Source organism: Lutra lutra, chromosome 6 (genome assembly GCF_902655055.1).
Source record: "Lutra lutra chromosome 6, mLutLut1.2, whole genome shotgun sequence".
NCBI classification, from domain to species: Eukaryota; Metazoa; Chordata; class Mammalia; order Carnivora; family Mustelidae; genus Lutra; species Lutra lutra.
In genome coordinates, this window is record NC_062283.1 from 96,209,714 (window position 1) to 96,353,892 (window position 144,179).

General features: G+C 36.5%; 1 protein-coding gene across 4 annotated transcripts; it reads right to left on the reverse strand.

The window, feature by feature from the left end:
• Nucleotides 1–22,537: 22,537 nt before the first annotated feature.
• Nucleotides 22,538–113,690, reverse strand: SHPRH (SNF2 histone linker PHD RING helicase). Of its 4 annotated transcripts, none has more exons than XM_047733063.1 (30): nucleotides 113,472–113,689; nucleotides 106,282–106,953; nucleotides 102,888–103,017; nucleotides 100,717–100,935; nucleotides 97,406–97,484; nucleotides 96,593–96,743; nucleotides 95,437–95,545; nucleotides 94,537–94,793; nucleotides 91,841–92,494; nucleotides 88,036–88,287; nucleotides 87,133–87,211; nucleotides 81,408–81,571; nucleotides 81,046–81,302; nucleotides 79,780–79,901; nucleotides 72,379–72,467; nucleotides 70,684–70,776; nucleotides 68,671–68,778; nucleotides 67,345–67,487; nucleotides 63,662–63,835; nucleotides 63,278–63,340; nucleotides 62,142–62,367; nucleotides 60,238–60,381; nucleotides 58,570–58,671; nucleotides 50,320–50,391; nucleotides 46,911–47,099; nucleotides 33,282–33,374; nucleotides 32,493–32,579; nucleotides 31,556–31,734; nucleotides 26,626–26,706; nucleotides 22,539–25,471 (listed from the first exon to the last, which is right to left on the reverse strand). In XM_047733063.1, exons 2-30 carry the CDS (start codon nucleotides 106,918–106,920, stop codon nucleotides 25,375–25,377), a joined length of 5,052 nt encoding a protein of 1,683 aa, XP_047589019.1. In that variant the 5' UTR covers nucleotides 106,921–106,953; nucleotides 113,472–113,689; the 3' UTR covers nucleotides 22,539–25,374. The 4 variants fall into 4 exon arrangements, with proteins under 4 accessions (XP_047589021.1, XP_047589019.1, XP_047589020.1 ...); XM_047733064.1 differs by lacking the exon at nucleotides 113,472–113,689 and adding an exon at nucleotides 112,999–113,421; XM_047733065.1 differs by lacking the exon at nucleotides 58,570–58,671 and having other exon boundaries at nucleotides 22,538–25,471; nucleotides 113,472–113,690.
• Between the last annotated feature and the right edge of the window lie 30,489 nt (nucleotides 113,691–144,179).

Sequence of the window (144,179 nt, forward strand, 5' to 3'; positions counted from 1 at the left end):
AAGTGAAAGAGACTGAGCTGTATGTAGTGTTAAATCTCATTAAACTGGCATTTGACCCTAAGTAATAGCAGGTGTTGAGTGACAAGCATGTGTCTCTGCTTTAGTGCTGAGGACATAGGTGCCTACAGCAGCCACACCTAGTCTGAAGTAGGTAGATAGGCAAACACATCTAATATAATGCCACGGTCTAAGCACCGTAAGTAAAGTATGAAAGAAGAGCTATGGAGGCACAGGACAGAGGTGAAGTTTTTCATAGAAGTGCTACTTGTGTTGGGACTGGAAAATAAGAAAAAGTGCAGTTTTGATTACAGTTAACCAAGAATTCTTCGGAATAATGTGTTTAACGCAATCAAGACTAGCCATTAAAAAAAAAAAACAGATGTAGGTAAGACCAAGTTTCCAAAGAAATGCATGAATAAGTACATGGATAAGTATGTTACAATGTCTCTCAAGTTGAAGTTGTATAGCTCCTTCAATAAGAAGCAAGTATTTTAAGCAACAACATGCTTTAAGGACGAATCTGACAGCAGCAGTTCGCTGTTTTGCCATAGCCTCTGTTATTAAAAACACAGGGAAGGAGAAGGAGAACATTCTGGGTAGAGAAATAGCACATGAAAAGGCACTCTACTCAGGTGTTGAGGGGATGGGAGTTTAGTGGGATTAGAGTATTGTTCGGAAACAGTGGCTATTTTAATCTGCTTCAGCTGCCTTAACATAGTACCATAGACTGGAAGTTTAAATAACAGAAATTTATTTCTTCCAGTTCCGGAGTCTGGGAAGTCCAAGATCAAGGTGCCAGCTGGTTCATTTTCTGGTCAAGGCTCTGTTTCTGGCTTGCCGACAGCAGCCTTGTCACTGTGTCCTCACACAGCCTTTCCTAGGTGCATGCTTAGGCTTACGGGGGAGCAAGGGCTCTGGTGTCTCTTCTTATAAGTCTATTAATCCCATCACGAGGGCGCCAACCTCATGACCTCTTGTAACTCTAATTATGTCTCAAAGGCTTCGTCTCCAGATACCATCACTCTGGGGGATAGAGCCCAAAGTGTGAATCTGGGGGGACACAATTCAGTTCATAGAAGTGGCTGAGAAGGGACTAGACATGGAGGGCTTGGCCCACTAATAGAGGACAATCTGTACCCCATGCCAGAGTTTGGGACACTTCCAATGTCAATAAGGAGCCAGTAAAATTTTTAAGAAGGGAAGAGACATGATTGAAGTATTTTTCAAAACATACCTTTGATAAGCAGCATCTTCTGGCTCCCGCTTCCGATGCTTTTAGCTACTCCTTCAGCGGCCGGCTGTCAGGAGTGGGGACCTACACCCAGTAGGATACAAGGTAATTGAAGAATTACCTTATTCATGACGTATCATTGGGAAATTATTGCTGAACAGGTTGTGTTAATACCTTTTGTGATCATCTTTTTTACCTATTTTTTATCCACGTAAGTAATTTGTACCAAAAGGGTCTGGCGGTGGTTCCATGAACCTTCAAAGCATTTCTTCACGTCAGTGGCTTATTCGCTCATCTTGTGGACAAATTAGATCCTTTCTCCTCTCCTTGTGGTGTGGCTTTAATTTCAGACAAATCCCACAGGCTGTCACTGAAAGTCTTATCTCCTTGTTTCATTATTCTCTTCACTTTTTACATTTCCTTGCTTTGGACTTTAATTTGGAAGTCTTCACATTATTCCTTAAGGACATTTATTACAGAGCAGCCCCTACTATTTTACTCATGCCAAACATCTTTAAGCTGAAAAAGATCCTTGAAAAAATAATTTAAAACATGTTTAAGTGAAAACAACAACAAGAAGAAAATTAAAATAAAAAACAGAACGAATGATAATGTTTCTTGTAAAGAAGCAGTGTTTTGCTAATTGGTGTTAAGATTTTTGTTCCTTTTTTTTTCCTAAGTCATTTAGCTTACGAACAAGATTTTTAAAGTTTCAAGCATAAAGGCAAGAAGAAAAAAAAAAAGAGAAAAAGGCACGGCATTCTTTCCAAGTGAAAAGCCCAAAGGGACCGCAAGCTTTAGTGATGTCCTAGATTTCAGGGACAGTCTGCACTGAAATGATTATTTGTTTCTTTTTGAGTTGCCACATTTTTTTTTTTTTTTAGGTCATTGGTGGTAGGCAAAGTTGTTAATACTACTATCTTTTTTTAGCTCAATAAGTCTAAAGCACTAGATACAAATTTAAAATACAAACACATAATTTGAGACTGATGCTTTTCTATTTATTTCTAGTATGGAACAGTCAGAACAGTAAGCTGTCGCATTTCCATAAACTGCTATAGTTTTATTATTCTGGGCTGATGATTTTCTTCCCTGTAGCTGTGACCAAGCCAGGTCTCTGACTTAAGCACCTGTTTGCATTCAACATATTGGCACTTTTGACTGCTCTTAGACAATTTCCATCTGAATTTGGAAGGAAGCAGACGGTAACTTTTCATTCTGATTCAAGTTGCTATTCCAACTGCCATGGGATGTTTGTATGCATTTAGCAGATTCCAAAGCTGGCCCCCTTTCAAGAGTTTGTCCTGGTTGGAGGAGAGGTCTGGGTGGTCCCCCCAAGAGCTGGGTTTCACGGCATCTTGGTCTATTGGCTGCTTCAGTAAGCATTTCAAGACACAGCAGGGCTGACTGTGGATGCAGGAAGTCTCTAACTAGTTGACCTTTTATGCTCTCTTTGACCTACTTGCAAAATTTGGAGGCATCTTTATTCCACCTAATGAGGGAGACAAAGGAATCCCTTTCTCAGAAGCTGGGACCATGTGGGGGAGTGGGGTGGTGGAACGAACTCTGTGTTTGGTGCCAGAGAGTCTAAGATTCACACTCACCTTCTAATTGGGAAACCCTATGTATTGCCTACACATCCTTCTTCAAGTTCCTTGATTTTGATGCCATGGGAGTTATTTTATAATTCTGTACATGATCAGTAACAGACATACAAATTCTGGCCTCTCTGGTACGAATTTTATTGACCTCTGTCTCCCTCTGCCTCTTGTGGGATGGACAACAATTTTGCTTCCATTCACAATTAACTTCAAGCTTTCTTTATTCCATAAAATGTGTGCTTCCTGACTTTTTTTAAAAATGATTTTATTTATTTATTTGACAGAGAGAGAGAGCGCACAAGCAGGGGGAGCACAGAGGGAGAGGGAGAAGCAGGCCCCCATGCTGAGCAGGGAGCCTTACTAGGGGCTCGATCCCAGGACCCTGGGATCATGACCTGAGCTGAAGGCAGATGCCCAACCGATTGAGTCACACAGGCGCCCCTTGACTTCTTTTTTGAATCTGCGGTACTGTCTGCCTGATTCTCTCATCAATGAGTTTAACGAAATTTTTAGTGAACGTCCATTTTTCTCAATCTGTGTGAAAGTCACTTTTTTTTTTTGGCAAGTAGCTTTTTAAAACTCAACTTCCTCGTTTGGAGATGAGCATAATAATACCTCCTTCATGTTCCTTCCGGAGTTTTTGGAATTCACTGAATTATAATTACCTAGGTTGAAATAATACTTAAGAGCTGAAAATGTATGTTATCTCCTTTTACATTCCTAGTATCTGGGAAAGAGAATCTGTACCAAAGTGCTCTTTAATGTAAAATATGAGACTAATAGGAGGTATTTTGTTCTTAGCAGACATGATCAGCAGTGCAGGAGCCGGCAACCTCTGACCTCATTTCGAAAGTGGCCAGAGTTCAGCTTAGGTGGCGTCCAGAGTCAGAGGTAGAACGCTCACGTGCTGGACAAATGGGGACATGATGGTTTCCGATTCCAGTGAAGAGGCGTTAAAGGCGACTTTCTGGGCCCTTTGCCACTAGGGGTTCAGAGGTCAAAAGTGCATTCTCCACCGAAACATCCGCTGGTCTAAGACACAGCTGGTCCAGACACAATTACTTGCCACCTCTCCTGGCCTTTAGCTGTGCTGGCTGAGGTGGGCAGATACAGAGCAGGACTTCCAGAATACAAAATCCCACAGTGAATGTAAAGATTTGTCAAAATACTTAACGATTGCCAACACTTATTGGCTAGCTCTATATCCTACTTTTTTTTTTTTTCACTCAACTTAACTTATTCCAGTTCCAAAATAGGACATATAAAACTTCTGAATAGGAAGCTGAAGCTCAAAATGGAGGTCCCTACAGAAATGTTCTGTACCGGTTTTTAACAGTCCCGGCATTCTTAGCTTCCATTTCCCACTCTTTCTCCCTGACCTCAAAATGAACAGGTCCACTGAACCCCTTGCTTATGAAACATTACTAATACTGGAGGTTCCCAGGAAGGCAACTTGCATTCACCCAGGGAGAATCTGAAGATGTCCTTTTAGATACAATCACAGGCTGCACAAGAGCTCATGAAGAGAGCATGTCCTGTCCCCGGGATCTGGAACCATTATTTTATGGAGAAACGTCTTTATAAAGTGATTGAGTACAAGAGCTTAACAAGCGGAGATTATCTGTATTAACCCGGTGGGCCCTGGATACAATCACAAGTATCATTCTGGAAGAGAGAATTCAAGTATCTTCTAACCACCAATTTCATAATAGCTTTGTGTTTTCTGTTGGTTACATGATTATTTTATGTTAAATGTTATGAAACAACTAGAAAATCAATCTTTTCCTCCAGACAGTGTTTCAACAGCAATTGTTGGTGTATAGTGTCATTCTTTGACAAGTCTGGTATTTCCAAAGAGGTACAGAGATGATTACATGATCAGACTCTTTTTTTTTTCTTTTTCCTTTTCTTTTCTTTCCTTTTTAAACATTTTTATTTATTTACTTGTCAGAGAGAAAGAGAGAGCACAAGCAGGGCCAGCAGCAGTCAGTGGGAGAAGGGGGCTCCCCACTGAGCAAGGAGCCTGATGTGAAACTCAATCCCAGGACCCTGGGATCATGACCTGAGCCAAAAGCAGACACTTGACTGAATGAGCCACCCAGGCATCCCTGATCAGACTCTTTCAAAAGCACGTGAACTGCTAGCCAGAGAATTGAGCTTTTTAATGTTGTTTAATTATGTGAAAAGAGGGCTTCCAGGTAATTGTAACACCCAAAAAGTACTCAAAAAGAGGATAAACTGTTCCCCTCACTTTCTTTATTTTCCATGGGTTAGTTCTAACTTCCAAACAAGAAGACTAATGATGAATAGATTCATGTATAGATAGTAAATGTATCTATTATCTGCTTTCCAAGCCATTAGCTGACTTGAAAGAAGTTTTAAAAATTCATGGTATGTATAATTAGTTGACCATAACAGCTTTGAACCTTTCAGAGACTGCCTTGTTTCCACCTGTTAGAGTGGTAACCTCTACCACCTGGGGAGAGAAAGATTGCCCTTCCAGTCCAGAATATCTATACAGGGAGGAAAAACCCTACATTTAGGTATTTGAAATAAACCTATATTAATAAGGCTGGAAATCCTTGGTACAAACCAAAACAGTGACAACAAAACTGCTTGGATTTCCACATGATTAAATCTTTGGAACAAATGATTTCACTGATTTCTGCCTGAGATTTGATGTTGTTGGTCAAAACACAACCCGCTAGTAATGTGTGCTAATCTTAAGAGAAATCTTTATACAGAATTATTAGGGCATAGCTTCTCTTCTAGCTTTCCTCCATGTCTAAAGATTCAATTCACCCTCCTTTTCCCTGAACTGGGAAAGAACTGGTGTGGGGGCTCTCTGACCTATGTAGACTAATACGTATTTATACTCTGTTTCTCCGGGAATGCCTTCACTTAAAGTGCAAACATATTTGCCCTGGAAGTTTACAACAGTTGTCTTACTCTTCTTTTTACACACTATTTTTTTTTAAAGATTTTATTTATTTATTTATTTGATAGACAGATCACAAGTAGGCAGAGAGGCAGGCAGAGAAAGAGGAAGAAAGCAGGCTCCCTGCTGAGCAGAGAGCCTGATGCGGGGCTCGATCCCAGAACCCCGGGATCATGACCCGAGCCGAAAGCAGAGGCCTTAACCCACTGAGCCACCCAGGCGCCCCTTTACACACTATTTAAAGTTGGTTCCTCGGACACTGGTAACTTGTACTTATTTCATTCAGTGAGGATGACAGAGCAATGCATTGATCCTTTTAAGCAGATGGCAGATAAATGCAGCTTGTTTTATTTCTTTTCTTTTTTTAAAGATTTTATTTATTTATTTCAGAGAGAGAGAGTGAGAGCAAGAGAGCTAGCCCAAGCAGGCAGAGGAAGGGGCAGAGGGAGGGGTAGGGGGAGAGGAAGAAGCACACTCCCCAATGAGCAGGGAGCCCGATGTGGCACTCGATCCCACGACCCAAAGATCATGATCTGTGGTGAAGGCAGACATCTACCGACAGAGCAACCCAAGCACCCTGTGGCTTGTTTGTCTATTTCAATATCATAGAACATCATAAAGTACTGGGATGTTGACACATCACATTTCCGACCAACCCATGGTCTTCACAGTTATGAAGGAGATGCACCATGACAGAGTTTCTCTGCAGGTACTGCATACATAGAAGAGGAGTTTCTCAGAGTGTGGTCTCTGGACCAGGAGATCAGCATTATCTGGGAACTTGTTAGAAATAATCAGTCCTTGGGCGCCTGGGTGGCTCAGTGGGTTAAGCCGCTGCCTTCGGCTCAGGTCATGATCTCAGGGTCCTGGGATCGAATCCCGCATCGGGCTCTCTGCTCAGCAGGGAGCCTGCTTCCCTTCCTCTCTCTCTGCCTGCCTCTCTGCCTACTTGTGATCTCTCTCTGTCAAATAAATAAATAAAATCTTAAAAAAAAAAAAAAAGAAATAATCAGTCCTCACTCAGACCTCCTGCATTAGAAACTCTGGGGGCAGGCCCCCCAATCTGTGTTCTAGCAAGCCCCCCAGAGGATTCTGAAGCAGGCTACATTGCTATAGTTTGAGAACCAATGACACCGTACATTCCTATCTAAAGGATAAGACTTATCAAGATATTAAGCCCCTCTTAGGCCTGATGCAATTATGGGTAAAACAAAAGGGGGTGGGGGAGAAGCTATGATTGACATTGACATTCTTCTTGGTTACCTTCTTGATTTCTTCTTAGGATAGGAATCTGTTGATGATAAAATTATGTTGCTTTATAGCTGAAGCAAATTTAAATAAAGGACTTGAAATGAGAAGATGATCTGGTAAGGGGAGTATTTTTAGAGAAATTCTTTAACAGGAATCTGGGAAAGATGCACTATAGAAAGTCCTCAAAAATCTCCAAATTTTGCCACCGGGAGAAACTGAAAGAGACCCTCATATCTGTCTTTGAGATCAGATGCCAGTTAAGTGACGTGTTATTCTTTACCTAACCAAACATCTGAAGATTCAAAAAAACCCCAGAATTAAATTAGCAAACTGTTAAATGTTGCAGTAAGACCCATAATAAGTATTATTGAATTGTGCTAATTTTTTTACTGTGTAAAAAGTCAGTGCTATTGCCTTGAGGATTAAAAATAATGATCTCTTGGGAGAAGCAGCTAAAGAGTTTCAACATATAACTCCATCTAAAAGGAAAAATCAAAGAATATGGAAAAACATAAAGGTAGCTATAATTTTTGCCTGAGTTGGGGAAGCAGTGGCTTGGGGAGGGGTATAAAAAATGGGAAGGCATTTGAGCTGGGCTCTGAAGTATGTAAAGATATCTATCTATATCTATCTATCTATCTATCTATCTATCATCTACCAACTATCTCTATCATCTATTATCTATATTTGTGTTTTTAAATATATTTAATATTTTTATTTCCTAATAAACTTTATCTTTAGAGCAATTTTAGGACACAGAAGGTCCAGAGATTTCCCATATACATCTTGCCCCCACATATGTATAACCTTTCCCATATCAATGTCCCCCACAAGAGAGGTAACTTGTTGCAATCAATGGACCCACATTGACACAAGGGGTCCCTCTTGGAGTCATACATTCTATGTGTTTGGACAAACTTGTGATGATATGGATCTACCATTATAGTATCATAGAGTAGTTTCACTGCCCTAGAAGTCCTCATGCTCTCCCTATACATCCCTTCCTCCCCCCAGTCCTGGTAACCAGTGATCTTTCTACTGTCTCCATAATTTTACCTTTCCCAGAATATTGTAGAGTCGGGATCATACAGCACGTAGTGTTTTCAGATTCACTTCTTTCACTTACTAAGTTTGCATAGTTTTATTGCTCATTCTTTTTTGCACTAATATTTCACTGCCTGGATATACCACAGTTCTATTTATCCATTCACATACTGAAGGACATCTTTGTTTGCATCTAAGTTTTGGCAATTATGAATAAAGCTGCTATTAATAGGGGCACCTGGGTGGCTCAGTGGGTTAAGCTGCTGCCTTCAGCTCGGGTCATGATCTCAGGGTCCTGGGATCGAGCCCCGCATCAGGCTCTCTGCTCAGCAGGGAGTCTGCTTCCCTCTCTCTCTCTCTGCCTGCCTCTCTGCCTACTTGTGATCTCTGTCAAATAAATAAATAAAATCTTAAGGGGAAAAAAAGCTGCTATGAATATACATATGTAGGTTTTTGTGGGGACATAAGTTTTGGACTCCTTCAGGTAAATACCATCGAGCATGATTGCTAGATCAGATGATGAGAGTATGTTTAGTTTCATGAGAAATCAACAATGTGTCTTCCAAAGGGGCTGTTCTTTTTTTTTTTTTTTTAAAGATTTTATTTATTTATTTGACAGAGAGATCACAAGCAGGCAGAGAGGCAGGCAGAGAGAGAGGAGGAAGCAGGCTCCCTGCTGAGCAGAGAGCCCGATGCGGGGCTCGATCCCAGGACTCTGAGATCATGACCTGAGCCGAAGGCAGCGGCTTAACCCACTGAGCCACCCGGGCGCCCCCAAAGGGGCTGTTCTATTCTGCATTCTTTCCAGCAATGAATCAGAGTTCCTGTTCCTAAACATCCTCACTCACATTTGGTATCGGTGTTCTGGATTTTGGCCATTCTAACAGGTCTGTAATGGTATATCATTGTATTTTTTTTAATTTTTAATTTTTTATTTTTTATAAACATATAATATATTTTTATCCCCAGGAGCCACATGCAGAAAAATGAAATTGGACCATATCCTTACACCACACACGAATATAGACTCAAAATGGCTGAAGGACCTCAATGTGAGAAAGGAATCCATCAAAATCCTTGAAGAGAACAGAACCTCTTCGACCTCAGCCGCAGCAACATCTTCCTAGGAACATTGCCAAAGGCAAGGGAAGCAAGGGCAAAAATGAACTATTGGGATTTCATCAAGATCAAAAGCTTTTGCATAGCAAAGGAAACAGTTAACAAAACCAAAAGACAACTGACAGAATGGGAGAAGATATTTGCAAATGACCTATCAGATAAAGGGCTAGTGTCCAAAATCTATAAAGAACTTAGCAAACTCAACACCCAAAGAGCAAATAATCCAATCAAGAAATGGGCAGAAGACATGAACAGACATTTCTGCAAAGAAAACATCCAGATGGCCAACAGACACATGAAAAAGTGCTCTCATTGTATTTTTAATTTGCATTTCCCCGATGACATAGGACATGGAGCATCTCTTCATATGCTTATTTGCCATCTGTATATCTTCTTATTTGGTGAAGTGTCTCTTAAGGTCTTTGGCTCATTTTTTAATCAGTCTTTTGTTTAGTTATTATTGAGTTTTAAGAATTCTTTGCATATTTTGGATAATGGCTCTTTTTTTTTTTTTAAAGATTGATTTTTTTGACAGACAGAGATCACAAGTAGACAGAGAGAGAGAGAAGCAGGCTCCCCACTGAGAAGAGAGCCCAATGCGGGGCTCGATCCCAGAACTCTGGGAGCTGAAGGCAGAGGCTTTAACCCAGTGAGCCACCGAGGCACCCCTGGTGATAGCTCTTTATCAGATGTGTCTTTTATGAATACATTCTCCTGTTTCATGGCTTCTCTTTTCATTCTCTTGGTAGTGTCTTTCACAAGGCAGAAAATTTTAATTTTAATGAAGTACATTTATCAATTCTTTCTTTTGTGGATTGTGCCTTTGGTGTTGTCTCTAAAAACTCATCAACAGACCCAAGTTCATCTATATTTCTCCTAGATTATATTCTGGGAGTTTTAGAATTCTGAGTTTTACATTTATGTCTGATCCAGTTTGAGCAAATTTTTGTTGAATATATAAGGTTTGTGTCTAGATTCTTTTTTTTTTTTTTTTGCATGTGGATGTTCAGTTGTTTCAGCACTGTCTGTGGAATTTTAGACTGTCCAGCTAGAGTATGGAAAATAAAGACTTTGGTTAAGCATAATTCTCATCTCATCCCAACAATCTCTAGTGACTGAATTATACCAATATGTTGTTGAGACTGGCCGAGCTAACCCAGCTTTCTATTTCTCACATGAGAAAGCTGAGAGAATCACCATCTTGCTCAAGAAGACTCCACTTGTGAATGATAAAGCCAGATCAAGTCAGAGCTCAAATAGCCTTACTCCAAACTGAGGTGCTGCTGGATACATTCAAAGGCAACTTAGAAACAAGTGTTTGGGGTCAGAAGGAGAGTTGAAGAGGGGAAGTAAAGATTAGGGGGTCATTTATAAATGTTATAGTTGAAGCTGAAGCCATGATTGGTTATAAGGCAAAGATCAATTAGCAGGAACTAGTCCAAAAAAATAGAATCCATAATAACTAAAAGGTATCCTATATTCTGCTTTAGGGAACAATGAGATAAATTATAAACTTTTGATTTTTTTTTTAAACCCAACAATTTCTATGGGAAGTCTTTATAACAGTACTAATCGTAATGCCATCTATAATATGGTAAGACAAGATCTTATTCATTCATTTTTCCAACAAGTAGCTATTGAGCTCCTAGTGTTTATCAGGTGCTGGGCTATAACAGTAAATAAAATAAAATTTCGGCTCTTAGGGAGTTTATTTTCTATTGAGAAGACAGAAAAAAATAGATAAAAGAATATATGTCAGATGGTGATAAGAGCTTGAGAAAACGAATAAGGGGGATAGAATGATGGTGTGGATAGGAAAGGTGCAATTTTGTGTAGAATGCTCGAGAAGTCTTCACCGATAAAGTGGCATTGGAGCTGAGGTTCACAAGAAGTGAGGCAGGGGGTCATATGAATATCTGGAGGAAGATCATTATAGGCAGAGGGAACAGCCACTTCAAGGCTCTGAGGGAGCCTCTTGGCATGTTGTAGATACAAGAAGCCCCCCATGGATAGAACAGAGGGATAGAGGAGGGATGTGAGTGAGGAGGATAGAGGCCACAGAGGCTCAGATCAGCAGGGGCCTTCCGTCCTTCATACAGATTTAGGTTTCTCTCTGAGTTGAATAACCATGGGAGGGCTTTGCACAAAGCTGGGATATTATCTGCCATATGTCCTAGAAGGATCACACTGGTGGCTGTGTTGGGAAAAGACTCTAAGAGGCTGTGACAGTGACCCAGTTAAGATGATCATGGCAGTGATGAGGTGTTAGCTCTGAAAATGGTGACAAGTGGTTGGAGTCCAGATGTATTTCAAGAGTGAACTTATGGATAGGATGTGAGGGGTGAGAAAAGAAAAAGACATGAGGATGATTGCAAGGTGTTTGGCTTGAGCAAGAGAAAGATGGAGTGCCATTTACTGAGATACAGAAAACAGTAAGTTTATTCTTAACTGTTAGTTCACAAAACTTCCAGTTAAGAAGTGTATTTTGTTTTTTACTGTTCATGATGTTAAATCCCTTTAGCAGGCATCTGTAGCCAATTCCATGGATGTGAACTTTGGAATCACTCGTGGTAAAGCCTCCCATCCTGCTACTAGGAGAGGCTAATGTGTCTATGCTTGCCTGCAGTGTAATTACAAAGGGTGTGGGTTACTGGCTTAAGTGTCTCAATGGTGCTTGTTAAAGGAAGTAGGAAGGGAGGCTGGGAGGGAGGAAGGAGGGAAAGTTAGCAACTACTTTATCCCATCTTTTAAAAGACCATCCAGTCTATTTATGGTCCCCTTGAGGCAGGTGAAGACTTTTCAGTGGGAAAATTAATGTCACAAAGTGGTGTTATATTAATGTTATGACATATCAAAATGTGTGGGCAGATGACATCCATACTATAGCTTCAGAATGCAGAGTTCATATTTAAAACCCTTGAAGTACAATGTATCAAAACTTTAATGACAATGTCCTTCATTCTTACATGATGTAATTGGTAGACTAGAAGGACAATGAAAGTGAGCTCTACAATGCTGAGTTGTGTCCTTAATGATAAAGACATACAGTGTATTTGCAAACTATCAATAGCAAATCTTTAACTATGTGGTTATGTTATGCCCCAATAATGGGTCCGTGATTAAAGGAGCGAGACCGATACAAAGCGAAGGTCAAGCAAAGCTTTATTTCGTGCCAAGCATCAAGAATCTAACCGAACGTTCAGGGCCGCACCTCTTACAAGAGAGGGCGACCCTTCTCTGTTTCACAGTCTAGCTTTTAAGGGCAAAGGCCATGCGGTCACAGGTGGCCAATGAGATTGTAACACATACAGGAAACTCCACAGTGATGCTAGGTGACCAATTGAGTTACAATTTACCCTAGTAGACATTTGAATTAGCCTATTACACCTTGATTGGGATTGAAGCCCAAAAGGCTCCCAAAGGGCAGGGCCCATACTCCTTGGTAACCAGAGAGACGGTATGCATCCCCCCACTGATCGGATGTCTCCACCTGGCCTGACCCACCTTTGTATCTGGGCTTAGTTACCTGAAGCTGGTTTCCGGGACTTGTCTCCAAGTAAATCCCCTGGGGGAAGGGGAGCAGGGACAGTTTCTAAATAGGTCCTTACAGTAAAACTCATAAAATTACATTCCTAATTTTTTTTTAATGTTTCCATTTATGAGTGTCTAAGGACAGTCTTTTGCTATAATACAAACATTCATTCCTTCTGTGGCTCCAAGCTGGCATTTCAGCATTGGATTCAAATATTAGATCATAATATGATAATCTTCCAAATAAAATTGGAAAAGAATATGGTCACCTAAATTTAGTAAGATCAACGAAACTGCTTTTTATACAATATTCTGTATATTTCAAATCAATGAGCTTATACAAGTAAAGTAGAAATCAAACATGAATTTTTTCTTTTGGTCCTTGACTTACGGCAGTGGTTCTCAATTTTGCCCTCTAGGAAATATATGATAATGTCTGGAAACATTTTTGGTTGTCATAATTTGGAGGTTAGGATATGCTACTGGCATCTTGGGGGCAGCAGTGAGGGATACTGTTAAAGATCTTACCAATGCCCAGGACAGTCCCCACAAGAGTGATCTGGCCCACGATGTCAGTAGTGCTGAGGTTAGGAATCCCTGATACATGCCACTGCTCACAGTTTCTTCTATAGCTCATCACAATCCCATTCCTTTAAATGAGCCTCACAGTTCAACTGTTCAAGTCAATATATGAGTGCAAAAGGTAGATTGGGACTATGATGTATTTCTAGGATGGGACAAACACATCACTTTCAGTTTACATCATTATTGGTTCTTCATTCCTTGAGTTGAAAGACCATAGGATTCTTTATTAGAAACTGGCAAGTGTGCCAGTATGAAGGCTTTTCACAAGAGTACTGTCAAGGTTAGTGAATTTTTTTTTTAAAGATTTTATTTATTTATTTGACAGAGATCACAAGTACGCAGAGAGGCAGGCAGAGAGAGAGGGGGAAGCAAGCTCTCCGTGGAGCAGAGAGCCCAATGTGGGGCTCTATCCCAGGACCCTGAGATCATGACCTGAGCCGAAGGCGGAGGCTTTAACCCACTGAGCCACCCAGGCGCCCCAAAGTTAGCGAATTTTTGAAAGATAATAGGCACCTTTGTTTTATTTCTAAGAACCTGATCTGTTTACTCTTGTTTGGTCATTCCATTTCCATGGCTATTTATTCAGACGAATGACAACTACAACCAGTAATTCTAGATGCTACCACATTTAAATTGTAGCTTCCAGGTATCAGTGAGATACACAGGCCCAGGGCGCGATATTCTCTATAATGTGGGTGTGATATTTTGAAGAACGTCTATTTTATTTTAATCTAGAATGGGCTCTGCCAAAGCTTTTGCATGCCAAGTGACTTAGGAAAAAAAAAAAAAAACCTTTCTGCAATGTTAAAAAATGTTTTAAAATATTTTATTTAGTAGGGATAGGGTGGGTGGGTGATGGACATTGGGGAGGGTACGTGCTATGGTGAGTGCTGTGAAATGTGTAAGCCTGATGATTCACAAAACTATACCCTTGGGGCAAATAATACCTTATCTGTTAATTAAAAAAGAGAAATAAATGAGAAAGTAATGACAAGTGACATAAGTAAGAATTATATATATATATATAATTATATATATATATATATATATATATATATATATATATGGATATAATTCACATACCTCAAAATCCAGCCTTAATTTAAAGTATAGAATTCAGTGTTTCTTCAGTATATTCACAGAGTTGTGCAACTATCTCTAAGACCTAAGTTTAGAACATTTTCATCATCCTGTAAAGAAACTTCATGCCCATTAATAGCCACTCCATGTGACTATTACATGTGTCCCAGCCCCTCTCTTAGGCCTAGGCAACCACAAATGTACTTTCTGACTCTATAGATTTGACTACTCTCAATATCTCCTACAGAGGCATACCCGATTTTATTACTGGTTCTTCACTTCACATAATGTTTTCAAGATTCATTCTTTTGGGGGTGCCTGGGTGGCTCAGTGGGTTAAAACCTCTGCCTTCAGCTCAGGTCATGATCCCAGGGTCCTGGGATAGAGCCCCGAGTCAGGCTCTCTGCTCAGCGGGGAGTCTGCTTCCCCCTCTCTCTCTGCCTGCCTCTCTGCCTGCTTGTGATCTCTCTCTGTCAAATAAATAAATAAAATCTTAAAAAAAAAGATTCATTCTTTTGTAGCACGTATCTGTACTTCATCTTTTTTAATGTCCAAATAATATTCCATTATAAGTGTATACGCTTTGTCTATCCATCTGTCATTTGATGGACATTTGGATTTTTTCCACCTTTGCCTACTGTAAAGCATGTAGGTGACAACAAGTTTTAGGATGGGGCTGGAATCCAATATGAGTGGTTTCCTGAGAAGAAGAGAGACATCAGGGGTGCGGGCCCTCAGAAGAGACACCACCTGAGGGGCAAGGGGAAAAGAATCTGTCCTCATGCCAAAGGCAAGCCTCAGAAGAAATCGGATCTACCAACACCCTGATCTTTCCAATTCCAGCCTCTAGAGCTGTAAGAAACACATTTCTCTGTGGAAGCCAGTCAGTCTCTGGTATTTTGTTCTGGCAGCTGTAGCAATGGACCAGAGGTGTATGCCTGGGAGCAGAACTGTGGGGTCTTAGGGTAGCTCTGTGTTTAACTTGCAGGACCGCCAGACTATTCATATACGAGTCCTTGTATGGATATATGTTTTCTTTCCTTTTTAGTAAATATATAGGAGTGGCATCGCTGGTATGTGAATGTTTAACTTTTAAAGGAATGAACCAACTATTTTCCAAAATGGCTGTACTATTTTTCATTCCCACCAGCAGTGGAAGGCTCCGGATCAGGGGTCTTGGTGAGTCAGTCGTCTTGGAAAACCTGACGACCCTGCCTGGTCACCCCAAAGGTGTTATCTATAGTGCTGAAAGACTCCAAAGGAATCAGTAAATCCTTGATCTTTATGAGGAAGACATACTCTGTTCTGTAAAGCGTGGGGTAAGCCAACAGCGTAGGTCTTGGGGAGAATGAAAGCAGGAAAGGGAACGGATAAAGCAGTTTTTCATGGGGTCTTCTCAGCAGCCTTGCTTCAATATATTTATCTTTCTGAGTCTGATTTATTTCACTTAGGGTTCACTCTTGGTGGTGTGCTCTCTATGGGTATACGTATGTATAGTAACATAGCCACCATTGTAGTATCATACAGAATAGTTTCACTGCCCTAAAAATCCTCTGTGCCCTGCTTATTCATCCCTCTCTTCCCCTCTTGCAACTCCTCATTATGGTTTTGATTTGCATTTTCCCTAATACTGTTATCATTCCTCTTTCTCTTTTTCTCTTTCTTTCTTTCTTTCTTTCTTTCTTTCTTTCTTTCTTTCTTTCTTTCTTTCTTCTTTCTTTCTTTTCTTTCTTTCTTTCTTTCTTTCTTTCTTTCTTTCTTTCTTTCTTTTCTTTCTCTTCTTTCTTTCTTTCTTCTTTCTTTCTTCTCTTTTTCTCTTTCTTTTCCTTCCTTCCTTCCTTCCTTCCTTTCTCTGTTTCTATTTATTTATTTCTCAGAGAGAGAGAGAGAGAGAGTGAATGAGCACAAGCAGGGGGAGCAGCAGGCACAGGGAGAAGCAGGTTCCCCGCTGAGCAAGGAGCCTGATGTGGGACTGGGTCCCAGACCTGTCTTCTCACGTGCTTGTTGACACTTATATACCTTTGTTTGCAAGGAAGGGAGATACAGGTACAGACTTTCAGTTATAAGGTAAGTAAGTTCTGAGACTCTGAAGCACACCACGGTGAGTACAGTTAACAATACAGTATTGTATACTTTTAACTTGCTGACAATAGATCTTAAGCTTTCTTACTACACACTCAAAAATGATTAATATGTGAGGTGGTGGGGTGTTATCTTCATAATCATTTCACAGTGTGTATGTACATCAAATTGTACTCTTTAAATAGATATACAATTATATTTGTCAGTTATTCCTCTTGCTAAAGCTGAGGAAAAAACCCTGCAAAGTTAAAATGCTACTATTTGTACTGATTACCTGATAATCATTTTTGAGGCCACACATTTAGTGTCGCTATATTGTGGCAATACAAAATACTCCAGATATTTCTGAAGTAATTTTATAGACCTTTTAGATTTCTTATGCTTTCAATGTCTTCATTTTGAAATAAAAACGTGTCTATCAAAAACACATGCAAATGCTTTGCCCACTTTTAAACTGGGTTATCTTTTTATTGTTGAATATCAGTGCTTTTTAAGGTTTGCTTCCAACTGGAGAGGAAAACAATCCATGATTTTGTCTAGTGTAGGGGCCCAGGGCAGGCTGCCCCAAGATGGGTCATTTTGGCATGAGGATTATTGAGTTAAACAGCAATCAAACTTCAGCAGATTCTGGAAGAGCTCTTTACCTCCCCCTCACTACTGTCTGCAAGAATTTGGATAGAGGCTCTGCTGCAGGAAGAGAGCTATCATCATAGCTAACTACATTATCCTAGGAACTGGCTAAGGCCTGTTTGGTCAAAGTCCTCTGTGTCCCATTGTTTCTCAGTGGCCCAGCAAACATTTACTCTTCTTCATCTTCCTGTGAACTGCATTTCATCCCTGTGACATCCCGGACCCCAACCCCCTTCTCCTTAGTTCAGAATGACATGTATACCTCAATTTGCCTGTCTTGAAATTTCCATGTCTGGGTGGATTCACCATTCATTCAAGATTAAATTTGACTTTCTCAGGGCGCTGGGTGGCTCAGTTGTTTAAGTGTCTGTCTTTGGCTCAGGTCATCGTCTCAGGGTCCTGGGATCTAACCCCACCTTGAGCTCCCTGCTCAGTGGGGAGCCAGATTCTCCTTCTCCCTCCTTGAACATGTGCACACTCTCTCTTTCAAATAAAATCTCAAAAAGAATAAATAAATTTGACTTTCTCCAGTTAATTTGTCTCATGTCAATTTCTTAGTCTGTCTAGAAAGACCTTGAAGGGAACATGAAATTCTTGCTTCCTGACACTAGTGTGAGAGAAACCCAGTAAGACTTGATTATGCTGGAAGGTGGCCTCTTCAACAGATCCTCTGTCCCTTTGTATCTGCGATGCTCAGACGATGCAGTTGACTTGTGACTTCAGGGCAAATCCAAGAAACCCAAACAGCTCAACACAACATTAAATAAATCATAGAGATAAAAGTTAGTTTGTGTAACAGTTACTGATATCAAAATCAAAGAATAAGAATCAAACAGCACTTACTATCAAATATGGAACACACAGGAATAGTATAGTTAGGAGAAGTGTGAAATGATTTCTCAGGGTCTATTAGCCAGGTCTCTTTAGTGAACAAGATTTTTGCAAATGTTTCAGTAGCCCTCACAACTCTGCTCTGATGTGAACCATGTTCATCTGTTATTCCAATGAATTATAATTCAACAACATCCCGCCCCCCATTTACCACACACCCAATGGAAGGTGGTGCCTTTTCTACTGAAATCATTTCATTCTTGATAAAATTTTTAAAAATAGTTGCATTTTCTGTTTATTAACTTTTTAGAAAAGGAAATAGCAGTGCCCCTTTATGGTATTATTCACTTGGGTAAAGAGATTCTGGACTTTAACACTATGCACTTTGGGAGAGAGAAAATAAAAACCTAAAATGGAAAAAACTACAATTATTTAACTAAAGGACTTAAAAGAACCTTAGTGTTCATTTGTAGTTAGATAAAAATCCTAGCCTTTTCATAAAATCTTTCAGGAACAATTTCACTATCTCCTTCGAGTACCTATTTTGTGTTCTAAACTTCCTTTCTTTCAAAATCATATTGGACACCATATATCTCTCCTCTGCATTTAGTAGCAAAGGTGACTAGCTTCTCCCTACCACCTTGATCCAGAAATGAAACTCTTCACCCTTCCTTGCCTGATGTATGAGAGCTCCCATCTCCACTTACATAGGTGACATGTGACTGCCATATATGCGGATGGAAATGAGGGTGTCACTATCAGTCTGCATATTAAATAAAAGGAAGTTTAATTTCTCTTTTTATAAATAATCCTCCCATTCAATATAAGTTCTTTCCTTACCTTAATGGATCTCCTTGCCTGTTCCTTGAATGTGTCAGTGCTACACAGGAGGGCATGATGGACGCCAGTGGTACTCATTTTAAAAGGCTTTCTCCCTCTACCCCCACAACCTTCATTCTTCATTCATATAAACAGGACACGTTTAAACATTTTTGGATATATTTTCCAAGAAATACTACAATGCTATTTAAAAGTGGCATCCAAGGGTGGTGTATGTATCAGGGTTCGATCAGAGACACAAAAGCAGCAAGAGAGCTATATTAAAGGATTTATTGCTTGTGATCGTGGAGATTGGTTTGGCAAGTCCAAAGTCATAGGGCAGGCAGGAACTCTCAAGAAGGCAGGAGTGGAAGCTGCTGTCCACAGGTGGGCTTTCTTCAGGAAGTTTCACTTCTGCTCCTGATGCCTTTTTGTTGATTGGATCAAGTCCATTTAGGTCACCTAGAATAATCTCTTTTAACTTGGCTAACTATGGATTTTAATCAGACCCAAAAAACACTTTCACACACACACACACACACACACACACACACACACACACACACACACACCACTTTCACAACACCACATAGATTAATATTTGACAGAATGACTAAGACTGTGGTCTAACAGAGGTAACTCACACAACTCAACATCACAGATGAGAATTAATTATCTCCACGGTCACAGAGTAATCACAGAATGAATATCACTGTTTCATTTTATATTCATATGAAGAGAGCTTTTGCTTTAAAAAGTCAGCTGCTGGGGCGCCTGGGTGGCTCAGTTGGTTGAGCAGCTGCCTTCGGCTCAGGTCATGATTCCAGGCTCCTGGGATCGAGCCCCGCATCGGGCTCCCTGCTTAGCGGAGAGCCTGCTTCTCTCTCTCCCTCTGCCTGCCGCTCTGCTTACTTGTGCTCTCTATCTCTCTGTCAAATAAATAAATAAAATCTTAAAAAAAAAAAAAAGTCAGCTGCTATATGCACCTCAACCATTTTTTTTTTAAACAGTGCATGATGCAAAATGAAGTGGAACTTGTTATGTACAAGATCCACCAAACTTGTATATATTGCTGCTGTTGTGTAGATTTTTTACCAGAACCTTTGGACTGTGATCAATAAAAACGTACATATAGAAAACTTGCAAGTATGGCTAGAAAATTTTTGCCATTTCCTCCCTTGATCTTTTTTTTTTTTTTTTTTAATTTATTTGACAGAGAGAGATCACAAGTAGGCAGAGAGGCAGACTGCTCCCCGCTGAGCAGAGAGCCCAATGCGGGGCTCGATCCCAGGACCCTGGGATCATGACCAGTGCCGAAGGCAGAGGCTTAACCCACTTACTGAACCACCCGGGCGCCCCTCCTCCCTTGATCTTAATGAACAAGTATTTAACTGAAGATACTTCAAAAATAAGCTATTGTAGTTGTTCTCCAACTTTTTCATCTCAGGGCCTTGCATATACATCAAGATTATTGGGGCCTTAGGGCTTTTGTTTTATGGGTCATGTCATTAGTTCGGGCTGCGATAGGGGCAGTGTACTCTCTCTAGGGAGCTGCAGACTGTATAGTTAGGAGAGGGGGGGTTGCCCTCTAAAGCTCATCTGAGGAGTCTCTTCCCCGCCCCCCACGCCCTCAGGAGACCGCTGAGTCCAGGTTAGGAGTGTTTAGGTAGGGGTATGGTAAGTACCTTTTATATATAAACTACTTTTCTGATACAGAGACATACAGTCTCAAAACTGAGGGAAAACAGAAGAGATAGGAAGGAAGGACCGGTGGAAGAAATGAAGAAAGAAGAGAACTGTAAAGTGGTTTATTTAGTAAAGATCTTCATCTTAATGCTTGGAAGACCAAAACCATTTAAGAAGGAAACTTGCTCATCTTTTGCCAAATGCATAGAGAAAGATGGTGAGTAAAAATGATCATCCCTTTAAAAGAACTTACTGCGTAAATTAGATGTCTGCTTATCTGAGTCGTTCTTAGCAACTTAATAGGAAGACAGAAGTGCTATGTATTTATTTGTAGCATATCATGCTGGTAAGCAATTATGTGGGAAGCACGGTAGAATGGTCACTTGCAGAGTAAGAGCAGTAACCTGATTATCGATTAGAGACTTAAAAAGTGGGATGCACTGAGGAAGTTTTAAGTAAATACAACATTCCACAATGATGCTTAATAGTTTAATAACTAACCACTGATAAGCATTCTGATACAATAAAGCCAGATCAGGCACTAAAATACATTGTTTTCTTAAGTACAGGTTTGCATTTACCAAAGACATCTTTTTGTGACAGCCGAAGGGAAATATTTTCAACAAAATCAACAGGTAATAATGCTCTCATCTTAGTCAGTGGAAATTTTTATAAAGAGTCTGGAAAAAATAACTGGATGCAGCACTTGCTTTATTATAGGAAGCTGGGAAACAGAAGGGCATAACATGCCTTTGTAGTTCTGAGTACAGACTTAGGGATGTGGCAAATACAAACTAAATGGTCTTCCAAGAAACTAAACACAGGTAATCTCCATAGACATACTCTAAATAAACTGTTAATAAAGGGAGGAGAAGCTGGATTTCTAAGGAAATTTGGGTACATATATTTGCTCCATGAGGCAATGGAGGGGTCACTGATTATAACTGTGCTGGGATACAAATCACAGATCTGAAAAGATCTTACACATACAAAATCGGTCCTTGGTATCAGGGGAGTGGAGTATAAATAAGAACAGGTTTCCAGGAGACACAAAGATACCAAAGGGCTTTGGAGGAAGACCCTTAGGACGGAAGGGGTGGGTTATTTGCTAGGAAGAAAGACAAAGTTAATTGAACAATTTCCCAACAATAGACACCTACACAAAGGATCATTATACAGATAAAGGAGGCTAAACTTTATTTCTAGTTTGCAAAAACAGGAGCTGCATACATGAGCTGCAGCACAAAGGATTCAGTTTCACTATGACGGTCAGTTTAACAAACAAAATCAGTCTTAAGTCACTGATACTAAATAATGGAATAGAATCCAAGGGATGGTGTGGGACCTTCAAAGACAAGAACGTGTGTCCCTGAAAGGCTGGCAGAAGGCAAGGGAAGACTTAAGTTCTTGTGCTATATTCTGTGATACTGAGTGTTCTAGATTCAGATGCAACACTGCATACCTATCACAAGACTTGGAATTCTCCTCAGATTACCAATTACCTGCAAACTCCTCCTCTAAAGGAAGGCTTTTAAGTGGTTCATATTCTTGTGGGGTTCACAATATAACAGAGATACATGGAGAGTCTCAAAAATTTTATAAAATATGTTAATTGGTCCTACTTTGAAGAGATAAGATTAAATTTCCTTTACTAGACAGGCTCCAAGTGCATTGCTTATACTGTACTGTTTTAATAACATTACATTTTTCTTTTGATATGCCAAGTTAAAAATGATGAAATGACATGTTGGGGGGATTTTGCTTAAATTCTAGAAAAACTGAAATATACTTTTTTAAGTAGGCTCCACACCCAACATGGGGCTCAAACTCAGGACTCTAAGATTTAAAAACTCACATGCTCTACCCACTGAGCCAGCCAGGTGCCTCTGAAAAATATTTTTTATTTAACTATGTTAGGGGCGCCTGGGTGGCTCAGTGGGTTAAAGCCTCTGCCTTCAGCTCAGGTCATGATTCCAGGGTCCTGGGATTGAGCCCTGCATCTGGCTCTCTGCTCAAGAGGGAGTCTGCTTCTCCCCTTCCTCTCCTCAGCCTGCCTCTCTGCCTACTTGTGATCTATGTCTGTCAAATAAATAAATAAAATCTTAAAAAAATTAAAAAAAATAATTTAACTATGTTAAATTAAAAATTAGTTTAATTAATTTAACTAAATGATTAAGGTCATTTAGCATAGGTGATTTTGGCATTTCAAAAAGGCTATTCTGGAGTTTAATAAACAAAGAATTCAAGCACACTGTCTTTAATGCACTAAATCCAGTAAATGAGAGCAGAAGATTTAAAAGACACTTTGTTCCTTTGTCCACTTGAAAGGGCAGGTTAAGTTGATGGCTAATTAATCATGCTTTGCTCAATTCCATTCCTAACTAGTTTGATGAATACTGGGAGTTTGATAATTATTCATAAAATATTTGTGGTGTTTACATGCTCAATTATCATGTTGCTAGTTTTTAGTTTGTTGTTATTACTATGACCTGAAAAGAAGGAGTCCCTAAAAACCAAACACATGGATCATTCTGCTGCAATCACACACTAAGAGAAAAGCTGAAACTACAATAAAAAGTGAAGCTATCTGGGTTTGAGGCAAAGGATTATGGAATTAGCATATGTATTTTACATTGTATCTACCCCATCTCTTCAGTCCTAATAAGCTCACTTGGATTCACCTAACAGAGAATGCTTCCCCACAGCCAAACACACTGAAACTCTTGAAGGATTGGCATGATCTCATTTCTTCTCATGGGTTCATTAGTACAGCAGCCACTTCAGAACTATTTGTGAGCACAGTGATGGTTCAGAAAATACAAAATGATGGAAGTAGGAAACTTGGCTTTGTTTGCAGCCAAGAAGATGTGGGATTAGATCTGTATTTGTGTTGAACGACTAAGAATTACCACAACTGTTTTGAGGAAATAATAAATGTCTATAAAATATGGAATCCTACAGTATAAACAATTTTGACATCTTTTGTTGAGAGAACAAAACAAAAAAACAAGAAAATAGACTGTATGTCGTTTGGCTCAGAAATTAATAAATCCCCAAATTTCAATTTCCACTAAAATATTTATTTAATGATATCTTACAGAAATAAATAAGAACAGTTTTTCTCTAATACAGATAGGTATTATTTATATATATATATTTTTTTTTCCTTTTTTACAAAATCGAAGCATATCAAATTGTTTTCCCTAAAACTTTAGCTCAAAAAGGAATACTAGGAAACAAACAGAAATACTGAAATATGCTCATCATTAAATTACAACCATGGGCCTTCTGAATCTCAGCATGACTTAAGATTTAGAGAAAGACCATGAGATTGGGAGTCAGGGGACCTGGGCTCCACTGTTTCCTTGCTACGTGCCATAAGCACAGTTCTCTGTATTTCTGAACCTTGGTTCTCTACCTTTAGAACGGGAATGTTATTAATTATATCAACTTCACAGGATTGTTGGGCAAATTAAAGCTGAATGTGAATGTACAGGAAAGCTCTTCATAATATGTAAAGAGCTACAAAAATAATAGTTTTGTTTAATTTCATATAAAAGAATCAATGCATATCTTCCTTCAACTGCAGAATAAGCACCAGAAATGTGTGTGTATTTTCTTCAGTTGAATTGTGTCACCCTATAAGCCTAGAATAAGAAAATGCACCTTAACTAAGCACCAAAGCTTCTTGGACAAATGTGAAAGAAGGGATATTTCTATTACAGTTTTCTGGGCAGCTAAGTAGGAGCTAATGAGTCCTGAGGGTCATTTAAAACTCTGAAGGCTCAAACAAAACAAAACAAGAACATTTGTATTACATCAAATGGCTAGGATAAAACAAGCTACTCCTTATTTAGTGATTTAAAAGTCCATTAATTCTTCACAGAAGAAGAAACACTCAGTTGTTATTGGTTGCAATTATTTGCTTATGTAAATACGACATTCTCTTGTTCCAAAGATCAAATACTAGTCCTTGAGAGAGGTCCTAGTGAAATAAAATAACAAATATCACAAATTTAGATACCAGTGGTTAAAAGTCTAGTTTCCCAAGAACACAGAAAAGAAACCATGACATCAGCATAATAATGATTAAAAAAAAAAAAAGCAAAACCCTGCCATACTTCCATGTTATAATGATTAAGAGCTAAAATTATAAAAATTCCAATATCTACAGATACATCAATCTTAAAATGTGTAAAAACAATAAGGAAAATTAAAAGTAGAGAAAGCAGTTAAGCTAACTTTATGATAAACATGAATACACTTAAAATGCTATTTAAAGTTCACTGCTTACACTGACACTACTTAACACATCACAGAAATAAGAAAAGTGTTCAATGTTTCAGTTTTTAGTAGCAACATATAGAGAAAATAAATTCTTGTCTAATATTAACTTATTGTTAGGAATTGTATTACTGTAAAGTTACTATGCATGGAGTTATAGTCTAAAGCTACTGAAATAACTAGGAGTTAATATAATTCACCATCCACTTAAAATATTACTACCAAGATACTGGTGAATCATGTGCTAAAGATACTGGAGGCCCTTCCAAAACTGAGATTTAAGTGGGTCAAATATACCAGGTGGTATCAAACTAGACAAGTTTAATTTCTCCCTTACTCCAACTCTTTTTAAGAGTGATCTTATCAAAAGTACACATTACCTCTTAATTCTCTTGCCTCATCAGATACAGATATTCTTTGGGACAAAAATAAATGTTTTCTCAGGAGTGTAAAATTAAAAATCTTTATAGATCTTTTGGAAACAAGATACCTGGAAAGGACTCAGTAACTACTAGGACACCGTACAACTGAAAAAAGAAAGAAATTCATCCAATGAAGAATAGTATTTACTGACATCTACTGGATTTTTTACTTATAACTTTGCTCTATAAGCTATGAAAAATTTAAATACATCAAAGTCTGTGGACTGAACCAAGTGTACTTCATTCAAGTTCTTCAGTTTCTTTGGTAAAAAGGTCTGCCAGATCAGCCAAGGTTAAGACGGAGGCCTCTGGATGCTTCACCGATGAGTTTGTGTGACTGTAGGATTTTTCCAAGTGAGTAGAGTCAGAAAGAAACCAAGGAACAAATGATTACATTTGTGTTATATTTATTAAGACATAATGATATTCAGAATATTCTTGTAACATGAAAACATTCCCTCGTCAGTACTTGTGAGAGCCACATGAACCTCCAAGGACAAAGTCAGTAACAGGATCACTATTACACCTCATCAAAATTAGTGAAGACCTCTGTATAGCACTTTCAGGCTTTGTTATAAAAATGTCCTTTTCTCTCCACAATTCCTCAAACAAAGAAACAAAACCCATGCCAACTGCTACTAAGGCTCTCACTTTAGAATGTGCATTCTTACTTCCCAAAGTTACTGTATTTCAAGAGAACTTCAACAGCTCTTCTGCTATTTTATTTAAGCAGCTTAACTATAATCGCTGGATTCTGTTACGCATGGAAACAACATTGACAATAAAAAGCCTCGTGTCTGATGCAAACAGCTTTCATAGTAGACTCTCTGCTTCCCATAAACCACCAATGGAAGATTTCTGGTTTCCAATTGCTTCTTCGCTATGCACAGTGCCTCTGTAGAGACATCCCCCCAAGGCAATCATTCCTCTGTATCTGCCAACCATACCTATCTCGTAAGGATGTAGTGAAGCACTGGTTTATGTTTTCAAAATGACTTGGAAAAAAATTACGGAATACATATTAGAAAGTTTTACAGTTCTAAAGTTAAGTTTTTAAAATTAAGGCTCCTCTGGTCTTCCTGCTTCTGTTCTGCCTTTGGAATGAATATCAAAATCACCAGCTGAGTTTTAAGTCCAGATCTTCCTATGTGCACGTGACTGACATGTGTGATGTATAAAGCAAGGCTGTTAAGTTTCCTTTTATAGATACCCAAATTTTAGGGTGGGCATAAAGATAGATTTCTTTAAAAAGTAATCCAATATGGCAAAGAAATGTAGGGCTGTTTAAATATTTTTAAACAGTATAATCGCTATTAATATATGAAATCAAATATAGGATGTCTAGAGCATTAACTGGGAAATTTTAGATAGGTGAAGTGTCCTATCTTGCTTTTAAAAGTATCTGGTCATCTAAGTGAAGGAGTCCCAAACACTTGCATAACCTTATACAAACAGGAAACACCTATGGGCTTGTAGGAAATTGTTGCCTACCTCTTCTCAGCAGTTTTCAGCATTGCTTGCATTCTTTCTTCTATTGTTGCCTTAATTAAGAATCTGTGTACAATGGTAGGTCTAGAAGGTACATAATAATGCTAAGGTTAAAAACCTCTTAAAACCAACTAGAACAAACAAGACTTCCCCTATTATATGCTATATTCATCAGTCATGTGGTGCCCACTGCGACAGATGCTAATCAAGGTGCTGGGGGCGGGGTCAGCAGTGAATAAAACTAGTCTTAATGAACTAACATTCTAACGAAGGGAAATGCACAATAAACACAGAAACTGGATGGTACGGATAACGCCATGAGGAAGCTGACATGGGAGCTGCGATGAGGCTACTAAGAGCATCCCAACAGAAGCAACAAGAACTGAAGGCAAGCTCTGGGGAAGAGAACATGCTTAGAACAAGCCTAAAATGCTCAAAGGCCAGAAAGAAGCCTCGCATGGCAGAAGTGCATTGGAACGGAGGGCTAGAGAGTGGAAGTGAGATTGGAGAGCGGCAGGGAGCACATGCTGTAGGGTCTGGAGGGATATGGCAGGAATCTGGATTTTATTGTGTTTATGAGGGGAAGCCATCTGTGGGTTTTATGCTTGATTTGATTTATACTTGATTTTGCTTTAGACATCACTTTGGCTGTTGTATGGGTGATGGACTGTTAGGTAGCAGAAGTGAAGGGCAAGAAGCCAGTTAAGGAGTTCTGTAGGAGTCCAGGTAAGAGGGTGGGCTGTGCTCTGGTTGTATCAGTGGAAACAGTAAATAGCAGGAGGTCTGGAGTATCTTTTGCAGGTAGAGTTGGCAAGACTTCAGTGACGGTTTGGATGTGTGGCATGAAGAGAGAAGTATAGAAAAGCCCTAGATTTATGGTCTGAGAAACTACAGATGAGAGAGTCAGATTATAAGATGGGGAGGGCTGGGGGGTGGGAGTGCAGCGGGAATACACTTTCTTTTACCATGTTCGAGTTTACCATGAGTTTTCCATTAGCCAGGAATCCAAGGGGAGGTGCAGTCCAGAGGTGTGTGAAGCAACAGAACGGGGTATGTGAGTCTGAGGCAGGAGCTGAAGGGGCGTGTCTGGACTGGGGACAAATGTCTGAGAGTCATCCACATGTAAATGCTACTTAAAGCTCTAGGACTGGATAAGGTCATCTAGGAAGTGTGGGTGAAAACAAAATCCTCAGGGACCACGGGCAAGAAGCAGGTCATTAATAACATTATGAACCTCATTTCCGTGGTACAGTGAGGACAAAACCCAAACAGAAGGGCTGAGAGGGGAGGGTTAAGGAAGTGGAGGTGGTGGTGGAAGGTAGGGGAGTGTTTTTGAAGACAGATAATATTAAGACATATTTATGTGGTCATGTATTACAAGAGGAATGTCCTTGACAATATGAGAAGGGATGGGACCCATGACAAGTGGAGTGGCTGGCTTTTCGGGGAAAAAAAAAAGGGACACTTCTCCCACTGTAATAAAAGGGAAGGAACATACTGTGCCTTTCTGCTTATTGCTACAGATGACATATCCATACTCCTACCGACAACCACTCATGTGCTCGAGCATTATTCCGGCCCTCTTTCCTCACTCTTGCTTCACTCGTTCTCTGTTTCTAATGAATCACTCCATTATTTCTCCCATATGAAAGGAAACAACAACAACAACAAACCTCTTGATCCCATACTCTTCCTTTTCTCTGCTCTTTGCAGCAAAACTGTTCAAAATACAAGTCCTACCAGAGATAAAGAGGCAGGAGTGCACCGTGCTTAGAAGCAGGGACTGGGGAGGCAGAGCAGCTGTGTTTGAAACCCGCTACCAGTTTTGCTAGCTATGTGACCTTGGACAAATTACTTAACCCCTCTGTTAGGTGAGTGTTTATTAATAAATAAATAAAATCCTCTTCTCTCTGATACTCACATCCGGACATCGCCTCCACCACTACGATCTCTATGCTGCTAAATCTATGGGTCAATTCTCGATCTTTATCTTACTTGACTTCAGGAATCTCTTTCTTCTGGTTTTCTTCCTTACTCATTGTTTGATCTTTATCTGTTACCTTGGCAGGTTCCTTCTTCTCCCACAGCCTTCAACTTTGGTGTGCTCTGGAGTCCAGTCCCTGGTCCTCTTCTCGATCTACACCTATTCCCTAGGTAATCTCACTCAGTCCTGACACTTGAAAATACCATTTTATGCTGTTGACTTTCAAACGTATCTCTAGCACAGACTTCTGAACTTGGACTTGTATATCCAATTACAGAATAGCTATCTCCATTTGTCTAATAAATACCGGGTAAACATCTCAAATTTCTATTTAAAATACGTTTCTGTTTTCCCTCACCAAAACTGCTCTACTCTGTAGTCTTCCCCAGCTCAGCTGAAAGCTACCTCATCTTCCAGTTATCTAGGTCAAAAACCACGGTACTGACCTTGACTTGCTCATGACCCATGTCCAGTCTATCCACACATAACTACTGCTTCTACCTTTGAAATATGTCTAGAACCTGATCACTTCTCGCCATTTCCACTGCTGCTACCATGGTCCAGGTCGCCTTTAACTCTTACCAGGACTATACAACAGTGTCTTAACTGTTCTCCCTGCTTCCAGTCTCCTGGCCCTGAACATAGCACTCAGAGTGATTCTCTCAAAATTTAAGCTAGAACTTGTTGCTTCTTTGCTCAAAGTCTTGCACTGGCTCCTTATCTTATACACAGTGAAAGCAAGGTCCTCATAGCGACCTCCTAGGCCCTATAAAACCCCCTCTCCTACTGGCTCTCTAACTTCATCTCCTATTCTCTCCTCTTTGCTTATTCTGCTTTAGCAACTCTGGCTCCTTGCTATTCCTCAAATGTACCAGGTATCCTCCTGACCGAGTCTTTGCACTGTGTGTGCTATTTGCTTGAATATTATACCCCATGACATTTGCATGGCTTTCTCAACTCTTTCAAGTCCTTGTTCAGATGTTAACTTCCCACAAAAGCTTGCATGCCAGGTGGTTCAGCGGGTTAAGCTTCTGACTCTTGATTTTGGCTCAGGTCACGATCTCAGGGTTGTGAGATTAAGCCCCAAGTTGGGCTCTGTGGAGCCTGCTTAAGATTCTGCCTCTCCCTCTGCTCCTCCCCCCTTTCTTTCTCTCCCTCTCTAAAAAATATCTTTTATGCCAACCTGCTCAGCCAAATGTTTTTTTCTTTTTTCTCTTTTAAACAGAGATCAAGACCTGAACTGAGATCAAGATTCAGACATTTACTCAACTGGGCCACTCAGGTGCCTCTAGCCAAATCTTAATCCTCCTTACCCTGCTCTACTTTTTGAGCTCCTAACAGCATACATTTTACTTACGTTATTGTTTACTATCTGTTTCTCTACCAACTGTCATAACTAGAAATTAAGTTCCATGAGGGCATCTCAGAAGGTGTTCAATAAAAATTTTCTGAATGAAATATGGGGGTATTGATGTAGGTAAACTGTTCAAACTGGTGATGAAAAGATGAGACCTTATCTATTTTCCATGTATGAGGCAAGACTTTCATCAGTGGGGCAGGAAGTTATAGAAGATTTTTACGAAAGCCTCTTCAGAAAGTGGAAAAATCTATCTACAAGGGAAGCACAGATAATGCTGAATGGCCTTTTTAGACTGTGGTCTTACATCTGACCTGAATCCAGTCTACACTTTGGAAAGCACTGATAAGAAAAGAAAGCAGTGTTTAAAAATATAACAAAAAAAACCAAACCCCAAAACCAAATAAAATATAACTGCATTTTAAATGATACTCCATAGTACTTAGAACAAGTGTGTGTTTATTACAGTTATGTTACTTTGCCGTTATTTTACTACAGGTTTGTTTGATGAACATGTCTCTTCTGATGAAAACTAAAGTCCTCATTTATTCTCCTGGCAACTGCTTACAGAGCAATCCAGTTTTTTGAGTCGGTCATATAAAGATGGCATCTCTTATCACTCCTCTCCACATACTCTATACCTCAGCAATTCCAAACTCCTTATGGTCCCTAGGAAAATCATGGTGTTTATCTCCTCTGCGTTCTTGCACATGCAACTCTCTCTTTAGCTGTGTGAACACCCTTTTCCAGCCCAGCTTTGAAAGAACTTTTACTTTAAGATTCAACAAAATGAAGCCTTTCCAGACTCTCTAGGCATAACCGACCACTCCCTTCTTTTATTACCACAGTACTTCTTTGTATTCTTGTACACCCTATTGCCATATTTCTTGTACTACACAGTGACCTCCTTGGGGGAGTAGATTATGTCTTCCTCAATTTGAGTCTTCAGTATCTAGCATAATGAGTGACATATAGTTGCCACTCAATATTTATTTAATGACTACTCAATATGGGTGTTTTTTAAACATTCAAGGCATCTAACATCTAGGAGGTAATACACTAAGAGGTCTTATGAAAGATAACTGTCTATTTTGATATTTGAATAAAAGTAGTAGCTATTACACAATATACACTATTAGGTTTGGGCCCAGTATTAGGCTGAGCCTTAACTAAAACTAAATACGTCTTAGAATAGACCTAAGGGACTGTCTTTTTCTAAGTGGAAGAATTTAAAAAGGAGTCATGAATGAGATATGCCTTCTTTTAAATACAGGTTACTTTACACAATCAAAAATCAATTCTTCTCAAAGTCATGATGGATGCCTTCAACTCTGCAGCTATCTTAAATATTTTAAGGAAGTGATCAGGATAGACTGAAGGAGGAAAGACAAAAATCTGGGAGAATTCGGGGATTTGCTGTTTGGAGGAGGGAGGGTTGGAAATCTCAAAATGTCTTTTGGTCATATACTTGAAAACTTAGTAAATAAGTGATTAAAAATGAATAGGTTATAATAAACATAAATGAGTTTAAATACCAATTTGTATCTTAGACACATGAAGCAAATGTTACTGATGCTAATTTTAGTTCTTACTTTGTTTGTCCAATTCGGTGCACCCTCCCAATGGCCTGAAGCTCATGGGCGGGGTTCAGTATGGGCTCCACCAAGAGAACATGAGTTGCTTCAATGATAGTTAATCCATTAGAACCTGTGTGCAGGGGCAGCAGCAAAATATTGATTTGAGGATCATGTTTAAATGCTGAAAGGTTCTCCTAAAAAAGAGAAAGGTACATTTAAATTTTAGTTGGCTCACTTAAAAGTAAGAGCAGTATATAATAGCTCGTATTAAGAACCCTAATAGAATCCAGGTCATTGTGAAATTAACAATTAAGACAATTAAATGTCAAATTACCAATTTTAGAAAATGTAAACTTGTTGCTTGACTTCATGAGGAGAAATGTCACATAAGCTCCCCTGTTTTTTATGATACAGTGGAAGCACAAGATACATGTATGTGATATATGCAAATTAAACTATATGAGCTTAGAGGGAAAAAAGAGAATGAGAGAGTGTGTCAGTGTGAGGATGAGAAGAGACATGAATCTGCTACATTTTCACTTGGTCTTCTTCATGTTTTTGTCTCTTAGGGTGTGCACCTGTTGTTGTGCTGAGTGTAGCATAAGGAATTTGACCCTACAGAGTTTTGCCTGGCAGTGTCTTGAGGACCTAATCCCAGCATGAGGGGGGCCTGTCCATTCAACAGGTGTATCGCTGGCCATCTTTTCCTTTATTGAAGCAAATGACCTCAAGTCAGAAGATCTTAGAAAAAAAAAAAAAAGATCTTGCTATGGGTATAAATGGATAGAATATAATTACAGTTTCTCTACTTTGCTTTTGAATGTCAATTTTATAACGAACCGATAACTGAAACCCTTACACAAGACAATAAATCCAAGTAAACTTTTAATAGCAGTTTCAATTTGCAACTAAATTCACTGCCCCCAAAAAAGCAAGAAAAATCTTGACATACCTGAAATGTCTTAACACGACTGATCTGAGCAAATTCCATGTTGTTGTCAGTGAGGGCTTTTGAAATAATATCTAAGACATCTTGCCACTAAAACACATCAAATAGTAAGAAAACAAATATTTACACATAGCTTTCACATAAAAAGGAGTTGAAAAGGAACTATATCCAAATAACTTTTATACCTCAGAATTAAGAAAACATAAAAACAAACCTTCAAATGTGGTTCCATCAATATTACTTCATACTATCAAAAGGATAGTGTTTTTTTCCCTTGTTTGTTTTAAATCAAATGCTGGTTAAAGATGGGATAAAAGACATGAGTGTCTTTGTGAACTGAATTAAGATAAACATAAATAATAGAAAATAAATAATGGAGTGCTTAATGGATATAGCTGCTTACCTTTTAAAAATAAAAACTAGAATTTTTACTCAATATTTTATTCAGTGGGTTACTTCAACTTTCTTTTCCTCAAGCAACCAATTTTACTTGTGAAATGAGACTTTCGAGGTTATAGATTTAATTTTTAACATAGTAATATTAGAAAGTCCCCATGAAACATATTAATAGGACATATACCTATAGAAATTGCCTTATAAAACATCACCAAATTTCTCTGAAAATAATTCTATCTTATGGACATAGAAAAAAAAAGAACATGGAAAATCTAGCGGTAATTCTAAATCTCAACTATATTATGGTGAACATTACACACAAGTTCTCAGATATAAACTGATCAGAGACAGAAAGCCAGTCTGAGCTAAGACTCAGGATAAAAACATTGACCGTACCGTTGAGAAGACGAGTGCTTTAGCGCCCGGGTCTCTAAGCTGGATTCTCATCAGAGTTCTGACCACAGCTTCCACTTTTGTAGAATGGCTACCCTTTGAACACAAACAAGGAAACATGTCACTACCAAATAAAATCTAGTTTATAATAGAAAAGGAAACCAATGTAAAACACTTGAATTACCAAAACTACATGTGTATCAAAACAATCAGGTACATATGTTTACTTTTCTTTATTTTGTATTTGCTGGAAATTTTCTTTAGCCTCAAACTGTAGATGCTATAAAACTTACACCCCCAGAAAACTAAATACGAAACGCATTAGAAAGTCATATAGTGACATGACTCGGAAGAGAAGATTTTTAGGTTAAAGTGGTTAGGATTTGTAGTTACAAGATTTTCTTATTTTAGATAAGCAGAATTTATATTAGAAACACTTTTCACTTCAGATACCAGGGTATTAAGAATACAATGAATCAAAACTCCAGTTTAAGTAAAATGTGAAGGATCCAACCTGGGAAGGATCCTTTATTACAAAGGATAGAGACAGAGGTAGAAATGACACCCTCTTGGAAAGCAGCAGATTTCTACAAAGCTAGATAAACACTATTGAGTGGTTCTTTTGCATCTTCTATAACCATTTCCATCATTAAAGTATGAAAAGAAAGAAAGTGAAGAAATAACAAAATGAGGAAATGAGCAAATGTTTTTGCAGCCTTCATGGAGAAAGTTTTCCTCCTGGAATGCTCTGGGAGATGGCAATGGCATGAAGATATTAAGGACATGGGTTGAGACAAATCTAAATTCAAAATTGACCAACCAGTTCCACATTTTGCTGGTTATGCAGACTACCCTTTCCAAGGCTTAGTTCCCTCATCTGTCAAAGAGGGATGATAATTCTATTTCCAAAGATTGTTGTGATGGCTAAATGAGAGAAATACATGTATAGCATTTAAATCAACACTTGGCAGAACAGATACTCAGTAACTTCTTATCTTTCTAAGACATTAAGTATGAGCACAGATAATGACACAGATAATCTCACGAGAGCAGATCTAACCAAAAAGAAGTAAAAATATTCCCACAGCAGCATTACTCTTCTCCTCAATCCAAATCCTTGCACCACTTTTACAGAGACACTCACAGGTAAAATACATCAATGAAACAAGAAAGAAAGGCATATCAATTTGAAGTTAGCAAGACAGAAATACGGAACAAGTTTTAAAACCCTAAAACTAAAATCTTGAGTCTATATAATTATTTTTCTGGTATGCAGATTGTCAGTCACACTTGAAAGGTTAAAAAAATATAAAGGATCTGTTTTAGTCTAAAAAGTGTCTTAAATAGAGCAAAATTGTCTCCAATGAGAGAAAGCAGGAAATCAGCATGAAGTATTGTTTAATGAGTTTAGAGAGAAACATTCATATCCCTTGCAAGGTCTCATTTTCAAAAATATTTTCAAATGAAATACCATAACTATAAAACCTTCCATCTATTAAGCTGCCTCTTACGAAAAGTTCAAAAGAAAACATAACAATAACCTTTTATAAGCAAGATTCCAAACTAGAGTGCTAACTCTGTGAAGGAAAAGACCAGAACATCAGCTTTTATCAAAGTTTGGACAGTTCAGTGGTAACTTTCAATGATTCCTTGCAAATGTCACAGCTTGGAACCATTTGGTCCTAGTCCCGTTACTTCCACTATGAAAGAAGAATAATAAGGGTAGAAATCCAAACTCCACTTGGCAGAAAGCTACGTGGGGAGTGAGACTACCTTAATAACCTTTTCTTCCACTTGGAGAGAAGTGGCTACTGACAGTAAGAACAACGGATGGCCTTCTTAGTGGGTGGCCCATGTATACTGGCAGGTCTTGGTTTGATCATGCAGGCCACGCATAACTTTAAAAAACAAATTCAATAAATGCACAATCCTTATGTTAGGCCAATCTGTTAAGGTAGTTTCTGTCAAGACAAAAGATTTCCTATGTTAAACTACCTGAAGACATTTAAATTATCATAAATTGTCATTAAAAATGTTGCCTCCCAGTTGGAAGATATGTTTTTTTTTTTTTTAAAGACTTACTTATTTATTAGAGATAGAGAGCACATGTGTGCGTATGTGTTGGGGAAGGGACAGAGGGAGAGGGGGAAAGAGAGTCTTAAGCAGACTGCGTTGAACGCAGAGCCCTATACAGGCCTCGATCCCAGGGCCCAGAGATCATGACCTAAGCCAAAACCAAGAGTCGGATACACAACGGATTATGCCACCTAGGCACCCCTGTTGAGTTTATTTTAATAACAATTCCCAATTTGTTGCTAAATCGAAAGAAAATGCTATGCACAATGAAGGATTACTGACCTAAGAAGTTAACACAGAAAGCAGTAAGCTATAGGAAAAAAACTGAATAGAAATTAGGTAAGGATCAAGTTTCTGTCTTATTTACTGTATCTATCACAAGCACATTTTGGATGACTTTTAAAAAATTACATAAAAGCAAAATAAGCTTATTGGACAACTAAGCTAACAGAAATACACAGAATTAAAGAAGTTAAATCCTTTTTTAAAGCCCTACCCTCTCAAAACACCATTAAGATTTGGCATTTATCCTGTTAGATTCCTTAGGCATTTTTGAAGCTTATATAAAAGTACATATATATTCCACAAGCATTTGTAAAAACATATTTTATAAAGTGGCCTTTTAACTTGTATCTTAGCAATCTATTCATGTAGGACCTTTATTTTACTTGACCTCAACAGCTGCACATTTAGGGTATAACAATTTATTAAATATTTGGTTATTAATATCATTTAGATTCTTGCATTCATTTTGCTATTATAAACAATACTTCAGTGCTACTTGTTCTTATAGCTTTGGATGCATGTGAAAATATTTTCGTTGGATAGGCACATCAAAGTGGAATTGTTGGTTAAAGACTCAAAAAACTTACTAGATACTTGGATTTTGGTGGATCAAATTGCCATCTAAAAATGCTGGAACTGGGGCACCGGGGTGGCATCTGCCTTCAGCTCAGGTCATGATCCTGGAGTCCTGGGATCCAACCCCATGTTGGTTCCCTGCTCCGCTGGGAGTCTGCTTCTCTCTTTCACTCTGTGCCTTCCCCCTGCTCCTTCTCTCTCTCTCACTCACTTTCTCTAATAAATAAATAAAATATTTAAAAACATAAAAAAAATGCTGGAACTTTAACAACCAGTGGTTAAAAATGTCTGTTTCTTTGCACACTTGCTAAAATTCAATTTTTTGCCAGTCTGATAGGTGAAATGAGGAGCCAAATTTTCATTTAGTCTACATTTAAGTCAATGTTTTATTATAACATCTTAATGAGTACTATACACATTCTACTTCTCTTTTTAATGTTTCTATCTAAAATGCATAAATGAAATTTGGCTCAAATCTGTCAGTTTCTTTTTATTTTTTAAAAGATTTTATTTATTTATTTGACAGACAGAGATCACAAGTAGGCAGAGAGGCAGGCAGAGAGAGGGAGGAAGCAGGCTCCCTGCCGAGCAGAGAGCCCGATGTGGGGCTCGATCCCAGGACCCTGAGATCATGACCTGAGCCAAAGGCAGAGGCTCAACCCACTGAGCCACCCAAGCACCCCATCTGTCAGTTTCTGAGAAGACTATTCAGTGTGGCCACTGCTACAGAAACTAGTACTCTGTTAAAAAAGGTTACAACACAGAGAAGGGATGGGTTATATACAGGCAGGGCTGGAGGAGATCACAGAAGGGGCACAAAAGAGATTAGGATGAGGAATTGTGCACACGAATCTATCCCTATGCAAGGTGTTAACAACGTACCAAAGTATGAATATTCTCAAGACAGATAAACTGGTAGCCTCAGTCCAGCTTAGCTTATATTTTTTAGCTGTATGAGTAAACATACAAATGCAAAATTAAGCTGGGATGATATGTATTTGTGAGGATACATGGGAATAGAAATCCCACAAGACTGCCAGACTACTTCTTAACACATTACGTTGATAAAGTTGTATTTAATTATAAGCACAATTGGTCCTCTTCTGAAATTCCTTTAAAAAAAAAAAACCAAAAAAAAAAAAAAAAAAAACCAAAAAAAACACAAACAAACACCACACCAAGATTTTATTTATTTATTTGAGAGAGAGATTGAGAGAGCACAAGAGGAAGCAGCAGACTCCTGCCGCTGAGCAGGGAGCCCAGTGTGGGACGATTCTGGGACTCTGGGATTATGACCTGAGCCAAAGGCAGTCACTTAACCAACTGAGCCACCCGGGTGCCCTGAAATTCTTGTCCCTTTCTTTATTTCCATCCTTTCTTGAAAGTCTCTTTGGTTTTTCCAGATACATATCCACCAACCCTGACTTTGTGATCAATGCTTGGCTTTTCTTCATGTTTCTGAAACATCAATGATGAAGACCCTGCTGTGGAGTAAAAACACATCATCTGTCCTCTGCCTTCTCCAGACCATATCTTCATGGTTGTTCTCCCTAAGGCACTACATCTAAGGTCAGCTGGAGAACCAGGATGGGAGATGTATGAAGTGTCATCAGTCAGATCAAGTCAGTACCTCTCCTGGTGTTCCACTCATGAGGTAAGCAGTCAAGAGTACTTTAACAGTTAAAGAAAAAAAAAAAAAAGGATGGAATTTTCTTTCTTTATAGCAAAAGAATCATACAAAATATTCTTTAGGAAAATCTTTGTTCTCTTGCTTATAATTTAATCAACAAAACCGAACAAGGTCTCCAAGCTACATATACAGGCAGTCTTTCTACTTTCTGGAAAATAAACCACAAAGTTAAAAGCTCTAGACTTTTGGGTAGAAGTCGAGGCAATGAAAAAAACAGCAGATACCCATTAGTACCAAAGGCCAACAAAGAATATTTCTTACGAAGTGTGGCCTAGAGGTTGTCTAGTTGCATACCTAAAGATCAGAAATGTCATGCAGCCTCTTACTACTCCAAATAAGTGCAGCTAGTTTTTCATCACACAGTTAAACTTGATTGAGCAGCTCTACAGTCTTAGGTTCATGTTATAAAATTCTAAGAACCTAAAGTTTGAGTTAAAATTTGTTAAATTTGTTAAAAGGATGTAAAACTCACTTCTGTTTGTCATATATTTAGTAGACAGAAAGAATTCTAATAATAAAGCTATCAAGTAGTATTTAGACTTTGACCAATACTCCCCCCCAACCCCCCAGAATGGGACTACATATCTCATCAGGTCATTTGTAGAGTGACTGCTTTTCCTTCCCTAAAGTCTTCTTATTGGGGAAAGAGGAGGGAATAGGTAAAACCTTTGAGTATGGTGTAGAAGATATGCAGTGGTTGGCTTCATTCTATTACCTTCATGCCTACTTCCTATGGCTGAGAATCCCTGTTTAGGGAAGGCAGGAAAGGAAAGAGAAGATATGAGATCTCCCTACTATAGCAGCAAAGTGCTATTTGCACTTGATTTATAGAAATAAAACCAGTGCTCTATGACAGGAAAGTTACTGTTGCTTTGTATTATAGCCCTTTGTCACCAGTCTGCCCTTCTTCCCTTGAGTCCCTCTATTTTCTCTATTTACTTAATCTGTCCACATTCCTCTCTTACTTTTTCGCTGTAGTATCTACGGAATCTCATGGTTATGGCTTTGCTCCACTGGCAGAATTAGGGGCTAAAGTGGCTGCCGGGTCTTGAAGGACATTAGAAGAAAGTCGAACGGTGCAGATGATGAATGCAGTCTTATTTTTCACCAAACGTTAGAGAATATTATTTAGCAACTACTTTATGTCAATATACATATATTTAGAGACCTTACACATATATATTCCATATATGTTAAATACATACACACTAGTATGTGAAACATATCAAATCATGGCTTACATTAGAGGAGGCTGTCAGTCACTTACCACTCAAAAGTGAAAGCAAAATGAAGTCATTTTCTGGAATTTGCCATTCACACACTCATCATGATAAAATTTCTTGAAGTAGTACAGCACAGTGAAAAAAATACTACAATGAGCATTACAGGGATCTTAGTGCCAGGTAGAGTTGACACAGACATTAAGAAAGCTTTCTAGAAAAAAGTCAGAAGTTCCATTAGATGGGAGTGCTTGGAAGGTTTTTCTTCAAAAACAAAGTTTAAATCCACAAGATAGAATTATATTCCTTTCTACATGACTTCAATCACTCTGCTTGATTCTACAGTGTATAATATTGTTCATTATTTTACTGAGTAGATATGGAAGACATACTGATAATTAAGTAATAAAATGTGAAAGCTATTAAACATCATAATATAAAAATGATTCCATATGATACTATAACAAAAATTAGGATGTGGAAGAGACGAAAAACTGAAAGAGGAATAGATGCACTAATTTCCTCATATTCTGAAGTGAGGTAACAGCAGATCCTGTGTGTCTACAGCTAGTGTTTTAAGAAACAAAACCTGTGTGTATTATTGAAAGTGATCTTTAGAACTAAAACCAGAAACTGATCATAGTGGCAAGGCAAATAAGGTAGAATGAAGGACAACTACTGCATTCCATTTTATTCTGAATTTATTTTTCTTTTGTGTAAATTATTACCACTAAAAAAATAAATACACTTTTTGTCTTCCCTTATTTCTTACAGATGGATAAGAGATCCAAGCGGATGGGAGGGAGGCCTATAACTTAAAGTTGTCACCTCACAGGCACACCAGCCCTCTGAATCTGTCAGGGCTTAAGAGCTGGGCGCTGCTGTTCCTGCAGGGCCTCCTCTTGCTCTAGGGTCAAGTGGATGCCTAACCTGTGGCACCTGCCACAGCTAAGGAGTTTCGGCTTTGTGAGAGGTAAGGCAATCCCATCTGAAACACAGCACAGGTTTTATTTTAATCTTCCAGTTATTACATGGATTGATTTTTGCAGTCATTAAAACATACTACGAAGGAGTTGAGATTAGAGATTTTTGGAAGATTTCACCTGACTGAAAAACATCACTTTAAAGAAGACAAATTTACACAACTCATCTCCCCTCTCCCCTCAAAAAGGGAACTATGTCCTCTAACCAGTAACATGACCAACTGAATTTTAACATGGTGACAGATAACAGATTTTTTTCTCTAGGTTTTCATTGTGGGCTTAAAACTTGCAAATAACTTGAATGTTCAGTATAAAGTAATTTCTGTTTTGGTGTTACCTGACTTTTGTTACTTTTATTCTGGACACTTCTTTTTGAAAGACAGCTTACTCTTTGAATGAACCATATCCACTATCCATAGTGGTTTCTGCAGAGTAAGATCAGTTAACATTGTTTTATTTCTGTCTGCACCTGTTCACCATGCTACAAACCCATGTCAATAGTGACAGATACATATTTGGTGCAGTTATAGAGCTTGCATGACTGGTTTCATGAAGTAGGATCACTTCTCAAGCATATGCCTGGGGCAATGGCTGGATTCTTCAAGCATTCACATGCTACTTGAATGAAGTCCAATGGAAATACCACCCATGCAGTGGGAAATCTTACAAGTGCACTAGGCCATGAAAATATCATTCTGTCCCTTTAAACACTTTGCATAATGATTTTAAAGAGACAGGTTAACAACTAGAAAAAAATCAAAAATTTTATTTGTACCCAAAGGCTTTTAGAGATATTATATGTAAAGAGTAATCAATTGCTTATCTGTTCATCCGTCCATCCATCCTCCCATCCATCCAACCATTTATACTTTCTGAGGACCTGTTATTTACCAGGCATTTTTCTAGATGCTGGGGATATAGTAGTGAATAAACCGAAGTCCCCACTTCACGAACAATGTCCTTTCCACATTTTAATGGAATTTATACCCAGCAAAGTATAAGTTTTTCAGAATGGTAACTTCATAAAGATAATTTACATCTTAAAGTCTCTATTGTGTGTTTGATTTTTTGTAAGCTATTGCTAACTTAAATCCAGACTCCCTAACAGTTCAGAATTACAACCGCTAACTTGGCCAATGAATAGAAATTGTTTTATTGTGATTATAATTATACTTACTCATGACATTTTTCTAACAAAAACAATTACATTCTAAAATTACCAGTTAATGTTCATATACAAGTATCTTATATAAAAATATATAAGATACTTATATATTTTATATATAAAAATATTTAGATATACTTAAGTATATTCAAATAAATAAAGCTTATGGATTATATTCACCCAATTATTTTAGGCCCAGTCACAATTTTGGAATCAGTTCTTTTCCATCCAGATGTTTCACTATATTTAGAAAGTACAAGATAGACTTCACAAGTCATCCTTGAATAACTGAACAAAAATTCAAGAAAAACAACAGAATTCTACATTTACAACTTGACACATGATACTGCTAAAATTCTTCGGGAGTGTGAGTGCAGAAATATAGTTTTGTTTTTTTCCCCCTCTACAAAGAGGCTGTGTAAGACAGCTCTATCATCAATAACTTACTTATTAAAAATGCAGATACCTGGACAAGATCTCAGATCTAATTAGTTAAAATTTAAATGGGAATGGGGCCTGATAAAAATCTTTATTTTAGGAAGCAGGCCAGTTATTTGACACTCCGAAGTTTGAGAAGATGAAGCAGTTGTGCCTGTGTGTAGGATGGGTGGGAAGGCTGCTGTTTTGCTGTGGCTATACCCACGTAGAATATTTGCTCCTGGATAGAAACTTCTTATGACATAAGAACTGTGTCCATCATACAGTCAGGGTTTCCGCTGACAAAAATGAAACCTATCCAAACTTAGAACACAGGAACATGCCACGTGGGGTGTATGTTCTGCCAGGAAGCCTACTTCACCATCCCAAATGCCTGGCAGTTGTCAGAACTTGCAAGGGGAATTTTGTTTACTTTGCGAAATGCCCAGTAGGTTCCAAGGGTCATTTAGGAATACTGTCACACAGACGTTAGAGTAAATACAATCTTTAACTTACATGTGTCTGCTTAAGGAAACACTGTGATCGCAATACTCAGTTTATGTCTATTGTCCATCAACAGGATTCCTTATATTGTGAAATACCAGCAGAAAAAAAAGTCTTATATTGTTTAATACTATCTTTATGTTTTCCAATTATCTTTTTTCCAAGACCAGCTATATGATTATGTATGATATACTGTCTGCTCTGAGAGTCTTGACATTACTACTTAGAGTGAAATAAACATTTCGGATGATACAAAAAATTCAACGAAGTAAAAAAATTACTTCTTGGCATTGTAATAAAGGCCAGAGATTTGATAATCAACATAAAAGAAAAATCCCTAAGGCTAGCACTAGTTTGAACTAATATTTATAAAATTTTAAAACAGTGCCTTACTTATTTATATAGAATTATCTTTATATATGATTACTCCTTCAACTTCACAACAGATGATATGACTGTTCAGCAGGGTAGTTATAGAAGCAGAGAGTGTCTGAGAGAACAATAGGCAGATGCTTCAAAGAGCAGGTGGCAGACAGTAGGGCAGAAATGTGACAGAAGTTAGAAAAGGGGACAGGCAGCAGAAGGCAGAAGTGGCAGGCACAAATGGTGACAGTAAAGGCAGCGAGAGAAGCAGAAGTAACTGGCAAGAAGTAATGTGAGAATGTGGAAGACAGATAAAACTTACAAGCATAATAGGTATAATAATCAGTCATGTTTAATAAAAAGGAAATACAAGTGTACATGCACCTATGAGGAAAGAAAAATTAACTTCAGTAAATTCTGTAATCGTAACTTTTTATAAGATGCTTCGATTAATTTATGTGTTTATTAGTACACAGGAAAGACAGGAAGAAGAGAATAACAAACAGTATTTGTACACTGATATTCCTGTCCCAAAAGGACAGTGAATGTAACTGTCCTGACCTCTCTCCTGTGTGTCTAGGAAAGGTGCCATAAAATGAACAGGTGTTTGGGTTTGATGGGCTCCGTGACTCAGTCTCACAGAGGCTGTGCTGTTTACTGGTAGCTAGAGCAATCACTTCCCAAACCTCGCGGCATGAAGCCTGACGCAGCAGTCCTCACACTCGTTCCTTACAGTGTGATGAATGCTTTTACCTAAGGGTCAGCAGCCCTTCTTAACCACGAGTGCCATCTGTGGCCCTTGGGATGCCTGAGGCCAAAGGAAGAGACAAGAGAAAGAAGGGCTAAGAAAAACTATTTTTAAGGGAAGGAGAGGAAAAGTGCAGGATTGGGAAGAAAGGGAGAGGGAAGCCGGGAGGAAAGCAGTTCTTTGGGCGGGGAGGAGGATCAAGCCTGACTATCACATGCCTCATCAGGGCTGATCAGGAGAGTGCACCATAGACCACCTTCCTCTTCACTCAGCAACTCTTTGGCATTTGATTTAAAAATACACATTTATCCAGGGGATTCCCAGAGAGGGAGCAGAACTACACAACCCCTTGAAATCATGATCTTCTCATCACTTAACCTTGCCAGTTGTGTTATTCCCAGACTGCTCTACAGTTCCCTCCCATTCTCCACCCTCCCACTCTTCTCATTCCACTCCCAACTCCGGTAGTTCCCCATTACTAGTGCTTTATGGTCAATAAACTCTTTCCCACTTTTAACCTTTTGTAGAAATACTGTGCTCTACTTCCTTGCTATAATTAGAACCCGGCTGTCCTTTGAGCACAGTGCTTTCTTGAACTATGACTACTGGTGTCCTCTGGTCCCTGATGCAGGTTTCAGATCATTATTTCTCATTTTTGTAAAAATTTCCATTCTTTTGGGCCTCATGAAACCCAGTTATCCCGAAAGCTACTCTTTGCTCTCATTTACTGAACACTACCTTTCATTCATGGAGGAATTTTGGTGCCTATCTCTGTATCTCAACTCTAGATAGGACACTGTCTGTCCCCTTGGACAACCCCTCCAACGTTCAAGTCTTACCATTTCATCTTCTGTCACCTTGTCTCCTCCACCTTACTTGGGTCACCTGCTTCTGCAGTTGGATCTGGAGTACCGAATAGCTGTTCTTTCTGAAATGACTAGGAGAGCCCATCCTCTAACAAGGACATTTACCGTTATAGCTTATCTGCTCAGTAGTAGCCCAACCTCTCCCTGGTATGTGAATGAGATTTCTACTTTCTCTCTACATGTCAACACTCTTGTCTTTTGAAGAAATTTATTACACTGCAGATTATTCCTTCTCTTTCCTTTATCTTCAAACTATCCTTCTTCGCCAGAGATTAAACATACTCAAGAATCTTTACCATAAAAAAAACCCTAAAACAAACACCCCCCCCCCCCCAAAACCAAAAGCCAAAAAATCCCCATAAGCCCTCCTTGTGCACTTTGTATCTCTTACTGGCTATAATTCTCTTTTCTACTTCACAGCTAAATTTATAAAATGGTTGGGCATTTTCTCTACTTATTCACTTCTTGTTCCCTCTTCCTTCCCTTTCAATTTAATCTGCCTTTTGCCTCTAAATTTCCATTGAAAGGCTCTTTTGAAGTTCATCAATGACCTCCATCAGCCAGACTGGTCCACAGGGTCACTGAGCCACCTCAGCATCACTGGATATATCTAGTAACTGCCTCCTTATGGAAGTAGTTCTTTGGCTTCTACTTGATTGCTGATGCCTCCAGTTGCTCCTTCCTGGTCTCCTTTTCAGCTTTTCCCCCTTTAATCAACTTTTAAAGAGCTATGGAGTCCTAGGGGACATGGTCTGAAGCTAACTTCTGTGTTTCACCCTAAGTAATCTCATTTACTCTCATGGCTTTCACACATCATTATGCCAGTGACTGTGAATTTTCTATCTCTTGCTCCACAGAGCAACACTTTGCTACATGGATGTCCTAGGTATTTCAAACCCAGTATGTTTAAATGTACTCCTCTTCCAAATACCTCCTATCAGTAACTGTACTATTATCCATCTGATTTTTCACTTCAGAAACCAGGGGGTCTCTTACAAAATTGCAATCAATCCCTCCAGCATTCTATCTTACTAATTAACCTTCGAATACCTCATGACTATAACTGGTTCTTTCTACCTCCACTACCACTGACCTAATCAAAACCGCCATCACTACTGCTGTGGCCTTCTGATCTGTCCTCTCCAAAGTTTTTCTGTTTGTTTTCCTAGTCCTGCTAATCGAATTTCTACACTGCACAAAAGGGATCTTTTAAAGATTCAAATCTGATCATGATACTTCTCTACATATTACACGTAATGCCTTTCAGTTTACAGGAAAAGAAAATTCTCAAATCTTCAGATGGCCCTTCAGCATCTGGTCCCTCTTTGGATTCCAGATTCATTTCATTTACTTGTCCTTTGTGCCTTCTACACTGCAGCCACTGAGTTCCATTAAGATCTTCCTTGTCTCAGACATTTCTATGTACTGTTTTTTGTTTCTGTCTGGCAGCCTCCTCCCACAAGGTCACGTCTCTCTTCCCTCGGCCTGCTGAATTCATTCATCCTTTAGGCACCTACTTAACTGTCATTCCCTCAGAGAAACCAAGTTTGATTTTCTTGTGGAGGGCTTATCACAATTGTAAGACATTAATTATTTTTGCGTAATATCTGTTCCTGACTGCCCCAACTCAAATTCTGTTCTTCCATTGCCAAACTGTAAAATCAACGAGGACAGCAATCATGTCTGTTTTATTAAGGAGTGTTTGTTGTATCTGTGAGGCCCAGCATACTGCCTGCCACACACTATGTGTCCAATAAACAGGTATGGAATGAATGAATGTTCGTTCCAACTTTGGGATTTTGTTTATCTCAACACACTAGAGAGCAATGTTATTGGTATTTCCAGGTTTTACTCAAATAATAGTAGGGATAAACAGTACTTAAACAAACTTTAAATCAGTCACACTTTTGTCAGGAGGGGGAGCCCTAACTCCTGATAGTTTCAACTTGTTAATTTTCTTCAAAAAATACAATCCTTAAAAATAAGAATTTTTAACTCTCAATTACTCCTTCAGGCCTATATTCCTTACTACAATCATATAGTGATTTGTCCTTTGTCTAAGTCTGATTAGGATGAAAAAAAGAAGCGCATTTAAGGGAGGAAAGAACAAAAAATTCTAGTAAAGGTTTTTCATTAGATAAATGCTCCTTAGAGAGAAAGTCCAATTATCCTGTTTGGATTTCAAATTCTAGTCATTTTCTTGGAATTCAGAATGAAGCACGGGAAAAATTTAGGAAAATGAAGCCAAGTTTTGGCTCTGAAATACCAATCTGTGTCATCTGAAAGTATACTACCTCCTTCTGTGACAGTCTCCATTAACTTCAGAAGCATTCTTTTTCCCTCCAATTAGGTTGGGCCTATCCCTTCTCCCTGCTATCTAGGGCGAATGAGAGAATGAGGAAGAAACTTTCTCTAAGTAAATCGCTAATTTAACCAGAGCTCTATTTGTAGTAGACAGAAATACCAACAAAGATGATGGAAAACTGAAATTCTAAGATGTTACTTTTCTGCCACAGTGGACCTGACGATGGCCAGCCATGTTTGAAAAAGCCTTCTTGCCTTCCTCCCACATAGAAAGCGTAGATGGTAAAGCTGAGGCTTTCAGGCAGTGGTCGTACAGACAGAGTGGTTTCTACATATTCATTATGCCGGCCTTGTTCTGATTTTGATGGTCTCACTATTGGATACTGACTGCTACTACATTGCTCTATGCTTCCACATGTTCTTAACCTACTTTACCTTCACAGGGATATCTTCTTCCTGGTTGGCTTTCTCAGAGGTGAAGACATAAGAGATTTCTTTGTGAGATGTGGTCTGGCGGCAGATGGCACACTTAATGGAGCTTCTATGAGACCCCACGCTGTACTGCTCAATAATAATTGAAATGCACTCATTACAGAAACAGTGTCCACAGGTCAGTACTGCCCACTGAAAAAGAAAACACACAGAACATACCTCACTGAAGCGCTATTGAAGATGCCTTCTAGGGGCACCTGGGTGGCTCAGTGGGTTAAGCCTCTGCCTTCTGCTCAGGTCATGATCTCAGGGTCCTGGGATCGAGTCCCGCATCGGACTCTCTGCTCAGCGGGGAGCCTGCTTCCCCCCACCCTCTCTCTGCCTGCCTTTTTGCCTACTGTGATCTCTCTCTCTCTGTCAAATAAATAAATAAATAAATAAATCTTAAAAAAAAAAAAAAAGCCTTCTAATCTATAAATATATTAAAAGGAGGATAAGGGAGCATAATTTCACTTCCTGAATATTTTATGATGTTAACACTCTGTAAGTCATAAAAGCTAAGTTGTACTTCAAAATTAACTGTTTTTTAGTTCAACCAGAATACACTTTCAGTCTTTAGTTCTACTCACTCTGTGAGCTTAACAGTTAGTCACCATTATTTTGTAAGAAGTTGGTGTTCTCATTTCAGTATTTAGGAAAAATGTAAACTACTCCTTTAGCACTGCAACAGCAGATACAGTAGAGGGACTGAGAACAACATTAATTTGGAGATATCATCCTCAATATATTCTATATAACTCATTAAATGGATTTATATCTTTACATGTTACAGTATTTATTATATAGAAAATGAGATGGGCTAGTATCTCAGGTTTATTTAAAAGCGGTTCTAGATTTATTTAAAAAAAAAAACCAAATACATAAAAACACATTTTTGAAAACCCCTTTGTCCTACTTCAAGAAAAGTACAATAGCTCTGACTCTTGGAGGGTACCACGGAGACTCCCTGATATTGGCAATGAGGGGTGCAGAAGAGCACCAGTTTTAGGTGAGGGGTCAGTTCTAAAAGCTATGGCAACTTATGCAAATTATTTAACTTTTTCACCTGGTAAACAACAACAACAAAAATTGAGTGGTATTACGAATGACTAGGTTCTAAGCACTAAGCTGTGTTTTTCTAGCATTCAGAAATGTATGCATACGCACAGAAAGAAGCATGGCTGGGCCCATCTGGGGTGCTTTTGCAGGACAGACTAAGAAGTCCCTTAGAAAAGAACTCACACTAAGGAAGGAGAAAAATGAGATATATAAACTTGGTTTGAAAATAATTTCTGAGAAGTGGGAGGGGCTTTTGGGGTTTTACTAGCTGAAGCTGTTCATGCTTTGTCTAGCTGTGCATCTGCTCTCTCGTGTCTATTATCGGGAGCTGAGGCTGCATTAAAATTAAAGAGCTGTTTCACTAGCAATTTTCTTTTTTTAAATATTTATCTATTTTAGAAAAGGGGGAGCGGCAGGAAGAGAGGGAGAGAGTCCCAAGCAGACTCCGGGCTAAGCTGGATCCCATGACCCTGAGATCCTAACCTGAGCTGAAACCAAGAGTCTGTTGCTTAACCGACACAGCCACCCACGTGAGCCACCCACGTGCCCCTCACTAGGATTTTTGTAAACACAGCAGTATTCTGTACCCTGTGTACCTTCAGTGCCAGTAGGGATGAGGGGCACTTCCTCTACTTGAGAGAACTTTTGTGGCTCATGAGAGCTCAGAGTGGACAAGCTGAAAGTCCATCTGCACCTGCAATTCAGGAGAAATCACACACTTGGCTCCAGAGCCTTGGGAGTGAGTGGAGGTTGACTGAAGCAGCCCAAACAGAAGACCAGACAAATGGCAATGCCTCCAGGGGTATTAGCCAGTTTATGAGTTATCTCTGATTGATCCTCTACGTTAGGAGGGGAAGAGGAGAACTGGGAAGATAAAAACGATCTAGAGTTCCTACAGATTGTGGTGAGGAACAGAATTCAAAAAGAAAAGTATTGTTACTTTTATTGTATTCCAGTATGTTCTCCTAAGTGAAGGAAATATGGGTTATACTAAAATTAAATGAAATTATGTATATGAAAGAGCTTTAAAAACTGGAAATGTTTAAGACATAAATTAAAATTTCTGATTCACCCAGTTGTGTGAATCTCATTGAAACTAAAAGTAAAAAAGGTACTATTTACCTTTTGACCCTTTCCATTTTTATCATGACTTTTATCATATTTTTACTAGTGATTTTTCTCAGAAATCAGCAGCATCTGTACATTACTATTCTACTTGGTCTCCAAAGTAATACTGGTGCATTTAAGATTTATTATCAATAAAATATCCTTTCTAATCCCATTTTCTTCATAAATTGTGGAGACCAAAAGGTACTTTTTGTCTGATTATTGCTGGTCAGAATGTGGAGCTCATATATTTAACTTTTTACTCTTGGTTCCATAGAAAAAAGCAGCCAAGAACACTTTTACTCACTTCAAATTTTGAGGAGCAATTAATACTCTGATATCATATATGATTTATCATACAAAGTAGAAATTTGTAGTTTCAAAAATCACAGTTGGTAGGATAAAGAATCTCTTTGAGGAGAAATAATATGGTGCCATTAAGTTTATAGAAATTTGTACACCAATCTTAGAAAGATTTATTCTATTACAATGGCCTTGTAAAAAAATCACATCTAAATTTCACTAGGATAGATATTATTTACACTTTAAAGTCTAATTTTTAAATATTAATAATCCCAAATAAGAGCTATGTTACTATACCTTTGTAATAACTTAAGTAAATATATGATCTATTATATTTCTGTACAATTACCAAATAAACATATTAAACTGACAAAGTCAAATTACTTAGACTTGATCTTGTGACTGGAAAAAATATGCAAAACTATGCATCTTCAGTGAAAAATGTGGGGTTATTCTAGAAATACCTTTTCACCTATCACTTAAGGAGGAACACGGTTTAAACATGTGGCACTAAGCTTCTCACCTAACCTTTGGTCCTATTTTTAAGGTGGAGGTCATTTTTGCCTTGGATATAAAATTGTCATGAGAGAAAAAGAGAGCTTGAAAAAGAGAGCTTTTATATGTACATAAAATAGCTCTCTTTTTCTCTCATGACAATTTTATATCCAAAGCAAAAATGACCTCCACCTTAAAAATAGGACCAAAGGTTAGGTGAGAAGCTTAGTATATATATGTATATAAAATAGCTCTCTTAGGAGTAATAGTGTAGGTGTAATACACACACACACACACACACATATATATAGGTGTTTTATATATATATATATATATATATATATATAAAAATTACACCTTTGAAAGGTATAAAGTGTTTTATAAATGCACATGCTATTTATTATTTCACCTGTTTTCCCAGCTGCCGAGCACAGATTGGACAAGGTTCTGGATTAATGCCTCCTGATGTTTTATCTTGAGACTGTTCAAAAAAATAATTTAAAAAAGAGATTAGTTGCATTTTAAAACCTGATATGCATTTTACAACTCATTTATAAAAGTAAATGCTGGCAACTGCTATTTAAATAAACTTGATAATTAAGATGACTTACTAATGTATAAGATACCTAGGAATAAACCTAACCAAAGAGACTAAGAATCTATACACAGAAAACTATAAAGTACTCATGAAAGAAATTGAGGAAGACACAAAGAAATGGAAAAATGTTCCATGCTCCTGGATTGGAAGAATAAATACTGTGAAAATGTCTATGCTACCTAAAGCAATCTACACATTTAATGCAATTCCTATCAAAGTAATCAAAGTACCATCCATTTTTTTCAAAGAAATGGAACAAATAATCCTAAAATTTATATGGAACCAGAAAAGACCTCGAATAGCCAAAGAAATATTGAAAAAGAAAGCCAAAGTTGGTGGCATCACAATTCCGGACTTCAAGCTCTATTACAAAGCTGTCCTCACCAAGACAGCATGGTACTGGCACAAAAACAGACACATAGATCAATGGAACAGAATAGAGAGCCCAGAAATAGACCCTCAACTCTATGGTCAACTCATCTTCGACAAAGCAGGAAAGAATGTCCAATGGAAAAAAGACAGCCTCTTCAATAAATGGTGCTGGGAAAATTGGACAGCCACATGCAGAAAAATGAAATTGGATCATTTCCTTACACCACACACGAAAATAGACTCAAAATGGATGAAGGATCTCAATGTGAGAAAGGAATCCATCAAAATCCTTGAGAAGAACACAGGCAGCAACCTCTTCGACGTCAGCCGCAGCAACATCTTCCTAGGAACATCGCCAAAGGCAAGGGAAGCAAGGGCAAAAATGAACTATTGGGATTTTATCAAGATCAAAAGCTTTTGCACAGCAAAGGAAACAGTTAACAAAACCAAAAGACAACTGACAGAATGGGAGAAGATATTTGCAAATGACATATCAGATAAAGGGCTAGTGTCCAAAATCTATAAAGAACTTAGCAAACTCAACACCCAAAGAACAAATAATCCAATCAAGAAATGGGCAGAGGACATGAACAGACATTTCTGCAAAGAAGACATCCAGATGGCCAACAGACACATGAAAAAGTGCTCCACATCACTCGGCATCAGGGAAATACAAATCAAAACCCACCATGAGATATCACCTCACACCAGTCAGAATGGCTAAAATTAACAAGTCAGGAAATGACAGATGCTGGCGAGGATGCGGAGAAAGGGGAACCCTCCTACACTGTTGGTGGGAATGCAAGCTGGTGCAACCACTCTGGAAAACAGCATGGAGGTTCCTCAAAATGTTGAAAATAGAACTACCCTATGACCCAGCAATTGCACTCCTGGGTATTTATCCTAAAGATACAAACGTAGTGATCCGAAGGGGCACGTGCACCCGAATGTTTATAGCAGCAATGTCTACAATAGCCAAACTATGCAAAGAACCTAGATGTCCATCAACAGATGAATGGATAAAGAAGATGTGGTATATATACACAATGGAATACTATGCAGCCATCAAAAGAAATGAAATCTTGCCATTTGCGACGATGTGGATGGAACTAGAGGGTATCATGCTTAGCGAAATAAGTCAATCGGAGAAAGACAACTATCATATGATCTCCCTGATATGAGGGAGAGGAGATGCAACATGGGGGGTTAAGGGGGTAGGAGAAGAGTAAATGAAACAAGATGGGATTGGGAGGGAGACAAACCATAAGTGACTCTTAATCTCACAAAACAAACTGAGGGTTGATGGGGGTGGGGGGTTGGGAGAGGGGGGGTGGGGTTATGGATATTGGGGAGGGTATGTACTATGGTGAGTGCTGTGAAGTGTGTAAATCTGGCGATTCGCAGACCTGTACCCCTGGGGATAAAAATATATGTTTATAGAAAATAAAATTTAAAAAAAAAAATGACTTACTAATGTATTACTTAATGCTAATATTCCCAGGATTAACAAATAACATTCACGGAACAAATAAAAAATGCAAATAACTTTCCTTACAGTTTATTAAAGTTACTATATTACTAATATTTGTGACTACTGTAAAAGGCAAAGTAAAAAGCAAATTGTGATAAAACAGGTAAATTCTCAGAATTTTACATTCAAGCTAGCTTTTGTTATAAAGAAATAATGTATTATTTTAAAAAATATAATTTGGAATTCTGAAATAAATGCTCCTTAAAAAATATACAGACAATATTTATTCTGTACATTTCACTGGGCAGGCGATTACAAACTTGGGAAGGGGCAGCATTTATTTACAAATCTCCTTATTAATGCTAGTTTCTTCTCCATATTCTTTTGTTATCTCATTAAGGCAAAACAAATAACTAGAAAGCAGAAATACCCATTTTGCCCAAAAATTATATTGAAGTATAACAGTTCTCTTCAAAATCTCTAAAACTATCTCAAAAATGTTTGAGCTTCAAGAAATTACCAAATGGACAGTTTTTAATACTGAGGAAGACCTGAAGGATAGTAAATTAGACTCATAGATCACTGAAGTTTTAAGTCTTTGGTTTCATTAACCAAATAGTTAAACATTTTAAACAACTTTTTCATTATCTCTTGACTTCTGTTTAGTGGGGGGAAAAAAAAGGTAAATTGTGCATGGATTCAGCAACTCTATGGTTCAAAACAATTCCATTAACGAAAATACAAGGATTTTTTTTTTTAAAGTTGAATTATTTTCTTCTATTATTGATTTGTATCAGATAACATAACAAACCACCTAAAGTCTTAGTAGCTAAAACAAACAGGAGTTTCTCATGATTCTACAGGTCAACTGAGTAATCTGGGGGTGGGCTGAGTTGTGTGAGGCTAGGTGGTCTATTATGGCCTCATGTTGATGTCTAGCAGTCAGCAGATAAGTTGGTCCAGAGAAAGGGCTAAGAGGAGATTTCTGCTCCTGAAGACAGGTAATCTGGGCTGCCTCACAATGACTCAAAGTTCCAAAGAGCAACAAGATTGGCAAACTTCAATGTGCATGTACTATTCAAATCTGTGCGCTTTTCTGTCACAGGCCAAAAGCAGGTCATGTGACCAAACCCAGAGTCAGTGTGGGAAATCATCCATGGGCACATACAACAAGGGGTATTATGGAGCATTTTATAAACAATTTTTCATAATTTACATCATCTCTTCTTTTAAAATTTACTTAAAGCGAGGATTACTATTTTTCCATAAAGGGCCAGGTTGGCTTTGTGGCCATATAATTTTGGTTGCAACTACTCAACTCTGCTAATGTAGCACAAAAGCAGCCATAAACAATATTTTAAGGAATGAGTGTGGCTAGTTTCCAACAAAACTTTACTATAATTACAAAACAGGCAGTGAGCTAGATTTGTCCCATGCATAGTATTTTCAGATCCCTGATTTAAAGTTTTAAATTTCCTCTAAGCACACCTTAGCTACACATTGTCCCATGATTTTTATTTTTGTTCACTTCAGAACATTTTCTAATTTCTGGTATGATTTCTTTAACTCATGGGTTATTCAGGAGTGTGTTGTTAATTTCTGAACATTTGGTTATACTTCCATATTGATTTCTAACTTAATTCCTTTTGTCAGGAAACATAATCTTGTACAATTTTCATCTTTTACAAATTTTAAGAGTTGCTCTTTTAACTAGCACAAGGTCTATTTGGGTAAATGTTCCACGTACCCCTAAGAAGAGTGTATTTTGTAGCCGCTATGTCAATTTGGTCATGGTTGTTCAGTGTTCAAATGTTAGATAACCTTACTGATATTTTCTGTCCATTTGTCTGACATATGGAAGAATTTTGTAATAGTTTGCCTTTGCTTACCTTCTTCCTAAGTTACTGTTATGTATTTCAGTTCTGGGTATGTTGTATATCCTACACAAACATCAGCACTCCTGCTTTACACAGTCAGTGATCTTTTTATTTACCTACATACTTAAGCTTTCTCTTGTCCTGCATTCTTCCCTGTAGTTCTATTCTTCAACCTGGGATAACGTCCCTTTGGTCCAAAGAAGCTCCTTTAATATTTGTTATAGTGTGAGTCTACTGGGAAGGAATTCTTTGAAGTTCCATAACGTAAATACATCTTAATTTCACTTTTAAATACAGCATTTTAAAGATGTTGTTCCACTGTTACCTGGTTACACAGCATAAAGCTACTGAAACCTGGTAACAGTGGAATGCCATCTTTAAAGTGTTAAAGCAGCAAACAGTTTCTCTGTGTAGTCAATAAGGAGAAGGTATACAGTCACCAGATTTTGTCCCAATTCTAGTTGCTTAAAATATATTTTCAAGACTTTTGGATTCTCGCAGTTTATGTTATTCATAGGTGTTTTGAAAAGTTTTATTTTTATTCTGTTAGGGGTTCCCTGAGCTTCTTGAACCTATAAGATATTATCTTTCCTCAGTTTTGGAAAACTCTCAGGCCTTATCTCTTCAAGTTGCTCTGGTATCATATGCCTCTTTTTCTCCTGGAACTTCAATTACATATATTTCAATCATATGGCTGTGTCCCACATCTCTCTCACTATATCCTGTTCTTTATTTTTATTTATATGCTTCTTCAAACTGGGTATTTGTTATTGAACCATACTTGAATTCACTACTTCTGTCATTTTCTGTTTCTAGTCACCATCCAACCAGTTTTTAATTTTAGATACTGGATTTTGTCTTTCCAAAATGTCCATCTGATTCTATGGTATACATTCCAATTCATTCTATCTATGTTGGCCAGCCTTTCCTCTCTTTGATGTATAAATCATAATTGCTTTAAAGTCCTTTCCTGCTATGTTCACAATCTGGATTATTTATAGATCTGCTTCAATTGTTCATTTTTTCCCTTTTAATTACTGGTCACATTTTCCTACCTTGCACATTTCTTATAATTTCTTACTGTATGCTACACTTCTTTGTTTATATGAAAAAACACACAGACAAAATTAGATGTTATTTTCTTTCACAGAGGATTATTCCTACCCCTGTAGGCAGTTAGGTTGAGGGGTGAGTTGCTGATTACCTCAATCTAGTAAAAAGCTGAGCTGGTTCTGGGAATGGGTTTTAAGTTTAAAATAAAGCCACCATGGTTTCAAATGGTGTTTGACCTGTTATGTGTTTGTTGTTGGACCCTTGCTCCCTTGGGGAGGAACTGTCTCTGAAGTACTGCTGAAACCAAGATTTCACTCTATATTTCTAGTTCAGGCCCAGTCGTCATGCAACCCTATCACTTAGCAAATGAGGAGAGTTTGTCATGCATCTGAAGCTCCTCGAAGTTCCAAAATGTAATATTAGCTCATCTGGCCATCAAAAGTTCTGAGTTCTCTTTCTCCTGTTTGAGCCCCTCTGCAATACTGACCTTAATCTCAGCCCGTATCCAGATACTGCAAATGTTTTCAGGCAAGACAATGGCCAGCAATCTCAGCTCACCTAGAAAGAGCTCTTCCTTCCCTGGAATGTCATTTCACCTCAACATTTTTGCTTCCACAAGACTCCACTGACTTTAAAAACAGATGTTAATAAGGTAATGGTAAGACATCACTGCTATTCCCATATAGAAGTAGCAGTACCCAGACAAAGAAAGATCTCATGTGGTTACTTAGTATTCAGAAAATTTCTTCTGAAGAACTTTTTTTTAAAGATTTTATTTATTTGAGAGAGAGACAGTGAGAGAGAGCATGAGCGAGGAGAAGGTCAGAGAGAGAAGCAGACTCCCCATGGAGCTGGAAGCCCGATGCGGGACTCGATCCCGGGACTCCAGGATCATGACCTGAGCTGAAGGCAGTCGTCCAACCAACTGAGCCACCCAGGCGTCCCAGAACTTATTTTTTTAAACTGAGATATAATCGACACATAACGTATTAATTTCAGGTATAACAGTGATTCAATATATGTTTACTGGGAGACCTTCCTTATGCTTTGAAATCTTACTGGAAATTGACCGGTTTTTTGTTACCGGACACTGAAAATTGCTGATCAATAATATAACATGTTTATCTTTAAATTTCTTCAGAACTCTTGAATGTATGCCATTCTATTATTTTAAATGATCAATTAAGTTCCTTGAGGCCAAGGACCAAGTCTGTCTATCTCAAGCTCCCACTATAATGCATATAAATCTCAATAAGTATCTGCTGACTGCCAGAAAATGTAAAAATTTGTTTCGCTTACTTTTTATTCAACTAAACAGTCATATAAAATTGGGATTATATTCCATTTATAATTTTATTTTTTAAATTTTATTTATTTTTTTCTCTCAACTTTCTAACATGAATATTCTCTTATCTCATTTATTTCCTGAAGACACCATTTACAATATTTATATCATAATTTCATTGTAACAATAATTCATGACTTTATATGTAAATATTGAGCTTTTTTTGGACACTTAGTCTTTTAGTTTATTATTACTACAAACAAGACTGCAGTAACTATCTTTTAATCTAATTCACTCCCAAAATTTCTATTTACTTAGAATACTCAGGATAAAGTTCTAAGAATTACTGAGTTAAAGGATATGAATTCTCTAAAATTATTAATACATGTTTAAGTATTTTCAGGAAAGGGCTATATAAATATATTCTTATTGGTAATACATGAAATATCCATTCACTGCCCTTTCACTTCTGTGGAGTGTTATTTTAAAAATCTCTGCCTATTTGTTGGCAGGAAATGGTATCAGCTTAATATGGTTCTTCGTCATAGTATTTTTTCTTTTATTATTAGCTGAATTTGATCTTCTAGGCAGATTATATATCCTTAGAATTTTAATTTTTTAAAAAATGATTCGACAAATACAGGATATCAATTTTTCTCCTGTAACTAACAATTAACTATCTCTTAGTTTTGACTTTCACATTTAAAGTACAGAAATCTAACATTTAAAAAACTCACATTCAGGAATATCAAAAAGTTTTTTCAAACGTTACTTCTCTAATGCTAGAATTTTGTGAGACTGACTTTAAAGTTTTCCCCATCTAGGGGCACTTGGGTGGCTTAGTCAGCTAAGTGTCATACTGTTGATTTCAGCTCAGGTCATGGTACTGGGCTGTGAGGTGGCGGGGCTTGTACTTAGCGTGGAGTCTGCTTGTGATTCTCTCTCTCCTTCTCCCTCTGCCTTTCCCCACCCCATGAGATTGTTCGCTCTCTCTCTCAAATAAATAAGTTCTAAAAAAAAAAAAGTTCCCCCACATCTTTTCCTCCTGCCAGGATAATACTAGTAGTCATCACAGTAATATCAGTAACAATAGGATACTAATAGCAAAGACCTAGAAAGTGCATAGTAAGTCAAGAACAGCTCTAGCACTTCATATATAATTCATACAGTCCTCAAGAGAGCCCTACAAGGTAATGCTGTTATTCCTATTTTACAGATGAGGCAAAGAGAGGTAAATAACTTGAGTAAAGTCCCATATGTAGGAAAGAGTGGTGTCAAGATCCAAACCTGAACTGCCTAGGTCCCAAGACCATCTTCTCAACTACCATGGTATTTTATTTATAATGAATGTCCAACTTCTCATTTTATCATCACTGGGATTTATTGATTCACTTAAATGTATTTTGTATCCATTTTCAGGACCAACTCTAGTCTACTGCTTTCCTTCATTTGTTCTATCCAAAAATCTATTATATCTCTTTCTGGTAAGGTACTGCCAACAGCCATTTATCCTTATAATAAGATGGAACTACATTGATCACAACTCAGAAAAAGTGGTTTGAATTACAGTAATTTATCATTACATCTTGTGATTTAGTAGCCTTCCAAACATTTTATAGTTCCAAATAACAAATTAAAAAAAAACTATATATGTATTAATGAATGCACGTATAAGTACATATAGATTATGCATTTTTTGCCCAAAGGTTGTTATACTTCCACTATTCAAGGCTTTGAATGACAGTCTGTTTATACGGTTTTATACTCTAGAGTGCACACCCTTTACATAATCTGTGTAACTTAAATATTCTATAGGTATCACCTGTTGTGATCTATGCAGTTACTATAGATATGACTAGTGTTCTGACTGATATAATTAACATAAACAAAAGATTAAAAAAACCCTGTATCATTAATTACGTGACTAACAGATTAAATGGAAGGAGTCACAAAGGTTTATGGATATACAGCATGGGAAAAAGTAGCATCTTTAAACACAATACCTTCTCCAAGTTTGTTAGGTAAAGAAGCTGCCCAAGTTTTTTCTGAAGCTGTGAAGTAGCAACAGCTTTATCATTTAGTAGTTTTATGCGATTTTGTTCTACCTAAAAAGCAAAACAACACAACTTTTTATTCTCTCTCTTAGAAAGATGATAAAATTATATTAAACATGTCAATGGATTTAATAAAAATAGGACACACTTAAATTAGTGTGTCCTATTTTTAAAAAATCCATTGACATGTGAAAACCTGAATTTGCAAAATGGATAGTGGATATTTTAAAAGGAAATAACACACACACACACACACACACACACACACGGCTCTACAGAAGACAAAATTCAATACAAAATTCTTTTAAATAGAAAGTTTCTGCAAAACACTTGAAATTGGTTAAAAATCAACCTGAATTCTATTTATGTACCATTTTTCAGTAATATATCTATGGAATAGAGAAAAACTAAAAGATCTGCTGCTTTGGTCAAAGTGATTTATGAAACCCAGGGAGAACTCTCCCTTCACATGACATTCACACCTACACCCATACCCCTTCCCAGCAGACAGACAATGATGAAAACAGAAGAAAACAGTAGACAGACGATTATGAAAATAAGATTATGAAAGTAAGAAATTTGGTTACAGAGGAAAACACTACTGATAATTCATATTTTAAAAGCTCAGATAGTATAAAATGAGTATTTTTAAATTTTTCTAAGGTAAAGTTTCCAAGCTTTATAGGAAGAGAACGACTTAAAAGTTAAAACACATAGGGACATCTGAGTGGCTCAGTCTTTGTTAAGTGTTAGATTCTTTTTTTTTTTTTTTTTAAGATTTTATTTATTTATTTGACAGAGAGAAATCACAAGTAGGCAGAGAGGCAGGCAGAGAGAGAGGAGGAAGCAGGCTCCCTGCTGAGCAGAAAGCCCGATGTGGGGCTTGAACCCAGGACCTGGGATCATGACCTGAGCTGAAGGCAGCGGCTTAACCCACTGAGCCACCCAGGCGCCCCTAAGTGTTAGATTCTTGGTCTCAAATCAGGTCTTGATCTAGGGGTCATGAATTCAAGCCCCGTGCAGCTTATTTAAACAAAACAAAACAAAACACGCCCCCCCCCACATACAACGAATAAAACTATAAAGGAAATTATATTTTAGTATGGGAGATAAAAGGTTGGGGGAGTCATTTTTTAATCCTGGGATATAAAGAGGGATTTATTAGAAGATAAGCTGTCAATATCTGTTCATTAGTAGCAAAGGAAAAGTGCAAAAGAAAAGTTTTTGATTGTTCTTAAGGAAGGTAAGAACAATTAAAAACTTTTCTTTTGCACTTTTCCTTTGAAAAAACTGAGATAAGAAGGAGATATGTCTAACAACTGACTGAGACCCCCTTTAGATTTTGGCCTACAGAAGGTGCTCAGAAACACACGGATATGCGATCTGAAGAGAACAAATGAACCCAAACAGTGAAATTCTATGCATGTATTAGATACAACATTGTTCCTTCTTGTCCATTTCGACCTATAAAACCAAACACTTTTATATGGCTCAGACTAAGAGCAGAGATTAAGTACATTCTTATGGAAGAGATCACTGTCCTGACTCTTCTATGGAGTTTGGATTTTTGTGCCATCTATTGGCTGTGTTCTTTTTTTTGATTTACTTGCAAATTACCTCATGTGGTTCAATGATATGAAGAACAGGTGGACTGGGCTTTGGCTCCTTAGGATGACGTACTCTTAATCGTTCTGTAGCCATTGCAAGTTCATCAATAGCAGATACACGATTCCTCAGAGCCATCCAATACTCATGAAGCAACTAGGAAAACAGAAAACACAAAAACAGTGGTAATTAATGCACAAAATTAAAACTGGTTAAAACCACCAAAATGTGCCATGATCAAAAGTCTTCAGTGAAGTCTAAGATATACGTATTTTTTTTCTTTAAGTGTCTAAGACACAAGTAATTTTTGGGCCATTTTTTAGGATGAGGTTGTATGACTGAATAACCTCCACAGGCCACTACAGAATATTTAACCTTTAGAATCCTAGGAACAGAACACCCAAAGAAATTTGGTGGGATCACAGATCTTTATACGTCAATATTAGCCTAGTGGAATCTCTGCTTTGTTTCTTTAAGAAATATTTTTCATTATAAAATATTTCATATTTTCAAAATAATATGTATATATGATAATGAGAATACTAAAATATACAACTGAGTACTCAACATCCAATTTAAGAAAGAGAATACCAATGCCTTGGAAAGTCTCTGTTTCTGGATCAACTGCATCCCTCTTTCCTTGCACATTCTTCCTTTAAGCCCCTACAATGGACTAACCACTACTCTGAATTGGACTTATTCTGTACTTTTCATTTGAGTCATACTAATCTACATATTCTTAATGATTTGGTTATACATGTTTCTAAAATTTATGGAAATGTTATCAGTCAGTATAAAATCTTTGATATGCTTTCTTCACTAACATTATGCTCTGAGGTAGAGCCTGACTGATGTGTGTAACGGTAGCTTATTAATTTGCATTGGTATATTAGAGTTCTGTCTGCAAGTTAAAAAGAAAAAAATCTCACAAAGATCTGAGAAAACTGCATGACAGGCAATCCTCTAAGACATAGTATATCATCAAAATAAGCCCAGAGGTAAAATGCAGGGGCAACTGGACACTGTATATAGCACTGTCTTCCAATCGCTTGCTGTAATTATGTGTTAATATGCACTTACATTTAGTATAATGTGAGAAGAAAAAAATTATTATGAATCAATGATTTCAACTATAGAAGTATTATTCCCCTATTTATCAAACATATGAGACAATATTACCAATAGCTTATTTTCTTTTTCTGGATAGAAATTTTTATCTGGCTTTAAAAGAACTTCGGACTTTTAAAAAAGATATAAATGGAATTATAATATTATAAATAAAACAATTCTTTCATTTCCTCACCCATCTCACCTGTAAAATAGGATAATGGATAACAAATTCAAATATAAAGAATAATTCAAAATTAATGAATTTTGGCATCTCAATCAAGTACAAAGTTGTGATATGATAAAATTATCAAAATATAAATATAAAGGGCTACATTCTACTTTATTAACTGCAATGGTTTCCAGCCTTGTAGGTTGAGAAATATTTACCATGTTCTCTAATCTTCAAAGTTATTGATGTTTGGTTGTTATTCACAGAGCAAAAGCAAAGCAAAACAAAACACAACAAAAACAAACAAAACTCTAATTTCACAGAATTGCAGTGTAAGATCAAGCTAAGAATAGAAGGAAACACTTTCACAGCTAAATAAAAGGCTTCATACCAATTTCATTTTAATAATGACTTCTTTTTAGTAATTTAATATACAGAAGTTCATTATTTGTTCAGCATTATTATATTTATTATTTTTCATTAAAATCATTACATTTTAGGGGAACAGAAATTATGATACCTCAAGACTCTAAAGCAGATTTTTAAAAACTCTGAAAAGAGCAAAGAGAAGTAGTAATTAAAATTAATATAGAAAAGAAAAAATTTAATGTTGGAAAAAAATATTGAAATGCTGTACCTTATATTCTTTTTTCCATGCTTCAAAAAGGTCCATTGAAGTACTTCCTTCATCAATGAATTCAACATCAAATCTGTGTGACTTTGCAAATGACAGCAATGCTTTCATAGATCTCTCTGTCTCACTTACTGCCCACAGACCCCGGCTAGTGGTGGGTATTCGATCATCCACCAGCCCTTCTTCATCTTCTATCATCTCCTCAAATATTGCAGTCTGGCCTTTGACGCTGAAAACATGTAAGAACAAAACAACAGGAACTACTGTCAGTGGGTTAATAAGCATTGTGAAAGTCCTATTGGCAGAGTCAACAGAGAAACAAGTCTTTGGAAGACCATAGCAATTCTAAAAATGCTGGAGGCATTATAAATTTGTCCAGTATCTTGACAGCAATCTGACATAATAAAAAATGGCTATAAATTTTTATGCTAAAATCTAGGTCTGAGAATTATCATAATACAAAACACAAACTTACCACCACTACCACCCATGCAAAAGCAAAACAAAACAAAAACACTGGATGATCTCAAAGCACACCATCAATCTCTTTTTTTCAAGGCAATCAGAACTTAGCCTTTTCTTGATTTGTTTGTAAAACAGGAATAATTTTGCTAATACCATAGCTATTATGCACTCACTGCTTGACACAGGATGGTAACTTCCAATTTGTGTTGGAGAAAGTATATTAATGAAAGCTAACCTTTTACAGAACTCTTACTATGTATCACACACTTTGCTAAGCAATCATGTGCATTTTAAAATTTAATATTCATAAAAAATTCAATGAGGTAAGTATTGGTTTGTCATTTCATGAATGAGGATAAGGAGATTTACAGAGGCAATCTGCCCACAAGAGTGGGCAGGGATTCGAGCTGAAATGTGTCAGACTTGAAAGTCTGTCAGTCCCCTAAAATGTCCCCTCCTAACGTATTACTAAAGGACATGAGCATCCGGGGGTAACTTCTGTGTAAGTGAAACTGAACATGTTAAATGATCACATGCTAAAATTCACTGAACTCTTGTAATTAAAGAAAAAACACAGGAGGGTTAATGTGAGGAAAATACACAGTCTTATAAATCAAAACACCAAGTCTTGTAAACATTTCATTCTCCTGATGGTAATCAATCAGAGAACTCACGTGTGGGAAAACAGCTTTGATTCATACTCTGTGAACAATTCATCAGCCTTACAAAAGACACAGCTGAAAAAGAAAAATGACCCAGAGAAACATTTACAAACATAACTAGCAATTGGCTAATTTCTACAAAAGACTTAGTATTTTACACTTCATTTTTTCTTTACAGCACACATGCCATTTAAGAAAAAAAAAAAATACACAGTTTTCAGTACGTGGTCCTTGAAGAGTTTTTTACAAGTTAGATTAATAATATATTTCCTTCCACTTCTGTTTGAATTTAAATGAAAAAACTTTTATTAAATGAGTCACTGTTTCTTCTCTCAGAAGACATCTAGCTGAATGGAACTGACTCCATTTCTTTGCATGTCTGGTCTTATTACCTACCAGTTGAGAGGAAGTCTGGTTGGTCGGAGGTGGCAGATTGTTGCTGATTCAATAACATTACGAGATGGAGGCCCCTCCAGGCTTTTTACAGCTTCTCTTACTAGCTTCTGGAATTTATTTAGCTCCTCCATTTGTGTTGTAAGTAAGAACTGAAGACCTCTGCAGTCATGGAACCTAATTCCCATCACCAGCATCACACAAGACACAAAGAAAAGAAGAGTAGGTCAATTTCCTCAAATCCAGAAAATGGCTGCCAAATAAAATATTCAAGAAATTGTGCAACATTTTACCTAGCCTACCTTGAGTGAATTTACCTTAGTAGTATGCTCAGTCTACTGGCAGACAAGGTATAATAACATTGGGTTATTTACTACAAAAGACACCAAAATTTTGTTAGTGTGTCCTCAGGAATTGAAACAAAGTCTACAAAATCTGTCTCTGTCTCAGTATCTTTTGAAAGAACAAGACTGCCATACTGTTTCTTTTTTACTGCTGACTGACTACAAATGTCCCTTCTGAAATCTTTGCTTTATATGATGGAGAGGCAACCGCTGAATGAAAAATAAAGAGAAAAATTGAGAAGAAAGAAGAAAAATACCCAAGAGTTATACTGCTTGCTGCAAAGAGCTTATAAATACATGCATATTTATGACATTAGCAAATGTGTACATGTATATATCACATATATTATATAATACATATATATTACTTACATGTATACACATTTTATTAAGCATTTATTATATGATGCCAGATACTCTGCCGAGCTCTTTTCCTGCATAATCTCAACAGCTACTACTGTGCTCATGTTATGGATGAAGCTTAATGAATTAAAATAAAAGCTACAAAGCTATAATGTAGTGGAGCTAGGAGTTAAACCCAAAAACAATACTCTTTTTTTTTTTTTTTAGGATTTTACTTATTTATCTGAGGGAGAACCTGTGAGTGTGTGCACAAGTGGGGGTGGGGTGGAGTGAAGTGGGTGGCAGGCAGAGGGAGAGGGAGAAGCAGGCTCCCATGGAGCCTGATGGGGAGCTTGACCCTGAGATCATGACCTAGGCTGAAGGCAGACACTTAACCGACTGAGCCACCCAGATGTCCCTCAAACACAATACTCTTTTAACTCTTTTAATAAACTGAGTGAAATGTGCCAAGGAAAGAAATGTACAGATGTACATGAATGGGTTTATGAAATGAGAAAGAAAATCTAGATTACTAAGGAATTAGAAAATGGGAAATACAAAATACAAATGGGATTTGTTAGCTTTTTAAGAGTATATCCCTTCTCCTTCCTAAAATGTCATACACCCATTTTTCTAAATCGTTCAGAAGAGTCTGCTCTCCTTCCTAAAATCTTTCCAGTATTTTACACTAATCTGTTTCTTTCTTTCCATAAGGTTCTTTGAAAATATCATTCATTTTAGTACGTTGTCATGTTCAAGTGTTTATACATACATATATTTCTCAGACTGTCATGGGTTTGTCTACTCATTAAGCTAATTTTTAAAAGGTAAGAATTAGATCATATCTTTAAAAAAAATATGTATTAGACACAGAACAGCTGCTTGGTAATTTCTAAGACAATTTGCATGGGGATACACAAACACAATTAGGTCAGGTATCAATATTATTCACATCAGTATTATTCAATATTATTAGCAAATTAGGCAATAGGGGCTAAAAAATTATCATAGATAGCATTTAACCATCTTATCAATATTCTCTCTTGCAAGTCCTTTAAAGGAAAAAGAACATATAATTACATGTTACTGGTAGGCACTATCCTAAGTACACAAGCACTTTGCAGACATTAATTTACTAATCCCCACAACAATGCTGTTGTTTTATAGATAAGGAAACTAAGGCACAGAGCTTATCTAACTTTCCCAAGGTTACAGAACTAGTTAAGTGGTGGAGCTGGGATATGAACACAGGCATTCTGACTTGGGAATCTACCTGTGCTCTTAACCTAAGGAAAACTAAGGTTTTCTTTTCCTAAGAATTGGTAAGAAGCAAACATGAATAATTTGGCTTCTGAGATATGGATCTCACTGAAAACACAGTAGCAGTATTAAAATGATCTTCGAATATATATGCAATAAAAAAAAATATTAACTCTCCTAGGTGGTAAGTTATACATTTAAAAAAAATTTATTTTAGGAGTGTTTGTTACTTTCTATTTATGTCTAATGTTTCTAAGAAAAATATGTGTAATGAATGACTTATTTTATATTACCTATTTGTCCTTTCATAACGCTGGGACCCCCAGACTTTTATTAGGGACTATGTTCTCCTATGTAAGAATTTGCAACTTTTAAGTAGTTTCTATGTGATTTAAGAAAAACAACTTCAGGGACGCCTGGGTGGCTCAGTTGGTTGAGCAGCTGCCTTCGGCTCAGGTCATGATCCCAGTGTCCTGGGATCGAGTCCCACATCGGGCTCCTTGCTTGGCGGGGAGCCTGCTTCTCCCTCTGCCTCTGCCTGCCATTCTGTCTGCCTATGCTTGCTCGCTCTCCCTCTCTCTCTGACAAATAAATAAAATCTTAAAAAAAAAAAAAAAAAAGAAAAAGAAAAACAACTTCAAAATAACTTTAAGATTTTCTTATCAGCAGATTCCACAATGCTGACAGAACACATCACTATTTAGCTTTAAAACTGGATAAAATGAATCATTACTTAAATGACGACTTATCCTGGAATGGTGACTCTTGGGTTAAACAGAGAAAAAGGAAGTGCACTCAAGGGTATAATGTACTCCATATACCTCAGACATGAAGCCTGTCAAGTTGTATGGTGAAAACATGATGACTATATATCTAAATTAGCAATGACACATGGAAAATCTAGCACATCTTTTTAAGGTTTTAGCAGACATTCAGAAAGTCTTTTGAAAGAATAAAACACTTTAAAATATTTTAAAGATATTCTTATGCTGAATTTTTCACTGAAAATCAACATTAATCCAAGACCTTATACTGGGATGTGATCTGAGAAGCAATAAAAACTCTCTCTCTGTCCCCTTCCTGGAATCAACAGTCCTGCCACGATACCTCAAGTTCCCACATTAGACTGACATTCCTTTGGGTTAAATAACTGTGGATACTTTTTATAAAGAATAAGTTTGGTCTTTGGGAAGAATTATTCACCATTTATACAATAAGGAGCAATAATCCAACTTACCTACAAAGACCCTGAAGAATGATGAGGGTTGATGAAAAGAAAGAAAGATGGGGGAAAGAGAAGGTAACGCTACAACATAAAACCTGGGCCACTGTTGTGCTATGATGCTTAGCTCGTTGGGGGTGAATTACACAGTGGAAGCATAAATGTCTTACCTCAAGGACAACTTTCTCCAAAAACAAAGTCTACTTCAAGACTTTGCGTACAGTTGGCTTTGGTGTATCCAACAAAGATAAAATAAATATTTTATCTTTAAGCAGATTAAAAAAACACTAAAAACGAACTGTTTAAAAATGACTAATACACAGAAGAAACACAGTTTTCTTCTTTCAGACTTATAGATACCTAATGTTTGTTTGAAATGTATTTTTAACAATATGTAAAATCCAGATGTTCATAACCACAATATGTTCTGACAGTTAACTGTACCTCTTAACATCAAATGATCTGAATATTTGGGGTCATTACTCATAAAGTTATCCTATTTTGTACTACTTTCTTACTTCTCTGACATAGAAAGCTTGCCAATTTGTTGCTTGTAGTTGCTCGTTATTTCATTTCGCACTCGCTGAACAAGTTCCTCATCAATAGCAAATTCTATTGCTCTGTGGATCACATTCAGCCACCAGGGAGAATTAGAATAAATCTGTAAAAAAGACAACAGCTCATCAATTCATATTTTTTCAGTGCTCACTATGTTTTTCTATCACTGGGAAAGATGTTGTGAAAGTCAAAGGAAGGAATAAATGCTAGTCTCGAGGGAATTATAACAGTGGGGGACACAAGTGGGGGAGACACACTCTATATAGAATGGGTGCGTATAAGTTTTGCATACATAATTAAAAAGAATACCTGTTGCCTGACTACTGTGGATGAATGAGAATTTACTGTATACATATTTGTGTAACACAGTTGTGCTAAAAAAATACATTACCAAAATGAAAACTCGGTATTCACTGTTTATATTTGAAAAGGTGAGAGATCTTTCTCAGCATAATAAAGACATCCTGCTAATCTTCAACTAATTGGACTAGATTCTACTCAATAATACTCTATGATTACTAGCAAAATTATATGCCTGAATACTAAATAATGAATTACGAAGAATAAAATGTGGAGTTGCTGGTTAAAATAAAAAAGGCAGTGTGTTCTATGGTAGCCTCCTCTTTAGGCTTGCTACTGATTTCATAAAAGAGAAATTTTAGAAATGACAAAAAGCACGTACCCCATAAGAAAAATACCGTGTTTCTAATGTTCTAATATCTTTTTTTTTTTTTAAGATTTTATTTATTTATTTGACAGAGAGAAATCACAAGTAGGCAGAGAGGCAGGCAGAGAGAGAGGAGGAAGCAGGCTCCCTGCTGAGCAGAAAGCCTGATGTGGGGCTTGAACCCAGGACCTGGGATCATGACCTGAGCCGAAGGCAGTGGCTTAACCCACTGAGCCACCCAGGCGCCCCTAATGTTCTAATATCTTTAAAGAGAAGATTTTGGAAACATACATATCTAAGATCAAAAGGAGGTTACAGAATTCTTTACTTTCTTCAAAAGACAACTTATTGTCTACACAAGATTAGAGAAAATCCATCATAGCTTAAAAAAAAAAAGAAAGAGAACAACTTCCAAATAGGTGATTTATCTATACATCTGTTCATTCAGTTAACAAATGCTGTGAACAGCACATACATTTTTTATTACTGGACAGACACCCTTGTAGCTGCTATGAATCCCAAGATAAGTAAGAAAGTTCAAGTTTTCCTCCAAACCAAGACAAAATCCAAAATGCTATATGGAGACAGACAGGTAAGAAAAGTCATTCTGGGGGTGTACCTTCCTCTGGAGCTCCCGTATGGTCTGCTGCACAGGCTGCAGAGCCTGCTGGGCTTCAGCAACTTCTGTGTTACACTTGCTCATATAATGCTCTCGCAGCTGTTTGGCCTGTGGTGAAAAAGGAAAGAGATGTCAACTTTCATTCTAGGCCTAGAACATAATTCACTATAATGTTGTAAGAATAATGTGGTATATTTTAGATAGGTAAAGCTACTTAACACAGTTTAAGCACAGAGTTCCATAAGGATACTGTCAGAACATGAGAGCCAAGCTAGAAATTACCAAGACAGATATTAAAGAGACCACATTTACTTGTTAAGTAACAAAATTTAAGAAACCCCAAGGGTCTGCTTCCTAAATTTCTATCTAATTTTTTAATTTAAAAAAAGGGGGAGGGAATGAGAAGAATATCAGTATTTCAAAGCATGAGACAAAGCATCTTTTAGAATTTGTCTTATTTAGTTATTACAACTATTTGGAATTACTTCAGTTTGAAAATAATACTTGAGAGTATATAGTAACATAGGTGTTGTGGACATGGGATAGTGGGAGGAAAACCAGAAAGACTCCTGAACAGGAAATTCTAACCCCTCCACTTAGAGATGGGTTGACCCACATGAAATTGCCAACTCTAGATCTTTGGCCTTACAAAAAATTGCAATTTCATGAGGTTCAACAGAACAGTTACATCTCTTTGGACTAGCCATTTTACTTCTCTAGGCTTCTGTTACTGTATTTGCAAATGTGGTGGCTGAAGTAGATGATTTCTTGGATCTGTGGTTTCATATTCTTTGAGAGACGAAAATGATAATGTGGTCCTCCTTGGAAATCTATCCACCCAGTGTGACACATTTTTTTCCTTCCCTTCTCCCATGATGCATTTTTCCTTTTCCTGTCACAACCTTCCAATTAATTTTCATTAAGATTCCTTGGCTATAATTATTTGGTCATTAGAATTATCTACTAATAGACTGGACAGTCTCCCAGAATTTCCTGTTGCTGAAGGCATTTAAACAAGTGACTGATTTTATGTAAGATTAGATGCCTGCCATGGGAATGAGATTTCACTGAAAAATCTCCAATACTTAGGGGCATCTGCATGGCTCAGTTGTTAACCATCTGCCTTAGGCTCAGGTCATGATCCCAGGGTCCTGGGATCGAGCTCCAATCAGGCTCCCTGCTCAGTGGGAAGCCTGGTTCTCCCTCTCCCACTCCCCCTGCTTGTGTTCTCTCTCTCGCTGTGTCTCTCTCTGTCAAATAAATAAATAAATTCTTTTTAAAAAGTATAAAAAACCCCTCCAATACTTAGACTGTCATCTAACATTAAGAAAGGGCTGTACATACTTATACAATCTCACTTTGTATCTTAATTAAAATAAAAAAGGTCCCACTTACAGGTTAAATTCACTTCAAACATATCTACTATTCTCTTGATTTTAGTTTCATCATCTCTGACTTTTAAAAAGGCAAAAATCCATGGGGGAATTAGCACAACATGCTCATTAACTATTTACAGTGAAATGATTTACACCATCCTTTCCAATGAGGAAAGACTCATTGCAGGACGAACTTCTTTGAGAGGACCTAAGAAATACCACCAACACACCGAGTTTATTTCAGCAATACATAAATAGGTGGAGGAAGCACAAAATGTTTTATTTTTACTAAACCACATCTTTTAATGAGATCAACAAGTTCTTTCTTCCTTTCTTTTTCTATGTGTTCCTTCCTTTTTTTTTTTTTTTCTATGTGCTGCTGGCTACCAACAGCCATATCCATAAAAGCAGTTACCATGTAACTTCAAGTAGATCACAAGAGAAGCAAAATAACATGGAGTACTGCAATCTTTCCTATCCAAAATCACCAAAGCAAAATTTGGAAAATAAAAGCAGCAGGAAAACATACAATTACTTTCATTTAGATGTTGAATGCCCTAGGAAATATTAACGATATGAGGGACAAAATCTGGAGAAAAAAAAAATTCCTTTACAGATAGAATAAAAAAATAATTACCTCTTCCTCAAGTCTGCCATCTCGTAAGGTAGGAGGTATTCCTGGGTGTTTGGCTACCAACAGTTCCATCAAGTTATGGGTAGCATGAAGTCTCTACAAACACACAAAAGGCAGTAATTCTGAGAGCCAATGCAGTGAATTCTAAAGGAAGAATCTACTATTAATACGGCATACAGAATACTAACACCACGACAAGATCAGATCATTGAAAACTTTTCCTCTAACACAATTTGAGCACCACCTCCTCAGAGAAAACTAAAACCAGTTTCATAGTAAAGGTCTTAATTCATGATGGCATAAACTCTCTTCAATTAAAATACACTGTCTTAAAAAATATTATGAAATATGTCTATGCATTTAGCTGAATGTGTAATATAGGTATATTTCTTCTAGTATATATAGAGAACCATGATTATGCCAAGTAAGTCTACTGAAGTAGAAAGACTGCCCAGACTTGACTGATTCCTCTCCTGGAAAATGAGTCTGCATAAACCTAGCAATTATGATAAAAATAAGGACAATAAACTACATCGGAAAACAGCTATGACCTGGATCTGTTGAACTTAACGGCTGAAAAGGGGAGAAGCTAGAGGTAAAGATGGTTTAGGAAAAAGGAGATAACTGCATCTATTTGGGATAAACCAGGCTTCTCACTATGATATTGAATCTGCAGCTGATTTAGAGGCTTCCTCTGGAGTCAAGGGCTGTGAGGAGAAATAAGTAATTTCCATCTGATAACTTGACTCTTTACCTGGGAAGACAGCTAAGGGCTAAAGGATAATCAGGAAGAGAGTTCTGGTAAGATCTGATTTGCTGCTAGTGGTTTGAGACTATAAAGGTTTACTCTGTCTGGCTATGGATTTCAATGAACCTGTAAATGACACTATGGAAACAAAGTAGTAGAAACTCCACTCCTCTTCTCCATGTGTGCTTGTGGAACAGGACTTCTGTTGCTTCCTGAACACGGTGGTGGAACACACTGTGGAGAACACCTGTCTCTTTCTATCCCCTTATATCTTTTATCCCCAAAAAAACCCCAATAGAGTGGCTAATCTGACTGAACAGAACCAAACATTCAGTGGGCCACGGTTTATAGTACACAGGATTATCAAAACCCAAAGAAAGAAACAGGCTGACTGCTTACTCTTCACTTCCGGACTTAGGCATACTGGACTTAGCTGTCTTCTCGCCCACTTTTCTACTTCTGCTTCTTTTTTCCAGGAGCCTGTTACATTTCTATTTCTGCTTTCTTCCATGAGGCAAACACATTTGCTTAAGACTGAAGGCCTGACTTCTGTAATCCTCACCCATACAGAATGTAAGTAGGCTTGTATTTAATTTTCTTCTCTTTCCCCCAAACATTCCTACTAATACTCGCTGAGGCACATGTGAACATGTGGGTCCCAGGTCTTGATTGTGTATAATAAAGAAGTTCCATCAAGGACTCAAGCCTAAACTTAGGAAGATTAATAAAAGTGGTCTTTATTTACCATTTAGCTACAGAGCCTTGTGTATATGATCCACTGGACAGGACTAAGAAAGAAAAGAGATTCAGTACTTAAAATAAATGTTATAATTCAAATATCCAGATTTTCCTAAGAGACTTCCAAAAATTAAATGAGAAGATCATCATGAAAAATTATTTTGTAAAAAATAAATAGACTATATACTTGAAATTGTTTAGCATTCACTTACCTGGAGTGAATCCGTTTTGAGTTTTCCTTTGTGTTCCTCAGATGAACGCAACACTTCCCTGTACAGCTCTGCTGCCAAGGCGTACTCACCTGAAGAAGTAAAATGTTTTTAAAGCAAAAGAAAGCCATATATTTAGCTCCCAATGTGATTTAGTAATCGATTACCTAGAAATGTCTACTGTAAAATATAACAATGATTATACCCCACTATTTTTAAAAGAAAAGGAATTTGACTTGTATTGATATGACTGCACCAGTAAAGAAGCTGATGATTAACTCCATTTGCTAATTCCATAGCATAGAACACAAATCAGATATACTCATGCTTTAATATTATACTGAAAAACAAACTGAATAAACTCTTTTTAGATGACTTTCTTCTTACTGATGTTAAAGGGTGCCAATTAGTGGTCATTTTGATGTTTGAAATTAAGAACAATTTTATAAATAAATATTCAAAACACTATGATCAACCTACACATAATTCTCAGATAAATAATATTCTCTTTTCATAACTCTCATACTTATAAAAGATGGTAAATGACTAAACTATAATATAAACAGTTGAATTTGAACTATTCACTCTATCTTTTTAAAAATTTTTACTTAAAAAATACATGCCTTCTGGGAAACATAAAAATAGGCATATTCATTAAGTTTATAAGCTTAAGCCAAATTTAGAAATACCCATTCTTTGCCACTTGATGGCACTAACATTTCCAAGTAAATAAACAGTACTGAATTTGATACTTACCAAGCAAATTTTCTCAAAAAAATATGTGCAGAAAACACATTGTACCAAGTTGGAATAATACTATGTTTTTAAAACCATAATCAGTGAGGACCTTAGAACATACATTATATATAATACATATATGTTTGTATATAATACAAACAAATCCCTTGAGTTTGCAGTTTATTTTACATTTCTTTTAGAAGTCAAAAACCACAAATTTCTCTGGGCAACTAATTTCTTCAAAGTTTTATCAGGTAAATTACAGGAAAATTGGTAAATTCTCTCCATGACAACCCAAGCAGAGTGGTGGATTAATAATCTTTGTGAGGTCAAAAGAATTGGAATTTATCAAAAAATGCCTTTCTAGGGTGCCTGGGTGGCTCAGTGGGTTAAGCCGCTGCCTTCAGCTCAGGTCATCTCAGGATCCTGGGATCGAGTCCCGCATTGGGCTCTTTGCTCAGCAGGGAGCCTGCTTCCCTCTCTCCCTCTCCGCCTGCCTCTTTGTCTACTTGTGATCTCTCTCTGTCAAATAAATAAATAAAATCTTTAAAAAAAAATGCCTTTCTAGTTCCAACAATATAATGCTAAATATATAAATTTTGTGAAAAGTGTAGATATAAAGAAGCATTTGTATATATGAAGTTATAAAAGTGCTTAAAACTGTACTTCACCATTATGAAATACTTACATGATTTTAAGAACTATATTCTACTTAGTGTTAGAGAGACTAAAATAAAATTATCTAAACCAAAGCTATTAAAGGTTTTAAAGGTAGATTTGATAAAAAGGCACATTTACATCAGTAATTTCCTCATTGTGTATAAGAATGGCCCCAAAGTCATTATGGCATAAAAGCTATAAAGCTATGCAATCTTATTAAAAATGCATAATAGATGAGTAACAATAGACTCTGTTGAACAGAGTACTCAATGATTCATTAAAGTTTCAAAAAACATAGGTTTAGTTCAGCCAGAAAAGTTATTAGAAAAATTAGAATAAATTTCTGCAAAGAATGAGTAATTCTAAAATAAAGACAGAGGCACTGAGCTCATTGCAAGTTTATTATAAAAGTAAGCTGAGGGGGGCGCCTGGGTGGCTCAGTGGGTTAAAGCCTCTGCCTTTGGCTCAGGTCATGATCTCAGGATCCTGGGATCAAGCCCTGCGTAGGGCTCTCTGCTCGGCGGGAAGCCTGCTTCCTCCTCTCTCTGCCTGCCTCTCTGCCTACTTGTGATCTCTCTCTCTGTCAAATAAATAAATAAAATCTTAAAAAAAAAAAAAAGCTGAGGTCATGGAAATGAAGCTAATGAGTAAATGAATAGAAAGATGGCTGTACAATTTCATACTCTCGATATCAGTGTATGAATGAGAATTCTACTTGTTTCTACATCCTTGCCAACATTTAATGTTTAATTTAAGCCATGTCAATAAAGGCGTATAGAGATGTTCTTGTGGTTTGCATATACTTAATGACTAATGATGATGATATTTTCACATGCTTTTTGGCATCTCTATATATTGACTGAAATCTGTCCAAACATTTTGCCTATTTTCCTTGTGCTGTTGTCCTATTATTGGTTTTTAATAGTTCTTTTCATATTCTGAATACAAATTCTTTCTCAGTCTTGTGATTTGCAAATATTTTCTCTATTCAATGCCTTATCTTTTTATTTTCTTAAGAATGGCTTTTGAGAAGTAGAGGTTATTAATTTTTTAAATATTTTATTTGACAGAGAGAGAGAGGCAGAGAGGCAGGCAGAGAGAGGGGGAAGCAGACTCCTTGCTGAGCAGAGAGCCCAATGTGGGCCTCGATCCCAGGACCCTGAGATCATGACCTGAGCCGAAGGTAGAGGCTTAATTCACTGAGCCATCCAGGTGCCCTAAGAGGTTATTATTTTGATGAAGTCAAATGTATCAGTTTTTTATGGACTGTGCTTTTGGTGTCATCTCTAAATCTCTACCTAATCCTTAATCACAATATTTTTTTATCCTTTGTGCTTTTCTCTAAGTTTTATAGTTTTAGGTTTTAATTTTGGTTTACTATCCTCTGTATTATGAACTTTCTATATGGTGCAACACTGAAGTTTTATTTTTTTGAATAAAGGTATCTAATTGTTCTAGCACCACTTACTGAAAATACTAACTTTTCTTCACTGAAATACTTTTGTATCTTTGCCGAAAAATCAAATGAACATAAAATAGTAAGTGGGACTCTTTCTGGTCCATTGGTCTATTCGCTTATCTTTACGCCTATGTCACACTGTCCTGATTACTGCAGCTTTAAAATAAATTTTGATTCAGGTAGTGTAAATCTTCCAATTGTTTTATGCTTTTCCAAAGTTGTTTTGCCTATTCTAGGTGAATTTCAGAATCAGCCTGTCAAGTGCTATGAAGAGCCTGCTGAAATTTTGACTGGAAAATTCTGATTGCATTAACTATTCATCAATTTAGGATGAATCAGCATGTTAACAGTAATGAGTTTTCTGATCCATGAACATGGTATTACGTAGGTGTTCTTTAAATTTTCCTCAGCAACGTTTGTAATTTTCAATGTTTCTGTGAATACTATAAACATCTTACACATCTCTTTTCAAGTTGATGCTTAAGTATTTCTTACTTTGTTTTGATACTACTATGAATGGCACTGTCATAATTTCTAACTGTTCATTTCTAGCATATAGGAGTAAAATAATTTTTTCTTAAAGATGTTATTTATTTGACAGAGAGAGACACAGCAAGAGAGGGAACACAAGCAGGGGGATGTGAGAGGGAGAAGCCCGCTTCCTGACGAGCAGGGAGCCTGATGCAGGGCTCGACCCCAGGCCCCTGAGATCATGACCTAAGCCAAAGGCAGTGGCTTAATCCACTGAGCCACCCAGGTGTCCCAAAATAAATTTTTATATACTCTTCTTGTATGATGTAACTTCTCAGAACTCACTTATTAGTTTTAGTAGTTTTCCTACATGGACAATCATACTGTAGTAAATAAAGACAGTTTTACTTTTTTTCCTATTCAAACCGGTAACTTTTATTTCTTTTGTTTTAACAGCACTGGAGAGAATTCAGGTACAATGTTGAAGAGAAGTGGTGATGGGACATTCTTCATTGTCCATGATCTTAGAAAAACATTCAGTTTTCAACCATTAAGTATAGCATTAGCTGTAGATTTTTTATAGATGTCTTTTATCAAAGTGAGAAAGTTTTCTTTGATACCCAGATTACTGAAGTTTTTAATCAGGAATAGATGCTGACTTTTGTCAAGTACTTTTCCTACATTTATTGAGATGTTTGCAAGGTTTTTCCTTCTTAGTTGTTAATTTGGTGAATCATATTAATTAATTTTTGAATATTAAGCCAACCCTGCATTCCCAGAATAAATTCCACTTGGTCATAACGTAATTATTTTTATATATTATTGGATTCATTTTGTTAAAATTTTTTAAAAATTTTGCATCTATGTTTCTGAGTGATACTGGTCTATGGTTTCATAATCAGGATGATGCCTCAAGATAAGCTGGAAATTATTCTTTCCTTTTTAATTTTCTGGAAGAGTTTATACAGATTTGATATTTCTTCCTTAAATGTTTGGTAGAATTCACCAAGGAAATCATCTGGGCCTAGAATTTTCTTTGTGGTTAAGTTTTTTAGCAATAAAATTAATTTCTTGAATAGACCGAGTGCTATGCAGGTTATCTATTTCCAGTCAGTTTTGGTGGTTTGCCTTTCTGAGTAAGCTTTGGTAGTTTGTACTTCTAAAGTATTTGTTTACATAAGTTGTCAAATTTCTGCCATACAGTTGTTCATAAAATTCTTTTATGATCTTTTTAATATCTGTACACTCTGTAATGATGTCACCTCTCTCATTACTGATTCTTGGTAACAGTAATTTGTGTCATTTCTTCTTCCCTAAACAGTTTGACTAAAGGTTTATAACTATTGATCTTCGCAAAGAATCAGTTTCTGATTTCATCATTTCTCTCTACTGGTTTTGTTTTTTGTTTTTGAAGATTTTATTTATTTATTTGACAGACAGAGATCACAAGTAGGCAGAGAGGCAGGCAGAGAGAGAGGTGGAGGCAGGCTCCCTGCTGAGCAGAGAGCCCCATGTGGGGTTCGATCCCAGGACCCTGGGATCATGACCTGAGCTGAAGGCAGAGGCTTAACCCACTGAGCCACCCAGGCGCCCCTGGTTTTATTTTCCTTTTAATTGATTTCTACATTATCTTTATTATATTCCATCTTTTGCTGACTTGGTATTTCATTTGCTTTCTTTTTTTAGTTTCTTAAGGTATAAGCTGATGCCAATGATTTACAACTTTTTTCTAAGCTGGTTTCAGTTTCCCTTTAATTACTGATCAAGACTCTACAATTCTCAATGTTATGTTTTCATTTTACTTCACTTCAAAACCCTTGCCAGTTTCCCTTTTGATTTGTTCTTTAACCCAAAGGTTATTCAGAATTATTTTAATTAGTTTCAAAATATTTGGGGACTTTCCAGTTTGACATCATTTTCTTTGTTTGACATCCAATTTAAATCTAGTGTAGTCAGAGAATGTATTTAAGACTTGTATCCTTTTAAAATTTCTGAATTGGTTTACAGTCCAGAACATGCTTTGTCTTGGTAAACACTCCATGTGTACTTGAAAAGAATATGTATTATTTGATGGGGTAAAGTGTATTTTAACTGTTGACTATGTCAATTGGTTGTTAGTGTTGAGTTTTCCATGCCTCTATTTTGTCTTCTTGTTCTGTCAATAATTGGAAGAAGGATGATGAAATCTGACTATAACTGTAGTTCTGCCTATTTCTCACTGTAGTTCTATCGGTTTGCGTTTTATTTTGAAGCCTCGGTTTTAGGTGCATAAACATTTAGGATTATTTTCCAGTGATAGAATAACAACACTATATCCTTGGAGTATTCTTGCCTGGTGGTAATATAGTCACTCCAGCTTTCTTTTGATTGGTGTAAATATGGCATATCTTTTTTTATCCTTTCACATTTGAATCTTTAAATAAAAAGAGGGTTTCTTGTAAATAGTGTATTATCACACATTGTTTTTTAAAATCCATTCTGAAAATCTCTGCCTAAAGGGGCATTTAGACCACTGCATTTAATGGGACCACGGATATGCTGATATGGGTTTAAATCTACTATGTGAACATGTTCCCACAGTAGCCACTGAAATGGGTTTAAATCTATCTTGCTGTTTGTTTTATATTTGTCTCAGCTGTTCTTTGTTTTACTGTTTTTTCTTAAGAATTTTTCATTATTACTTTTTAATTCATCTTTTAGATTATTACCTCTTTTTGTTGTGTTTTCAGTAGTTGCTTTAGGTTATATAGCATATATCTTTGATTTGTCAGTCTACTGTCATGATACTACGCCACTTCATATATAGTGTAAAAACTTTACAACATTACATGCCTGTGTGTTCTCCTCCCAGATATTGTGCTGTTATTGTTCTATACTTTACATTTTCATGTTATAACTTTGTATGTAATATTCATTTTCGTAACATAACTTTGTATTTCTTCATGTATTTTTCTTCAGAGACTTTAGTACATTTATATTACATTACTTGAAGTTATCTATACTCTTCCTGATGCTCTTTTCAAAATTTTCAGTCTTTATTCTGTTTTTCATGTTGAATGGCTTCTACTGCTACTTTATTCTTTAATTTTTATGATTTTTTTTCTCTACAGTGTCTAACCTATTATTAAGTGTATTTTTTTTATCAAATACTGAAATGCACATCTTTAGAAGTCTAAAATAATGTTTCAATGTCTCTATCTAACATGTTTAATTTTTTTTTTCTCTTGAGGCTATAAAATACAGCTTAATGATTCTCCTATTTATGTGGCAAGGGTTTTACTAAATGGTGCTTATTAAAAGAGCTAGTTAAGTATCTTCTGCTTTGGCCATTACAAAATAACAGGGAATATGAATTTACCCTCCTTTCTGAAACAAGTAAAATAACATGCAAAATATATGAAACAACAGACTGTCACTGGACATTAGGCAATAAAAAGTGGTAATCCCTGAGAGATGAGAAACACCAATTAAACATTTTTCCATGAAAGATTCCCTTTTAATGTGCTTAATTTTGTGCATAACAGTAAAAGTGTAACTATAACCATACACATTGTGTATTTGTCTATCTCTCCTTGTTAAGAATTTAAGCTCCACGAGATCAAAGACCTTACTCAGCTTTACTGTATTATTATGAGATCGTAACTGGTACAGAACACTCTAATGTGCACTGAAAGAATGAATTTACAAACATTATTTTGTAAATCGATGACTAAGATGCCCTGAATGTGTCAAAATTGAACCATTCTTCTATTTCTAAATATTTTGCTTGATTTCAGTTGTTCACTACTACAGACTAAGGTTAATAATTTATTGCCAAATTTTGTTCAAAACCTACTTTCCCTAATCAACAACAACAACAAACTTCTAAAGTGGAAATGTTTGGTGAAAGCATATGTAAACTTTGAAAGTTTTTCAAATGTTCAGCATAAGTACTTTCCATGTGTTTAAACCTACCTAAATTAAGATCAGTAGTGTGTGAGACTGTCTTTCTTCGGGGGATTTTGATTTCTACTATAACTAATCTGTCTCATTAAGTATTTAGAAGAATCAGAGATAACAAAGCAATCACCTTCTACCTTTAATGATGTGGATGCCTGCTAAGCCATTGAGAGCACAAACTAGTTGCCGATGTGCTTCTTCACATTCAGTTGCACATTTCTTCTGCAGAGATGTCAGCAGCTCTTCCATTGTCATGGTGCTAAAAGAAAAGGCAGATTGTTTAGAACTGAAAAGAAAATCCTAGATTAGAGTATTTCATCACATAAGATCAAGATTATCAGACTCTTATACAGTCGTTGTCTATCCTCAGATCTTTCTCTTCACCTCCATTTTTACCACTATCACTTTTAACTCAATTACCTCTTACTATTTTTAGCGAGCATTCTATCTGATACCATCATTCCTTCCTTTTTCCCCGTTCAGTCAATGGAGAAGGGAACTACAACATTTTCCTAATATATGAAGTACAACATGATATATTTGAAATAGTATGGATGTCAGAAGGTAAGATTAAGTGTGAATCCCTAGTATTATAATTTAATTAATCTCCATGGGCCTGAATTTCTTCTTATCCATAAAAAAAAGAAATACTTTTCAAGGATCAGATCAAATGCCATTTCCACCAAAAGGCTGTCTCACATGAACCATTCACACAGCAATTATTTCCACATTCTGTCTGTAGCCATTTATATGTATCTCTTATAAAATATGTTTATTTGCCTTACATTATAGAAATTTATAATCATTGTCATCTCCTTTATTTGCCTATCAACTGCGTAAGGGCAAAGACAAAAAAAATTCCTTTTCATATTTCTTAATAATACCTCAACTTTTTAATACCAAGTGCTAAAAAAAAAAAGGCCAGTTGCTGAGTCACAGTCTGATGAAGGAAAACTTTCTGGCATAATAAACTACTGTGAACATAAATGCCTTATTAGGATGAAATAATCAAACAGATAGACTTAGCACAATTACAAATAAAATATGTAATGGTACTCTAACTCATCTAATTCCCTGATGTGGGAACCAAAAGATATAATAAGAACAAAAGTATCTGTCATATCTGAAGTATAACAAAACAAAACAAACAAAAAAACCAGAACAAAACAACAAAAGCCCAAAATAGTTCTAACTTTAAAAGAAACGTTCAAAACCATGAAACTAAGTTTGATAATGTGACTCTTTCATAAATGGAGTTCCACACCAAAGAAAAACCACATTACTAAAAATAACTGACAACTCTGTTAAACACCCCTGAATGAAACTGTGGGCTAGGTAGCTAATAGCTTCCTGTCTATCACTACTACATTATCAACTGCAGTATAAGGAAACAATAATAAAACCTCTTTTGGAGTGGCAAGAATTCCCCACGAACCGCCTGTGGGTGGCAGCAGGCCTGCCTGAGCCTCAGCAGTGGATACAGGATAGAGGTAACTGTCCTTCGGTCCAGGCTGCTGAGCTTCAGTGCCCAGTCAGAAATCTTCCTGAGTTTCACTACAGCGTCCTGGCAGCACACTTCATGCTGACGGTGATAGAAATGCCTTTCCACTGGAGAAAAGTGAAGCCAGTGGATTTCTTCTGTCTGAGGAGGTATCTGGATCTGTCGGGAGAGGGAAAAAAATGATTTCACCTGAAAATTTAACTTCCATCCCAACTCTTTCTTCTCTTGTAATGTCCTTAATCAGTAAAAACTTATCCTACTGACTTGGTCAATCACATCTTTCTTTGCAGACCTCCAGAGTATCTCGGCAATAAAGCTGTAGAGGAGCTGAGGATTCTTCTTGCAGTAAGGGCGATAAAGAAGTCGAACCCACCAGTGTTTGACACAGTAAGGTTCAATACCAAGAAAGACCACCAACCCAAAAAGATCTGAGAACAAAATAAGAAAAGAGCATATTGAGAATAATTGTTTCTATATTTCCTCATTACTATTCTGAATAACCACTTTCACAGACATTCTACATTACATGGTATTTTCCATGAATTAAAATATGGATTGTATAGACTCTTGAATCTGGAAGTTAATTCCACTTTGACTTACGTTTCTGGGTATTTATTTTGCTTTAGATTTTGTGCTAGGAGCTAAAATGTGAAACCATTACATAAACCTTCTACTTAATTCAAAAGTCCAGAATTTCCATCAGAAGTGAAACTAGAAAATGACTCACTTGTGTGAACCTGATCAAGAGATACATAAAATGAGTCAGACACTGAAACTACTGGATGTAAGACTTGCTGGATTTGAAAATAAGTTTGAATGACATAGGTGATAATTCATTGCACTTTTTGGTCTAATGATTCTACTTTGGGGAAATAAGACTAAAACAATGATTAAAAAATAGAGACAAGATTAACCCAAATGATGATATTCATAGCAACAACAAACAGAATAAAAATGACTCAAATAAAGGGATGATAAAATGATAAATAATGAATGATAAAATAAATTATGTAGTATTCTCCATAACACAAAAGTTTTCTTTTTCTGATCCAGTATGTCCTGTGTTTGTTAGATTTACTGCATGGTACTTGTTATGTATTTCACAATTGGGCACACTCAATTTTATATACTATTTTCTGCTCACTTAACATATCCTACACATTTTTCACATTTATGATGAATTTTTAAAACATGGAAAACTGCTTAGGATACAGTGAAAAAAAGGAATACAAAATGATGCATGTAGTATGAGGATAAATATATAAACCTTTATATTAAAAATGGAATAGTGGATGTATCTTCAAATGAAGATTATGGCTGAGTGTAATTTTCTTGATATTTTTCTTTATTGTTGAACATGTTCACATTGGGCTATACTCTCTTTAGAAATCATGAAAACTGTTTTTACATTTATTCTGAATATGCCCAACAAATATTTAGGTTGAATTAAGTTACTCTGATGATTTCTGACAGTTAACATCTGAAAGATACAAAGCCTATATGCAGATATCGACAGATATATTATATACAGTTCTGTTAAAATCAATCCAGTTGCTTAGGTGCTACCTTTCGAGGTCCTAAAGATGTCAAAATTTGCCAAAATCAAATTCGTAATCTCTTTGCCCAAACATGCTTCTCTTCTAGTGCTATTCACTTGTAAATAATGTTACTGTCCATGGATGCAAGTCGGAAGTCTTGGCATCTCCTGATCACTGTTAAGCCTTATTACTTTTTTTCTTATCCACTTTTTCCATTTCTTCAGGACAGTCCTACTTCAAATCAGAAGTGTCAGCATCACTTATCTAGATTACCTACTGTAGCCAACTTGAGATGATCCCCAACCACTCTGTTTAAATCCTTTCAATAGCTTCTGCTATTCATTAAGAAAATAAAATTCTTTATCATGGCCTATAGAATCCTCCATGGTCTGATCTATATTCAACTATATAGTCTCTCAACCTACTGTGTTTTCCCTAGCTCTTTTATTATAGCCACGCTGATTCCTTCTGTTCTCCTCCTGCCTGATCATCTTTATATTTTATTTCCTTTACAACAGAGAATTCTTCCCTTCCTCTTTACCTAGCTCATATCAATATTTCAGATCCTGGCTCAGCCATCATTTCCTTCTGTCTCTCTATTATGTGATATCACATCTTTCCTGAAGCCTATTATAGCTTGAATTTTATATTTATTTCATACATTAAAGTTATCTTGACTGCAATCTTATACTTATCTAAGTACTTAACAAATATATTTTCCCTTTAAGCTGTAAGCTCAAGAAGGTCAGGGACCTTGTCTATTTTTTTTTGCTATTATACTTCACAAAGAATAAATGAACCAATAAATGTACCACAAAGTACTCAAAGAAGCTAAAATGAATACATGAATATATAAATGGATAATAAGAAAAACAAAAAGCACTGAAAGCAGCTACTATTCATTGAATATTTAGTAACTGGCAGGTACTGTGCTTTGCTTTTTGTATACTTCACCATAATTAATCTTAAAAGATCTTACTTACAAATTAGGGAAACAAAAATGTGAATGTTTATCTAACTTCTTTATGGATATAAAATTCAATATGTAGTCAACCTGGTTGTTGCAGAGTGGTACAATTTTGCCCTGAGGGGATATCTGGCAAGGTCCAAAATAATATCTGTACGTGTCAGAACCGCAGAAGCATTACTGCCATCTAGTGGGTGGACGCTAAATATCTTAAGATGCGTAACACAGGTCCCAACAAAAAAAATACCTAGTCCCAAATGTCAACAGAGCCAAGGCTGAGAAACCCTGTTCTAAAATCAAAACAAAAACAAAAACAAAAACAAAAAACAAAACAAAACGAGACTACCACTTCCAACCGCAACACAGTAAGTTCTGGCAGGTTAAGATTTCTACTACAACAACTATAAAAAGAAGAGATACAATGAAGAATCATAGTGTTAAAGACATCAGGGAATTATGGAAGCAAAGATGAAGGATGAACTATACTTCCAGAAAGTTTAGAAAAGCTCTTTTTCAAGTAGTTTGGGCTTGAGGAAACTTTTGGGGCTGATCATCGTAACTGTGTAAATAGATTCACGGATATATATGTATGTCAAAAGCTCACAAATTTTATATTTTAAATATTTTCGGTTTTATTATATGTCATTTATACCTCAATAAAGCTGTACAGACATTTCTCCAAAGAAGACATACAGATGGCAAACAGACACATGAAAAGATGCTCAACATCACTTATTACCAGGGAAATGCAAATCAAAACCACAAAGAGATAGCATCTCACACCAGTCAGAATAGCTAAAATCAAAAACACAAGAAACAACCAATGTTGGTGAGGATGCAGAGAAAAAGAAAGTCTTGGTGGGAAAGAAAACTGGTATAGCCACTGTGGAAAACCGTATGGAAGTTCCTCAAAAAAATGAAAAATAGAATTCTCATATGATCCAGTAATTCCACTACTGGGTAGTTACCCAAAGAAAACAAAAACATTAATTCAAAAGGATGTATGTATCCCTATATTTATTGCAGCCTTATTTACAACAGCCAAATTGTGAAAGTGTCCATCAATAGGTGAATGGATAAAGAAGATGTGGGGTACATATATATATATATATATATATATATATAAATATGCATATGTATATATGAATATTACTCAGCCATAAAAAAGGAATGCAAGCTTGCCCTATGCAACAACATGAATGGACCTAGAGAGTATATAATGCTAAGTGAAATAAGGCAGTCAGAAAAAGATAAATACTTTAGGATTTCACTCATATGTGGAATTTAAGAAACAAAACAAATGAAAAAAAATTTTTTTTAAAAATATATTTATTTATTTGACAGCAGGAGGGATTACAATTAGGAAGAGAGGCAGACAGAGAGAGGAGGAAAGCAGGCTCCCCACTGGGCAGGAAGCCCGATATGGGGCTCGATCCCAGGACCCTGAGATCATGACCTGAGCTGAAGGCAGAGGCTTAACCCACTGAGCCACCCAGGTGCCCCACAAATGAAAAAATTTTTTAAAAAGATGAACAATAAAACAGACTCTTAAATACAGAGAACAAACTGATTGTTACCAGAAGGGAGGTGGGGGTGGGTGGGTGAAATGGTGAAGGGATTAAATGTACACTTACCATGATGAACACTGAGTAATGTATACATATAATTGCTGAATCACTGTACTGTAAACCTAAAACTAATGTAACACTAGATAAATTACATAGTTGAACTATATATATATAGTTCATATATAGATGAACACTATAGTGGAATTAAAAAATATAATCAAGAATTTGTTAAATCGTGATAAGTGCTTTAACACCTGCCAACACCTTACATATCCAAAAAACCTACCCAGGAAACTGAGGAATCATTGTCCATATTCTTTCAATGTTAAAATTTAAAAAATGTAAATCTGATACTCATTTTCTTTTTCTCGTATCCTCTCAGCTAACTTTTGAGTCTAATGAGATCTTATTAACAACTAAACATCTATAATTTGGGCAATTTCCAAATATAATAGCAGAACACTAAATTTGGCCTTTTAGTTCGCCTGATATTATTGTACAAATGGGTATCTTAATGTAATTTACTATAATTATACAAATATTTAACTTACATTTATAATTATACAAATTTATATTATAATTTAGAATGTAATTAAAATATAGTTAGCCTGATATTACTGTACAAATAGGTATCTTAATGTAATTTACTAAAATTATCATTTAATTTATATTTACAATTATACAAATTTATATAATTTATTATATATAATTAATATATATTATAAATTATAATAATTTACAATTACACAAATATTTAAATACGTACTTATAATCTTCTAGAAAATATTTTGCTCCTAAAATTAATAATCAAAAAGTAATTGTTTTTCAGATCACAGTAATGAATGCTGATATTTTTATTTTTAAAAAGTGGCAAGTTATCCTGTTGAAAACAATGTATAAAAACCTGAATTTCCAGAAATAATTTTTTTATATAGAAAGATAAGTTTTAAGGATGAACATCTGTCACAGAACTTTAAGAATATCTACATTTTATAATTATATTTTAATGACAGCTTTTCTGAAAATTTATTATGTAAAACATTTAATAAAACTTTTAGTTTTAAATATTCACAACTTGAGGGCGCCTGGGTGGCTTAGTGGGTTAAAGCCTCTGCCTTCAGCTCGGTCATGATCCCAAGGTTCTGGATTCGAGCCGCGCATCAGGCTCTCTGCTCAGCAGAGAGCCTGCTTCCTCCACCCCTCTCTGCCTGCCTCTCTGCCTGCTTGTGATCTCTGTCTGTCAAATAAATAAATATTTTAAAAAAAAATTCACAACTTGAATAAAATTTGTAAAAATGCAGTGTCTGCTCTATAGAAGAATAAGTATATAGGTGAGATGAATGCAGAAGCATGAGTTAAAATGTGTGTGTGGGAATGGGGGAGAGCTTGACACAATCTAAATGTCCAAGAGGAACAGCTGAAGGAATGATGGTGTAAGCATATGGAGTGGTATTTTATAAAGCTATGAATACTTTGTAACTTCTACAATTAATAAAATTGTGATCCCACTATTTATGGGTCAGCCAATGAAAATTATGATCCTTATTTTTATAGATACAGCCAACTGAAATTAATTCCTCTTCCGTCTCCTCTCTTTCTTCTTAAGTTCTTTCAGTTTTATACGTACCATTTTGGAACTCTGAGTTCAGTTGAGACCTGCATCTACACTGCTGAGGAGGGCACAATGACTGTTCGACTTAGGACCATGGGACTACTCACTGTGTATCTGTCCTCATAAATAAAAACAAAAACCACTTAATTCCATTTCAAAGACAAATGCTTGAATCCACTAGGAGTGAAATACAAATATATATATAATCACTTAAGTAAGGATTTCAACAAAGGTTAAACATACTTGTTCTTAAGAAAAGCAAGCTTTTTAAATACATGCAAAATGTGAGGAAAGCACACATTACCCTCTAGTCCTCTTTGCACTGGAGTGCCACTGATGCACCAGCGATTAATCCCACTCAAGCGCTGAGCCATTTCTGCTGCCTACAAGAGAGAAATATGAAAGAAAAAGGAAAAAAAAGGGCAAATCAGGAATATGTTTACTCCTGAAAACAGCCCACGAAAAGCCATGCTTCAGGTCAGACATACCCACTCTTATTCAACAGTTATCACACTCAAATTTGAATGTCAAAATCACTGGGTCATCTTCTAGCACAGTGGCTCTCATTAGTAGCAGGCTCCCATGTGCCCTCTCAAAAGAGGAAGGGTAGTTCAAGTTCATGTAAAATGAAAAAGTTCCCTGAATGACTGATATATCCCCTAAACCACCCCATCCTTCATATGAGAACCAATTTACTAATAGATGAGATTCACAAATTGAATTTAGGTTACAAACTGGCCAAAGAAGATGTAATAAAGATATATGATGAACAAAGGCTGAATCAATACTCGGTCTAAAGTAGCATGATCTGCTATGATATGGTCTCTCCGATAAAAAACTGCTGAACTTTGGCCCAAAGCTATCAGAGCCTACATGATGAGATTTCCACTTAGCAGAAATGCTTATAAAAGTCCCCAAACAGGTTTAATTTCATCTGCACCATACAAAAACTGCCACCTTATTAAAAAATGCATAAGCATTGCAAACAGAGCAATAATTCACATAGTACCAAAATAATTCCTAAGGGTTATGTAGTTCATGGCACAAAAGAAAAGCAAAAGTATTGTGTGTAACAGCAAACTTTTGGCCAATATCAATACTGCGGGTCAATTACACTTAAATTATTACATTTTTTATGGACAGCTTCCCCAATCTCTTTCCTCTTTTTTCATCCCCAGTGCTCAAAAGATTTTGCAGAAATTCTCACTTTTACAGCAGGGCATTCAACCATCTGGGCTTCATCAAGGCAGATCCTCCACCACTCCACAGCTACAAGGGGGCTGGGAATGGCCATATAGCGCTTCTGGTTCCGTAGGCGACGCCCATCCTCACTGTTGCTATGTGGGATATCTACATAGTTTAGTTCTGAACGAAGGACATCGTAGGTAATGATAACTATATCCTGTTCAGCCAAAAAATGAGGTTGTAAAAAACCGTCTTTCTTCACTCCTTGGTATACCTAGGCAATAATCAGCATAGACAAAATTATTGCAGAAAGGTTCACTAAAAGATAACTAAAATATTCATTCTTTAAATCCTTACCAAGTCCTTTCTATTTGTTTAGTACCAAACATGCTGTGAGATACATTCCACACAGCCTTAGACAAAGATACATTTTAGGGCAAAAGACCAATGACATAAGCAATATGAAAGGAAATGTAACAGAAGTAAAAATGGTAGCAAAGGAGAAAGACCAATGCTGGAACGGAGAAGGTAAATTCAGAGAGGAGTGAAAATTTGAGGTGGATCTTGAAGAACATTTAGTTCTCCCTGGTGGAGCAAGGGGAAAAGGACTTCTAGGTAGGTAGGTAGGTAGGTAGGTAGAAAAGCACAAAGGTATGAAGTAGAACAGTAAGGGCTATGATTTAGTGAATGCCTTTTACGTCAGACACTAAGCTGAGCTTTATCTCTTAGCTTCAATAACAATCTTGTTAGTAATTATTATTCCCATCCCACACATAAGAAACATGAAGTTTCTTGCTCAAAACTGGCAGAGCCTAGATTCAAACCAACGTTTATTTATCCCACAACACAGAGCTCCTCAATGGTAAAGATGGTATTTTACTTATTACTGTATTCTCTCTCCATGTCTATGATAGTAGCTGAAATATTGAAAATCTTAAATGATATTTGTGTGGAAAGAAGGAAGGAAGAAGAAAGGGAGTGAAGAATACTAACATAACTCAGCAAAATGGGTTTGGAGGGAATATACCTTAACATAGCAAAGGCCATATATGACAAACCCACAGCTAACATTGTACTCAATGGTGAAAAACTAAAAGCTTCCCCTCTAGGATCAAGAATAAGACAAGGATGTCTGTTCTCACCACTTTTATTCAACAAAGTATTGAAAGTCCTAGCTGCAGCAATCAGATTAGAAAAAGAAATAAAAGGTACCCAAACTGGTCCAAGTTGGTAAGAAAGAAGTATAACTGTCACTATTATCAGACGATGTAACAGAATATACAGAAAACCCTGAAGATTCCACCTAAAAACTATCAGAACCAATTAGTGAATTCAGTAAGGTTGCAGGATACAAAATTAATATACAAAAATCTATTTAACTAATTTATCTATTTTATACACTAATAAAAAGTAACAGAAAGAGAAATTAGGAAAATGGTCCCATTTACAATTACACCAAAAAGAAAAAAATCTAGTAATCAATTTAACCAAGGAGGTGAAAAACCTGTATCTGAAAACAGTAAGACATTGGCGACAGATATTAAAGATGAAATAAACAAATCGAAAGATAAACCATGCCCGTGGATTGAAAAAAAATTAATATTGTTAAAATGTCCATTGTACCCAAAGCAATCCACAGATTCAATGCAATCCCTATCAGACTACCAAAAGCATTTTTTTCTGTTGGTATTCTGTATTTGTTCTGAACAAAAAATAGAACAAATAATCCCAAAACTGGTATGAAACCACAAAAGGCCTTGAAGAGCCAAAGCAATCTGCAAAAGAAGAACAGAGCTGGAGGTATCACAATCCCAGATTTCAAGATATACTACAAAGTTGAAGTGATCAAGAATATGGTATTGGCACAAAAAGAGACACATAGATCAATGGAATAGGACAGACAGCCCAGAAATAAACCCATGCTTATATGGTTAGTTAATCTACAACAAAAAAAGGCAAGAATATACAATGGAGAAAAGACAGGGTCTTCAAAAAATGGTGCTGGGAAAACTGGACAGCTACATGTAAAAGAATAAAAGTGAACCACTTTCTTGTACCACATAAAAATTAATAAATGGAAATGGAAAAAAAAAATGGAATAAAAATCTAAATGTGAGACCTAAAACCATAAAACTCCTAGAAGTAAATATAGGCAGTCACCTCTTAGATGTTGGCCTTGGCCACCTATTTATGGATACATCTTCTCAGGCAAGGGAAACAAAAACGTAAACTACTAGACTGTAGCAAAATAAAAACCTTTTGCACAGCAAAGGACACCATCAAAACAAAAAGGCAACCAGTGAATGCAAAAGATTATCTGCAAGTGAGATGTCCATTAAGGAGTTAATATCTAAAATATACAAAAACTTATGTAGCTCAATGCCAAAAAAAAAAAAAAAATCTGATTTAAAAAATAGGAATAGGATCTGAACAGACATTTCTCCAAAGAAGACATACAGATGGCCAACAGACACATAAAAAGATGCTCAACATCACTAAACAGAAATGTAAATCAAACTATAATGAGATTATCACCTCACTCCAGTCAGAATGATTAGTATCAAAAAAGAGAAGAGCTAACAGCTAACAGGAATGTAAATTGGTGCAACCACTGTAGAAAACAGTATGGAAATTTACCCCCAAATTAAAATAGAAATACTATATGATCCAGGAATTCCACCATTTACCCAAAGAAAATGAAAACGCTAATTCAAAGACATAGTTACCCCCATGTTTACTGCAGTGCTATTAACAGCCAAGTTATGGAAGCAACCTGTGTTCACTGACAGATGAATGGATAACAAAGATGTGGTATACAGTGGAATATTAGTTATAAAAAAGAATGAGATCTTGCCACTTGTGACAACATGGGCCTAGAGGTATTAGCCTCAAGGAAGGAAGTCAGAGAGAGAAAAATAAATCCCATATTTCACTTGTATGTGAAACCCTAAAAAACCAAATGAACAAACAGGCATAAAACAGTATAAATATAGAGAACAAACTGGTGGCTGACAGAGCAGAGGGAATTGAGGGGGTGGGTGAAAAAGGAGAAGAGAATTAAGAAGTACAGATTTCTAGTTCTAAGTCATAGGGATGAAAAATACAGCATAGGTAATACAGTCAATAATACTGTAATAACATCGCACAGTGACAGATGGTAACTACATTTATCATGGTGAGCACAGTGTTATAATGTACAGAATTGTCAATTCACTGTTATATACCTGAAATTAATGTAACATTGTATGTCAACTATACTTTAATTAAAAAAAAAACCAACATTAGTAAACTACAATGTACTATGTACCAGCACTTTATTATATCATTTAACCTTCACGGTAAGTCTGTGAGGGGGTACTATTTTCAGAACTTAGCAGAATTCCTAGTATACTACAGGAGCTCAATAAATATTTGTTGAATAAGTAAACTCTTATTTTACAGATGAGGTAATTGAGGATTCAGAGGAAGATTCTGGAGCTAAGGGGTGGAGATCAGACAAGTAGCTACTGTTACACAATGCTGCCTTTGGGCTGCATTTCTAAGAATAGAAATGCATGTATGAAGTCTTTTTTCTTTACATGATGAACTTTTTCAAAAGCTTTCACATCTTTTCACTCAAAGTGCTTTAACTTCTGAACTTCTGATGTCAGACAAGAATACAGAATCTACTGTTTTATTTCTTATTCTTAATTTCTTCCTCAAGTTCTGATTTCATATTATCTCATTAATTTTTGGGATAAACAACAAAGTGACCAAGATGATAAAAATTATCACAAGGAAGCAAAAACACATTTTCCTATCACTTTCAAGAACCCAAACTGCCTTACCAAGACTCGAAGAGATGATGACCTCACATGCCTGTTGATTTCATCTACCCACTGATGACAGATGGAACTGGGCGAGATGATCAAAGTTGCTCTTGTTGATACTGGTTCCATCGCAACAAGGCAGTGGGGGCAGTAAAAAGGTTTAATCTTCAAATTCTTCTCTTCATAATTCACACATTTTGCATGTTGCCACAGGTGGCATTTCAGGCACTGAACACGAGGTTTACGGTCTACCTGGTCAAGTTCACCACATATGCACTCAAAGCGATAATCAGAGGAATTACAGGGACTCATCACAGTAGACTGTGGCATATCACCATCAGCAGGTGATTCAGCTTGGTCTCCTGCTGCATGTTCTTGCTTTCCTTCAAAGATACATGTACTTTTAGATGTGGTAACATCAGTAATTCCAGAGTCACTGGTAGCTGGACACTGATCTTGTGAACTGAGACTGATGTTAGGCTGACCTTTTCTCTTTTTTGTGGATGGAACAGGTTTTTTCCTGAATTTACTACGATTTTTCCGAGCCTTATAGTAATAATAATAAGGATCATCGTCATCATCAGATGTGTTTGATGGTAAGTATTCAGAATCTGTGTCTTTGTTCCCTGATTTTCTGGATTCTTTCTGAATTTTCCTTGGACTCCCTACTGCCTATGAAAAATATTATTTAATTAATTTATTTCAACATAATTACATTTCTGAAATTAAATTCCCAACCTTGCTTATGAGTTTTCCATAAAAATCCAACAGTCACTTTTTGCAACCATTTTCCCAAGGGTGAATCATTCTTGATTGGTGGCTTTCAATCTGCCCCCTGTAGTCTGCAGGTCTAAAAAGGAAGGCTCTACTACTGTGTAAGTAAAATTTGAAGAGAACAAGAATTAGAAAGATAGGGAGCTACTAATATTTTGACATTAACCTCTTATAATTTATAATCTGCCTAAATCAATAAAAGACTAATAGTTTATAATACATAAATACACAAACTAGGGCCATTATAAACATATGAAATACTAAAATATAGCATTTAAAGAAAGTGAAAGTTAATTAGTTACTACAATTAGCAAATAAATTCCTTCTTTGTCCTTTCTACCTGTGTCCCCTTCTGAAATTATTTACTGGATGCCAATTTTGTGCCAGGCACAGTGTTAGATGCTGGGGACAGAAATGAGAGGAGTATTTAGCTCTGGGTCTCCAAGGGGGTCTGTTGGAAATGGAAGAACAATAAAAAGTGAAACAACGGTACAGGAATGTGTCAGAGGGGTATATAACAGAGGAGCTGTGACAGGGTGGTAGGTGCCAGCAACAGCTTCCTAGAAGTGATGTCAGAGCTGAGGTCGAACAGAGGAGTTGGGACACTTAAAATAAAATGAATGACATTAATTGAAGATTTCCCTTTTTTAGTAACAGAAGGATTACTAGATGCACAGATGTTCACTGCAGCCTTCTACACTGGCTGGGGAAAAAGTTGGAAGACTCCCTACTCCAGAAAATGAACTTTATAATCTGCCATTTCTTGCACAGTAGATAAGCTGATAGCCCCACACTTTGACCTGTCATTAGTTTTTACCCAATTTATTTATTTATCTACTTTTTAAAAAGATTTTACTTATTTGAGAGAGAGCGAGAGAGACCACAGAGGGAAAGGGAGTGGGAGAAGCAGACTCCCTGCTGAGCAAGGAGCCTAATGCAGGGCTCGACCCCGGGACCCTGAGATTATGACCCGAGCCAAAGGCAGACGCTTAACCAACTGAGCTACCTGGGCACCCCTATTTATTTTTTAAAGTTAGTCAGTTTATTTATTTATGGTAATCTCTATATCCAATGTGGGGCTTGCACTTATGACCCCGAGATCAAGAGCTGCATACTGTTCACAGAGCCAGTCAAGTGCCTCCTTTATCTGATTTATGTATGCATAGCTATGTAACTAATTTTTTTAAAAAGCAAATTTCAAATTAATAGCCCCCAAAATAGCAGTTTTATAACAAAATATTAAAATTTCATATGATGATGATATGGGAAAAATGAGAATTTATATAAGAAACTGAAAATGTATATGAAGAGCTAAGCAAATATAAGATATCTAATACTATAGAACAATGCCTGGGTGGCTCAGTCGGTTGATTAAGCATCTGTCTTCAGCTCACATCATGATCCCAGGGTCCTGGGACTGAGCTCCGTGTCAGGCTCCTTGCTCAGTGGGGAGCCTACTTTTCCCTCTGCCTGCTGGTCCCTCTGCTTGTACATTCTCTCTCTGACAAATAAGTAAAATCTTAAAAAAAAAAAAACAAAAACGAAAACTATAGAACAGATTTTTTTTTGAACTGCTGACAACAGCATAATGAAGATAGAGTTGTTTTACTTATTTATTTCTTCCTTTTTAAAAAATATATTTTTTAGAGTTATTTTAAACTTTATATATGCTTAACCTACTAATACAATTCACTCCGTAAATACTTATTGAGTATATTTGCTATGTGCCAAGCATTCTTCTCTGGGTTTAGTAAACAAAATAATGTTTCTACTCTGATGACATGTATATTCAGGAAGTAAAAAAGTTAAGTCACAGCCATATGTGATTTTCTTGGTTTGTTTTTTTACCCTCAGTTTCTAAGAGCCTCAAGTATCAAGTGGGATCTGTCAATGCCTTCCATAAGGCAACACATACAGCAACTAAACAAATATTCTGTTACCTGTTTTTTTGTTTTATCACATATATCCTCTTCCTTGTAATTCTTCCCCAATGTAAAAGTTCCAGAAAAACCATGGCCTTTGATCTGTTTCACAAGACCTTCAAAAATTAAACATTTCAGCATCCGTTTCAGAAGACTCCTGTTCCGCTGAACATCATATCTATATATAGAACTGACATATTTATAGATGGAAAGGATGGAAACTCCTTTCTTTCCATTCATTTCTTTCACAGCTGTCAGGATCATCACACGTGTAGCTACATGCAAAAGGATATGCTAACTCAGTCAAAATAATTAAAATTTTAAAAAATAGAATGCAATTAATCTTAATATGCATTTAGAACTAAGTTAAGAAAAAATAAAACAGATTTACTGAAGATATGTTGTCTGCATACCACCATTTTGAAGAATATGTAATAAAAATTTATCTCATTAACAAATTACTGTAATGGAAATAATTTAAGGAAAAATTACTCATTATTTTGTTAATCTGACAAAGCAACTATCATTTAAAATTGTATTTTAAAAAACCTCTCACAATTATCTATGTATATGCTACCACTAGTAAGGGAAACACTCATCTGCTAGCAGAATTTGAAGTAGCTATGCCTGAGAACAAACAAAGCCTGGTTTAAACTATAAGATAAAGAAATTCAAATATAAAAACTGAACAAGAAATATCTACACTAAAAAAGAACGAAGCAATCAAGTTAAAGACTAAATCTTTACTTTTGTTAAGATAACATGACTTGTAACTGACTCCATTTATACAAAGCACGAACGACTATGTAAACAATTATAATAATCATAACAATTACAAGACAGCTCCATATAAGGAATGCAAGAACTATAACAAAGTTGACTGTAAAAACATATTTTTTTAAGAGATTTCATACTTACGTGGGCACTGAACTTTTTCTTTTGGTTCAAATTCCATATTCTGGGTTTCTGTGTTTTTTACTTTTCCTCCAGAATAATGTGATGGAATGAAATAATTCACCACTTTTCCCTGATATAAACAACATTCAGTAGTCACACAGTGTTTTGCTTTCAGTAACTGGAGTTGCTTATTAAAATTAACCCTCCTTCTATTAAGGAGATGCAATAGAATTGTAAAAAATGATGAAAAGAAAGAGCTAAAATGCTATTCATACATACAAACTTTATTTTTTATCTCAGAAGCTTACTGCTAGCCATCACTTTTTAAAATTGTACATATTATCTTAAATTACCTACATGTTTAATTACCTTAAATTACCTAAATTAACTTTTCAAGGCTTGTTTAAATATGGAATTAATAGAGAAGTTACCAACAGTTAACTCTTATATATTCCAGTTACATATTCCAAATCTTTTTTTTCTTTTCACAATGAAATAAGTATTTTCTATTCTGTACTCAAATCTACAAAGTTAACTCTGCAAACCTGACCCTATCAAAAGATCACATTATCACTAAAGTTGTGAGCACAGTGGGCCCTACAGGTAATCAATTATACCCTTAATTAGTATGTTGATTTTAGATTTGGTTATTGGAAATTATGAGCTATGAGCTGCATTTGCCTTAGTGGAGTTGTTTCCCCCTTCCCCCATAAACTCTAAAATTTGTGTTTTTAAACAAAATTACATAATTTTGGAACAAGAACTTGGAGTTTGATTCATTTAACAATCTAATTACTAATTATTAGATTCTATGATTTACAGATCTGTGATTTGTGCAATTAAAAAAAAAATCACTCAAAAATATTTAATGGTAATGTGGAGGCTTGCAGTACTGAAGCAACAGTACTTCCCCTAAACGCTTCCCTGCCAACTAGAAGGAAGCTTGGTGAGTGACAGCACAACCCCTTCCTACCTGTCCAACATCACTTACAAAAACCCTGCCAGGTCACAAACATCCTGTTCTCTGTGCCCACTTGAAGTTAACCGATAACTTATAAAAATCATTAGCCTATGAGTAAACGGAGTGTTGGCTTAAGTGCCAAGCAAATGTTGGCCATATGATGCTTTTTGAGAACATATGTCCCCTGCTTTCTCAGCCCTATGGTATTCCTCCTACCTCGGGAAGAGTGAGAGCATCTTGTTTGACATCCTGTCGAGTATGTGTCAGAATCAGAGCCAAAACCTCCACTGTCTTTCCAAGACCCATCTCATCTGCTAAGATGCCACCAAGCAACTGTGGCCCAGCATTTGGGTAATCACGGATGATGCTAAAGGAAAAAACAAGAAAAACATATCACAGGAATGCAAGTAAAAATTACACTATTCCTAAAAAAACTGGAAGAAATCCATAAAAGCCCAAGTTTTTTTAAAACTACATTTAAGGGTGAACAATTTGAAACCCTAGGTCCTGAATAAAGAACTGTGATAAAAACTGCCAGAACTGATAACTAAGAGTGCAGAGTGGTATGGGTAAATGCACATCATGTTTTTCTCTTCTATAAATAAAAGGAAGCATATCTGCCTTCTTTTGTGTCTGTGAATAAAAAAGTTAGGAGGACAATAACTACCGATTCACCCAATATATTATTATATTTAGTGACTCCTAAGACTTTTATAATAGAAATTAACGTATTTAACGAAAATATAAAAATTGGTCCATAACATTAAGATTATAATCTCTTTATATGTCAATAACTAAGCATCTTAAGTCTATTGTATTCATCTACTGAAAAATGACAGGCATTATTAATTTCTTGTTTGTCCTACCTATAAAAATGGTAAAAATATGAAGAATAACAAAACTTTAACTTAGTATTTCTTCTTCAGGTTATTGTCAAAAGTTCAAGTTACTGGTAGACATATGCTACCAATCTCATACAGCTTTTCATAGTATTTATTTCTAATACCAAGCTCATGAAGTTTGTCTTACCAGCCTGTATATGGATTGTAGTAGAGTTTCAAACCCTCAGATGTAACAATCTCACGCCATAAGAAGTGCAGGGCATTTTCTAAAGAAGAATATAACCATAAGAGTAAGTTACTGTTTGTCTTCCCTTCTGCAGACAATCACATTAAAATACAAATAAGTTAGCAGTCAGGATACCCTAGGAAGCCACATACACATGGGAAAAGGTTAGGATCTCATTCTTTTCTGAAGATATTATTCTTATGTTTATTCTCTTCTTTGCTTAGGACACCAATATTTTCTACATAAACAAGTGTTAAGATAGAAAAACAAAGTACAGCAAATTACAGAGGTTTAATAGGAAAAGAAAACTAGTATGTGTAACCAGCTCCTACCTAATGAAGGAGAGTAGCTTATCCTTTATAAATCCTTCAGGAAGTTGCCTAAGGTTTTTAAATAACTCAACAGACATAGGCTACTGGGCTAATACCTTAACCTAAATCAGACCCAACCTTTTACATGGGTCTGAGAGTAGGAGGAAAGGCTTATTGCTTAAGTGAGGAAAAAGTATCCTAAAACACTGAAGTACTGTGTGTATTTCAATCAAAATCTTTCACTTGCTTTCCCTTAAAAATTTAAGTTGTTTAAACCAACTGACAAATTAGGAAGTACATCTCCACCCACCAGTGAAAAGACAAGTAATTTTTTGTTGTCTTCTTTACGGATTGATAGATGAAATAGGAATACAGATGTACAGGGTTTATAAAATGAAAACATTAAAAGATAAAAACTTCAATTTATGGGAGCCACAGGGAATATAAATATTAAATGATACATGGGATTTAATCAAGAAAATCTGTTCTGTGAAGAAAAAAGAATGGATTACTGGTACATGCAGCATGGTTAAATCTCAAAAATATTATGTTGAAAGAGGCCAACTTCTCTTCTGCCTCAAGTGTCCATACTTTGCCATTCTATTTATCATTTCAAAAAGAGGCAAACCTAATTTATGGTGGCAGCAGTTGCCTCCTAAGGGGCTGAAGTAGAACTAACTGGGCCATGAGGGAACTTTCTGGGGTGATGGAAATATTTCATGTCAGCACTGCACAAAAGATATAAAAGAAATAAGTAAAATCAATTTTAAAAATTTAATTTAGCATAATATAACCAATACCTTATCATTTCAATATGTAATCAATATAAAAATTATTAATGAGATATTTGGCATCCTTTTTTGGTCCTATCTAAAATCTGATATATATTTTAAACTTACAACATAATTTGGAAGCCACTTCAAGTTTCAAGCGACATGGTTGGCTAGTGCCTTCTGAGAAAATCTGGTTCTATGTCTTAATTGGGTCACTGGTGACACAGATACACAGGCTTGTACAAATTTATCAAACTGTGCCCTAAAGATCTGTGCATTTTAAGTTATAATTTGATAAAATTACTTAAAGAAACATTATTGCACTTTGGAGGAAAAAATAGTCCAGCCTGTGGGAGACTACAATTTCATAGCTAACAATTTCTTTTTTTTTTTTTTTTAAAGATTTTATTTATTTATTTGACAGAGAGAAATCACAAGTAGGCAGAGAGGCAGGCAGAGAGAGGAGGAAGCAGGCTCCCTGCTGAGCAGAAAGCCCGATGTGGGGCTCGAACCCAGGACCTGGGATCATGACCTGAGCCGAAGGCAGCGGCTTAACCCACTGAGCCACCCAGGCGCCCCCTAACAATTTCTTCAATGGATAAATTGTAAGAGAAAATACAGAATGTGAGGAGACAAAAGTCTATGGATTACGGAAATTTAAGAGACAACAACTAATTCCAATGCATGAATGCTACTGGTTTCAGATTTGACTCAATTGTTAGAAAGAGAAATAAAGAAATAAAAAGGGGAGGAGAAAAGAAGAGAGAGAGGGGAGAGATTTGGCAATTTAAAGGAATTACTGGGTTTAAAAAGCTATTATAAGATTCATCTGTTGAAAGGAACCCTTTCCGTTATTATATATATATATATATATATATATATATATACACACACATACATATATATTTTGTATCTGTTTAAAGGAATCCTTTCTTTAATAAGCTGAAATATTATTAGATTAAATGATATGCTATGTGAAATTATTACTTCAAAATAATTTATAATAAGGGATGAGGAGGAGTGGGAAGAAATAATGTTGGCTATAAATAGATATTTAAAAATAAAAAATTTTTTTAAAAAGAATTTTGTTGGATAAAAAAGTACAAACTGGAACCTACAGGAGAAATAAGAGCTATCCATCATTAAAATAAATCCATAGAGTGAAATAGTTAACAACTTACTTCCTAGAATCACAAAAATCTCACCTCGTGCCTATCTCTTTAAAGATAATGATAAAGAAGTGGCGTAAGTGATGCCCATAAATTTACTTTTATGAAAACTCTTAATAGATAACATTCTATTTTATTATTTGTTTTATGGAGCAAAGAAAATAAACGCAAAGCTAGGAGAATCAATCACACATTAGAATCCCACTTTTGTAAATTTGCTTTCTGTTGCTAAGATTCATCATCATTGTGAAGCCTCTAGCAGATGATTAGTAAGATTCCCATCTGGGGGAGACGAACCATGAGAGATTGTGGACTCTGAGGAACTGAGGGTTTTGAAGGGGATGGAAGTGGGAGGTTGGGTGAGCCTAGTGGTGGGTATTGTGGAGGGCACGTATTGCATGGAGCACTGGGTGTGGTGCATAAACAATGAATTCTGGAACACTGAAAAGAAATTTAAAAAATAGATAAAAATTAAGAACAAAACAAAACGAAAAAAGGTTCACATCTGATCAGGTTCCAAAAGCAATTCTTAGTTGGAAAGGCATGTAAAAAATGAATTTTTAAAAAATTCCAATCAGGGGCCCCTGGGTGGCTCAGTGGGTTAAAGCCTCTGCCTTCGGCTCAGGTCATGATCCCAGGGTCTTGGGATCGAGTCCCGCATCGGGCTCTCTGCTCAGCAGGGAGCCTGCTTCATCCTTTCTCTCTGCCTGCCTCTCTGCCTACTTGCAATCTCTGTCTGTCAAATAAATAAATAAAATCTTAAAAAAAAAAAAATTCCAATCAAGGCAGCCCTTATTTGGGCAGGAAAAATTAGTTCAAACACTTATAAATGAGGAAACCCACCAATGAATTTCTCTAGATTCAATTTTAAAGAATTTCTTAGACTATCATTTTGTTCATAGTAAAACCTATTCTACTCTAACTTTTCAGTATGATTTGTTTAACAATGTCCCCATCCTAATGATCTCTTATATAATCCCTCTGATCAATCTGCCTTTCTTTAAGCATCTTATACTTGCCACTAGTAGGAGGGCTTCTGAAACGCTCTTGTCGTAGCATCCAATTGACAGCCTCTCTCTGGTATGGTCTCAACACAGGAATCAATGCAGGATGCTGGACATCCACTTGGATGGACTGTGCTTCTTGCTGATGTGTTTGCTTCACAAACTGATAGAGCTCATCAATGTCCTGTCCTTCTGGCTCACTCTCTGAATCTTCCTCATCCTCTTCCAACACATCTGTACATCCAACAACAAATGTACTCAAAACAACCCAATCTACCTTTTATAACTATAAGCAATTCTTATTCTAAAAATGTGCTGTGTACTTTTCCATCTCTGGGGCCTTGCTCAGTGTGTTTTGGGACTGGAAGAACCCTATCCTTAATTCTTCGCAGATCAAAAAATCTACCTTTCAAGATAGTTCAGCTTTTTCCATGGCATTTTCTTTTGTTTTCCTTGGTTAGAATTAATGTTCTCCTCTATGTTTGTGCAATACTCTTCCACTTTGGATACAGTGATATGCTGCAATCTGTCTGGCAGAGCAATCATTTATGTGTATTCTTCCCTTGTGCACTGAAATGTTATGCAAAAGCTGTCTTTCGTTTTTATAGTTCCTCAGAGCACCTAGCACATGCTTTGCCCATTGCAAATATTTAAAAAACATAAACATTTGAATATAAAGATCTTTTGCAGTTTATAAAGGATAATTTACTTCACTTTTACATCTTAACATAAAAAAATTCATATGCAGACAAAATTTTTCTATGTCTAGTAAGACAAGGGTTCCCATTTTATTTCTTACGCTAAAAAAGGATAGGCATTTGGTAGTAGCAGGAGCCCACTAGGAGATAAGTGTTTAAGCCATTAGTACAAATTTGTAAAAAATATGATACATTTGTTCGGCACAAGTGCCCTGTGGAAAAGACTGGTGCTTACTACAACATGAACAAATATTTCAAAATCTTGAATGAATGTACAAACCCACTTTAGCTTATGATTTATTTCTCAAAATAGTTCTCAAAAATTTAGTTCCCAAAAAGGCCTATCCACTTTTATGGAACATACCTCACATGCCATAGGATGAAGACTGTACCACAAAATACATAATTTACTTTTTTCAATAAAAAAATGTGCCATGTGAGATTTTAAAAATTTTACAATTAATGTCTAGTTACATGTGTGGTTATTTCAGACTTTTACTATATTTGTGTAATCTAGTACTGATAACTAAATTGAAGTTTTCCTCTGAAATCCTGACATTTTCCTCTGAAACGCGCAACTTATATTATTTTTAAAAGACAGAATAATTCTTGGCAACATTTTAAAAACTCTAGATGTATTTAAAAGTATCCCTTCCAATTCTGAAACTAGAGATTTTCCTCCTTTTAAGTCTTCAACATGCAACATGATTTAATTTTATTAGTATTTTTTTTAATTAAGTAGGCCAACATGAGGCTTACACTCATGACCTTGATATCAAGAGTCACATGCTCTACTGACTGAGGTAGCTGGGCACCCCACTTTTATTAGTATTATGAAGCTTTGCAAAGAAGGCACTGAAGAAACAATTCAACAGTCAAGCTTAGAAACTGACCTCCCAAATATTCCAGTATGAAATGTTCTGTAATTTGCACCTGAAATAATGCTGACCCACCATGAGCAGGGCTTGGAGAATATGAGCTGTTTTTCCAGTAGTGTTGATGGGCTGCACCAAGCCATCCACACTCTCCCCTTGGGAACCAATGGCAGACAACTCTGAAGCTGCAGTCCTGACCAAGGATGCAACATCTTGCCAAGAAACAGGAGAAAAGTTAACTGGTTTTTACGGAAACCAGGCTCTTGAGATTATTTGTCAGACTGCAAAGGAGAGGTGGAATAAGGGCAGCCAAGAATCTCTGGCCATGACAAAATAAAAGCAAAAGAATAATGCAAAAATTCCAATCAGCTCAGATCCCTTTAGATTCTACTGACTGCAAACACTTCTTGAGTACTTACTATAAGCTAAGCACAGTATTTAGCAAAGAAAGACACAAATTAGTGGGGGCATTTCGGATACATATAATTTTGTCATATCATGATTTTATAGAGATTGTTTAATTTTATTACGGTTTTATTGTTTTTCTGCCTGTTATATATACAATTTGGGAAAAACCCACAACTCATAAAAGTAACAGCCATTTTTAATTTACCTGGAATAACAAAACTGTGTAACTTTTCCATCACTCTTTTCATGAGTTGATTGAACTTCTTCATTCTTGAATTTGCATCACTCAAAAAGTCTAGTTTCGCTAGGCCACCTTCCAAAAGATAAATTCCAACCTACAAAGAATTAATCAACATAAATATAGTTTTAATTGTACTAATACATTCTTTATGAGGACATGAAAAAAAACTTTTCTAACCATTACTGTTTGGTTTTTTTTTTTTTTAAAGATTTTATTTATTTATTTGACAGAGAGAGATCACAAGTAGACAGAGAGGCAGGCAGAGAGAGAGAGAGAGAGAGAGAGAGGGAAGCAGGCTCCCCGCTGAGCAGAGAGCCCGACGCGGGACTCGATCCCAGGACCCCGAGATCATGACCTGAGCCGAAGGCAGCGGCTTAACCCACTGAACCACCCAGTTATGGCGCCCCACCATTACTGTTTTTAAATGTATTCATAGTATTTGGCCCATTAACATTAGATACATACCTACCAAATCTCCCTCACAAACTTTTACTTTCAACAACAAATTCATTTTTACTTTCAATACAGTGCCTACTGAGATGCACCATTCAAGTTGCTAGAAAAAAATACTTTCTAAACTAGAACTGATCCTGGGAGAATGTGATGAGAATACTAATTCTACCTACCAAGTCAATGATTTCCAGACTTGATGAGTATCAAAATAATCAGTGAAGCTGGTAAAAATGCAGATTTCCCCCAGAAGATTCTGACACATGTCGATTTTTTAAAAAATTAAATTAACATATAATGTACTATTTGTTTCAGGGGTACAGGTCTGTCAATCATCAGTCTTACACAATTCACAGCACTCACCATAGCACATACCCTCCCCACCCAGTGTCCATCACCCAGCCACACTCTCTCCCAACCCTACCCCCCGCTGCTCCAGCAACCCTCAGTTTGTTTCCTGAGATTAAGAGTCTCTTATGGTTTGTCTCCCTCACGATCCCATCTTGTTTCATTTTTCCCTTCCTTCCCCCTACAACCCCCTGCCCTGCCTCTCAAATTCCTCATAACAGAGAGATCATATGATAATTATCTTTCTCTGATTGACTTATTTCACTTAGCATAATACCCTCCAGTTCCATCCACGTCATTGCAAATGGCAAGATTCTGGGGTTTTTTGATGGCTGCATGGTATTCCATTGTAGATATATACCACATCTTCTTTATCCATTCATCTGTTGACAGACATCTAGACTCTTTCCATCGTTTGACTATTGTGGACATTGCTGCTATGACCATCCGGGTGCACATGCTCCTTCGGATCACTACATTTGTATTTTTAGGGTAAATACCCAGTAGTGCGATTGCTGGGTTGTAGGGTAACTCTATTTTCAACCTTTTAAGGAACCTCCATGCTGTTTTCCAGAGTGGCTGCACCAATTTGCATTCCCACCAACAGTGTAGGAGGGTTCCCCTTTCTCCGCATCCTCATCAACATCTGTCGTTTCCTGAGTGGTTAATTTTAGCCGTTCTGACTGGTGTGAGATGGTATCTCACTGTAGTTTTGATTTGTATTTCTTAAGCACAGTCAGGCTTGGGAATCCCTATTACTAGATCAAAAACTAAAATGTACACGAAAACAGATCTTGATTAATGTACTATATCTTGATTCTGGTAAAACAATGCAGTACGAAGTTCTGCAGTCAAAAGATTTGACGTTGAATACTGGCATTGGTATTTAAGAGCTAAAAACCAGGCAAAGTAATTGATTTATTTTGACCCAAATGCTGTTATTTGCAAACTGGAGAGAAGCCTATATGAGATAGCCTATATAATACAATTTTAAAACTTCCTAATGATAGATACTCAACAAATGCATTTTCTTTCATTTCCCTATGTTATCCTGGACCTGATTCTATAATCATGGAGAGGCTCATATTCTTTTACTAAAGAACAAGAATCCAACTCAGCATTATATAGGAATGAGTAACAAAGAATTTATTTCATTATTATTTGTATTCTGCCTTGTGTCCACCTACAGTTAGCTTACCATAACATCACTAAATGTTTAAATATTTATAAAAATTGGTATAAGAAAACAAAATAGATCAAGACTTGATCTATGGAGAAGGTGGACAGAACAGATACACAAGCCATGAATTCTTATGTACTTGCTATCACTGAGCCATCATTTTGGCATGCATGATCAACAAGGAGAGGGAATAAGTGATTGCATAGTTTTATCCTCCAGGGAAGAATCAGTTACAATCTAATGCTTCTAAATTTTCTCCTTTCCTTTTGTCAGTACTGAAAGTATACTAATAGAATTGCTTTTTAATGTGAGAAAGACACACAAGACACAGTTTTCAATTGAACAAAAGTGAATTTAACATTTTAGAATTTCTTTTCAAGTTTTGGCATAAAGGCATATTAACCTGCTTCACAGTTTATAAAGGACAGATACTTACAGTAGCTCACATGATTCTCAATGACTGTATGAGGTAAAATGAATGATTATTTACATTTTACACAGAAAGATGATGAAATTAGAGCATTTAAGTGATTCACATAAAGTTACTTAGTAAATAGCTGAGCCTGAAATGAATTATAAATTTACTCTTTCATTTGTTAAAAATCTGTTCAGTATCAGGGCTATACTGGGCACTAAAGATAAATGACTTCATAGTTTGCTGAAGGAGAAAAATCTAAAATGTAAGTACACTACAAGTGGCCAAGGCAAAAGTAATGTGTATTTACAAGTATTATGGGGGAAGGGCACGAACACTATCCATGAATTTTAAGAAAATATCTCCCTAGAGAAGTAAACTCTGAGCTGAATATTAGAGAATGCCCAGGGAAGTTATTAGGGAAAAGGAAGGGAACAATCCAGGCAGAGAACCGTGAAAACAAAAGCAAAGATGCAGAAATATGGCCAGAAAATATGCAGGAAATAAATCAATTTGGAATTTCTGGGACAAAATAAAAAGCAGAGTGATAAAAGATGAGGCTGGAAAAGTAGACAAGGGGCTATGAAAGAAGGGTTATTCGATTCTGCAGTGAAGAATAGAATTCCATTTCATTCACATTATACCAATTCAGAGACAAAGTAGATGGGAGTTCAAAAGACAAGCAAGGGCAATGGTTAAAGGACTGCTACAAGAAGACGAAGAATAACACATTGAGAGTAGAGCTGGAAGGGATGAATATGGGATATCTTGAAAAAGGACAGCCTAGAAATGATCACCTACAGCATACATTTCTTAAAGTTATTGAAAGCCCAAAATAAAGTACACTCTGAAACTTAATAATGATAGGCTTATTTCTGGCTTTTTAGACCTTCCTTCTGAGTTAACTTCAAAATGGGACTGCCAAATGCAGAAGAACCTTAAAAGACACCACAGAATTTGAGTACCTTGATCATGTGATTTCCTTCTGGTTTTTGGTAAAGTTTTATTCTTCTCTTCTTTTGTAGCCACCCCAAATCTTCTAACATTTCACCACTGAAGGATGATTCCACTCTAATACCCTTGTCACAAATACTAATTGGCTCACTGAGTCCTTTTTCTTGTTTCTCTATATCTTCACATTCTGAATTAACATAGATCAGGAAATGATTGCTTGACTCTGAACTCATCAGTGTAAAACTCCTTTCAGAAAAATGTTCAGTTAAACTCTGTTCAGGAAGAAGCTGAAGAGTTAATTCTCCCAGAAATGCCTTCCAAGAATTGTCAAAGTGACAGGGAGAAATCACGATATTCAGCTTTGCAGAGAAAGGAGAATAAATGCCACCAGTTTCTTCTTTATCCATCGATTTTGAGATGCTCACTGCCTTGGAACACCTCTTCTTATCTTGGTGAGCCACTTCTTCCTTTAGACTATCATCTAGGATGATACAGTGAGCAGAAGAGAAATCTGAACCCGATGAGGGATGCTCATCATCAGTTAGGATGAGAGGTTCATTCCTTCTGTCTTCATGCATATTCCAATGAAGCTGCTGTTGCTTTTCCTCATCAACTCTCACTGGAAGAGCACGTTTCCGCCGGCTACTCATTTTCAAGTAATTCTTGGTTGGTAAATATGAACTCTAGAAGACAAATGCAACAAGTAAGCATTCCAAGAGAAGATTTAACTATCAAAGTGTGCCCTGATGAACAACTCACCATGGACTAATGGCCCCCACACATAACATTGAAATCTTAGAGAGATATGTAAAGCAATGGTTTTTTAAAAATAAGTCAAATACAGCTAAGAAACACGCTGACCATAATCTCTGTATCACAGAAATTCTAATGGTCTTACTGGTCCTTTAATGGATAAATTTAATAAAGACAATGTGTTATATAAAATAAAACACATTCTAAAAATACATATAATAAGCAGCATGACAGTAAGGTAAATCTCCCAAATAGCTTGGAAATGTGTATTTGAAGAATTTAGTAACATTTAAACTCATATCATCACAACAAAAGTTCAATTTGGTTTTATAATCCCAAAGGGTTAACAAAACTTCACTTGACCCTTAACATAGTTAAAAAATTCCTAAAAATATATTTTCTCTTTCAAAAGAAGAAGCTGAAAATACAGAACATATTTCTTTTTTGTGGGTTAGCAGAAACAAGAATAGCTGGGCAAGAAATAAGGTGGTGATGGCAAACAGGGGAAATGGAGCAGAGACAATAAAAGAAAAAAGAAAAGAAAAAATGTAGGAAAAAAGAAGATAGCTTTGTCATCTGAGAAGAGGAAACTGGTCTGACAGCAACTTGTTAGGCTCACTGACTAGGAAGCCCCATTCAGAGGCTTGCTCTCATGCCCTGAGCCAAAGCCAAGAGTTGAATGTTTTAACTGACTGATCCACCTAGGCACCTGGTCAATTAAATTTTGAAAGAAATTCAAAGGCAGTCAATAGGCAAAAATATCCTTTTCAATAAATAGAGAGCTACATGCAAAAAAACGAACCTGGAGCTTTACCTCACACCACATATAAAAATTAACTTGAAATAGATCATAAACTGAAATACAAAAGCTAAAACTATTAAAACTTCTAGAAGAAAATGGGATAAAATATAAGTGACATTAGGCAAAACAAATTAAAATAGGGCACAAAAAGCAGAGAATATAAAAAATTGATTAAGTGAGTTTCAACAAAATTACATATTTTGGCACTTCAAAAGGAGAGGGGAAGCCAGATGGGATGCAATATTAGTAAAACAAGTATCTGATGAAGGATTTGTATGTGGAATAAGAAAAAAACTTTCAAAAAAAAAAAGAAAAAGAAAAAAACTTTCATAAATCTGTAGTAAGACAATCTTATGAAAAAATGAAAATTTGGAAATAATTCTGAACACACACTTCATCTAAGATGATCTGTGAGTACCAAATTAGCACATGAAAATATCTTCACCACATCAGTCATTAAAGTAATGCAAATTTAACCTACATTCCACAATAAGAAACTGTGTATGCATTAGAATGGCTAAAATTTAAAAGACTGAAGAGGAAGAACAACCAAAACTGAATTTTCAAACATCAGGGAAAGTTTGTCAATTTCTTACAAAATTAAATACAAACTTTCTGTGCAGCCTAGTAATCCTACCTTTAGATATTTATGGTAGAGAAATAAAACTAAAGAAGACCGACAAAAAAGATTTATTTATTTATTTAAAGATTTTCTTTCTTTATTTATCAGAGAGAGAGAGAGAGAGAGAGAGAGAGAGAGAGAGAGAAAGCACCCACAAGCAGGAGGAGAAGCAGGTTCCCCTCTGAGCAATGAGGCCAACGCAGGACTCTATCTCAACCCTCGGAACATGACCCAAGCTGAAGGCAGCTGCCCAACCAATTGTGCCACCCAGACATCCGGACATAAAAGATTTAAACCTGAATGTTAATAGCAGTTTTAACAAAAGCTAAAAACTGGAAAACAACCCAAGCATCCATTACCTGGTAAATGGATAAACAGGTGGGATACTTCTCAGTGATAAACTACTGATAGAACATACGATGACACGGATGAACTTTTAAAGCATTATGCTAAGTGAAGGAAGCCAGATGTGTAAGGCCATATGATTCTCTTTACATGAAATTCTTAAAAAGGCAAGAACTTACTGATAGAAAACCGATGAGTGGTTACTAGAGGTGAAGAAGTGAGAAGAAGCAGACTGATATAGCAAGGAGCAGGAGGGAAAGATTTGGACTGACAGAAATGTTCAACTGGTGTTTACATGATTGTATATACTTGTCAAACCTCATCAAATTATACACTTAAAATTGTTAGATTTTATTGTACATAAATTATACCTTAATAAAGCTGATTTTCAAAGTACAAACAAAAAGTAGACACAGAAAAGATTTAAAAATTATTAAGAGAATGGGGCACCGGGGTGGCTCAGTCAGTTAAATGTTTGCCTTCAGCTCAGGTCATGATCCCAGGGTCCTGGGATGGAGGAGTCCATGTTGGGCTCCCTGCTCTTTGGGGAGTCTGTTCCTCTCTCTGCCCCCACCCCCCCATCCCCTGCTTGTGTTTTCTCTCTCAAATAAATAAATAAAACCTTTTAAAAAAATAAAATTATAAGAGAATATTAGGAACAGCTTTATTCTAATAAACTTGAAAAATCTAAATAAAATGAGTAATTTACTGACAAAACATAAATGAATAAAATTTATTTTCTTAGCAGCCATGCTGCATGTAGTTTTTAATTTAAATAAGATTAAGTAATATCATAAACTCAGCTCCTCAGTCTCACTGGCCACACTTTAAGTGTTGAACAGCCATATGTGATTAGTGGCTACTATACTATACAGTGCAAATATAAAACATTCTCAAAATTGCAAAAAGGCTATCAAGTAGCGCTGGTCTAAGTCAATCATGAGAATTCCGCTTCATTAGCCGGTGCCTCCTTTATGAATGCACAGGTAATAAAGTATAAACACTCTCTTACTATGGTTAACTATAAGCATCTTACCTTCTCTATTACCTTGGAAGAATAACACAGGAGGCCTCTAATAATCTATGTGTTTATCTTTGTCCAGTTCTCAACAGAATTATAAGCTAGAATACTGGCATTTGGTCATTCTGCTGGAACTTTGAAAAGCTCAGCTGTATCAGCTTATTCGTTAACTATGGCCACATATAGGCTGTATAACATACCACTCCAAAGCTCAATGTCCTGAGATAGCAATCATTTATTCTCACAGATCTGCAGGTTAGCTGGTTAGCTGGTTAGCTGAGGGTTGGCTGACCTAGCTTAGGTTTCTGGAGAAGCAGTTCAGCTTTGCTTAATGTAATTCTCATCCTCCTCCTGGGACCAGCAAAGCAACCCACAAATGTACTTATCACCATGGCTGAGGTGTAACAGTGTAAATCCAATCACACAAGTACTTTTCAAAGCGTGGTCACAGCAAAAGCACAAGGTTCCCGGAGCTAAAGCAAGTCACACAAACAGACCCAAAGTGAACAGGTAGGAAAATGCACCATATTCTCTACTGATTAGAACTGCTTATGGCAAAGAGTGTGGATATGAGGTAGGGATCACATAATCTACTACAACAAACAAAATATTAATATTAATAACATGACAATTATGGAACTGTTCACTCTAAAAGCCCCAAAAGCAACCGGCTAGAGAGTCTCAAATCTGCAAAGCAATGTGATTTATAGGAGAAAAGATTCTAAATCTAGCTTTGGCACTTACTAACTGTGTGGCATAGGAATAGTTATCTAACCTCTCTGTGCCAGTTTTCTCATTTCTAAAATGCGGATGATGGGATTATACTTAGAAATAATGTAAGTGCAACAGTAAACAGAAATTTAGCATATATTCAGTGAGTGGTAGCTGCTATCACCATCATCTTCAGAACTATGTATTATATTTATAATAACTAAACTTTAAAGTGGCAGGATGGAGGACCATATATCTGTGTGTCTCAAACTCGACTGCATATTAGAATCATCTGGGGGAATTTATAAAAATCCTGATGCCCGGGTACTATCCCAGCCAATTACCAGAACTGAGCATACATTCATGAATTTAAAAAAAAAAAAAAAAAATCTCGTTCCAACCGACTCTTTTCTTAAGGGATTTCTATCCAGGGATAACTTCTTGAACCAAGAAGATATTATTTGATCAAAACTACTTATAAGCATAATGTTAACTTGCAGCTAGTAAGTCATTTATTAGTAAAATTCTATATATTTCTAATCACATTCCAAACCCTTCTCCTGGTGTTCTTCATACCACATGAGTCCCACTTTTGACAACTCTACTTCTTATTCCTCCCTCTTAAGTATCAGAGTTCGGTGAAACATTATTAGTTGTAGTTTTTAAATATGGACCACACTTCAATTGTCCTACATTTAAATGTAAAAAGCCTTTTGCTTGAAATGCCCTTTCGCACTTTCTACCTGTTGCTGTCCCAATCTTCCCCAGAAAACCTTCCATGACCAGGCATACTGCATTAAAGGCCATTCCTCCTCTATCCTAAATGCTATACTGTTTTAACTGTACGACTTTGAAAGCCATGAAAGCTGGGCAGGAACAGTATCCTATTCATCACTGTACCCCCATGGCAGGTCAGTGCCAAGATGGAAATGACATACAAAAAAGGTGAAACAAATATCTCTAACTTCCTGAATACCTAATATCCTCCCTCTTTTTAAGCACCATGTTTCTTTTTAGATAAGTCTCTTAACCATATTCTAGAAGATTACAGGTAATGTGAAATTATTCTTTACTATTTCTGGCCCTGAATGAGACAGAGAAAACTGGCTGACCCATATCTTCAAGAGAAAATAAAGATAGGTTATTAGAAAAATAAACACAAATTGTTGTTACTAAAACAATATAACAAATGATTACCAATTAAACTTAGATTCAGATTTTTTTCCCTCCAAATTATTACCTCTTCATTAAAAGACACACACAAATCCTGACTTACAACAAATCCATGGTAGGCCTGGATCTAGATTTTAGGAACATTAAGAAGTATACATCTGCCATACTGCTGCCCAAGGGGAGCCTTGTGCAAACAAAACCCAATCATTCCGGATTAGTGAAAAGCTCCTAATGATCTAGCGTTAACACAATCTTTCCATAGTAGTAACTTCAGGAAGATGAGAGTATTTTCATCTACTGAACTAAAATACGTTAGTTACATAAACTTTAAAAATGCCCGCGGAAAAAGCTTTTTAACCAGCACATTCCGTTTCCCCAAACCTTCGTAGCCTGAACTTTTTTTTTTTAAGATTTTTTTATTTATTTATTTGACAGACAGAGATCACATGTAGGCAGAGAGGCAGGCAGAGAGAGAGAGAGGAGGAAGCAGGCTCTCCACTGAGCAGAGAGCCGGATGCGGGGCTCGATCCCAGGACCCTGAGATCATGACCTGAGCCGAAGGCAGAGGCTTTAACCCACTGAGCCACCCAGGTGCCCCCGTAGCCTGAACTCTTAATAAAAGGTTTTAATAATTCTGCAAATGCAGTTCTTAGGCTTGGGCAAAGAAGACATATAGATAGTAGCATCTTTCAAAAGTCAACTTCTATTCTCAACTGCTAGTTTATTGGCTAACTTGACCTGGGAAGCTCTAGGAAGCACAAGTTATCCAGTACAGGCACACGTCTCTCACTGATGCTCAACAATACTGTTTCAAGCATGGTTTCTGATCATAAACCAATGAGTCTTTCTGGTAACAGTACAAATATTATGGATCATTTCTATTCATGGGAGTTTAAACAGTTTTGCTACCAACATCCAAGAAAATAATTTTAAATAGCTATAATGACTTAAAAATTATTGTATTTCATTCAGTTAAAGCGTTAAGGTAGTTTAAATACAAGTAGGAAAATATCAAACATCTAGTTTTTCTACCTCCTGGGTCACGTAAAGTCACTTAGAAAAAAAAAAGGCACGAGCTTAATGGCCATTAATTCATAGTACTAAATCTGAAAGTGACAGTCAATCATCAAAATAACACATCATTGTTCATAAACTAGCAACGATCACGGAGCCAAAATGTACCAGGAACAAGGATGGTTTTGAGAGCGAAAAGTAATTAATCTGACTCCAAAGGTAACTGAGAACTTTCAGACTAACTTGGAAGCCTCGCCTCCCTTTTCCCACATTACAACCCCGCACACCAAGAGGCTAGGCAGCTGCCCAGATCCAGCCTCCAGGGGCGTGTGTGACGAATGGTGATACCCAGTCGGTTTTCTTCCGAAACTCAACAGCGGTTCGCGGAGTCAGAGCTAAGCTGTCAGCGCCAGATTGCTCCCAGCAGGCCGGGCAAACAAGCTACCCGCGAGGCCGGGGAGCGCGACGACAGTCCCTGGGACGCTCGATCTAAACACCGAAGGCCCCAGCCCCCGAGGAGAAGCACAGCCTCCTTTCCCACAGCCCTTTCTTCTCCCGGGGGAGCCGTGGCGGTCCGGAGGCCCCCAAGTCTGGGATGGGAAAGGGTCGGGGAAACTCGTGCTGCGTTTCCCCCTCAGCCCTTTAGCTTCCCGGGCTCCAGAACGACCAAGTCCTTCCTCCTCCGGACCTCAATCTCCGTCTGCAGGCGTATTCTGTCCCCGACCTCTGACCCCTGACCCTCCATCACCCAAGCGCCTACCTAGGCTGGTTCGCCAAGCCTCTTGAGCCTTTATGCCCCAAGCTCCGGGGCTCTTCTAAAGTCTCCGCAGGTCCCGGGCGCGCATTCGCCACCCACCGAACACCCGCCTGAAATGGGCACGCGCGCTTTACGCTGGTTTGTGTTGGGGTTCCCGGGGGGCCCAGAAACCACAGCTCCCAGCTGCCGGGTGCGCGCTGGAGCGTGGGGTCAAGATGAACGCGCACGTCGGAGCGCCCCGCCCCTTTTCTCGGGGAATGGCTTCATGAGTCTCTTCTGCGCAAGTCCACACGGTTAAGGTCTATCGGAGGATACAGTTGGAATCTCGCGATAGCGCTGCCCCGCGACATTAGTAGTACAGGATTGGCTGTAACTTTTAAGGAGGAGGCGGGAGTCTAAGCAGATATTAGGTGTGGGCGGGGCTCCCCGGAAGGGGCGGAACTCCGCTTGAAGCGAGTCACGGGGGTGATTGGTGGCGTTAGTAAACAGGCAGAATATAGAATTCTAAGACGCGCTTTTTTCATTACTTCTAGAAAGCAGCCGCTACCTGGGTACGGATGAAGCTTATCTCTTTCAGAAAAGTTATCTTAAAAGACTTTTCAGGGAAATGTGAGTAAACAGTTTAAGTGAGAAGGAGGAGACAAAAACTACGTATATTGTGCTGGGACTGGCCTTTCAATATCTGACCTTCCACCCCTGACCCCCAAGCTGAGAGGTAGCCTCTTTCTCATGAATGGAAACGTATGTTTAGTTAATTTGGGGGTAACTCTGAGAGACTTCAGGGCCAAAAACTTGTAAAATGACCCCCAGGAAACATCAGTCACTCGATATAATGAGTACCTCCAACGGACTCACCATTATGCTGAAAAGGGGTGTCTTGGCTTGTGTGAGCTCAGAAGCACAAAACTTAAGTTCTTGCCTAAGAGAACATCCGTTGTAATTGCAGACAGAGTTCAGAGGGGTCCACATCCTAATACAGAACTTCATCACAGACCTCTAAGCCCGAAAGAAGCCATTTACATAAACTAAACCCTGTAAAATTTGGTGGAATTCAGTTATCCCAGGCTTCATGAGTATTACTTTAAATAAAAAGTTAATACTGATGCTGGAGCAATGGCAAGCATAGTCCTTAAAGGGAGAACGATCATGTTACTAAGTACAAGGTGATGGGCCCTGTCTTTGGAAGTGCAATTTGAGAAGCATTTAAATGTATATTGAGCTGTAAAAGGTTATCTTTGATAGTTTCATGTGACTTCTTACCATGGGAACGGGGAATTGAGCTCATAGTTTGACTGAGTCCAGCTGAATGCCAAGCAAAAATTTTAAAAAATAAACACAGCATTGTTTCATCAGCCACCTTAATTGGGGTAATTAATCTCTATAGACATACTTACTATTAGCCTGTGCAAAATAGTAAACTACGGATTCAGTTGTAAGTGTGCAGAGATGCAGTTTCAACTATAGAGATGTAATTCTATATACGACTCAGTAGTTACAGTTAAACAGAATTCTTCCTTTTGAATGTTCCAATGGTGCATTCAATCCTTTATTTGCAGAGTGAGTGCTGTGTATATTTTTTGAAAAATTTCTCTGTGGAGTAACGTGTTTCAATATTAGAATAACCAGAGCTAATTTTAGAAAACATGGTTCATTTTTGCAATTTAGCTCTCTGGAAGCTCCCAGGTGTGAAACATCTGTTTGCCCCTCACAAAACTGAGGTCATCCACCTATTAGATCCTAATGATCTAATACCATCTCACAAATACAACCAAGATATAAACGAATGAGTGAACACTCAGTGTTCATGGAATTCAGCTGCTGCTTCTTAAAACTATAAATGTGATGAGAATCAGACCGCTTGTTTCCTGAGTGGTCTTACTAGGCCAAAGCTATACATCCAGTTCCTTTCGGTAAAAGTAGCTTTATATAGCTGCACTCTAACTCAAGTTATCTTTTTGGAAATGAACAAGTTGTTATTGAGGAGGACTGGTTGAGAGAGAATAGGTGAATTAATGCAAATTTAACTCCCTTTCAGGGTAGAAACAGGATAACTGATGATATATGAGCAGAACTTTATATTTTGCAAAGCTCTTTCATGTTCATTTTTCTATTTGATTCTTAAAGTGATAATATGAGATATTTAAAATTCTCATTTTACGGAAGAGGACTCAGAGTCAGAGAAATTTGATGATTTGCCACTGTTTAGCTCTGAGAGACAAGAGGACATAGAACTCCTCTTGACTACTCTGTCTAGGCTGTTGCCTCTTACTACTAAGTCATATATTTGTCTATCAAATAAGAATAAGCAATTTATCACCAAGCTTCCTAGGTTGGCATGGGAAAAATGAAGTCAAGAAGTTTGTAATTATTTGGTCACAGCAGGCTATGTATATCAATAATAAAGATAAGTCAGGTCCAGGACTCTTTTTTTCCTTAATAGATCATTAATACAAATGCTTGAGAAGTTTATTCTATATTCTGCTTGCTTTTGCATGCTCTCCGTAAATGAAGACAATGACCACTCAGTATGATTGAGGCATGCCAAAGATAACTCTTTGTTGCCATATCTTCTACTACCAACCTGTCTTGGGACTGCTTTTCCTCCTCCTGACATAATGAGAGTATTAGAGTAAAAGTCATTATTCCAGAGTGATTTGTAATGCCCAAAGCCATTGTTAAAATGTATGTAGTTTTAACAGAGAATGGAAGAAAGAAACACAGTCTTACAAAATTTGTGCTGGCTGGGGTGATCAGCTGTATATGAGGGAGTGATGCCAACTGGTATCAGAGGGACTGGGCATGTTTTGCTTTAGTATGAGTAGGGTATGTCAAGGGGCAGGAGGTGTGTCACCCGAACACAAATCTTCATGGTTAGAACTTCACGGCTTTTCCTCAGGCTAGGTGTGGATAAGTTTGCTTATTAATTTTCAATTTAATTTTTCCATGGTGATTTGCAGGTCAGATTTCTTTCAAACTCCAAAGTTTGTTCTGTCCTGCTGCAAACTCAGCCTGAAAACTGAAAATTCAAGCTGTGTCCCTTCTGCCTCTTATAATTTGTAAAGCCAAATTTGCAATCTACACAAAATGCTGCATTGGACATGAACTTATGACATAAGGAGAAGGTAATTCACCATGTCTTTCTAAGTGTTTTTTTGGTTGTTAATAAAGCAATACTTATAAACTAGGTAAAAGCAAGGAGAAGGCTGAAGCTGAGTCTGTTGGGTAAGGAAGGATGTGAGAATGTATTCAGTGTTTCTCAATGATAATGACATAATCCATATCATTGGTCCCTTTCCCAGCTTCTCCCACTCTCCATTCCCAGTTGTTACTTTTTTCTATTTTTTTTTTTCAACCAGTTTTGTCAATGTGGCCTGTAGGCATTAAGCAACAGGAATATTGTGGCTAATTCTTGTGACTTATAAGCGGATACTTATGACTTAAGTAATATTTATTATACAGTTTTAAAGAAAATACAGTAAAATGTTTCTTGAATAGTTCAAGGGTTACCATGTGTCATTGTAAAGTACAAAAATAGCTATGAAACACTTTCAGAATGAACCTAAAATCTTAAGCTTGGTCATAGGACACAGTTAGCATAAAATGATACTTATCAGAGAATAAAGAATCTTTCCAAAGTTCCATCCACTTGAAGGGTAGCACCATGCTCAAACGTTATCATTGGTGTATTGTTTAGGTCAATTCTTGAAACAATGGCTAAAATAGTCTGAGTGCCATCTCCTTTAAATTCTGTTAAATTTTTGAATCCCTCTTTGAGCCCTTAGATCAATGTAAAATTTAAAATCTTAAATATTGCACAGTAATAGCATATAATGATCAATCATGTCTATGTGCCATAATACACCTGTTTTGACTATGTGCTCCTGAGAATTAATTTTTTTAAAAGATTTTTATTTATTTATTTGACAGAGATCACAAGTAGGCAGAGAGGCACGTAGAGAGAAAGAGGAAGGGAAACAGTCTCCCCGCTGAGCAGAGAGCCTGATGCGGGGCTCGATGCGGGGCTTGATCCCAGGACCCTGGGATCATGACCTGAGCTGAAGGCAGAGGCTTTAACCCACTGAGCCACCCGGGCTCCCCCTGAGAATTAATTTTTAAATCACAAACTGAACTATCCAACCATATAATTCGAGTGAAAGCAATTTAAAGAGAGATGTTTAGGAGTCACTTGAGCAGATGATCTCCAACATATGACCTGATTCCTGCTTGGTTAATAAGCAAGCTCATGTACATCAAACCCTTGGTTCCTATAGCCATGATGTTATAAACTAGGACTCCAATCCCAGAAACCTATATCATACCTTAGAAATACCAAAATTACTTTTACAAAACTTAACTCTCAATGAGTTACAGACCTAAATGTAAAATGCAAAACTGTAAAACCCCTAGAAAATAATGTAAAAGAGAACCTAGATGACTGTGGATATGGTAATGACTTTTTAGATACTATACCAAAGGCATGTACTTGAAACAAATGATTGATAAGCTGGACTTCATTAAAATTAAAATCTTCTGCTCTGCAAAATATAATATCAAGAGAATTAGAAGACAAGCCAACATCTGGGAAACATTTGCAGAAGACCCATCTGATAAAGGACTGTAACAATAATAAAGAATACACAAGATAAAAAAGATGTAAGATGATATAAAAATGGTGGGGAAATAAAACTGTAGAGCTGTACAGTGTGATTAAATTTAAACTGTTATCAACTTAATATAGACTCTGATAGCTATAAGTTGTTATGTATAAGCCTCATGGTAACCACAAAGCAAAAACCTACAGTAGGTACACAAGAGAGAAGGAGATCACTAAAGAAAGTCATCAGATCTCGAAGGAAGAAAGCTTCCAACAAAATGACCATAAGTACATAGATATCAATAATTAATTTAATGAAAATGAAATTCTCCAATCAAAAGACATAAAGTGGCTGAATGGATAAAAACACAAGACTCATTTATATGCTGCTTACAGTAGCTTCATTTCAGATATAAGGACACTTGCAGCCTAAAAGTGAAAGGGTGGAAAAAGACATTATTTGCAAATGGAAACCAAGAAAATTGGGATAGCTATACTTAATAGCAGACAAAACAGACTTTAAAACAAAGACTGTAGTGAGAGATAAAGAAGGGCATTGCATGATGGTTAAAGAGGTCAGTCCAATAAGAGGATATAACATTATAAATATTTATGCACCTGACATAGGAGCATTTAAATATGGAAAGCAAATATTAACAGACCTAAAGGGAGAAATAGCAATAAAATAATAGCAGGGAACTTTAATATCTCACATCAATGAATAGATCATTTAGACAGAAAATCAATAAGAAAATATTGGCCTTAAATGACCCATTATACCAGATGAACTTAACAGATACATGCAGGAACATTCCATCCGTAAGCAGCAAGATACACATTCTTCTCAAGTGCTCATGGAACATTCTCCAGAATAGATAATATATTAGGCCACAAAAGAAGTCTTAGTAAATTTAAGAAGATTGGAATCTTAACAAGCATCTTTAAAAAAAAAAAAAAGGAGTTTATTTAATACAGCAAGAGAGAGGGAGTGTGTGAACACAAGCAGGGGGAGCAGCAGATAGAGAGGGAGAAGCAGGCTCCCTGCTCAGGAGCCTAACATGGGGTTTGATCCTGGGACCCTGAGATCATGACCTGAGCTGAAGACAGATGCTTAACCAACAGCCACCCAGGCACCCCTCAAGTGTCTTTTTTGACCACAACAGTATAAGGGAAGAAAACTGAAAAATTAAAAAATATGTGGAGGTTAAACAACATGCTACTGACAGCCAATGGTTCAAAAAAGAAATCAAAAGAGAAATAAAAAATATCTTGAGACAAATGACAATGAAAATACAGTAAACCAAAATTTATGGGTTGCAGCCAAAGCAGTTCTAGGAGGGAAGTTCTTAGCAATAAGTGCCTATATTAAGAAACAAGAAAAATGTCAAATAACCTAATAATAGTATGTACTACTACTACTAATATAATAAACACATATGTTCTTAATAGATGCAGAAAAAGCATTTGGTGAAGTTGGACGTCCATTTATTAACGTCCATTTTATTCCATCAAGGAAATAAATATAGAAGAAACTTACATCAACACAAAAAAGGCCATCTGAAAAAAAAAACAACAATGCACAGTTAATGCCATGTTTAATGGGGAAAAAAAACTAACAGATTTCCTCTGAGGACCTAGAACAAAGCAAGAATACCCACTTACCACTTCTATTTAACATAGTATTAGAAATTCTAGCCAGAACAGTGGTACAAGAAAAGAGAAATAAAAGGCATTCAAATTGGAAAGGAAGAAGTAAAATAATATTGGTTTGCAGATGACATGATCATATATGTAGAAAACCCTAAAGACTCAACAAGAAAAAGTGTTGGAACTAATAAATTCATTTAGTAAAGTTGAGGTTCATAAAATCAACATCAAAAATCAGTCACATTTCTATACACAAAACAAAAACCACCCAAAAAGGAAATTAAGGAAACAATCCCATTCACAATAGCAACACAAAGAATAAAATACTTAGTGTAAACTTAACCAAAGAGGGAAAAGCCTTGTACCCTGAAAAGTATGAAACACTGATGAAGGAAATTAAAGAAGGCACAAATAAATGCAAAGATATTGTATGTTTATGGATTGAATATTATTAGTGTCCACTCTATTCAAAGCCATCTATAGATTCAACGTAATCCATATCAAAATCCCAATGGCATTCTTCACAGAAATAGTAAAAACAATCCTAAATTAATATGGGACCACAAATGCCCCTGAATAGCCAAAGCAATCCTGAACAAGAAAAACAAAACTTGCGGCATCATACTTCCTGATTACAAAATATATTACAAAGTTATATCAAAACAATGTTACTAGCATAAAAAAAAGACATATACACCAATGTAACAGAATAGAGAGCCTAGAAATAAATCCATACACCCGTGGTCAACTGATCTTTGATAAGTGTGTTAAGAACACATAATGAGGAAAAGATACTTTCTCCAATAAATGGTTTTGGGAAGACTAGATGTCCTCATGGAAAAGAATGAAATTGGACCCTTCTTTCACACCATATAAAAAAAATCAACTAGAAATGGATTAAAGAATTAGAAGACCTGAAAGTGAAAAATTACTAGGTAAGAACATAGAGAAAATTTTTGTTGACATTGGTCTGGGCAATGATTTTTTTTTTAATATAAGACCAAAAGCACAGGTAACAAAAGCAAAATGGACAAGTGGAATTGCATCAAACTAAAAAGTTTCTGCACAACAAAGGAAATAAGAGTGGAAAAGAAACCTACAAAATAGGAGACAATATTTACAAACCATATATCTGATAAGAGATTAACATCCAAAATATATAAAGAACTCAACAGCACAAAACCCAAATAACCCAATTGAAGATGGGCTGTTTCTCAAGAGGACATACAAACAGCCAACAGGCATATGAAAAAATCAGCATAACTAATCATCACGTTAATGCAAATCAAACCCACAATGAAATATTATCTTATACATGTTAGAATGGTAAAAATAAAAAAGATAAAAGATAACAAGTGTTGGCAAAGATATGGAGAAAAATGAGCCTGGTACACTTGGTGGGAATGTAAATTAGTATGGTATGGTGGTGGCTCAAAAAATTCAAAACAGAACCACCATACGATCCAGCAATACAATTTCTAGATATATACCTCAAAGAAATGAAAGCAGTATCACAAAGAGAAACTGCATCCCTACATTCATTGCAAAATTATGCACAATATCTGATATATAAGAACGATGTAAGTCTATGTGTATACACAGCCTTAAAACAGAAGAAAATCTTGCCATTTGCAACAACATGTATGAACCCGGAAGGTATTATGGCAAATGATATAAGCCGGACACAGACAAATACTGCATGATCTTACTTATATACGGAATCTAAAACATTTGAACTCATAAAGGCAGAGATTAGAAAGATGTTTGCCAGGACTGAGAGATGGGGCAAATGGGGAAATGTTCAAAGAGCTTAAAGATTCAGTTATGCAGGATGAGTAAGTTCTGGAAATCTAATGTACAGCCTGGTGATTATAATAAATAATGTGTTATATACTTGAAGTTTGCTTCGAGAATTGATCTTAAGTGTTCTCACTACCAAAAATATAGTAACTGTGTAACTACACTAACTTGATTGTAGTAATAATTTCACAATGTATATGTATATTAAACCATCAGGTTTTATACCTTAAGTATATATATTTATTTGTCAATACCTCACTAAAGTTGAAGAAAAAGAATGATCATTGAGAAATTTTAATAATTTGAACTGATCTCATCAAAAATGATTTGTTTGTAGTCAAATAGGTATTACATATTTCATTGTATTTTGATCCTTTGAAAGATGATTACCTATGTAGAAGAAATTTTTAGCCAAACAATATGACAATAGGTATAATGCATTGCCTGGCCCTGATATTTTGAACAAAGGGCTGTTTTCTATATTTTGCTTGACAAAGGGGTTGGGAGGTAATTTTTTTCCCTGTGTTTTTTTTTTTTTTAACCAAAAACATATGAAGGAGTCCTATTGCTTTAATGCCTATTTTCTCCTATGCAGAATATTTTTTCAGTTTCTTTCCAAATGAGTGTGATATGTTAAAATCAAACTGAAAAGCAGAAGTTTTCTATCATTAAGGAGAGTAATTCATAATGGATGTGTTGGCAGAAATGAAATACTTAATCAGGTATTTAAAATAAATTTAAGTCATCAGTGTTTATTGCCCTGATTACAAAAGAGGCATCTATGTAAAATAGAATATTTATGAATGTGTGTTTTCAATCATTTTGAATACAGCTATGCATTTAGAAAACTCTTCAGGTTTATCGAAGTTCTTCTACTCTAAAGGGCCAGTTTTTACCTAATAAGTTTTTTCATTATCCTCATCTTTTTATGCTGCACACTTAAAGGAGATATAATGGAATATTTCTCTAGTGACTTCTGGCTGTGCAATCATTAGAAAATTAAAAATATTGAAATGAATAATGGGAAAATATGTTTGTAGATGTAAATAAACCTTGCTTCTAGATTCTCTGTACCCTATGCTTAATTTTCTAGCTAGAAATAAGTATAACTACATGGAAGGAACATAAAATGTTTTTTGTTATTGTCTCTTATGGGCCCCATTGCTGTTTCAGAGTGTTTTTTAAAAACACTATAATTACTTGTGGCAGTAAGGTCAATCTCTACAGGTTTTCTAACTTAGTGTGAACTCCTTATAATTTAATATCCTTCCATTTCTTAGAGAAACATGAGTGCCTTGCTACCGTGGGAACAAGTCATAGGAAAATTGTCATCGACCACACTTTGAAGGAAAATGCTGTGGCTTCGTAGAGATCTTGCTTGAAAATTATGGGAACCTTTGCTAGTTTGGATGAGGTTTCAAATAATCAACAGAAAAGGTCGGAATAGAGGCCAATCTCTGTACAGTGTTGACTTCTCTGTCACCTTACTGCTAATATAATGTGGAGGAAATTTTATGAAGTCCATGAGGTAGATATATCCTGGGCAGACACAGTAGGAAATATAGTAATGTGAGAATAACTTAAAGCATACAGAAATCACCACCCCCACACATGACTCCTCCATGTATAAAATATCTCACATCTGCCTTAGTTCTTGAAAGCATATAATTCAATATTTATTTCTTTGGATAATGATACCACATATGGAGCAATCCTTTAAAAAAAAAAACACTTTATATATGATCAATTCTGCTTAGTGAAAGTGTTACAAAACCGTGTTTCAAACACTACAAATTTTGGGGAATATAAAAATGAATGAGGTAGAATCCTTGCCAATTTTCTCACTGTCTAGTAAGAAAAGATAGACATATGTTAAATATAGTGTGATGAACTTTTTTACATGCTATGATAGAGTGCAGATTAGTGTGAGAGCACAGATGAGTGAACGACAAACTCTATTTGTTGGGATGATTAGAAATTGCTTCATAGAGGAAAGGATAATTGAGTGTTGAAGAATTAATGGATATGTTCCATGTAGACAAGGAGATAAGGTATCCTCAAGTAAAAGGAGCTCCTTAAGTATGAAGTCCTAGAAATGTAAAGCAGATTGGGTTATCCGATGAAATTGCATACTGTTGGACATAGATGGAATGAAAAATGAAGTGAAGAAGTGGTGAGGGAAGAGCAAGGAGAGAAGTAAAATGGGGGAGGATTTTCCTTTAGAAACTGTTCCTTTGGGAACATTTTATTACCTGAATAAAGCATTTGGAATTTATTCCATTTTCAACATGGGGGCATATAATGATTTCAGATGGGGAAATGATATGGTTAGATTTATGTATTAGGCAATTTTAGGTATGCTTTTAAGAATGGAATGGATGAGAGACTTGAGGTAGGGAGACCATTACAACAGCACTGCAGCTGGTAAGCTCAGATATGGTGAGGCCTTGGACTAAGACAGTACGAGGAGGAATGGAGAGGAGGGGAGCATCTATGAGTTGAGTAGTGTCTCTTATAAAGATAAAGAGCACATCAGCAGGTACAGTTTGGGCAGAAAGATGATTTCAGTTTCAGTTTTGTTGAGTTTCAGATGCCTGTGGGTAGATATGCCTATAAGGAACATGATTTAAGTGAGTTGAATGATTAAATGAATGACTACATTGGAATGGGGTTACAGAAGAAGTCTGGCCTAGAAACAGAAATGAGCACAGAGGGGGCAGAAGAAATCAAGGGAAAGGATAGAATCACTCCAAGACAGCTTAAAAAAACAGGAAGAGATAAAAACAAGATTAGAACCGTGGGGAACACCACTGTTTAAAGAGAAATGTAGCATGAAGAGCTGCAAAGGAGATGGAGAATTTGTGAGCTGCATGGTAAGATGGGTAACCAGAAAGCATAAAGTCACAGAAACCAAGTGAGGACAGAGTTTTCCTGGTGGGGGAAGAGTTAGCAGCACTGAAACACTGGAGAGGACTCAAGTATGCAGAGAACTAAAAGATTTCGTGGATCTTTTAAGGGGTCATTGAGGAGTTTAAGTAGTGGTGAAAGGGGAACTTGCTTAGAGTAGGCTCAAGAGTGAATAAAGTGAATGGAAATGGTCATTCAGTATAGAGTTTATTTTTAGGAGTTTTTTTTTTTTAAAGATTTTATTTATTTAACAGAGATCACAAGTAGGCAGAGAGGCAGGTAGAGAGAGAGGAAGGGAAACAGGTTCCCTGTCAAGCAGAGAGCCCGATGCAGGGGTCAATCCCAGGACCCTGAGATCATGACCTGAGCCGGAGGCAGAGGCTTAACGCACTGAGCCACCCAGGTGCCCCTAGGAGTTGGTTTTAAGTGGAGAGAGAGACACTAAGAGATGGAGGGTCAATGGAGGAATTTTTATTTATTCTCTTATGTTTATTTTTAACTGATTTATTGAGATAACTGACATATATGCATTGTGTATGCCCAAGGTATGCAACTTATAATGATTATATTTTTGTGTCTGGTGTCCATTCCTGCCTTCAGCGCCATTGTCTTCTCAAATAGGGATTCATTCTGCACCACTCATTCTGTTCCTCCAGCAAATCTACCCCAAACAACCACTGAGCTAGGATCAAGGAGACTTGGATTACAATCTCATGTCTCATTCCAAAGAGTTTTATGAACCTATACAAGTCACATAATTTCTTTGTCTCTCAAGTTACTTAGTTTTTTTTTTTTTAAAGATTGATTGATTGATTTGAGAGAGAAAGAAGACAGTGAGCGAGTGAGGGGAGGAGAAGAGAGAGAAGAAGGAGGGTGAAAGAATCTCAAAAGGATTCTGAGTGCGGAGCCAGATCCCAAAACCCTGAGATCTTGATGTGAGCTGAAACCAAGAGTTGGACACCTAACCAACAACATGGGTGACTCAACCCATGCACCCCTCAGGTTACTTATTTTTAAACTATAGCCACTGAGAAGGCCCTTTCCAGCTGTGTCTTTCTATGTTTCTTTGATAACTCTTACATACAAAGGTGTAACATATTTGTTGACTGATAACAACTTAAATGGCATCTGTCTTTGGGGTCATTTGTGTAGTAATAGTATTCAAAACCTTTAAGAAATATTCTAACAATTTAGATTCCAGATACAAGCAAGGAGTGGGGGATTTCGGAGGGCACTATACCTTCTTGGCACACTAGAAATTATTCCACATAGATAACCTTTTCTACATGTAGAATCAACTCTTCCTTATGTTGCTTGAGATGAGAAGCTAGCTAAGAAATGATAGCCAAAGGACAAGACAAAATCAGAGAGGGAGACAAACCGTAAGAGACTTTTAATCATAGGAAACAAACTGAGGGTTGCTGGAGGAGAAGGGGGTAGGAGGATGGGGTAACTGGGTGATGGACATTAAGAAGGGCACATGATATAATGAGCACTACATGTTATATGCAGTTGATGAATCAGTGAATGCTACCTCTGAAACTAATAATACACTACATGTCAATTAATTGAATTTAAATTTAAAAATTTAAAAAATTAAAATTTTTAAACTTTTAAAAAAGAAAAAAAAAAAAGAAATAATAGCCAAAATTTGTTCCAGACCCTGGTAACAAGGCAACTTTTGAAGCCTGATGGGAGTAACTGTTTTTGACATCTCCAACCTTTCAGAAACTCCTTGTCAAGCCAAAAATCTTATACTAATCCTTGATTCTTTTTTTTAATCCCACTCCACATTCATTTCTTCAGAAAATCATATTGGCTCTACATCCATCCAGAGGGTGACTGCTTCTCACCATCCCTATTGCTACTAGCCTGGTCCAATTTTGCCGCCATTGTTTTTTGTCTATATTATTGCAGTAATCTAGCTTGTCTCGGTGCTTCCACTCTTGCCTCCATAGTATATTCTTCTGAAAGTAGCCACAGTGATCTTATTAAATCATAAATCAGGTCATGCAACCTCTCTGCTCAAAACTGTTCAGTGACTCCCCATTTCATGCAAAATAAAAACCAAATTCCTTACAATGACCTCTCAGGCTCTGTATAAACCAATCCCCTGTATGTTCTCTGACCTCATCCACTTTTTTTCTAGCCTAATGTCTTAATGTATCTTCAATTCTATCGAGAACTCTCAAACCTTAGGGCCTTTTCCAGCTGTTTTCTCTGCTTGCAACACTCCTGTACGTCTTCAGGGCTCATCTCCTTCAAATCTTTGTTCCAAATGTCACCTTCTCAAGGAGGCCTGAACTGTTCCGTTTAAAATTAAATCTTACTCTTTAGTCTCCAGTTTACACTTCTGTTCCCTAGAATCCCCAGTTCTTATTTTCACCAGGGCACTTGTGACATGTATAATTTACTTGTTTATTTAGTATTTATTTTGTTTCTGGCAAAAAGAAAGAGATTTTAAAAATAATTTAATTTAATTTAATTTTTAAAAATTTGAAGTGTAGTTGACACACAATGTTACAATACTTCCAGGTGTTCAACATAGTGACTTGACAAGTTGATGTCTTGCACTGTGCTCACCACAAATGTGCACCATACAATCCTATTTTACTATTCCCTGTTGACTATTCCCTGTGTTGTACTCTTCATCCCTGTGATTTATTCATTCCATACCTGGAAGCCTCTATTTCCCAATTCACTTCACCCATTTTGCCCATCTCCCCGCTTCCTCTCCTTTCGCAGCTGTCAGTTTGTTCTCTGTGTTTATGGATATGTTTCTGTTTTTTGTTTGTTTGCATATTCATTTTGTTTCTTAAATTCCGCAAGTGAAATCATATAGTATTTTCTTTATCTAACTGACTTATTTTACTTAGCATAATACTTCTAGTTCCATCCATGGTGTTGCAAATGGCAAGGTGAAATCAGAGATATGTGTGTGTGTAGTTCACTGATATATTCTAATCACTTAGAAAAGTGACTGGCATATAGTAGGCACTCAACAAATATTGATTATTGTTGGATTAACAATAACAGCAGTGGCTTTTATGATCTGAGTATTTGTGTGTCTTCAAAATTCATGTGTTGAAACCTAACCCCCAAGGTGATGATATTAGGAGGTGGGGCCTTTGGGAGGTGATTAGGTCATGAGGGTGAAGACTTCATGAAGGGATTAGTGCTCTTATAAAAGGGGATCCGTTTAGATCTCTCACTGCTCTTGTCATGTGAGGATATAATCCCAAGTCTGTGACCTGGAAGAGAGCCCTCACATGACTATGCTAGCACCCTGATTTTGGAATTCCAGCCTACAAAACTAAGAGAAATAAATTTCTATTGTTAATAGGCTATGGAATCTCTTGTAGTTTGTTAAAGAATGCCAATAGACTAAGACAATGGTTGCTTATATTTCCACAACAATTTAGGGTTTCTAAAATATACTGACTTTGTTTTTAGGAGGCTTTAATAACTATGGAAATGGCTTGGGGGCTCTTTCAATAACCAGGGTCAAGCGATTACTAGGAGATTCTCTTGGGACAGTGGAACCCTAAGGCACTGGGAGAGAGGGAATACACATTTGATAAACAATGACCCTGCAAAGTCTGTTACACTCAGGGGCTTTTATGAGAGTGTCCAGTTGGATTAATGATATGTTGGTTGGGGCTATAGAAAATAGAAAGAATGGTTCCAGAGGTGAGGTAAAGAAAGCATTAAAAAATGAGCATTGCCAGGGTGCCTGAGTGGCTCAGTGGGTTAAAACCTCTGCCTTTGGCTCAGGTCATGATCCCAGGGTCCTGGGATCGAGCCCGCATCGGGCTCTCTGCTCGGCGGGGAGCCTGCTTCCTCCTCTCTCTCTGCCTGCCTCTCTGCCTACTTGTGATCTCTGTGTGTCAAATAAATAAATAAAATCTTAAAAAAAAAATTTTTTTAAATGAACATTGCCTTAAGTCAAATTTTTTCTATATCTGTCCCTGTTTAAACATTGTAATCAGAGATAAGAGGGAAAATCCCATGCAAACAATTTGAGAATAACAGTGCATGGGAATAGATATCCTGGAATAGATATCCTGGAAATAAGGGGTCTTTCTTGTGGAATGTGCGCATTACTCTGTGATACACAGAGTACCTAATTTTTCCTTAGTAACAGAAAAAAATCCCAAACCAATTTTTTTTGAAATATTAGCAAATTTAGCACGTGATTAATAGCATCAAAAATATCTGTCTTATCTATCTTGTGGGAAATAAAAGATATTTGAACCTGTATAAGCGAAGAAATATTTTATTTCTCCCTGAAAAGATCAAATCTCCCACCAGGGAATAACCATTTACTTTTAGCTACAATAACTAGACTAAAGTATGGAGCAATTGAAGGACAGGGGTAGCTCCCTTGGGCAGAAAGAGAAGAAAGCTGTGTTTTGTAAATTCTACCTATGGTTATCTGTGACATTTAATTAATAAAATTAAATAAAACTGCTTTTGTAACTGAAACATGTGTTGTGAATGGAAGATTAAATATAATAGAATTAGATTTCAGGATATAGGAATATGATCCTCTGTCTGGAAAGTAAATCTGGATATAAAAGACTTATCATTTGCTAGAAAGATACCAATTTTATCTTTAAATAATCAGTGAGAATATGGAAAATAATATAAGCTAAAAATATAACATTAGTATAATGAACAAACCTTTTTTTCTCTTCACATATATGATAGACTACCTTTACTTTTTAAAAAGCTTTTCTGCTTCTTTGCATATTGCAAAAATATACATGACATGAAACTGTTCTTCTAAGCTGTTCTGTAACACTTTTTGTTGAATTTTCCTATTCAGCAAATAATAGAAGGAATGAAAGCCATGTAGCAGTTTCTCCCAAATTTAACTGTCTATATATCTACAATATTTTTAAAATGTTTTAAAATATTTTTTAAATTTTTAAAAATTTCAAAAAATTTTTTTAAATTAAAAAAATATTAAACAAACATTAAAAAACACAATTTTTAAAATGTGGTGTGTCTACTTTAAATTTTAAAGTTAGTCTAACTCTAATTTTTCCACTATAATAACATCCTTTAGAACTTTACTTCATTTCTTTTATTGCATATCTAGCTCTAACCACAGGAACTAGATGTCCAATAAATTAATAATGAACTGTTTATTTTTTTTTAAAGAAAAATAGTACTTTATTCCCAGTCTCTTAAAATCACAACTATGGAAGATAATGAGACCAATGAGTAATTATTCCAGAAAACAGTATTTAAAAGCCCCTCACACTGGTAGAGAGATTGTCATTGAGACAGACTGTCCTAATATCTGGGGGAAAATTATCTGGAGGTAAATATAATTTTTTAATAAAAAATGCTTGGCTATTAAGAATTTGTACATTTTTAAAGCCTTAATTTTATTAGATGGGAGTGGTTTGATATACAATTAACAGAATTCCTGATGGGTTGAGCTTAAGTTAAATAAATCAAGGCAAGAAATCTGGGAAAGGTGTTTATAGGCTGACTACAGCAGCTTCAGTAGCTCAAGGAGAACAATGCACTTTGTTAGCATCTCCATGCTTTTATTGGCCTTCTTTTCCTGATCTCAAGGTGGTTGTAGTCACTTTAGGCAGTAAGGCCACATGACCAGTATCCTGGGTAGAAAGGAAGAGGCCAGCTTACAAAACATTCTTCTTGCAAGTACTATCTTTTTTTCTGGGAACAACGTTTTTTATGTCAAACCTTCCAGGAGATTTTTCTCTTGTGCCTCATTAAACTTAACTGTTGTCATATGGCCACCTCTATCTCCATGGAATATAGGGAGGAGTATCCAATGAAGGAGAATGGAATAATGGGATTTTAATCATCAGACATTTTCTAGAGTTAGCCAAAAAGCTTACCATTCCTCAGATCAAGGAGTATCAGTCAACTACTTGAATACAACTAAGATTCAGTTAAGGAAGACTTGACAAGTTATAGAGAAACATTTTTTCTGCTGTTCTGGAATTGGCTAACTTGGCCAAGACCCAAAGCTGGCAATAAAGACAAAAAGTATTCTACCTATGACAATCCATACCCACCAGCAGTTGGAGCTAACCATCGTCCTTTAAGGCTTGCTGATATGGGACAGTTCCAGGAACAGGCTCTGTTGCCACCCACCTGTCTCATCACTCATAAGCATTAGAATTTGTAATCATTGCGATCACTGGAATTCAGAAAAATGAAATTTTTGTGAAGAAAGGCTGTTCTCTCTCCTCAAGACTAGGAGAAGGGGAGCCCCCAAGAGAATGACTTGAAGATTTTGATGGCTATAAGAAGGAGTTTGGGATTTAGTTTACTGGATGATTTCCACTCATATCTGCCTCTTCAAATAATAATTTGGTGCAATGGACACAAATGATCAAGGAAAATCACAGAAACTACTTGTCATTATTTCCTGCATATTTTCTGCATAGGTTCTTATTATGTAGGGTGGTTTTATTGACTCCTGTGCCCAATGCATCCGAAGAGTTATGTGAACATAGTTATTAGAGGTTAATGGTGTACTTCAGCTAGACACCAAAGAAAATACAGATAACCTCTTCTCACCTCTCCCTCTTCCTCAGTTTTCTGTGCAAGCCACACATCTAAGAAACAGTAGCAGAACAGGCCTCCCAAAACCACATTATCAATGATCATACAGGCTTTCAGTAACCCCAGGTAAAGTAGAATTGGGACACACATCTTAGATTCAAATCCTAAGTGGCAACCCTATTCTATTTGGCTCCATTCCTCACCTGGTTCATGGATACTCAAGTATGGAAGAATCAGCACAGAAAAAAGGCCGGAGAAATGGGAGGAATGTGAAAAGCAGATAGCCCAGCTCCAATCTAAGCCTCTAGAGTCACAGACCTAACTGGATTAGGATGAGTGTCTAAGAAGGTCTTCAAATCAGATATGTAATAAAATTTTTAAAATGAAGAGGACTAAGTCTACAAAATTGAGCTTGGATTTTTCTAATAACTAACATAGCTAAAAAATTATATTATCTGGATACGATGGTGAGGGAGTAGTTCCTCAGAAGGTAAAGGAAGCCCAATGGGAGTGATTTGACATAGCCTTTTTGCAAAAAAAACAACTATGTCATTTTTGTAATAAAATACACCAGTCTCATAGATGGGTTTGTGACTGTCAAGTACATAGTTGTCATGTCTGCACTGTAGTGTGTGTATGTGTGTGTGTGTCTTTATGTAAGTATATACATATGAATTAATATATTAATTAATTAATTAATTAATATATTTTTAGCTATGACCTCAAAATAGAAAATAGAAAACTTATGTGAAAAGACAGCAAATTATTTAAATCAAGTAAAGGTCAATTGTAAAACAAGACACCAGTGAATTTAACTGGGGAGAACTGATGTAGATGTAGTTAGTAGAAATTGATGTAGTTAGTATTTAGACCATGTCTGTCTAAATACTCTAGACATTACTCACAGAGTAAGCATTATTCTTATGGAGCATATGCTATGAGTCAGTCACAGAATTAACTTTGTTGGGGCACCTGGGTGGCTCAGTGGGTTAAGCCGCTGCCTTCGGCTCAGGTCATGATCTCAGGGTCCTGGGATCGAGTCCCACATTGGGCTCTCTGCTCAGCAGGGAGCCTGCTTCCCTTCTCTCTCTGCCTGCCTCTCTGCCTTCTTGTGATCTCTCTCTGTCAAATAAATAAATAAAATCTTTAAAAAAAAAAAAAGAATTAACTTTGTTTTCTAGAAGCCAGTACAAAGCAGAAGTGTATTTCTATAGTGATTCAAGGAGATATAATATAAAAGTTAAATAGTTTCTTGAAAATATGGTCATCACTAATACTGAAACCACAAAGAGATGTCCCCTGAGTGTCTCAAAAGAACACTGTGTACTATGGCAACAATATCCTTAACATCATCCTTGCTGAAGAGCCAATGACAAATTTCCTGAGGTTTTATAAAAAATGAATATTTGGATGAAATAAAGTAACAGTAGCCATTCTGATTACAAAAATAAGTGTATCACCTATGATAACCATTACACTAGTCTTTACAAGGTACCCTTGGGATTTTTCTCATGGCACCTAACTTTGTATTTGAATGTAAGGGTTATCTGAGTTTAATGAAATCTCATAAGCTGGTATTTCCATTTTAGTTCCTTCTTTTGAAGAGGAATGATGTATGTTGTTACTATAACATGTAATTTTGAAAGGAATGAAGATCAACTGGCTTTTATTCCCTTAAATACCCACCTTTTGCTGTTTCTGGTTCTTCAAGATCAACATATTAGAACTAAAAACATGTGTTTTGATAGTTATTGATCCCTGCAGAAGAGTTTGTAATATATATGTAAGTGTGTATGAAGGTATGAGTGTGTGTGTGCATGTGCATGTACGCCTTTAACAAATATTTGCTGAATGAATAAATTAATGGATGAATATATTCCTTAGTTATTTATTGGTCTGATTCCTGGAGTTTCTGGTATTATGCCTTATTATGTCTGAGACAAAATTTGAACACTTTCTATTGAAACAGACATTCAGCAAAGTTATTAGTATGCTTTAAAACATGGATGATACAATTTTTAATAACTTAGATACAGGATGACTATGTGAGTGTACAGTAACACTTTTATTTTTAAGCTTCAACGTGAAATCAATAATTACGATAAAGACCTGACCCAAAATTAAGATCTGAAAATACTTAGTAACTAGTTATGAAGAACAACGTATATCCCCAAGCTGTTTTCTTTAGTAGGCTGTTTCTATGTTGAAATCTGTAATTGGCAAAAACAAAGCAGAACAAAATTACATGGATAAGAGAAAAAAGACAACTGCAACTCCTTTGTACCTTAGAGATGTTCACTGTCTTTTTGTTCCATACCTTAGAGCAGCCTAGTAGCATGTTGTGAAACTTCTGATTTGGAACTCCTAAAAAACAAACAAATGAAAAACAGACAAAACAATCATGATGATTTAGGTATAAACTTTCTGGGAAGCGGTAGATAGTACAAATAACCCTACCCAGTCTTATCAATGCTTAAGTTGGTTTAATCCCCAAGTATATGTCTTCTTTTTCTTCCAAGCTATTCTTATTTTTCAGCTCTGTAATGCTTTATTTCCACATACAATTTTCTTTTAACAGAGTTGATTTCCTGACAAGTTCTTTCCCCCCCTTGAAGCTTTAAATTGTAGAAATAATTGTAATAAATAGTTATATGTGCTTAATCATTTCATCATTATCAAGGATTTGAAACTAAATTCTAGTCTCTAATCTTTCATATCATTCTAAATCATCCTGGGTGGCTTCAGGTACCAAATAAAGTTACTCCTGCACTTTTTAAAAAAGTTGCTCAATTGATCTTATTGATTGATTGATATTGATTGATCTTATTCTTCTTTTATAGATAGGCACTAGAAATTAATTAATTTTTGAAATATACTTGACATATAATGTTATTTCAGTTTCAGGCATACAGCATAGTGATTCAACAATTCCATATATAACTCAGTGCTCACCATGATAAGTGCAGTCACCATATAACATTGTTACAGTATTATTGACTATACCTCCTATGCTGTAATTCCTGGACATTTTAACATTCCTCATGTTGCTCCATCTGCCCCTCCAACTATTTTCTTTTTCATCACCTTAACTTAAATTGTTGGCCAATAATAGAGAAAAACATGTGGATCGGTGACACGGATTTCAAAAATTTTACCCTAGGCTGAATTCCCATTATGTCTTTAAATTCCTCTATACTTATATCAGTGGGATTTCAACTTTACTTATGCTCTACTTTCCCAGTTCTTCCCAGACATTTTGCTAAAAACTAAGGATGTAATTGGACATAGTGATTGACCTCAAAGAATTTTAAGACCAGTTCTGGATATTAGTGATCAGATTTAGCTATAGTACCATATATTTGCCATCCTTCAGTTCCAAATAGCATCTCATACTTGATGAGTCTCAGTGTGAATCTTTTTTGTGTTTATCTTTCTTGGACCTTATTCAACTTCTTGGATATGTAGATTTGTGTCTTTTACCAACTTTAGGACAATTTTGATCATTGTTTCTTCAAAAATTTTCTCTGTCCCTTTCTCTGTCTGACCCCTTCTGGGACTCCTGTTGTTCATCTGACTGTAGACTTGATGGTGTCTTGGTGGTGTTCCACAGATCTCTAAGGCTCTGTTAATTTCCTTCCCTTTCCCTTCCTTCCCTTTCATTTCCTTTCCTCTCCTCTTCTCTCTCCTCTCCTCTCCTCTCCTCTCTTCTCCTTTCCTTTCCTTTTCTTCTATTCCCCTCAGGCTAAATCATTTCTGCCCTATCTAAGTCTGACAATCATGACCTAACTTCAGGTATGCTGATTCTTTTTTCTGCTTGCTCAAATCTGTTATGAAACTTCTTGCGAATTTTTGTTTTTGTATTTTTAAAAAATATTTATTTATTAGAGAGAGAAAGAAGAGAGAGTGGGTGAGAGTAAGAGCATAAGCTGGGGTGGTAGGGAAGGAGGGGAGGCAGAGGGAGAGGGAGAAGCAGACTCCCCACTGAGCAGAGAACCTGATGCGAGGCTTGATCCCAGGACCCTGGGATCATGACCTGAGCTGAAGGCAGATGCTTAACTAACTGAGCCACCCAGGCTCACCTGTTATTGTACTTTTTAGCTCCAGAATTTCTTTGGTTCCTTTTTATAAAATTTCTATCTCCATTAATATTCTCTATTTGTTGAGACATTGTTAAGGTTTCTTTTATCTTTTTTCAATTGTCCCTTAGTTCTTTAAACATATTTAAGACTAGTTGATTTAAAGTTTTGCTTTGTAAGCCCAAAGTCTATACTTCCCAGGGACATGATCAGTTAATTCTCCTTGTGATTACATCACACTTTTTTTTTTTTGCATACTTTGTAATTTTTGTTGCAAACTAGATATTTAAAATATTATAATGTGATACCTCTGGGAACCAAATACTTCCCCCTCCTTAGAGTTTACTTTTATAATTTGCTGTAGGTTGTAATTGTTCATTTGTTTAATTAATTTTCTACACTATTGTTGTAACATCTGTATTCTTGTCTCTTTGGAGTCTCTGAACTGTTTAACATGCATTTAGCTACTGTGTTTACAAAAAAGAAAGCAAGAAAGGAAGGAAGAAAGAAAAACTAAAAGAAAGAAAGAGTAACAAAAAAAGAGAGAGATAAAGGAAGAAAGGAAGGAAGGAAGAAAGAAAGAAAAAAGGAAAAGGAAAGGGAAAGAAAAAAGAAAAGAAGAGGAGAGGAGAGGAGAGGAGAGGAGAGGAGAGGAGAGGAGAACAGCAAAGAAAGTCTTGAGGTCCTTGCAGGTTTGTTTTGTGTTAGGAGGTACTCTTTCAAGTCAGCAAGGTTGTTTATAGCTTAGCCTTAGAATTTTCTTCCTGCTTGTGCTAATCCTAAAGATCAGCCAGAGGTGAAAACCTAGACTTCTTAGGTTTAACTCTAAGCATGGGTCCTGTCCTGGTCATGCATCCAACTTTCTATATTCCCCTATTTGCAGGGATGTTTTTCAAAGAATCCACCACTCTTTTTTTTTTTTTTTTTTTTTTAAAGAAATACCTTTGATCTTCCTGCCAGGCTTTCAGTACATGTTTTTTTTTTTTTTTTTTTTTTTTTTTTTTTTTTTTTTGACAGAGAGATCACAAGCAGGCAGAGAGGCAGGCAGAGAGAGAGGAGGAAGCAGGCTCCCCGAGAGAGCAGAGAGCCCGATGTGGGGCTCGATCCCAGGACTCCGAGATCATGACCTGAGCCGAAGGCAGCGGCTTAACCCACTGAGCCACCCAGGCGCCCCCAGTACATGTATTGTTAACCTCAGCTCTAATCTCTTGCTTTTGGTGGCAGTGGACTGCTCATTTGTCTTACACTTGTCTTAACCTCTGAATAGTGTTTTTCAGTCCTCTGAGCAGATGCTTTTTCACTCTAGAGAGTTCTGAGTTAAGTGAAACAAAGTCAAGCACCTTGCATCACCTCTTCCATGAGACCCCAGATAGGTTAAAACAGACAAACATAATTCTTTGAGAATTAGGTCTTCTCTATTTTTTCACAAACCAGGGACCAAATTTCCATAGTGGGAATATAGGCTATCTTCAGTATCACTGTCAAGCTGGGGAAGGGAACAGGGAAAGAGCAAGTGTAAATGCCATAGAGCTTTCCTACCATTCTAAAGTTCCCTTTTTTCTTGATTCAGTGTTTAGTAGATTGCTATAAACCTTTGATTAATTTTCAGAGTTCTAACAAAATTGATTTTGACAATTTTTGCTTTTTCTTTATGTTTCTATGGAGGGATAAACCTTGGAGTTACTTATTCCACTATTTTTGCTGACATCATTTCTATAAATGGGTTTATATTTTTAAATGTTTTAAAAAATCAAAAGAATGCTATTTCATGGCCTGTGAAAATAATATGAAATTCAAATTTCTGTGCCCTTAAATATTTATTGGAACATATCCATACTCATTCATTTAACTGTTGTCTTTGTTTTCATTATATAATAGTACAGTTGAGTAGTTGGGGCAGAGACATTTCTGCAGCCTAAACTATTTCCAGTGTCCCTTTACAATAAAAACTTGCCTGCTAACCCTGTTTTAAAGTACCTCAGCCTCTAGTTTTGTATCTCTTCTACCCCCTTCTAAGTTGTTGTTATAGAAATCTCATCCAAAATTGTTTTGATTTGTCTAAAATCTTAGTTTGGCTTACAAGGTGCTTATCAATCTGATTTCAAGCTGCTGTTTAAACCTTATCTCCATCCCTTCTCAAGGTTCATCCTAATTATTTTACACTCCTTACTCTTTCCCCTAGATGGCATGCTCTTTCATGTTTATTCATTGGTATATTCCATTATTTCTTGGGACAGTCTTTCAAACTCTTTTCACTTGTGAAAATTTGGCTGTCTCTCAAATGGGTTGAATAATGACTCCCAAAGAAATATGCTCATCTGGAACCCATTAAGGTACTCTTATTTGGAAAAAGGATCATTGTAATCAGGGTGAAGATCTTGAGGTTAAGATCTGGATTATCATAGGCCCTCATCCAATGACAAGTTTCCTTAAAGGAAGAGAGAAGGGGGAAAGACACCCAGAAGAGAAGGTGATATGAAGAGTTGGAGTGATTACATCTACAAGCCGGCAGCCATCAGAAACTAGGACTGTGGCATAGAATGCGGTCTCCCACATAACCTCTTGAAGGAATGGAGCCTACCAACACCAGGATTTCAGACTTCTGGCCTCTAAAACTACGAGAAAAAAAATTTCTGTCATTTCCAGCCAAAGTTTGAAGTTATTTGTTAAGGCAGTCTGCTCATCCTTTAAAGACCTGGATCACTTTATGTGGGGTCACAGTATTGCCTTTGACCTGGAAAAAATTATTTTCTCATTCGTCTCTTGTTTTATAACATGTACCATGTTACAATTCAATTTATGTGTTTAAATATTTATCTCCTCTATCAGCTATATACTTGCCTTTCATTCTTAACATGTTATCTGGCCTACAGTAGTACTCAGTGTTTATTGAATGACTGAATCATAGTAGAATATTAAGAGACATAGCAAACATTGCTTGAGGTCAGATTATTAACATTCTACATTTGGTTTGACACATAAAACCTTGGTCAAATGTCACTTTGGCCCTTGGCTTGCTCTTTGAGGTACTATGAGAGTGGGATTAAGGCTTTTCTAGTTCTAAAATTTTAAGATACATGGTTTCTTTTGGGTGATTTCCTTCACATTACTCTCTGTTTCTGTGATAGAATCTGGAGAGTAGTATCTTTAGATATTTCAAGGCAAACTACACTAGTAACACTGAGGATTTTTAAAAGTACTTCAAAGGTTTACCTCCCTTCTTTTATTTGTGGAACAAAATTGGAAGTAATGTGATAGGGATATGCAAAAGATTTTCTGTTGATACTTTCATAGTATATAAATGTTTTTGCTTTAAGAGTTGAATTTTTGTGCTTTGATAATGAATCTAGCTTCAAAACTAAATTTTTTCAGAAAATATTTTATAATAGTAATTATTGATCATATAAGATGTATATATTGGTACTTTAAAATAGATGCATATAAAATACATGAAATTTATTATATAAATAACAAACAACTATAATATGCATAACTAGTTTATTATTTATAATCAAATCTGAAATGGATTTTCTTTTTATGTATAATTCAAATTATATATTTTTCCTTCTATTATCTATTTTCAGCATTTTTGTTGTGGTAAAATGCTAAGATATCAGTCAGTTGATGATATTTGCACTTGTGTATCCACATATTAGGAAAGCAAGTTAAAAGCCAACCAAACATATTATTTGTACATTATTTGCATCATTGAAGATGCACCTTTATATAGGCCCTTTTTCACAATGCTATTAGAACTTTGACTCATCAGATCACTTACAAGGTAATTATTACAAGGTAATTATCCCCACAGAGACAAGAAAATAGAGTTGTCAGTATAGTCATAGAATCAAGGCTAAAAGTGAAAGCATTAGCTGAATTTGAGTCAGAAGTTGAGAACCCAACTTCATAGTGAAGCCAAGTGTTTTGTTTTGTTTTGTTTTAAAGGAATTAGGAACTAACTGAGGGTTTTGGAGGGGCGGGGGGTGGCAGGCTGGGTGAGCCTGGTGGTGGGTATCATGGAGGGCACGTATTACATGGAGCACTGGGTGTGGTGCATAAATAATGAATTCTGGAACACTGAAAAGAAGTTAAAAAAATAAATAAAAATTTTAAAAAAAGAAAAGGAATTTGGAATCTTTATAATAAAAACTCTTTGATTTTGGGAGCACTTAAAAACCACTCCACTCACTGAAGCTGGTAGAAAACCTAGAAATCTTTTACATTACACATTTAGGTCTTTTCTTCCATGCTATTCTCATAGTTTTCTAACTATTTTTCAATACAACATGTTTTTTATTGAGAATCTCGTATGTGCATGGATCTGTACCGTAGGTTTCAAGAATACAATTTAATTGATACTTACACTCAAGAATCATGTAGTCTTTTTTTCTTAATCACGTAAGACATGTACGATACAGATACTTTCTTGTGGTAAATCTAAGTGACACAGTCTAAAAGACATGAGAAAAGGCAGCAATCAGTGCAGACCAGTGTTTTGTGAAAGCTTCCCAACAGGAGATGAAACAAGAGCTGGGCCTTCTGGGATGGATGATTTTGGCATGGCAGGGAGAAGACAAGCACAAGATAAAGAGGCAAGAATAAGAATAGCATTCATGAGTATGGTGGAGAGATACGTGAATATCAATAAGTGAATCTTAACTATAGGATGTGAGTCAGGCTGGAGAGATTGCAATTAATTTATCCTAGAAATACAGTGTTGTAGCTCTTAAAGTCTCATGGAAGATTGAGCTCTTTACTAACTGAAAGAACTTCATGGTTCTTTGAAGTAGAAAATACCTTATGAAATCCAGTCCCCAGATTGGGAATAAATTATTAGGCCTATTTAGATTTTTCACATGTAGTATATATATCACAAATCTCCCTGTACAGGTCCTAAGATATCTCATATTGAATTGGGAGTGGTAAATTCATTTTTGACATGGCAGTCAATGCCAAGTTCATTTTATCTCACTCTTCCAGAATGTTTAAATTATTTATTTGCTTAATTAATTGTGATGTTTGCTTATTTGTTAATCATGTAACTATACTGGCATTTATATTTTCTTATTTCTTTGTGGGAATGTCAATAGATTTTTTTCTTTCAAAGTAAGTTCACTTTAGAATTTAACCTAATCCCAGTCAAAATTTTGTTTTGTTTTGTTTTTTGGTTACATGCATGTACTATTTTTAAAAAAATGTATTTATTTTTATTTAAGTTAAATTAATATATAGTGTATTATCGGTTTCAGAGGTAGAGGGCAGTGATTTATCAGTCTTATATAATACTCAGTGCTCATTACATCATGTATCCTCCTAATGTCCATCACCCAATTACCCCATTCCCCCTCACTCCTCTCCCCTCCTGCAACTCTCAGTTTGTTTCCTATGCTTAAGAGTCTCTGCTAGTTTGTCTTCCTCTCTGATTTTGTCTTGTTTTATTTTTTCCTCTCTTACCCTATGATCTTCTGTCTTGTTTCTTAAATTCCACAGGTCAGTGAGATCATATAATAATTGTCTTTCTCTGATTGACTTATTTTGCTTAGCGTAACACCCTCTAGTTCCATCCATGTTGTTGCAAATAGCAAGATTTCGAGGTTTTTTGATGACTGAATATTATTTCATTGTGTATATATATATATATATATATTTTGTGTGTGTGTGTGTGTGTGTGTGTGTGTGTGTGTGTATCACATCTTCTTTATCCATTCATCTGTCTATGGACATCTTTCTTTCCATAGTTTGACTATTGTAGACATTACTGCTATAAACATTCAAGTGCACGTGCCCCTTCAGATGACTGCATTTGTAACTTTGGGGTAAATACCCAATAGTGCAATTACTGAGTCCTAGGATATCTCTATTTTCAACCTTTTAGGGAACATCCATACTGTTTTCCAGAGTGGCTACACCAGCTTGCATTCCCATCAATAGTGTAAGAGGTTTCCCCTTTCTCCACATCCTTACCAACATCTGTGGTTTCTTGAGTGGTTAATTTTAGCCAGTCAGAATGATGTGGGGTGGTATCTCATTGTGGTTTTGATTTGTATTTCCTGATATTGAGTGATTTTGAATATTTTTTCATGTGTCTGTTGACCATTTGGTTGTCTTCTTTGGAGAAATGTCTGTTCATGTCTTCTGCCCATTCCTTGATTGGATTATTTGTTCCTTGGGTGTGTTGAGTTTGTTAAGTTCTTTATACATTTTGGATACTAACCCTTTATCTGAGACATTTGCAAATATCTTCTCCCATTCTATTGGTTGTCATTTGGTTTTACTGTTTCCTTTGCTATGCAAGTTTTTTTTTTTTTTTTAATCTTGATGAAATTCTAGTAGTTCATTTTGGCCTTTGTTTCCCTTGCTTTTGGAGACATGTCTAGCAGGAAGTTGCTGTGGCCGAGGTCACAGAGGTTGCTGCCTGTGTTCTGCTATAGGATTTTAACGGATTCCTATCTCACATTAAGGTCTTTCATCCACTTTGAGTGTATTTTTGCATATGGTATAAGGAAATGGTCCAGTTTTATTCTTCTGTATGTGGCTGTCCAATTTTCCCAACACCGTTTTTTAAAGAGACTGTCTTTTTTCTATTCAATATTCTTTCTTGCTTTGTTGAAGATTAGTTGATTATAGAGTTGAGGGTCCATTTCTGGGTTCTCTATTCTGTTCTAGTGATCTGTGTCTGTTTTTATGCAAGTACCATACTGTCTTGATGATTACAGCTTTGTAATAGAGCTTGAGGTCTGGAATTGTGATGCCACCAGCTTTGGTTTTCTTTTCAACATTCCTTTGGCTGTTTGGGGTCTTTTCTGGTTCCAGACACATTTTAGGATTGTTCCAACTCTGAAAAAAGTTGATGGTATTTTCATTGGGATTGCACTGAATATATAGATTGCTCTAGGTAGCACAGACATTTTAACAATATTTGTTCTTTCAATCCATGACGATGGGACATTTTTCCATTTCTCTGTGTCTTCCTCAGTTTCATTTTTCGGAGTATAGATCCTTTCCTTCCCTTCTTAGGTTTATTCCTAGGTGTTTTATGATTTTCGGTGCAATTGTAAACGGGATTGACTCTTTAATTTCTCTTTCTTCCATCTCAGTGTTAGTGTATAGAAACACAACTGATTTCTGTGCATTGATTTTATATCCTGTGACTTTGCTGAATTCCTGTATGAATTCTAACAATTTTGGGGTGGAGACTTTTAGGTTTTCTACATAGAATATCAGTCATCTGCAAAGAGTGAGAGTTGAATTTCTTTGCTGATTCAGATGCCTTTTATTTCTTCTTATTGTCTGATTGCTGAGGCTAGGACTTTCAGTACTGTGTTGCCAGTCACAATGAAAAATGTGAATATTCTATGACATTTGAGGTCCAAACTCCACCCTGACCCTCTCAAACCCTTCTAATACACATTTTAGAATTTTGAAACCATAATCAATAAGCTTCTTCCATCCTTAACCTTTTGAGAGCAGCAGAGTACAGCAGTTAAAAGCATGGACTAAAGAACCAGAGAGCCTTAACTTAAGTTGAAACCTAGCTGCGACACTTATTAATTAGCTGCATGATGTGGGCAAATTACTTTGTTTCCCTGTACTTAAAAGCTAATCAAAAGGCTTTGTGTTCATCTATGTATTGCAGGGTACTTTGGCTTGGCTTTTCTCTTAGGTACCTTTAACATAAGAATACTTCTGTCATTCCTTTTGGACCCATCACTCATAAGATTATCTTCCAATTTCTTACATGGAAGACATAAAGCTGGATGTCAATTTTCAGACAGATGAGTCAGGGTGGAGGGCAGGGGAATGGGTCTCATCATTCCAATCTCTATTTCCCTTCTGCTCTCCTCTGTAAAATGAGGGAGGAGGGGCAGTTAACTAGCTATGTAGAATAAGTGAGGTGGTCTGAGGTTCTTTCTGCATCTTAGATTTTAACCAGTTCTTATTTTTTAGCCTCACCCTCATTTCTACTTGTAAAGGTAGCTGGTGCCTCCAATTTCTAGATATGGGTTCTGTGGTATTACTGCAGATTGACTATGGATTTTCTTACTGCCAATTTAAAATTTAACTTGCTTGAATCTTTTCAATCAGTTGCTTTTTAAGCTTATTTCCCTACCCCTCTCCACCACATTTTCTCATTTCCTATTCTCATTACCTTATAGATTTATGACTTAAAAATCTTCTTATTGTCATTTTAATGAGGTTTATTGAGGCAACAAAAGTTAAGAAATGTGTTCAATTTACCTTCTTTACCAGATCTAAAGAATATAGTTTTAAAAATTTTTACTTCTTTATTTGAGAGGGAGAGGGAGAGAGAGAGAGAGAGAGAGAGAGAGAGAGAGAGAGAGAGAGAGAATGCAAGTGGGGAAGGGAAAGGTATAAGCAGACTCCCCACCAAGTGCAGAGCCCAGTGCAGGGTTGAATCTCACCACCTTGAGATCATGCATGAGCCGAAATCAAGAGTCAGATGTTCAACTGACTAAACCATCCAGGTGCCCCTAAAGAATATTTTTAATTAGATAATTTTCTCTTATCAGTATGTAGGAAAGAAGTTGGTTTTGATATAACATATTTGCAGAACTCTCTTATTAATTCTAAAAACGTGTCTGTAAATTCTCTTGGGTTATTCTATATCTAATTAGTTATACATATCACTTCAAGTCTGTTTTCTACTCTTAGCAACTTGACCAAATTGCTCTTGCTAGGGCTACCAGTTTCCTCCATGTTGCTAAATTCAGGGGGTACTTTTCTGTTCTAATCACAATTTGTGTGTTTCAGCAGCAGCCTGCACAAATTACCCATTCCTCCTTGAGGGCCTCTTCTTTCTTAGCTTCTTTAACATCTTCTCCTCCCAGTTTTTCTTATACTTCTCTGGATGCTCTTCCCCTCTTACTGGCTTTCCTCCTTCAGCCACTTGGAATTTCTTAGAGCTTAAACCTGGGCTCTTTCTGCTCCTTTGTTATCATCCCCATCACTACCAAAAAGTATTGCTATTATCATTATTATTATATAATTAGCTTTCATAACTCTCATAGCTCTTTTAGAAACCAGATTTTTATGCCATGGGCTTGAAAAATCAAGACTCTACAAATTTCCCAATTGTTTAAGCAATTGACAAATTCACAGACATATCATGACTTA

What these genes read in the sequence shown, in the direction of transcription:
- SHPRH (XM_047733063.1), bottom strand. Translation starts at nt 106,920, where the DNA reads ATGAGTAGCCGGCGGAAACGTGCTCTTCCAGTGAGAGTTGATGAGGAA. An exon ending in TTCTTGCCACTCCAAAAGAG is followed by an intron (nt 79,902 to 81,045) that starts GTTTTATTATTG and finishes CTTTTCTTTTAG; the next exon opens with CACCATGACAATGGAAGAGC. An exon ending in CACCGAATTGGACAAACAAA is followed by an intron (nt 26,707 to 31,555) that starts GTAAGAACTAAA and finishes TGTACCTTCTAG; the next exon opens with ACCTACCATTGTACACAGAT.